Here is a 144179-nt window from a genome sequence, read left to right as displayed (position 1 = left end):
CATCCACCTATGGATCCATCCATCCTGCAGACTTTTTGATATTACTTACCACTATGAACTGTAGGGACTAAGGCCCCTTTCACACTTATCATGCAACTTTGGACATCAGAGTGGCACGACATGTCGTTCCCCATGTTTTCCAATGATACCCATTATATATGTGCAACTTAAAATTGCAACAACTTCATAGTAGCTCATCCACTAATTTGGTCTGACTTTCATGCAACTTGAGGGATGGTGATGAGCCCAACGCCCCCCCTTATCGGTTTGCACCAAAACATCCCGAACAGTGGAAATGTTCTAGCAAACTTCATTAAAGTGTATTGGACACGAACATGAAAAATGAAAAGTCCTAATTTTAAAGGCTTAAATGTAAGTTATTGGCCCAAAAAAATGTATAGAGAGCTGGGTACTGCCCTGAGGGACATGAATCAATGCAAAAAAAAATTAAAACAATGTTTTTTACAGGAGCAGTGATTTTTAATAATGCTTAAAGTGAAACAATAAAAATGAAAAATTCCTTTAAATATCATGCCTGAAGGGCCCCCTTAATGTGCCTGTAAAGGAGCACATATGTGTGATGTTTGTAGCCTGCTGCAGCAATACTGATATTTCTAAAGAAAAAAATGTAATTTAAACTTGCTCGCGGCTGTAATGTATTGTCGGCTCCTGGCAATACAGATAAAAAAATAAAAAACGGCGTGGGGTCCCCGCCAAGGCCCCTCGGGTAGACCAGGCTTGCAATTAAAATGGCTGTGGGTTAGAATCCCCTGGCCAGCAGGTGATCTATTGGAATCAGACGTCAGAGTCCATGATAATGCAGGCACTCGAAGTTCCCACGAAGAAGCCCATTTGTTCGTCACTTGACGAGTCGAACGTAAGTCGAACTCAAAGTTCATCCCTATTGGGGGCCATAGACTTCTATGGTAACCCAAAAAAGTGGGCATGTAGGGTGTGGGGGCTTTAAAGGTACTCAAAGACTCAAAGAACACTATAGATACAACAAATATTTATCTTAAAAAAGAATGACATTTTATTACACATATATTTATAAAAACATACAATAACAGATATTGACTGTCTTGTGGGGATATGCACATAAAATATTTTTGAACTTCAATTTCCAACCGGTTTCGCCGGACTGGCTTCCTTAGGGAAATGAAGATATATATATATAGAAGGACTAAGAAGAAAAACATGCATGTAAGGCGGATATTGTATTTCATACATAATAATGCATTGCAGTGAAGCTTCTATATGCCAGGTAAACAAGTCAAAGCACAAAAATAAAAAAGGGAGGAATTCACCATACCTGGAACATGGAGTCCTAATATTATTGTGGAAGTTTGAAGGGATGGAATGGGACTATCACTTCCAAAGGCTCAACAGCCATGCGCATGAAGCAAAGAGACCCCACCTATTGGGTCTACCCGCAGAGGGGATATCAAGCCTTACATAAGACAGCTCATGAAGGATAAAAACCTGTCAAGGATGTGAATATATATGTATTGTAGATATATTATATGAGTTGAAATTATTTTATATATTTATTGATCTTGACAATATATCAATGTGTATATTTATATATTAATAAAGTGTCATTATGTTATACTTACAAGTATTATATATTATGTCCAGATTGCCTAGCGCGCCTAGCGGTGTTCCTGAGGGTGAGACCTCTATGATGTGGGTCTTTACAAAAAATGTTCCCGGTTGATTTAAAAAGAAAAAAAAAATGGATGGTGTGTGAAGAAAGACAAACAAATGATTTATAACCAAAAAATTGTATATTACAAACAACCGAAAAAGGGGAGATGTCATTTTCACTGATTAAGGGAGTCAATATCCACCTGAAAATGAAATAAAGAATGAATGAATTGTAAAAAAAGAAAAAAAAAAAGAAAGGACAACAACCCATTGAATAAATGGTGGCTCAAAGAGGCAGAGGAGTTTCGTTTTTACCTTTGACAGATATGGAGCAGGACCTGGCACACAGGGAGTGCAGCAAGACACTGGAGACACAGCAGACGAGGCTCCAATATATACCACTTCCACCCCGCCCACATCGTGACGTGGAGCTGGGTGCGGACGCAAAGCCCGGAGTTTCGGAGGTAACAGTCAGAATTGGCATGAAAGTCATACCTGAATATTATACAATGCAACTTGTGTGCAACATAGTTACATAGTTACATAGTTAGTGAGGTTGAAAAAAGACATCAGTCCATCCAGTTCAACCTATGATGTGTGTGTGTGTGTTTGCTTTTAACCGTACATCGTATACCCCTGTATGTTGTGGTCTCTAAGGTGCCCATCTAATAGTTTTTTGAAACTATCAATGCTCCCTGCTGATACGACTGCTTGTGGAAGAGAATTCCACATCCTTACCACTCTTACAGTGAAGAACCCCTTACGCACTTTAAGGTTAAACCGCCTTTCCTCTAGTTTTAGTGAGTGGCCACGTGTCTTATTGTATCTCCTTTCTCTGAATAGTTTGTTCCTTATGCTAGGGTCGCCAGTACAGTATTTGTACATTGATATCATATCCCCCCTCAATCGTCTCTTCTCCAGAGAGAATAGGTTCAGTGCTTGTAGCCTTTCCTCATAGCTGATGTCCTCCATTCCCCTAATCATTTTTGTTCCCCTTCTCTGGACTTTCTCTAGTTCCAGCACATCCTTCCTGAGGACCGGTGCCCAGAACTGGACAGCATACTCCAGATGTGGCCGGACCAGAGTCTTGTAGAGCGGGAGAATAATCTCTTTATTTCTGGAGTGAATCCCCTTTTTTATACATCCCAGTATTCTGTTGGCTTTGCTTGCGGCGGCTTGGCATTGCATGCCACTGCCAAGCCTGTTGTCTACCAGTACCCCCAAATCCTTTTCCATCCTAGACTCACCCAGAGGTTTCCCCCCTAGTGAGTAGTTTGCTTTCTGGTTTCTGGCCCCCAGGTGCATTACTTTACATTTTTCAACATTAAACCTCATCTGCCATGTAGTTGCCCACCCTGTTATTTTGTTCAGGTCCGCTTGCAAGGTTTCCACATCCTGCATAGAAGATATTGGCAAGCCTAGTTTAGTATCATCTGCAAATACTGAGATTGTACTAGATATCCCCTCCTCCAGATCATTCATTTATTCATTTATGAATAAATTAAACAGGATTGGTCCCAGGACAGAACCCTGGGGGACCCCACTTTCCACACCCGCCCAATCCGAGTACTCCCCATTAATCACCACCCTCTGGACTCTCCCCTGGAGCCAGTTCTCTATCCAGGTACTCACCTTATGGTCCATACCTACCTTCCTTAGTTTGTACAGTAAGCGTTTGTGGGGAATGGTGTCAAAGGCCTTTGCAAAGTCCAGATACACCACATCCACAGGCTTTCCCTTATCTAGGTGGCAGCTCACTTCATCGTAGAAGGTTGACAAAGTTGTCAAAATGGTCAAAGCAAAAGTTGTATCCAATTTTTACCCATCCAAAGCTTCACTCCAAAGTTGGCACAACTTTGGAGTCGTACAAGTGTGAAAGGGGCCTTATTCTTACATAATTCGTTTTGAGTATACCTTCCCCCCGTTATTGATCCCTTATGGTCCACCTTATAGTTGTCAGTGAGCGCTGACTCACACACTACCCACCAGTTCTGTGTGTTATATTGTTTGTATTCCAGGGATGTACTAGCCAGAGTATACTTCTTCCATGTTAAAGAAAAGCTGATGGCTTCAACCTTCCTGTGCCCTGATCACATTGGCTCAAAATATCACCTACCGCTGGAGTTTTCCTACTAAACTCCTTGTTAGTTTTCCAAAATGAGTGCTTCCCATCCTTACTCCTAAGGATGACCTTAAACAACTCCACAACTGTGGTATCTTCAGCCCCCGCCAACCAACCGCAAACAGCCCTTTTGAGTCTCAGTGGACTTAACCCTGGTCAATTCTACCTGATATTCCAAATGTGGAGCCCTTTGTTTGTATGACATGCTATATTATTGTGACTTTCTCTTTCTACTGTTGAAACTCTCCTGGGGAGCATGTCACGGATACCCTCACTACCCCAACCCTCCCTCCCCCCCCCCCCGACAAATTGTGTGCTGTGCACAACCTATTTCTATGAATATTTGCTGAAGCTTGTATTAAGTTTAATGACTGTTTGGTTTCTTTACTGTTGTTACTATTTGCTTATATAATGCACCAATTGAGAATTACCTACTCTTCCAATATATACGTTATTTGCATTCTCCAGAAGAAACTGGTCTCTCTCTGATATTATAATAACCATTCTCCAACACCTAGTGATTTGATCTCTCTTTATGGCGATTAAATTGACCTCTCTTAACCACTTGCCTACTGGGCACTTTTACCCCCTTCCTGCCCAGACAAATTTTCAGCATTAAGTGCTCTCACACTTTAAATGAATTGCAACACTATACCCATATGACATTTTTTGTCCTTTTTTTCACACAAATAGAGATTTCTATTAGTGGTATTTTTTCAACACAGGGTTTTTTATTTTTTGAGCAATAAATGAAAAAAGGCCGAAAATTTTGAAAAAAAAAAAAACAACACATTTTTCTTTGTTTCTATTAAAACAATTGCAAATAAGTATTTTTTTCTTCATAAATTTAGGCCAAAATTTAGAAAAAATTAGCGCACTTTTAGCTGGATGGAATGAGGATGGGCAATCAATAGTCTCTAAGATAAATGTTCTTAGACAGGAATAGTCTCTGGGAGTAGGGTGCTGACTTTTTATGGCTGCAGGCTCTAGTACAAGCTAGAAGGGACTCTGGAAACGCAGAAAGAAAAAAGAGCAGTGCCATCTAAGTGCAGCAATATTGTTTACATTTTATTCCAAGGATAAATAGTAAAACTCACAAGATAAAAAGGTAGTCAGCGCATGTCATGATATTAATGGGTTCAACCACTCCAAGGGAGAACAGGCTGCATTATGGGACGAGGTTGCCATTGGTTCCGGCTCCGCTGGTGGATCCCAATGCTTCCTGGTACTCAGATACACTCAGACAGGGCTGCTGACGTCACTTCCGGATTGAAGATGGAGTGGGGCGGTGTGCACGTTCGGAGCATGCATGCTCCTTCATCAGGCAAACATTTTACCTAGGGACATAAATTACACATAGGTGTTCTTGGAACATAAATTGCACATCTAATTTGCTGATAACCTATCATTTTTTAAGGCCCTTCATATTTCTAACACATACCATGTACATACCAAAAATTTCACCCCAAAATACATTAGGTTGAGCAAAGGGTAAACAAAAGATTACCTGTGGTTTTAGTAGTGCATTTGTCCATCGAGGAGAGCATTGGTCCAGGCAGCAGGCAGGGATATGGTCAGTGACAGCTAAAGGAATTGTCCAGGCAGCAGGCAGTAATATTGTCTATAGTCAGTAAGGCAGCAGGCAGAGATATTGTCAGCACAGCCAAAGCATTTGTCCAGGCAGCAGGCAGAGATGTGGTCAGCAACAGCCAAAGGAATTGTTCAGGCATAGGCATGATCAGCACAGCCAAAATATTGGTCCTGGAAGTAGGCTAGAAAATGGTCCATAGTACAGGGAGCAGGCAGAGGCATGATGGCAGTAAGTTCGCAGCAGGAGGAAATATCAGGCTTAGTACCTTGGTCAGGTAAGACCTGGGCACAGGGGTAGAGGCTTCTCCCACCTACATTTCTTTGAAGCCTCAGTTCTCCAGGCCCTAAACTGAGATTTACAAAACCTGTTGAAACCCAAAATATTAGTTTTATCCATCTGGAAAAATTATTCTGGAGCCCCTCACATATGCGAGACCCCTATGTTATCATGAATCCCACTACTACAGTAGCAGGGCAAAAGATTGGTTCAAGTGGCAGGCAAAAAACATGATCAATTAACAGGCCAAAGTCAGTTCACGTGGAAGGCAGAAATGTGGTAGATAAACAATGCAGACAGCAGGCAGAAGCATAATTGATAACAGGGTCAGTTCAGGTGGAAAGCAGAATTGTGGTGAATCAATTCAGATGGCAGGCTAGGGTCGCCGGCCGGTCGACTCTTCCGCCCGTCCTCAATCTCGTATTGGTGACGTCAGCATGCCGCACGTCTCGGCGTGCTGACATCACCAATACGAGATTGAGGACGGGCGGAAGAATCGACCGGCCGGCGGCTCATTCAAACAAACGCTCTCTATTTCTGATGTTTGTAAGTTGCTTCCCTTATTTTTTTTGAATAAATGTTATGGTTTTACACAATGGGGCACCTTATTCTTTTTTATATGAACCTGTGACTTGATGCCTGCTGGGGATATCGTTTGGAGGCATTCCTCCATGTTGGGACCTGCTGCATTTTATGATCCTGAGTTTACTGGCATTGGACATTGGCTTATTACTGAGTATATCTGGTAAGCAGTTTTGTATGTTGGTGGTGGTCTGTAAGATTCTGGTACCTTCGGTACCCTTCCAGCCCAATTCTTCCGCATATAGCTACCTGTCCCTTTAAATCTCGTGACGTCATCACTAGGCGCCGCTCTGAGCGGCTATTTCAATCGCCGGTTTTCACTCACAAGGTGTTCGTACAAACCGCTTGTTACACAGCCTTGTCTGACGCTGCCGAAGCCTCCAGCTATTTCCTGTATCTCGCTATGGATCCTGTATCTCGCTACCGATTCTTCTCCTCATTACCGGACCCCTCATCTCTCTAAAACCAACTAGTGATAAGTACCCCGCAGGGGATTCCTTCCTATCAACTTGCACTATCTACTCTTGTATACTAAAGACTGTTGCTATCTATGCATTACTATTTCTATCATCTGCACAGTTACATAGATTGCTAGCTCTTGAGTCTACTACCATCTATATCCTTGAACTGAGTTAGCAATTCCTGTACACTTCATCTGCTGTCCCCTACCACCTGTTAATTGTACATGATTGCTAACCTATCTGCATACTATCTATCACCATCTGCTAACACTCCTGAACATTACTATTGAGTGCCTATCATTGCTATCACTACTCACGCCTGTCCTTTCAGCACATCACCTCTATACTATCGTATACAACCTATCACTCCAGGAACATCTTAACTGAGTGCCTGTATAATTGCATGCTGAGGCAGGCTGGGCCACAATGATGAGTCTGGAGAGTTGGATATGGTGATTCAACACATCTCTGCACGACTACTGAGTGGAAATTCTGCAGCTGCATATCCATTTCACAAAACAAATGCCGGAGCGTTACATGGTCACGCTTCTGACTGAAGTTTCCGCACACCTTGGGATTTCCTTCCTTTGGCTTTAATTCCCTCAAACAAATTGTTATCTGATACTGGCACTTAATTGTGTGCATCTGGTAAGCAGCTTGTGTATGTGGGTGTTGGTCGCTTCTCTGACTGGAGTTTGGCACATACTTAGTTATTTGCAACTTCCTTTGGCTATACTCATTTGTATGTCTGGTAAGCACCTTGTAATATTGGTGGAGGTCACTATCTTTCACTTCAGCACTTTATTCCTTATTACGTGGATTGCACTTAAGGTGTAAATTTCACCATTGGGTGTACATTTGTGATATATGCACCCATAACAATTATACAGTGTTACGCTATGGGATCTTGTATCATTTTTTACATGCACGTGGTCCATGTTTGTTGAGCTTTTCCTGTCCTCTGAGGTTGGAATTTATCCAGAGGTCTATCCTATTGAAGATCCTTGGAGCATACACTTTTAAATCAGGCACTTGATATACCTCAATCTGGTAAGCAGTCTACGTATCTAGTGGCTCTTCCTTGCAATAGGAGTGATCTAACACTTTAGAATCTCACACGGACTACTGGATTGATCCCCAGGAGTTTTCCAGCAGTTTTTGTGGTCAAGATCAATTTTGACCTTTAGACATTTTTATTTGTCACTGTTGAATTTTTGGGTCCTTATAGGGACTATTGAACTTTAATTAACTCTGCACACAACTTGCCTTATACACTTCCTGGTTGAGTGTATGTCACATTCAAGTTGTTGTTATTATTATTATTTTTATTCACTGTATATTTCGTACACGTGAAACACATACAAATATCCTGTGGCTCTTTCACAAAGCATGTAGAGCTTTACTCCATATGTTTTGCTTGGAATGTATTGTTTGATTTTCAGCCGGCCAGTGAAGCGGACAAGGGAAACATTGACACATATGTTTTGGTCAGGGACTTAAAGTTCAGCAAATCTTTGGGAAGAAAAATAATTTTGTATAATTTGTCATAGTTGGGATGATCTCGGGGACAGCACTGGGTAATGTCACTGAAATGAAGATAACGCATGATCATCTGGACGTGACCTGGGCATTACAGAATAATGAATGAGCATGTGATGGATGGGGTGGCCGGACCAGTAGGCATGTCCTTCATTTTTTTTTTTGTAAGCTTTATGGCTTACCTTAAGGTTGAGGCCCATAAATAACTTGAACTCCTCAAATGTAAGACATTTCCAGTCGCAAGGATGAGCATAGGATGAACTGGGGTTGTTAGCAATATACTATTGGGCAAAAAGATTTGTCTGGTATAAAATAAGTTGGAGATAATTGTCGGACAGAAAAAAAATAAAAAAGTACATTTCTGAAAAAGTTTAAGCATTAGCCTGCACACCTGGCTGTGAAGTAATAGGGGGAATACTTGCTGATTCTGAGTTGGAAGGCAGTCATAATGGACTGGCAAGAGCATCTGGGAGGTATGTATGGGCCCTGATTCTTGGGGAATGTGATACTTTAGTGCTGGTACTGGGCCTTTCATCCTGGGGTCTAGCACCGTTGGTGTTTGTCGATTGACCACTGGGGTATATGGTGCTGCTGGTGGCTGCCTGGTTTTCAGAGCTCTGTATCCTTTCAGGAGGGACCCTTTCCTCCTCCAGTTGCTCCACTGATCCACTGCTTTCAACGGATTTGTACACTGAATCAGAATCAGACTGTGAGAGCTCCCCACTGCTTTTATCAGTCATGCTGGGGATTTTTTTGGACCTGGCTGGCTCTGGTAAAACTGGAACAGGTAGACTGCTGATGGTAGCTGTGTGATGGGTTCTCTGCTGATGGGCAGCTGTGTCATGGGTGCACTGTTGATGGTCACTGATGGATGACAGATACACTGCTTAGAGTTGACTGTAACACTGCTGATGGGTGACAGGTGCTCTTATGGGCATTGATGGGTGATAGTAACATTGCTGACGGGTGACAGGTGCACTTACGGGCACTGATGGGTGACAGGTGCACTGGTGGATGAAAGTAACACTGCTGGTGGGCACTGATGTGGACTATAACCCTGCTGATGGATGATGTGACAGGTTTTCTTTGCTGTGGGTGTTTGTGCAGTACACTGTACTGACACTGATTGGTAACTCACTGTTAGCTGATACTCTCCTCACACTAGATCAGTGTGTGAGGAGATGAAGCCAGCAACAGTGAGTTACCGGTCTTTGTTTACATTTGTAATAGGCTGTGATTTGACATGTGGTAAAGAGCCGCTGTCATTGTCTCTTTACCACGATCGGTGACACGCTGTGTCCGAGCGACATGCCGCACCACAGATCGCCACGCTGCACTCCCCCAAGGGCACACATGCGGGGCAGGAATGAGAGGAAATCATATGATGTCCTCCCAGGACGAGAGCGGTTCCGCCTATCTGTCATTTTACTATACAGTGGGCAGGAGCCGGTAAATGTAAAAAAGTTTAACTGCCCCTTTTAGAGGGTGCTCCTATGGAAAGAAGCTACATTTTCCAAATGTAATATTTTATGTGTGCAAGAAACACACTTTCATGCTCACAAACTTTCTATATGTTATATTAAATTGTTTTCTCATTACTTTCTTTCCAACACCCCATAGAAATTTTGAAAAGGAGTTCTCAAAGCCATATATAATATTGTTCTCTTTCAGCTTCTTCAACTGGATACTGACACTCAATGGTGCTATATTATACTTACTTCTTACAGATAACCAACTGATTACTTTTGTTAACCTTTATACCCCAATAACTACCAAAAATAGTTGTACTCCGTCCTGATGCGTAAAATCACTCTCTAAAACTCCAAACATTTAATATTATGTGGAGACTCTAATCAAGTAGTGGACCCTTCTATTGACTCCACAAATACTAATAGGAGACGCTCTACTGCTCTCTTCTCTTCTCTTTTCTTTTTTCAGAAGATCTTTTTCATGCCTGGTGCTCCCTCAGTAACTGTGAGTGGGACTACTCTTTGTATGTTAATTCTCAACAAACAAATTTGAAGCTAGACCTCTTTCTTGTGGACACATATACTTAACAAGCCATTACTAAAACAAACATTGAGTCAATTACCTAGTTGGACCATGCTCCAGTCTCCTTAATCTCCAAACTAACCCTTTACCCAACTCATCCCCAATTTGGAGGCTTAATTCCTCACTTTTTTCTACTCCGGCACTGTGCAAAACAATGCTATTTTATGGAATGCACATAAGGCTTTTGTTATAGGCTTACCTATAAAGTTGGGAGCTCACGAGAAAAAGCAACGTCTAGAGCATACTACTCACCTGCATAACAAAAGCCATGTTTTAGAATAACAACATCCTATCTGTGCAGATTAATACTAAATTAATTAATTTAGTTGTGAGCAGACCGAAAATCTCCAGAAAGGACATGTCTAGTCTAGGGATGATTGAACGGTTCGGGTCGACCATCGGTTCGACCCGAACATTGACTGTTTGAAATTCGGCCGAATTTCGAACTTTTTGCTGAAAAAGTTTGGAATTCGGCAACCAGAACCGACCAAAATGCAATGGGACAGGAACTGGGCTTTAAAAGCCCGTGATTGGACCAGAACCATCAGTAAAAGCCAATTGAGGGGGCAGGAGGATGCTAGGAATGTGATTGGAGTGACTAGGGGGTCCAGAGGCCAATGAGTAGTGAATACGCCCCCCAGTATATAAAATAGCTGGGAAGCTGTGGAAGAGAGTGGAAGCAGTTCTGTTACTCCTGCTTCAAAGTGTCATTTAGCAATTATTAGTGTGAGGAAAGGGATATCTAGTGTAGTTAGGGTACTATTTTCCACTATAGTTAGATTTAATAATCTAGTTTCTGTAGGGAAAGTGTTAAGTGTCAGGGGACCGTAGTGTAGTGTAGGGTTAACTGACTCCGACTGCTATGGCAGGGTGACCAAACCCTTCCATGTCAGGGTGACCGCCATAGAAAGCCATAGAAAAAAGATTGTTTCTATTAGAATTGCAACAGAGCAGGATAGTGGCTTCACCCCTGTGACACCCAGCTTTTTGTTGCAGGCGTTTTATTGGGCTTTTTTGTGGACGTGTTTGGAGGCAGGCATGACATCAGAACTTCTGTGTAGGGGTATATATACACACACATGTATGTATATATACACATATATAGGTGTTAAAGTAGCAGAACCCCATGCCTGCGCTAATGAAATAATTAACAGGCATAGGACTACGCTCCTATCACACCTATATGTGTGTATGTGTATAAATACATATAAGTGTGTGTGTGTATATATACCCCTATACAGAAGTTCAGATGTTATGCCTGCCTCCAAAAACGCCCAAAAAAACGCCTGCAACAACACACCTGAGCGTTTTTGTAGCAGGGGTTTTTTTTGGGCATTTTTTGGGCGTCTTTGGAGGCAGGCATAACATCAGAACTTCTGTGTAGGGGTATATATATACACACACACACATGTATATATATATATATATACACATACACACATATAGGTGTGATAGGAGCGTAGTCCTATGCCTGTTAATTATTTCATTAGCGCAGGCATAGTATTCTGCTATTTTCACACCTATATATGTGTATGTGTATATATACAAACATGTGTGTGTGTATATATACCCCTACACAGAAGTTCAGATGTCATGCCTGCCTCCAAACACGTCCACAAAAAAGCCCTATAAACGCCTGCAACAAAAAGCCAGGTGTGAAAATAGCGAAGCCACTATCCTGCTCTACTGCAATTCTACAAAACAAACTTTTTTTTTTCCTGGTTCTGGACATGCTACAGAGCTAAAACTTTACAGGTACACTTTTTAGTTTTAATTGGCTCTCTATCAAAAATGACAATTTATAAGAACTTTCTTTTGTGTGATTAATAGTCCCTGGGGCATGACCCAGAGCCCTAGGCACTTTTTAGGGGAATTTATTGGGTTTTAGGGCTTCAAAATGGTGTTTTTTGATTACCGAATTTCGGGTCCCATTGATTTCAATGGGGTTCTAAAATCCGGGCCGAACTTTCGAGAAGTTCGGGTGTTCTGGTCGAACCGAACTTTTCAAAAGTTTGATCATCCCTAATGTCTACTATATTTAGTGACTTACTTTCAATAATTAAATATTTTTTTTTTTTACTTTCAATAAATAATAGTGACTTAAATTAACTTCCCACTCTCAGGGTAACAAAATAGGACCTTTCATAGCTAAACACCATGAATGAAAACTTATGTAAACTAAAATCGTGTTCCTTCAAGGCAATACCAATAAAAAAAGGAACAGACACCCCCCCCCCCTCCAAAATAGCCAATCTTTTTTAGGGATTTTTACTCCCATTTGTACAACCTCAACACGACACACGATCCCAACTTCTGATAACATTAAACAATTTCTCTAATCTCTGACACTCCTTACAGTGAGGCTGCAACAATTAGACATGTTGTCTTCTCCTTTTACTGATATTTGAGTTAAGAACTCAATTTCCTCTTTACCCTTACACAAATCTCCAGGCCCTGACAGGTTCAGTAATTTATATTTTAAGACTTATTCTGGTATATTCTGCCCATATTGAAGCATTTACAATGACCATTACCAAACCAGGACAATCCCCTGATAACCCAGCTAATTATCATCCCATCTCCCTGCTAAATAGGTACATTAAAATCTATGCCAAAATCTTGGTGACCTGATCAGCCCCCATAATCCCTCAGCTGGTCCACCCGGCTTCATCCCAGGATGACAGGCCTTCAATGGCACCAGGAGGTTTACTGACCTATTACAGTGGGCTGAACATCATTGAACGACTTCTCTGCATCTATCCCTTGAAGTAGAAAAGGAGTTTGATAGGGACCATTGGAATTACCTCACCGCAGTGCTTGAAAATTTTGATCTGACAGGCCACATATTCTCAGCGATTAAAGCCCTTTATACAGTCCCCTTTGCTAAAATATGGATGTCGGAAACTTCTCTCAGATTCTTTTAGAATACCTAACTGGACTCACCAAGCTTGTCCCTATCACCCATTTTTTTGCCCTTGTTATAGAACCTCTGGCCCATTATTTTTTTCCCACACCCTTCTTATACATATGCTACCAGCGCAATTATGCCAGCTTCAAACACTTCCTAATTTGTTTATATGTAACAAGAAAAAGCCTTGGCTTCCAAACTACATCCTAACTTTGCAAGAAAAAGTCTCTGACATGGGAACCCCTGGCATTGCTAAATATTACAAGGCTCACAACCTGGCTCAAGTTAAACAATGGTGGGTCAGCATATCTTCCACCCCTTGGCTTCAAATTGAGGCCCAAGCTTTGAAAATGAGTCCAAAATTGCATATAACTGCCTTCATGTTTTCCCTACTGGTTTGGAACTCATCTATACCTCCTGATCAAGGCTTTTCTAAAAAAAAAAAAAAAAAAAAAAAAAAAAGAAACTATGCGTCATCTCTCTCTCCTCACCCTTGAACAGCTATCTACAGATCTTGATTTTTGCCATTATTCTGCAAAATACATCACCTCCTTACAAGACCTCTCTCTGGACAATCAGACCAGGACTTTCCAAGACCTCTGCAATTTCTACAGCCTTCCTCGTCAAGACTTTAGTATCTACGGATCTGACATATCCTCCCTAAGGTTTGATGATGTAACAACACATTAGCAGGAGATATCATGGAACTTTTTATTTCTCATAGGTGGTCCAGCAACTTTATCTCAACGTTTTATGAATTACTTTATAAACAAGCTCGGACTACTATAATATAATTTAATGGAATACTGGGAATCACAGCATAACTTTTGCATGTGGAACACTGGAATACTGGCATGCCGCCCTCAGCAAACCTCTACAATACACAAAGTGTCCATCCTATTGGGAATCCTTACAAAAACTAGAACACCTATGGTACTATACACTTCAAAGACTCACTCTATTTTCCCAAACTCCTCACCACTTTGTTGGTGTTATTGTGGTTATTAAGGTTCTCTAGTGCATGTCTAGTGGCAATACCTTCATCTTATGCCGTTTTGGCAGTGTGTTTTTTTTTTTTTTTTATTGCCCCTGTCTCCCATATTTCCTCTTCACCAGACCCTAAACTGACCTTATTTAGTATTGGTATTGCTCAATTACCTCCCTAATTCCGAGCATTTTGACACATACTTTTACTGCAGCGTGTCTAGCCATAGTAAAGCTCTGTACAATCCTGAGTGATCACCTCCTATAAGAATTCTTATTTACAAAAGCTCATTTAACCACAACCAAATTTCTCCAAATGTGGCACCCATGGATCCAAGACTCTAGATGCATATCCTTATACCAGTGATGGTGAACCTTGGCTCCCCAGATGTTTTGAAACTACATTTCCCATGATGCTCAACTACATTGCAGAGTGCACGAGCATCATGGGAAATGTGGTTCCAAAACATCTGGGGTGCCAAGGTTCACCATCACTGACTTATACCAACATATACATCAGGGAAAATGGGGACAAGTTCATGTTCTGCTATATCTGTATGCCAATCTTTCATTGACCTTCATTGGTCTGATTGGTGGTACCATGGAGAGACCCTTGATGGATTTGTCCTCACGTTGACACCATCATACTTACAATAATAATAGACTATCCTTCATTGTTGTACCTTACAATACTTCTTGGATTGTACTGGATTATTCCTGTATGTTGATTTTCTTTTTAAATCAATAAAGAAATAAAGTTTTTAAAAAAAATGAAAACTTTCATATACACATAGTCACTTGTTGCACTGTAAAGAAGATGTATTGTACTGCAGCATATGTATCCTATGTGTACAGTGTGTAGACTTCTATTTAATAATGCCCTTTTGAGCCATGCCCACTGTTTCTGTGTGCATGAGGGAGCCCCACAATCCTAGAAATACCTCAAAGATAAAACAAATGTTCTCAATTATGGTTAGTTTATACTGTGAACATTGCAAATAGTAAAAAAAAAATGGTACTTCGAGATTCTTGGAAAAAAAGGACAAACATAACCTAATACTGCATTTTTTAAATATTGACAGTTTTAGTAACTATTTTATAATCCTTTTAAAGTAAGTTTTAAAACATCAGAGAAGTCATCCTCCCTAATAATTCAATTAAACATATGCATTGGATTTATTTTGCAACACTTACATAAAAAGTAATTTAATTTTCTTTACAATGCTGCTGACAAGCATGCAAAATGTCAATCAAATGAGGTAGATATGTCGGCAAGGGAGAATGTCCTTATCACTGATCTGGAAGGTTAAAATGCACTATGATGACCAAAGCATCTTGAAGAGGCTTGCGAGAATTCAACATGGAGTTGTCAGAAAAAGTTTATCTCTTAGGAATGTTTAGTACTTTTGCACTGATGGCTTCTCTAATCTGATAAAATCTACAGTATATCTACATTATAATAATAACAATTTTATAAAAAGCAATGCACATATTTCTTTAAGCTCTGTTTATTGCAAAAATAAAGGTACAAAGACAGAGCATCAGTATTACAATGTAGCAGACAGCATTCATATAAATGTCCTTTGCAATCAAAAAAACTAAAAAGTACAATAAACTTCAGAACAAAATTAATCGTTTATAAAACAAGTGTTTCCCTGAATCGGTTGAAATTCTTTCAAATACAGCAGTATTTTTTTTTTTAAGGTATGACTTGCTTAATTGCACAAACAAATGATGAAGTGAGGGAGGGGAGGGCAACATCCACTTAAGAGCAATAATTTTATGCGTGAAGAACAGGGTTGCCCTCAGTAGTAGCATTGTACATATTTTACTTTGCTATTTCCCTATTTAAAATTGGCTTAAAGATAACATATTGAGAAATTGTGCATATGTTTATTGATCAGATGTGCCCAGTATTAAAAATGCAGTTTTGTTTTTAAGTCAGATGAATGTTAAATATTGAATACAAATATTTTATATTCTTATTACCAGACAGAAGATGGAGCATTAGGGTCCCTTACACGTTTCCTCTATTTCCTTACTTTATTTGTTCCTTTGTTGTTAAAAGCCTTATGTTTACAGTGCTTAACAGCTCAATCTAAATTTTAAGCGAACAAATAAATCATAACAGATTTGATTATACATTTATATACCTATTCACCCAATTCACTGGTCCTAAAAATGGGTGTTCGTGTCTGCCTCTTCTGCAGGGTCCCCCCATTTTTAGGACCGGTTGGCTTATACTCACCTCAGCAGCGGGGTAGACCTTTTGCTTCACTATGCTCTCATTCCCCTATGGTCACTGGGTCTACTTCAGTTTGTTACTAGGGTTGAGCGGACACCTAGATGTCCGTGTTCGACGGGTTCGGCCGAACTTTAAAAAAAAGTCCGGGTCCGTGTCCCGGACTTTTACCGAACTTTTCCCGGACACCGAACCCCATTGAAGTCAATGGGGACCCGAACTTTAAGGCACTAAAATGGCTCTAAAACACCAATGGAAAGGGCTAGAGTGCTGCAAATGGCAGCAAAACGTAGTTAAGAGCATGGCAAGTGCTCTGCAAACAAATGTGGATAGGGAAATAACTTAAAACAACAAAAAAAAAACAGAAAAATAAAACAATGTTCTTCATCTCTGAAGGACGAGGCCCATATGGAGTAGGAGGGAGGTTGAGGTGGTGGTGGATGTGGCGGAGTCATAGGCGTGCGCACAGGGTGTGCCTGGTGTACCTGGGCACACCCTAATCACCTAGGGCACATAGCATTATCGCTCTGTTTGCCAGTGAGGAGATGGGAAAGATCTCCCTCGCACCTGCTCTGCTCTATTTCTCTTTGCCAGCAGGGAGAGTAATGTATCGGGGCCATGTACATGTAGGCAAACACATGCATGTGTATTTCAACTTTGGGGTGCACACCCTAATGCAATAGACTGCGCACACCTATGGGCGGTGTAGGTGGAAGCGGCGGTGGAGGAGGACCAGGGCCGGATTAAGAGCATCATGGTCTTGGTGCTGAGGATTTTGAAGGGCCTTAAGGGCCGTGCCTTGGCATGCACCCAGAGGAGGAAGGGTGCAGCCATGCATGCCTAATTCAACATGGGATGCTGTCTCTGAAGCCCATAAACACATCCATGCATCGGCAACTGTCCCTCCTTGTCCGGCCTTCGCGCTGTGTGGGGAGGTTCTGAGGGTGCTGCCTGGGGAAGCGAGCATAGAAGCCAGACTTCTGTGTTTACAAGTGACAGAAGAGTGGTCACAGTGAATATGGCCAACCCGGGGCCTATATAAAAGGTAGGGGCCTGCATGGAGCTGCAGCTCCAATAGCCCCTACGTTAATCTGGCCCTGAGGAGGAGGACGAGGTAGCCAACACTGCTTCTTTTCACAAATTTTAAATGAGGGTACACCCCAAAAGTGTGAGAAAGAGCAAAAATGGAACAATGGCTGGGTAAGGTCGGTATCCATTGCTATTCTGCACAAGGTACGGAAAAGTCCCGTGGGATCCATGCCTGGTTCATTTTAATGAATGTGAGCTTGTCCACATTGTCTCTGGACAGGCGGCTGCGCTTGTCTGTTATAACACCCCCAGCCGTGCTAAATACCCGTTCAGATAATACACTGGCTGCAGGGCACGCCAGCACCTCCAAGGCGTAAAGGACAAGCTCAGGCCATGTGCCCAATTTGGAGACCCAGAAGTTGAAGGGGGCAGACCCCTCATTCACTACATGTAGGCGTGTGCACACATACTGCTCCACCATGTTGGTAAAATGCTGCCTCCTGCTAAGACGTTCCATCTGAGCTGCTGGTGCTGCTGTTTGTTGTGGCGTGCTGACAAAGCTTTTCCACATTTCGGCCATGCTAACCCTGCCTTCTGAGGTGCTGGCGGTGCCCTGGTTGAGTTGGCGACCTCCTCCTCCTCCTCTGCCTTGTGCTTCCACTGTGGCCCCGCTGTCAGATGGGAATGCCAGCAGCATCGCGTCTACCAGCGTGCGCTTGTACTCGCGCATCTTGCGATCGCGCTCCAGTGAGTGAATTAAGGACGGTACGTTGTCCTTGTAATGGGGATCCAGCAGCATGGCCACCCAGTAATCAGCACAAGTTAGAATGTGGGCAACTCGGCGGTCGTTGTGGAGACACTGCAGCATGTAATCGCTCATGTGTGCCAGGCTGCCCAGAGGCGACGAAAGGCTGTCCTCTGTGGGAGGTGTATCGTCCGTGTCCTCTGTATCCCCCCAGCCACGCACCAGTGATGGCCATGAGCTGGCCTGGGTGCCACCCTGCTGTGAACATGGTTCCATCTCCTCCTCCAGCTCCTCCTCCTCCTCATCCTCCTCATCCTCCAGAACTGTGCCCCTGCTGGACAATTGTGTCCCTGGCGTTTGTGTGTGCAGGAACCCACCCTCTGAGCCCCTTGCGAATGACTGCCCTGAAAGCCTTGGAAATGTTACCTCTTCATCCTCCTCCTCCTCCTCATCCTGTGCCACATCCTCTTCCATCATCGCCCGAATTGTTTTTTCAAGGAGGCATAGAAGTGGGATAGTTAAGCTGAGAACGGCGTCATTGCCACTGGCCATGTTGGTGGAGTACTCAAAACAGCGCAACAAGGCACACAGGTCTCGCATGGAGGCCCAGTTATTGGTGGTGAAGTGGTGCTGTTCCGCAGAGCGACTCACGCGTGCGTGCTGCAGCTGAAACTCCACTATGGCCTGCTGCTGCTCGCACAGTCTTTCCAGCATGTGCAAGGTGGAGTTCCACCTTGTGGGCACGTCACATATGAGGCGGTGAGCGGGAAGGCCGAAGTTACGCTGCAGCGCTGCCAGGCGAGCAGCAGCAGGGTGAGAACGCCGAAAGTGCGCACAAACGGCCCACACTTTCTGCAGCAGCTCTGACATATCGGGGTAGTTTTTAAGGAACCTCTGCACCACCAAATTCAGCACATGCGCCAGGCAAGGGATGTGCGTCAAACCGGCTAGGCCCAGAGCTGCTATGAGATTTCTCCCGTTATCGCACACCACCAGGCCGGGCTTGAGGCTCGCTGGCAGCAACCACTCATTTGTCTGCTGTTCCATGCTCCTCCACAACTCCTGCGCGGTGTGTGGTTTGTCCCCCAAACAGGCAAGTTGTAAAACTGCCTGCTGTCGTTTACCCCTGGCCGTGCTGAAGTTGGTGGTGAAGGTGTTACGCTGTCCGGATGAGGAGGTGGTAGAGAATGAGGAAGCGGAGTAGGAGGAGTTAGGAACAGGAGGCAAACTGAAGCGCCCTGCAATCCTCGGTGGTGGAAGCACATGCGCCAAATTGCTATCCGCCTCAGGCCCATCCGCCACTGCATTTACCCAGTGTGCCGTTAGGGAGATATAACGCCCCTGACCGTGCTTACTGGTCCACGTATCGGTAGTTAGGTGGACCTTGGCACAGATGGCGTTGCGCAGTGCACACCTGATTTTTTCCCCCACTTGGTTGTGCAGGGAAGGGATGGCTTGCCTGGAAAAGTAGTGGCGGCTGGGCACGACGTACTGTGGGACAGCCACCGACATAAGGTTTTTAAAACTGTGCGTCTCCACCAGACGGAATGACAGCATTTCAAAGGCCAAGAATTTTGAAATGCTGGCATTCAGGGCCAGGGATCACGGGTGGGTAGGGGGGTACTTCCTCTTCCTCTCAAGTGTTTGGGAGATGGAAAGCTGAACGCTTCCACGGGACATTGTGGAGATGGTTGTTGGTGACCCAGGTGGTGGTGTTGCTGACAGATCGTCTGTTTGCGGGGTGGCAGGTGCCGGTATCACTACAGATGTGGCTGGAGCGGCCGAGACTGCAGCAGAAGAGGAAGCAGGATGAGCCAGAGACGTTTCTTGGTTTTGAAGGTGTGTACTCCACTGCAGCTCGTGCTTTGCACTTAGATGCCTGATCATGCAGGTTGTGCTCAGGTTGAGAAGGTTTATGCCTCGCTTCAAGCTCTGATTGCACAGGGTGCAAACCACTCGTGTCCTGTCATCAGCACATTTTCTAAAGAACTTCCACGCTAGAGAACTCCTTTGAGCTGACTTTGGTGTGCTCGTTCCCTTGCTGCATTGAGCAGTAGCGGGCGTAGTGTCTAGGGCACGGCCGCTCTGCTTCTGCACCCTGCTCCCTGTTCTGCTGTGCTGGTGGCTCTGTGCGACCACCGCCTCTTCCTCCAAACTACTCAGGTCACCTGCATGACGTTCATTCCATGTGGGGTCGAGGACCTCATCGTCCTCCACATCATCTTCCACCCAGTCTTCACCCCTGCCCTCCTTGTCGGTCTCCACAATGCTGAACGCCGCAGCAGTTGGCACCTGCATTTCGTCATCATCGGAGACGTGCTGCGATGATCCTTGCATGTACTCATCTTGAGAAATAAGTGGTTGGGCATCGCTGCACTCAATCTCTTCCACTTCTGGGGCAGGGCTAGGTGGATGGCCCTGGGAAACCCTGCTGACAGAGTCATCAAAAAGAAGAAGAGACTGCTGTATGGCTTGGGGCTCAGACTGCTTGCCTGATTTGCAATGGGGTGAGGTGAAAGACGGTTGGACATCGGCTGCAGGTGCCAACTGTGACCTTTCTGCAGTAGACTGGGTGGGAGACAATGTGAAGGAACTGGAGGCACTGTCAGCAGCAAACCAATCTACTATCGCCTGCACTTGTTCTGGCCTCATCACTTCTAGGGGCACACTCACACTTGAGGAAGGTGTTTCACTTGTGCGTGTTGAAGAGAGAGAGAGAGAGAGAGAGAGAGAGAGAGAGGGGGGGAGAGAGAGAGAGAGAGAGAGGGGGAGAGAGAGAGAGAGAGAGAGGGGGAGAGAGAGAGAGAGAGAGAGAGAGAGAGGGGGAGAGAGAGAGAGAGAGAGAGAGAGAGAGGGGGAGAGAGAGAGAGAGAGGGAGAGAGAGAGAGAGGGGGAGAGAGAGAGAGAGGGGGAGAGAGAGAGAGAGAGAGAGGGAGAGAGAGAGGGGGAGAGAGAGAGGGGGAGAGAGAGAGGGGGAGAGAGATAGGGGGAGAGAGATAGGGGGAGAGAGAGAGAGAGAGAGAGAGAGGGGGAGAGAGAGAGAGAGAGAGAGAGAGAGAGAGAGAGAGAGAGAGAGAGAGAGAGAGAGAGAGAGAGAGAGAGAGAGAGAGAGAGAGAAAATGCATGCATCCTTTGTCCAAAGGCACTGGTGTGGCGAGAAAAAGCCAAGCTCCCCTGACCCTGTCCTTGTGCCATACTCACACAGGTACTCATTGATGGCCCTCTACTGCATGTGCAGCCACTGCAGCATTGCCAATGTTCAGTTCCACCTGGTGGGCATGTCACCAATGAGGCGGATGGTGGGCAGGTTGAATTCCCGTTGAATGTCAGATAAGTGAGCACTGGCATTGAACGGCGGAAATGGCTACAGACTTTTCTGGCCTGCCCCAGAAGATCTTGGATGCCTGGGTATCTGGTCAAGAAACACTTCACCACCAGATTCAGGACATGTGCCAAGCATGGAACATGTGTCAAGTGTCCCTGACGGAGGGCAGAGAGAAGGTTGGTGCCATTGTCGCATACAACCATTCCTGGCTCAAGCTGTCATGGTGTCAACCATCTCTGCCCCGGTGTGACTCCTATCCCCTAGACAGACCAACTGATGCATGGCGTGGCATCTTTTAGCCTGACTGCTTGCATAGGCCCTTGAACGCTTAGGGAGCACTGCTGCTTCAGAGGACAATTGAACAGAAGGGAACATAAAGGGAGGAGGAGGAGGTGGTGGAGTACCCAGATGTGGCAGAACCAGCACCAGCTTTTTGGAGGCGTGGTGGCAAAACAAGCTGCAACACTGAACCCTGTCCTGCATCCTTCCAAGCTACTAGCAGAGTTACCCAGTGGGCCGTGAAAGAAATGTAACATCCCTGTCCACGCCTGCTTGACCAAGAGTCAGCAGTAATATGAAACTTCCTGCTGACTTCTCTGTCCAATGAGGCCAAAACACTACCTTCCACATGACAGTAGAGAGCCAGAATGGCCTTACACAAAAAAAAATGCCTTTTTGGTATCTGCCACTGTGGTACAGCACATTCCACACATTCTCAAAAGGGAGCAGAGTCTACCAGATGGAAAGGCAGCAATTGTAATGCTAGCAACTTGGCCAAGCTAGCATTAAGATGCTGAGCATGTGGATGGCTGGGGACAGTATTTCTTTCTACAGTTCAGCAACTGGGGTAGTGAAATTTGCCTGCTGCTCAAATCGAGCGGTGGTGTACTGCTAGCAGATTTGGTGCAAGTCTCTGTGGCACTTATTGCTATACCATCATCCCTCTCAATGCAGGTGTTTGAGAAGACATGAGGAATAGGGTTAGAGATCCCAGATGAGGAGCAAGGTGCAGTATGCTTGTTTTTATCTTGTGGCCCTTTCGGGTGCTGTTGCCAACAGACTGCATGGCATGTCATCATATACCTTGTCAAGCATGTGGTGCCCAAGCGGCTGGTGTTCTGTCCACGCTTGATCCGCTTCAGACAGATGTTGCAAACAGCACTGCTGATTTGTACTGAACTGACTGATAGATACTGAATGGCCTGATATCTAATCAATTGTTCTATATATAGATAGAGATCAATATAGGGTATACTGAACTGACAGATATTGAATGGCCTGGTATCTAATCAATTGTCCTATATAGAGATAGAGATCATTATTGGGTATACTGAACTGACCGATATATACTGAATGGCCTGATATCTAATCAAATGTCCTATATAGAGATAGAGATCAATATAGGGTATACTGAACTGACCGATATATACTGAATGGCCTGATATCTAATCAATTGTCCTATATAGAGATAGAGATCAATATAGGGTATACTGAACTGACCTATTATATACTGAATGGCTTGATATCTAATCAATTGTCCTATATACAGATAGAGATCAATATAGGGTACACTGAACTGACCAATATATACTGAATGGCCTGATATCTAATCAATTGTCCTATATACAGATAGAGATCAATATAGGGTATACTGAACTGACCAATATATACTAAATGGCCTGATATCTACTCAATTGTCCTATACAAATATAGAGATCAATATATGATATATGGTCTATGGTATATACTGCGCTACTGAATATACTTCACTATCTGATCTCTTAACTTGTAAAAAGCACAAATCTCTCTCCCTGCCTAACTCACTGCTAGCAATGTCTCTAATTAGACTACACTGCACTGTCTGATAAACTGCAAATAACTCTCCTCTCCCTGTCTGAAAAACACGATCCTCTCCCTGTCTCAATCACTGCTAGCAATGTCTCTAATTAGACTACACTGCACTGTCTGATAAACTCCAAATCACTTTACTCTCCCTGCCTGAAAAACACGATCCTCTCCTTGCCTAACTCACTGCTAGCAATGTCTCCAATTAGACTACTAAACTGCACTATCTGTTAAACTGCAAATGACTCTCTCTCCCTGCCTCAAACAATTTCCTCTTCCTGTCTCAATCACTTGCTATCTCGCCTGCACAGTCACACTACGTCTGCGAGAAGCCTTTATATAGTGTAGGGTGTGTACTTAGCCCCTGAGCCCTGATTGGCTAAAAGCAGCCTGCCTTTGTCTAATCATGGCAGAGATGATTTCATTGGCCAAAGCATGGAGGTCAGGGTGCATGCTTTGGGCAATCACATAAAGCAGTACACACGCCGCGCATTATAGATGCGGTGCTTGAATTTCCTATGTCATTAGACGAACGGGCAAATACCCAATGTTTGAGTCAACTTTAGCTTTGCCCAGGAGCGGCTGCCTGCCACAGTAAATCTGTGGTAGGCGGTTGTTAAGTGGTTAATTAATCACTTATCCACCAGAATAGACACTCTGGAGGATAGATCTAATTACGTAGAACACCAAATTTCTGACATGGTGGCAGCCCATAACGAAGTAGTAGAGACCCAGGAAATGCAAGCTGACATGATTTGCAAGTTACAGTTGAAAGTGGCGAACCTAGAAGTCAGGTCCCGTCGTAACAACATCAAATTTAGAGGGATCCCTGAACCGGTCAAGTCGTATGAACTCATTCCCCTACTTGAAAAAGCTCTTTAAGTTGAAGCAATAATCACAAATCAGGCGCTCCTGGGGTACCTTTAGGGTGTAGGGATAGAAATAAGCCTGTGAGGCTCCCCAGCGGTTTTTCTGCTGCTAGCCAATAGCATAGGAAAGGTGCTGATATGGACAAAAGTATATGAGGAAGGCAGCGCATGAACCACACCGGGATGCAATGGATAAAGAAGTCAGGTGAACATCCAGTACAGAAAGGGTTAACAGTTTATTGGTATTGATAACCAAAAAACAAAGTACATAAAATGCTTACATCCCCCTGGGCTGGAGTGGACAAGGGCACCTGGCAGCAAGCAACTTGTGTTGTGTGAAAAAAAATGTATATAAATTTAATTTGTGTACAATGTTGCATGACCACACAATTGCCAGTTAAATAGTAAAAAATGGTCTGGTCATGAAGGGGGAAAAACCTGCAGGAGGTCAAGGGGTTAAGCTAATCTCTATGCATCTTGGATCCCGAATGTTTTCAGCAGTGAAAGTCTATTACGTTTAAATTATATAACGCAAAAAAAGATGATACTCTTTTACTAGTACATATAACCGGCATATAGTAATTATTAAAACAAAGTTCCTTGATCTATCAATTTGATTCCAAAAATTGGAAAAAAATTCCAAAAAGATTCAGTGAAAAAAACTGTATCTTTGTTGTACTGTACCCTTCAACAACAGAAAATAAAGTCACTGTATATATTAACCTCCCAATAATAGTTAGGTTATAACAGGCTCAAAATGTTTTCCATAACTGATTCTAATTTACTTCCTTCAGATCTTCCACTCAGATGTAAACTAGGCAAAAAAAGGATCAGGCCCCCAGGTAATCAATGGTCATAAAACACAAAAAAAGGAGTCTGGACAAACTGCTGCTAATTAACTGCATGCAGGTGATCCCACATCAAAAGTAGATGAAAATATATCAGTGCAAGTTTGTACTCCCCTCAGTAGGTGAATAATGTTATCCTTTCATCTAAAGTGCTAATGCATCACTGTGTCTCATAAATCTTTTTCAACACTCATATCCAAAAACAGTGCAAGGCAGAAAATATTAGCTTTTATAGAGATAGATAGATAGATAGATAGATAGATAGATAGATAGATAGATAGATAGATAGATAGATAGATAGATAGATAGATAGATAGATAGATAGATAGATAGATAGATAGATAGATAGATAGATAGATAGATAGATAGATAGATAGATAGATAGATAGATAGATAGATAGATAGATAGATAGATAGATAGATAGATATAGATATATATGTCAAAAAATGCTAATGCAAAAATATAAATTCCAAAAATTATCTGTGCCGTGCAATCAGAACAAATGAAAATGTATGTGTATATTTAAAAAAAAAAAAAAAGGCCTAATCAATTCAAAACATGTATTATATGAATTTACTGATATATAATACATGTGCAATTTCAAAAACCACATAAAAATAAAAACATTATTAAAAAACAGTATTCAATCTTCCTTAAAGTCCCAAGTGAATAAAAAACGTGTGTCAAAGCTATGGCCATGTGTCAAAGCCGCAAGTGTGAGTCAGACTTGTGTGGTGGTGTTGAGCCTCTTGGCCCCGCCCTACTAGTTTTGTCAGTCGACATCTTCACAGAGCAAAAAGTGCAAAAAAGGAGCCGTCTGTGAGGAAGTCAAGTGATGAAACAAGTAGGGCGGGCCAAGATGCCGAACACCACTGCACAGGTCTGACTCACACTCATGGCTTTGACACATGGCTGGAAGCATGGAGGATGAATGCTTTTATACCCCCAGTGTCGGGTAGACACTGGAAAATGTGAGTGTGTAACATTTGTATTTTAATAAACACGTGAAGATTTGTTACAGGATTATGGATTCTCTTTTTTTTCAAATCACTACCCTTACTTATCTCTGTGAGAATGCCTGTATGGAAAGATGGGAATGATCATTAGTGATGGACGAACATCGGCCGGGGCGGTTCGCAAACATAAGCCGCAAACTTTCTCAAATGTCCGCGAACCACAAGTTTGCGGCGGGCCCCATTGACTTTAATGGGAGGCAAAATTTAAAAACCTTTAGGTCATATTTGCAGCCACAAAAGACTTACTAGCTGTGCACAAATAGTCCCACCACATGGACAATGTCATAACAGAAGTATTGAAATTGGAAAAGTTGCCCTAATTTTTATTTTTTTACAGAAATGTGTTTTTTTTTTCCCTAAATCATTCAGAATACATGTCAAATACATATAGGGTCCATTCACCCACTGATTTTCAATTCCAGTCTGAAAAATTAGGCATTCACAGGATAAAGAAGTAAGTGTCGGTGATTCCAGGCCCCAAAAATTAGCCCACATGCGTTTACCTGACAGCTAAGAACGTTGTATTCTATGGCTGAAGGTATATTAGGCATTCACAGGATACAGAAGTAAGTGTCGCCCAGTACAGGCTCCAAAAACGAGCCCACATGGGTTTACCTGACAGCTAAGAACGTTGTATTCTGTGGCTGAAGGTACATTAGGCATTCACAGGATAAAGAAGTAAGTGTCGGCCAGTATAGGCCCCAAAAATTAGGCCACATGGGTTTACCTGACAGCTAGGAACGTTGTATTCTGTGGCTGAAGGTACATTAGGCATTCACAGGATAAAGAAGTAAGTGTTAGCAATAAATGGCCCAAAAAATTAGCTCACATGGGTTTATCTTACAGCTAAGAACGTTGTATTCTGTGGCTGAAGGTACATTAGGCATTCACAGGATAAATAAGTAAGTGTCGGCCATAAAAGGCCCCAAAAATTAGCCCACATGGTTTTACCTGACAGCTAAGAACGTTGTATTCTGTGGCTGAAGGTACATTAGGCATTCACAGGATACGGACGTAAGTGTCGGCCATAAAAGGCCCCAAAAATGAGGCATTCAATGGACATGAAATGCCTTTTATGCCGCTGTATTTACCGAAGACAAAGACCATGAATTGTTGTGGGTGGATGGCGGTCTGGCGGATATTTGTGGCCTGTCATGAGGCATTGTAATCAAACATGGTCTACTGGTCACATGTGTTGAATTCCTCAGAGATACATGCCTCATTCATTTTTATAAATGTGAGGTAGTCTACACTGTCATGAGCTAGGCGAGTGCGCTTATCGGTCATGACCCACCCCTGCTGCGCTGAACGTCCTTTCGGACAGGACACTTGATGGGGGGCAAGCCAACAGTTCCATTGTAAATTGTGCAAGCTCTGGCCAGAGGTCAAGCCTGCCCACCCAGTAGTCCAGGGGTTCATCACTCCTCAGAGCGTTCACATTAGCCGTTAACCTGATGTAGTCTGACACCTGTAGGTCTAGGTGTTCCCTGATGCTGGATCCGGAGTACAGCTGTAGATGGGTCAGGTGAAAGAAGGATCTCATATCTGAAGTGACCAGCACATCTTCAAACCGCCCTCTTCTTGCAGGCGCTGTTGGATTGCTACCCGCAACTGTCTCTCTGTGGCTGGAAATTCCTCTGCCAGTGCACACAAAAGCAGAATGCAGCATTTCTCGCAGCAAGGCCTGGAAGTGCTGCATTCTGACCACCCTCTGTGATGGTGGTAACATTTCCGCAATTTTTTGTTTGTACCAGGGATCTAAGTACATTGCCACCCAGTACTGGTCCTTGCCCTTTATGCTTTTTATACGGGGGTCCCCCTTAAAACACTGGAGCATGAAGGCCCCCATTCGCACTAAACTGGACACGGTGTAGTGGCCTGGATCAATGCTCATCATCCAGGATAATCTTGTCCTCGTTCTCCTCCCCCCATCCACGGACAACACCAGGGATCCCAGACAGATTTAAAGCATGCTCTTCTTGCTCCTCCTCATCCACCCCAGCACCATCCTCCTCTGACTCCTCTTCAGACTCCTGTTGTTGACTTGCCTCAGATGGAGTAGCACCCCCTGGTAATTCATCCAACATTGCGACTACCTCATCTTCCTGCTCCTCGACGGCTTGATCAATGACACGACCCAATGCATGCTCCAGAAAGAAGGCACGATGTCACTGATGGCGCCCCGGCCGTGACTGACCAGTTTGGTGATCTCATCAAATGGCCACAGAAGTCTGCATGCGTCGCGCATGAGCAGCCACTGGTGAGGTGAAAAAAACCCAAGCTCCCCAGAACCTGTCCTGCCACAGAGTTCGTACAGGTAGTCATTAACTGCACGTTTCTGCTGGAGCAGCCTATCAAGCATATGCAACGTTGAGTTCCATTGCATCGGGCAGTCACAAATAAAACGCCTGATGGGCAGGTTGTGTCGCCGCTGAATGTCAGCAAGGTGAGCCATGGCTGTGTAAGATCTTCTGAAATGGCCCGAGATTTTCCTGGCATGCCGCAAGACGTCCTGGATCCAAGGGTATTTGGCAATGAATCACTGCACGACCAAGTTCAGGACGTGTGCCATGCATGGCACGTGTGTTATTTTGCCCTGTTTCAGCATGCTCAGCAGATTGGCACGGTTGTTGCACACCATTTTACCAACTGTCAAATTAGGCGCTCTCAGCCACTGATCTGTCTGTGAACGCAAAGCTGAAAGGAGTGCAGGACCAGTGTGGCTCTTGGCTTCCAGGCACAACAGACGCAGCACAGCATGGCAACGTCTCACCTGGCATGTGGAATAGGTTCTGGGGATCTTGGGCGGTGCAGCGGAAGAGACGGTAGCAGCGGAAAAGGAGGAGTCAACCGAGGAGGAGAGGGAGGATGGAGTAGGAGGAGGAGAAGAAGAGGCAGGCCTGCATGCAATCTGTGGCGGTAAAACCAAATCTACATGGGTGCCACAGTTTACATGCTCTACGGCCGTCAGAAGATTCACCCAGTGGGCAGTAAAAGTTATATACCTTCCCTGCCCGTATTTGCTAGACCATGTGTCTGTGGTCAGATTTATCTTGGCACCGACACTGTGTGCCAGTGATACATTCACTTGCCACTGAACATGGCCATACAGCTCTGGAATGCCCTTCTGTGAGAAATATTTCCTGCCTGGGACCTTCCATTGTGGTGTTCCAATGGCCACACATTTCCGAAGGGCCTCTGAGTCCACCAGTTGATATGGCAGTAGTTGGCGGGCTATCAGTTCCGACAAGCCAGCAGTCAACCGTTGGGCGTCATCATTTTTTTTACACTCCAACATTTGGGCCACGGAAGCCTGCCTTTTTCCTGAACATCATGAGAACGGCATGATGGAAGGTGGAGTGGAGGACAATTGTAAGGATGGAGGAGAAGGAGAAGAGGCTGGAGGGTGGGAGCCTGGAGTGTGGCTTTGTTAGTTCTGACGGCATTTCTCCCACTGGGCAAGGTGATGGGAGTTCAGGTGCCTTCTTAAGGCGGTCGTCCCTAGGTGAGTGTTGGGCTTACCGCGAATTATGCGTTGACTGCAAAGGCTGCAGATGGCAAAACTGTTGTCAGCAGCGGACACATTAAAAAAAGCCCACACTGCGGAGCCATGTGCCAGCATCCTGGGAGTGCCAGATGTGACTGTACATGGTTGATGGCTCGCTTCTGATACATTTGCAGTCTGCTTTGTCCCTCCTGTGCAATGCAAGTTCAGCCTGCTTCTCCTCCCTATCTGCTGGTCCATCTCTCCCTCTGAACTCCCCTCCTCTTCCTCTCTTGTGGCCACCCATGTGACGTCCATAGACACGTCATCATCCATGTCACCTTCTCCACCACTAACATTCGAGATCTCGGAGTAGGCAGGGGACCAACCTCCTTGGGCTGATCTGGGTACTGTCGTCAGACTGCTGGGTGGTACTGTCGTCAGACTGCTGAGTGGCGGCTGTTGCTACCTTCTCTTCCTGATCCAATACCAACAATAGCTGCGCATCGCAAATGTATTGTGATGGATCTGAAAATAATTCCAGTGACTCAAGTGGAGGGTATATGGTGGTGGTGTTGGTGGTGGTGTCTTTGGGGGTGCACACAGCAGAGAGTGAAGAGGGTGCACATAGAGAGGATGAGGAGGGTACAGAAGAGGAAGGCTGAGTGAGTGTAACGCTCCTGCATTTTCTGAAACAATATGGATTTGCAGCTGCAGAAAAACTCCACTCAGCAGTCATGTAGAAATACGTTGAAACACCAATTCCAACTCCCAAGACTCATCACTGTGGTCTGTCTGATTCAGCATACAAATATACACACTCAATAAGATGTTCCTGGAGTGATAGATGTATATAGCAGTATAGTGGTGATGAGCTGAAGAGACAGGTATGAACAGTGACAATAGGTGAACAGCAGTTGAGAGAAATGTTCATGAGAGCATAGATGGTAACAGGTAGGATGCAGATTGGTTAGCAATCATGTATGGTAGTAGGTGGTAGGATAGCAGATGACATACAGGAGAGACTAACCCAGTGCAAGGATAGATGTTAGTAGGCTCAAGAGCTAGCAATCTAATTAGTGCAGATGATAGTAACAGTCCTTAATATGCAGAGCTAGATAGTGTAAGCTTTGTAGGAAGGTTATGGAGGATTCCCCTGCGGGGTACTTATCACTAATAGCAAGCAGTAGTAGAGAGGTTCGGTATGAGCGAGTGATCCGGTAGCGGGATACAGGGATCAGTAGCGAGGTTCCGACAGCGAGGTACGCTTGCAAGCATATGAGCTTCAAGGCAGGTCAGCAACAAGGCACATTGAACGAACATGTGAGTGAGAACGCCGGCGGTTGAAATAGCCGCTCTGCGGCGCTCAGTGATGACAGCATCGGTCTTAAAGGTGTATGCGCACCTACCAGAAGAGAATGGTGGGACGCATACACTGAACTGGAAAGTGGAATAGGGGTACCAGAGGTACCAGAACATTACAGTACCCCCCCTTAAGGCCGGCTCCTGAAGGCCTCTAGAACTGGTTTTTCCGGGTATTTCGCGTGAAAATTGCGAATCAGCCTAGGGGCTTGTATATCAGAGGTATCCAGCCAGGTGTCGTCTTGGGGCCCATAGTTCTTCCATCGTACTAGATATTGGAGTCTTCTTCTGTGGATACGAGAATCCAGAATCTCCTTTATCTCATATTCTTCTCCGCCTTCAACTTGTACAGGAGGTGGAGGTGGGATGGTAGGCCTTATTCCTTGGTCAGGAACATGGGGCTTCAGTAGCGACACATGGAATATGGGATGTATCTTGAGGTCTGTTGGTAATGTGAGCTGTACTGCAGCCTTTCCAATAAGTTTCCTGATTGGGAAGGGTCCCAAGAACAGAGGCCCAAGCTTTTTGCTAGGGATATTTAATCTCAAGTTTTTTGTTGATAGCCAAACGAGGTCCCCAATAGCATACTGAGGAGAAGGTCTTCTACGAAGGTCATAGTACTTTTTTTGTTGACTATGAGCGTGTGAGATGGTAGTATTAAGTAAACCCAGAGAGTCTTTTATTTGGGTAAGATAGTCTGAGGCTACTGGGTTACTTGATGGAAGGATGCGTGGTGGAAGAATAGTGGGATGAAACCCATAGTTCAAATAGAATGGACTCTGTTTGGTCGTACTGTGGGTTGCGTTGTTGTAGGCAAATTCTGCCAGAGGGAGGAGATCCACCCAATCATCCTGTAGGTATGATGTGTAGCAGTCTGTCCGTTGGTCTGAGGATGGTAGGGAGAAGTGAGCTTTCGCTCAATTCGTAGTATGTGACATAGTTCTTGCCAAAACTTGGAGATGAATTGTGATCCACGGTCAGACAAAAGAGTTTTTGGAATTCCATGTAACTTAAAGACATGTTTCATCAGTAGTTCCGCTGTTTGTTTGGACGAAGATAGTCTGCGAATAGCAACGAAATGTGCCATCTTTGTCAGATGGTCCACTGACACTAAAATGGTATTAAATCCTTTGGAAGGTGGTAGTTCTACTATAAAGTCCGAGGACACAACTTCCCATGGAGTCTGGGGTATTGGTAGACTGCATAGTAGACCGGATGGTTTTGTAGTGTCAATTTTGGACCTGGCACAGACGTTGCATGAAGAGACAAATTTTTGTATAGATGTCTTCATATCAGGCCACCAGAACTGCCTGGTAAGCAAATTAAGGGTCTTTGTCATACCCATATGTCCTGCCATAGGCACATCATGTGACAATTCCAAGATCTTGGTGCGCATAGTAGGGGGTATGTAGAGTTTGTCGTTGTAGTAGAGGAAGCCTTCTGCATCAGCACTTAGTTGTGGTGGAGGTGAATCCAAACCTATACTGTGTAGAATCTCTTCCTTCAAGGAACGGACAACCCCAATAATACGCTTGTAGGGTTTTATAGGAACGGAAGGGATTTCGGAGCAATTATCTTCAGTTAATCGTGATAGCGCATCCGCTTTTTTATTCTTGTCTGCAGGTGTGTAGGTCACTAGGAAGTTAAATCTTAGGAAGAATAGTGACCATCGTACCTGCCGGTGGGAGAGGGTTTTGTTAGTCTGAAGATATTGAAGATTTTTATGATCTGTATATATGAGTATTGGTAATCGGGTGCCTTCAAGTAGATGTCGCCAATTCTCCAGAGCCAGTTTTATAGCAAGCAGTTCCTTTTCACCCACTGGGTAATTCACCTCTGGGCTGCTTAGAGATTTAGAGAAGAAGGCGACTGGATGGAGTGGTGAAGTATTCGTTGGTCTTTGGGAGAGTACTGCTCCTACTGCCATATTTGACGCATCTACTTCCAGAATGTATTGGAGGGATGGGTCTGGATGGCGTAGTATGGGAGCAGAGGTAAAGCTTGTTTTTAACAAGCGAAAAGCTTCATTTTCTTCATCTGACCATTTGAATGGTTTCTTAATACTTGTGAGTTGTGTGAGAGGTCTCACAATGGCAGAGAAGTTCTTGATGAACTTTCTATAGAAGTTTGAAAATCCAAGGAATCGCTGTAGTGCTTTGCGGGTGGTTGGTATAGGCCAATCCTGAATACAGGATATCTTACTCATATCCATCTTGATTCCTGTTTTGGATATGATGTATCCTAGGAATAATACTTCTTCTTTATGAAATAAGCATTTTTTTTGTTTCACGTATAGATTGTGTGTGAGTAATCTAGATAACTCAAGTCTTACATGTTTTATATGTTCAGACAAGGATCGTGAATAAATAAGTATATCGTCCAGATATACCACAACACAGACATCAAGTAAGTCTCTAAAGATATCGTTTATGAATCGTTGGAAGGCTGCGGGAGCGTTACATAGCCCAAATGGCATTACAAGATATTTGAACAATCCGTATCTGGTTCTGAATGCTGTCTTCCACTCATCTCCATCACGGATTCGGATTAGATTGTATGCCCCTTTCAGGTCCAATTTTGAAAAGTAGGTAGCTCCACGCACTTGTTGAATGAGTTCAGGGATAAGCGGCAAAGGATAGCGATCTTTTACTGTAATGGCGTTCAATTGCCTATAGTCGATAATAGGCCTGAGACTTGAGTCTTTATTGCGGACAAAAAAAAGTCCTGCAGCTGTGGAAGAAGTGGAAGGTCTAATAAAACTTTTTGTCAAATTCTCATCCAAGTATTCCTTGAGATGGGAAAGTTCATCCTGTGAAAGAGGATAAACATGACCAAAAGGCAATTTACTATTTGGGAGTAGATCAATAGTGCAATCATAATCCCTATGGGGAGGCAGTACTTGAGCATTTTTTTAAGAAAAACTTCGGACAGATCCTGATAGCATAGTGGTGCAATCTCATCTGACACCACAGACAGGATCTTTCCATAAGACGGGAGGTTACACGTACTCTCGCAATAGTAAGAGAGGAAGGTTAGGGTCAGTTTCTTCCAATCTATGGTTGGTTGATGTGTGTGTAACCAGGGAAGTCCCAAAACAATGGGAAAATGGGGCGAAGATAATAGGTCGAAGGTAGTGGTCTCCGTATGAGACTCGTTAGTGGTGACTAGGAGTGCTTGTGTCTGATTAGTGATTGGGCCAGAAGATAACGGAATACCGTTAATAAGACTCACAGAGACAGGCTTAGGTTTTGAAATAATAGGTACTTTATTTAAAGTAGCAAAACGTATATCGATATAATTTCCGCAAGATCCTGGGTCGATCATGGCTTTAGTGGTAATCCTAGTCTGGTCCCACTGCAATGTCAAACGAACAAAAAGATAAGGGTTAGTAAATGAAGTTGTCAATCCCCCTAGGAGGACATGTGAACACTCACCCTCTTTTTCGCGGACAAGGGGACAGACGCTTATCATGTGATCCGGGGATGCGCAGTACAAGCAAAGATTACTGGATCGTCTCCTGGCTCTTTCAGTAGTTGATAAAGGTGGGCGTATGGTTCCTACCTCCATAGGAGTAGGGTCAACGGCCGAAATCCGAGAAGGACTGGACAATGGCATTCCCATTTTTTCAGCCTTTCTTTCTCGCAGCCTCCTGTCTATGTTGATACTGAGTTGTATCAAAGCATCCAGGGTGTCCGGTAAATCCGCTCGGGCGTGCTCGTCTTTAACGGCTTCTGATAGGCCGAGTCTAAATTGAGTTCTCAGAGATGTATCATTCCACCCTGAATCAAGAGTCCATCTTTTGAACTCTGCTACAAAGTCTTCTACAGGTCTCCTACCTTGTTTCAAGGACCTCAATTGAATATCGGCAGTACTCTGCCTATTGGGGTCATCATATAGACTAGCGAGTTCCGCTAGGAATAAAGCATAGGAGTTGAGAAGCTGATCATTTTTCTCAAAGAGAGAGTCTGCCCAGGCCCGTGGATCACCCGTTAGGTATGAAATAATAGTACAGACTTTGATATGATCAGTAAGGTAGGTACGAGGTTTTAGCAAGAAAAGTAACTGACAGGTGTTTTTGAATTCACAAAATTTTTGGCGATCACCTGTAAACACTAGAGGAGGATTTATTTTGGGTTCAGGGGGCTGAGCAGCGGCAAGTTGTGATAGACGGGTTACCTGCTGCTTCAGAGCCTGATTGTCTTCTTTTAATTCAGTAAGAGCGTGTATTAACGCAGTCACTTGTTGTTTTAATTGTGTCACTTGAGTGGGTAAATCTGCTGAATCCATTTTAGGTTCGTTCAATCTGTATCGCTCCTGCGTTTTCTGAAACAAGATGGATTTGCAGCTGCAGAAAAACTCCACTCAGCAGTCATGTAGAGATACGTTGAAACACCAATTCCAACTCCCAAGACTCATCACTGTGGTCTGTCTGATTCAGCATACAAATATACACACTCAATAAGATGTTCCTGGAGTGATAGATGTATATAGCAGTATAGTGGTGATGAGCTGAAGAGACAGGTATGAACAGTGACAATAGGTGAACAGCAGTTGAGAGAAATGCTCATGAGAGCATAGATGGTAACAGGTAGGATGCAGATAGGTTAGCAATCATGTATGGTAGTAGGTGGTAGGATAGCAGATGACATACAGGAGAGACTAACCCAGTGCAAGGATAGATGTTAGTAGGCTCAAGAGCTAGCAATCTAATTAGTGCAGATGATAGTAACAGTCCTTAATATGCAGAGATATGCAGATAGTTTAAGCTTAGTAGGAAGGTTATGGAGGATTCCCCTGCGGGGTACTTATCACTAATAGCAAGCAGTAGTAGAGAGGTTCGGTATGAGCGAGTGATCCGGTAGCGGGATACAGGGATCAGTAGCGAGGTTCCGACAGCGAGGTACGCTTGCAATCATATGAGCTTCAAGGCAGGTCAGCAACAAGGCACATTGAACGAACATGTGAGTGAGAACGCCGGCGGTTGAAATAGCCGCTCTGCGGCGCTCAGTGATGACAGCATCGGTCTTAAAGGTGTATGCGCACCTACCAGAAGAGAATGGTGGGTGCATACACTGAACTGGAAAGTGGAATAGGGGTACCAGAGGTACCAGAACATTACAGTGAGCCACTCAACCAAGTCTGGTTCGAACGCACCTTCTGAAACGTCACACTTTGTCTCTGGCCTACTGCTCCTGCCCTACCCCTGCCACCTCTGTGTAAGGGCCTGCCTTTTCCTCTGCCTGTCATTTTCTAAATTACCCTGTGACAAAAGTCTCTAGAAAAGCGCAGTATATGTGGAACAAGGTATATAACACCCCGCTTCAATCTGTGGTATTGGGGGCCACTGGTTTATCACACCAGTTCTACAAATAATTGGCCAGTAACTGTAAACAGTAAAAAAAAAAAGCCAAATATTTTCAGGACTAAAATACACTCTTATAAAAATATACTGTTAAATAACCAGTTGTAGAAAAAATTGGCCAGTGAGTTTGGCACTGTGTGTAGCAGAGTAAACGCAGCAAAAGAGGCAATATTTTTGCAGGACACAAATACACTTATACAAGTATACTCAGATAACACCCCACTTCAATATGTGGTATTGGGGGGCCACTGGTCTATCACACCAGTTGTACAAAAAATTGGCCAGTACGTTTGGCACTGTTTGTAGCAGATTTAATGCAGCAAAAGAGGCAATATTGTTGCAGGACACAAATACACTGTTATAAAAGTATACTCAGATAACACCCCACTTCAATATGTGGTATTGGGGGGCCACTGGTTTATCACACCAGTTGTACAAAAAATTGGCCAGTGAGTTTGGCACTGTGTGTAGCAGAGTTAATGCAGCAAAAGAGGCAATATTGTTGCAGGACACAAATGCACTGTTATAAAAGTATACTTAGATAACACCCCACTTCAATATGTGGTATTGGGGGGCCACTGGTCTATCACACCAGTTGTACAAAAAATCGGCCAGTACGTTTGGCACAGTGTGTAGCAGATTTAATGCAGCAAAAGAGGCAATATTGTTGCAGGACACAAATACACTGTTATAAAAGTATACTCAGATAACACCCCACTTCAATATGTGGTATTGGGGGGCCACTGGTTTATCATATCAGTTGTACACAAAATTGGCCAGTGAGTTTGACACTGTGTGTAGCAGAGTTAAGGTAGGGAGTATGTCCATGTGCTGAAATGTTTCAATTGTCTGTCCCGTTCCACCTGCTGGCTGTGTCATGGGTCAAAGTTCTCCCCAATGTAAACTAATATGGCCACCGCGAACAGCGCCATATGTTCGCAAAATCAGCGGGCTGCGAACGAGCAAAGTTCGCCACGAACTGACCGGCAGGCAAACCGCAAGGCCATACCTAAAGATCATTCTTTGGAATAGGAATCAGCCTACTGGAAATTTTATACAAAATAACGCATTTGCTGGTTTATAATTTGACTAGCTACTCCATCTGGTGAGTCAGTTTGGGGGATACGATGGAAGGATCATGTTGTGTGTTTTGCACGTTTGTTTTAAAGGGGTAAATTGTACCATGTGATAGACACATTTTTGCACTTTTTATATTCACTTGGGATTTTAAGGAAGATTGAATGCTGCTTTTTAATAATTGTTTTATTTTTATTTTTGTGTGGTTTTTGAAATTGCACATGTATATTATAAATGTATTGATGTACTAAGGCCTTTTTTCTTTTTTTTTTTTTATACACATACAGTTTAATTTGTTCTGATTGCACCGCACAAATAATTTTTGGAATTTATATTTTTACACTAGCACTTTTTTTTTTTTTACGAAACATTTGTTTTATTAATTCATTGTACATATGTATCTGGCAGTGTCATTATTACTACATATTTCTACCAACACTTTCACTTTTTTTATTCTGTTTTTTTTTTTTTTTTTTATGTAAATAATTTTTATTGAAATGAAATGCATACAATGTAAGCGCACAAACTTTAGTACATGAACAAAGTGCAGGATCAACATTAATACAGCAGGTGTAGATTAAACATAACCCAGGTTAGGGAAGTAGGAAGGGTAAGGGATAAGGACAAGGTAAGGTAAGGGGAGATATGGACATGGCACAAATATCAATGTCAGGGCATGGCTCAGATCAAAGTAGGGGTTAGCATGTGTACACAATACAACAACAATGCAATAATACGCTAATGCATTAAATCCTGGTTATGAGAGAGCCCAAAAGTTCCAGTGAGTATTGAAAGACTGCAGTGTCAGTTGGTTAATTGCAATAGCCTTTTCGAATTAGTAGTTTATCTTTAATAGATTAACAACGTCTGACAGATTCGGAGCATCAGGTTTTTTCCACCTGCGTAGAACAACTGTTCTAGCTGCAAGCAGGACATGTGTGATCCATGGTCTGTACGTGAGTGGTATGTCATCTATTCCTAGGTGTAGCAACGCTAAAGCTGGGGATGGTGTCAGCAGGCACCCCGTGTGAGAAGACATATAGGAGAATACCTGGTTCCAGAAACTACGTAGTGAAGGACAAGACCACAGCATGTGCAGCCCACCTGTGAGCAATTCCTCCAGCACAATTGGGAGTACCTTGGAGAGAAACCTGCCAGGCGGAAGGGAGTGTAGTACCACCTGTTTGTTATCTTGAGGGTCATTTCCCAGTGTCTGTCACAGTGGGAGTATTTGTGTATTGTGCTTAGAGCTCTCCTCCACCTGGTGATGGGGAAGGCAGTAGCTAGATCTTTATCCCACTTGAACATGTGCATAGTCTTATGGAATGTCATGTTGTCTAGCAAGATATTGTAGTAATACGAGAGCTTGGGGGGTTTCGGTACGGGCGTCGTAAGTAGATCCCATATTTTTCCGTCGACCAGTATTTTGTTCAGAGGGTTAGACATAAGGAAGTGTGTTATTCTAAGTATGTGGTAGAAGGAGTGATGCGGAAGGTCATATTTGCGAATTAGGTCGGAGACCTGGACAAGAGAGTCACCACTATAAAAGGAGTTAATGGAGACAATACCCCAGTGTTGTAGTAGATGAACGGGAATGTCAGGTACGTGTGGCTGGAGGAGGGATATTGCCAAAGTTATCTCAGGCAGAATGTCCCTTTCATTAAGTGGAGCAGGAGAGCGACGCCACACCCGTAGAGAAGCTTGCATAGTAGGGGAGAGGGCTGGTAGGTTCCAGGCCTTCCATTTGTAGCTTAGAAGTAGGACTTTAAGGTCCGACGTGGGTGCAACATCCCTCTCCAGGTCCACCCAAATTGGGCGCTCTGACGTGTGGAGCCAGTGACGCAATTGTGCCAGAATAGTGGCCCAATAGTATGATGGGATATCCGGGATGGAGGCCCCCCCAAATTGTCTCTTCCGAACCAGGGTTGAGAAGGCACAACGTGGGCGTCTACCCTCCCAAATGTATGACATCAGTGATCTAGACAGTTTATGAAGGTGTGTCATGGGGAAATGTATAGGGAGTGCCCTAAATAGGTACAGCAATTGGGGCAAAATAAACATTTTATACGCTGCCACCCTGCCGCTCCAGGAGAGCCACAGGGGGTGCATATGGGAGATATCCGTGTTTATTTTTGTAAGTCTTGTTGGGGACTCCTATGTTGAGGACCGTGGATTTTGACGCGTTTAATTTGTAATAAGAGACCTTACTATAAGCTTGAAGTGTGGCGTATGCAGCGGGGAGGGAGGTATGCGGTTGTGTGAGCATTAAAATAATGTCATCCGCGAATAGGTTTATTTTGTGATGGTATGATGGGAGATGGAAGCCTGTGACCTTAACATTGGAACAAATGGTTTCCGCCAGGGGTTCTATGATCAAATTAAAAATTGTTGGCGAGAGGGGGCATCCCTGTCTGGTGCCGTTCCTTATGTGGAACTGTTTGGATAATGTACCCGATGTATACACCTGCGCTGATGGGGACGAGTATAATGCCGAGTATAGGGCCCTGAAATCCGAATTTTAGCAGCGTGGCTCGCATGTACCCCCAGTGAACCCTATCAAATGCCTTTTCGGCCTCCAGAGTGAGCAGCACTGATGGGGTCTTAGATGTATGGGCAAGATGCATGATCCCTAGTATCCTCCTAGTAGCGTCCGATGTTTGCCTGCCTGATGTGAACCCCATCTGGTCCCTGTGTATAAGGGAGGGCAGTATACTTTGTAGACGTTTGGCCAGAATACGTACATAAATTTTGGCGTCGGAGTTCAATAATGATATGGGGCGAAAGTTTGCGGGGGTAGTGGAGTCCTTGCCTGGTGACAATATGAGCCCCCAATATGTCCGGTGGAAGTGAAGATACTTCCATAGCTTTATTGAATACCACCGTTAGGGTGGGACTTGTGAGGAGTGATGTGATTTGATAGAATTCACTAGAGAATCCATCCGGCCCAGGCAATTTACCTTTGGGTAGGGTAGAGATACTAGAGTGAACTTTGTCCAGCGATATCGGGGAGTTCAGTGAGTGTAATTGGGCTTCAGTGAGAGATGGTAGGGAGACAGCATTGAGAAATTGATCAATGTCTGCCGTAGTAGGTTGGTGTTCGGTCGGGTCGTTTTGGAGGTTATATAGAGCACTATAGAAATTAGCGAACTCGTCTGCAATATCCTGTGGGTGCGTAATTTTAGCTTTAGTCAGAGGTTGAAATAAGTGGGGGATCCTGGATTTAGCCTGCTTGTGTTTAACTTGGTTCGCCAGGAACTTTCCTGCTTTGTTTGCCTGAAAGTAGTGCTGTTGCTTGAGATATTGGAGGTGTTTATCGGATTGTTCCAGAAGTAGGAGTCGTAGTTCCTGTCGTAGCTTGATTAGGGCAAGCGAGTCAGTGTCGTTGGGGCGGATTTTGTTAGTAGCTTCAAGTTTATGAATGTCGTCAGTCAGCGAGGCAACCTTGTCCCACCTCTGTCTCCGAAGCCGCGACTGCTGCTCGATGCACACCCCTCTGATGAAGGCCTTAAGAGCACCCCACAGCACCCACGGGTCAGAGACAGACTGCTCGATAATTTTAAGAAACTCCTGTATTTCCCTAGTCAGTCGGGTGTGGCACTCGTTATTCTGCAGTATGCGTGAGTCACAACGCCAGACATGTGCATGGGAGGATCTAGCAGATTCCTCTATGGTTAGCTCCACCACCGCGTGGTCAGACCAGGTGATGTCCGCAACCGCAGAGGAAGACGCTTTGTTCAACAGATACATATCTACAATAAACATATCTATCCTGGAGTAGGACTGGTGTCTTGGTGAAAAGAAAGAATAGTCCCTCTCTACGGCATGTTGACACCTCCACACATCAAACAACTTTTCACAATGGAGAAGGGCCCCCAGTGACTGTTGTCGGTCCCGGGGGGACGCCGAGGAGTCCAACCCGAGGTCGACAACAGCGTTGAAGTCTCCACAAAGCAACAAATGACCATACTTAATATTATATACTTGCTTAAGAGTTCTCTTCAAAAAGCGGAGTTGGTGCGTATTCGGTGCATAGAGCACACAGAGAGTCATCGGCAGTCCGTTGATATCGCACGTTGCAATTATAAACCTGCCCTCTGGGTCCAAAACAGTTTTGTGGAGGGTGACCGCCAAAGAGTCCCTGAATGCCAGCATCACACCCCTCTTCTTTTCCGCACAGGAAGCGAATAGGGCTTGGGGAAAGTTCCTGTGGGTGCACCGAGGCTGGTTACCTTCCTGAAAATGCGTCTCCTGCACAGCCAATATATCGGCCCTATGGGAGACTGCTTCCTTCCACAGGGAACGTCTCTTCGCGGGATGGTTCAGTCCATTGGCATTAATGGAAATTAACTTAATGGTCATGGTAATTCACATAGTTCTGCGGTGCTGAGAGTCCTGAGCAGAGATCAAAGTAGATATCCATGAATAGTGTGCCATCCTTACTGTCAAAATATGTTGGTAGAGAGGGATAGGGGGACAAGGGTGAAGGGGACAAAAAAACCTAAAAAAAGGACTGTCTCGGCAGTCCGAGAGTGGAACTGTCCGCAAAAAGAGCGGTGAGGGGCCAGATAGATTCACTATCAGTGGCCTAGGACAAAAATTGTGTTGCATCAAGCGTGGTTAGGGCTAGAATGAGAAGATTGAGGCCTAGAAGACCTCTTGCTGGACGCCACTTGCCATTCACTGTCCATGGGGCGTAGAGGCGGAGAAAGAGGAGATGGAGCCTGTTCGGCCGGTAGTATGTTCCATCTCCGAAGCACAGAGAGGCCTTCCTCCAGTGACCTGATAGGCACAGTAGCTCCTTCATGCGTGACCAGAAGGGTCGCAGGATAGCGCCATTTGTGCTGCACCTGGTGGTTACGCAAGGCCTTGGTAACCGTGGACAGATTACATCTGGCCTGCGGCGTGTGCATTGGACATGTCCGGTAGCAATTGCACACCGCCATAAGGTTCCGGAAGCTGGTTGAGTTGCCTAGAGGCTAGCATAATGCGGTCCTTCGCATGGAAAAAATGAACCCTCATCAATATGTCCCTAGGGATGTCCCCCGCCAGAAAAGAAGGCTTAGGTAGTCGATGGATTCTGTCGATCAGAAGCTCTGATTCCGGCAGAGATGGGACCAGTAATTTAAACAGGGTGGTAACATGTTGCAGTAGTTGTGTGGGAGAGACCGATTCCGGAACACCCCGCACCTTAATGTTATTGCGACGGGTTCGATCCTCTAGGTCAGCAACCTTATTTTTTAGCCAGGCAATTTCATCAGTTTGGGTATTCGTTCTATCAATAATTAAGTTGATGGAATCAGCATGCGTGGAGACAGATTGTTCCACCTGGTCTATTCTGGAGCCCAGGGAGGAGATCTCAGTGGTGATCTGTTTGGTCTGCAGCTGCATGTCAGCTTGCATAGAAGCTCTTAGGGAGTACAACATGTTCTTCATTGAGGATTCTGAAATAGGTTTCCCTCCAGAGGGGTATGCAGAGAATGGATCCACAGGGAGAGGATTAGGGGCCGCAGATGCAAGGGTGGGATATGTAATGTCCATACCTGGTTCCTGCAGTAGAGGAGGAGGAGAGTCTCTGCGCTGCCTGTTTTTTGCTGGACTCCTAGAGGACGGAGAGGGTGGGGATGGAGAGCCCGATGATTGACCGCTATCCGGGTTGCCTATTATGCGGCGTTGTGGCGGTGTGGACGGGAGATGAGGTAGCTTGTTCATCGGAGCAGGTCCCTGCTTCCCGCGCTGCCCGCCTTTCAGATCCCCGCTGCCAGAGTCTGGGAGCTTGTGAGATGAAGAAGCCTGTCAGTTTGCTTGACTGGCCGGCGTCCTTCTTCCTTTGGGTCATCGCTGCGGTGCTCGAGCGGGTCACTGAGCTAATCCGACGTTCCGAGAGGCTGCGGAAGCCCTTGTGGTGGTGATTGTCCCGGGTGGCCGTGCGGAGCTAGCTTAGCAAGCAGCCATCTTCCGCACTGGCAGCCACGCCCCCTACACTAGCACTTTTTGATTAATTGATTAGTGTGATGGAATCCGATGACCCACACTGTACTTGTGGTCTTCCGTCAGTATAAGGCTTCCTCACAGTCATGAACATAGATATCAAATCCCAGCCGCTGTCATACAAAGCTAGCCTGACACTTAAGCTGGATACACACTATCCAACTTTTGTGGTTAGATTTCCTTCAGATTTACCTTTTCTATGTAGTGCAAGGGCCTGCCAGATTGCATACAAATTGAAAGTGGTTAAGATTGACCTCATATTATATGGTTTTGGTAAGTCTAAAGGAAAAAGTCTTCAGAAAATCTTATAGTGTGTATGACCCATTAGTTTGTATACTGGAAACAACTAACTCCTTTATTGAAAAAGAAATAGACTTTTAAGCACTTGAGAAGTATGTCAGTCACTACATGAATAGATAACGAGGTACATCTGACTCATGGCTAATCCCAATTAACATGCTAATTAATAATTACACTTAAGCCAGCCTGGAAGCCCAGACTGCCAGCACCAAAGCTAAAACAAGATACAAATACACATATCATAGTGTAAATACTGAGAACCCACCATAAACAATAGGTGAGCAAATCAGCATAATTTACAATGCGTGGAACACAGCTGTTTGAGCTGATGACATGCATCTGTTACAAGTCTGACCAACTGAAGCAGTCCAAACCATCAATTTATCCCATAGTTTTTTCACTCTCAGTGACAGTGTGTACCATCACATATCTTCCCCCAAAGGTAGACGAACCAGGTACCAGACCTCCAATCGGTCTGTGCCTGAGTTAATCGGGGTAACAAGTCCCAAAGAGTCAATCCATTAATGGCAGCTTCCTTGACAAAGTTCCACATAGTTTGTAAGTTTGTCCTGGCAAGGCGCATGGAGCTCTAGTAGCAAATTAGTCTGTGAAAGTCTGGTTTGGGCAGGCCAGACTGGGCTTCTTGGTCACCCTGTGTCCCTAATAGACACAGGGTGACTTACACATAAGAAGTGCCTATGGGGTTAAGAGAGTTATTTCCCAACCTCTCTAAGGTAAGCTGTGTTCCATGGGCCCCCCAACCAAAGTGACTCCCGTTACATCTCTCCCCTTCCGGAAGGAGACTAAACACAAGTGGGGACCCCAAACGGGTTGACTTTGATGGTAGTCTGTAGTTCCAGCCCCCAATTTCTATAGCCACACAGTATCCCAAGAAAATTGTCCCAAAGGGAGCATTACTCACCCAGCCAACCTCTGCTTTTCTTGTAGAACATACCCGCTGCTGTGGATAAACCTGGACTGGCCCTTCACCCGGGAGTTTTCAGCTGCTGGAGAGAAGACAGGGTGGCTGGGTTCACTCCCTTATGCTGTTGGGGACCTGGGCCTACTGCCCATCATCCCTTGTATATAGAGGTGGAGACTGCAGTCCTATCCACTATCACAGAAACTCCATCTTTTGTACATTGAGGGCAGAGGCCAGCCGCACTCTGCTCTGTTGCCAGCACTTCTGCTGGGAACTCCACGTAATCTGCTCCAGGTAAATGTTGGGGAGGGAGGACAACAACCTCCTCTTTCTTCTCTTTCTGGATCCTGATCTGCTGCTGGGGGGTGATCACCACTTTCTCACCCTGGGCCTCTGGAATTGCTGAAAGTTCAGGGCAGGGGCTGGTGGCACTTGGGTCCAGTGCCAACACTTTGGCGGGTGATTTATCTTCCATATCATCCTCCGATGGAAAGTTAATTAAATCCGTGATCTGTGTTTGGGGAATGAAGATGGCTTCCTCTTCTCCCATACCTTTATCCAGTGGCTGATCAGATGCATTCCTTCATCCAAGCTCGTCCTGTGCAGAAACAGGTTAGTCAAGGTCAGTCAGCACTTGCTGCATCCGCCATAAGTCCTCCGCATCCAAAACCGTGGGTGCAGGTGAGCAAAGCACAGGATTACTGTGCCATATTGACAATTTTTCAGTCAGGATTTCTGGACTGTCAGCTGGTACTTCTGGATATTCCCAGGCAAGGGGAGCCCAGGCCCGGCGCTGAGCAGAGTCTAGCAGCCGTCTGTAGGCAATCTCCAGCTCCCATTCCCGATTGACTAGAAATTCCAACTCTTCCAGTGCCCAGTGCACTTCCAAGACACTCAGCATCTGTTCTCTGTATTCCAAGATTTCCTCCAAACGCCACTCCAAATCGCTCCCAAAGTCAAACTGAGACAGCCTCTCTAATAACAGCCCCAGGCCGCAGTCGCAAAAGCCTTCCATTGGGCTGTCATCTGCTGTCCATGGGCACACTTGGGTTACATACCAGCGGAGGGCTCTATAGCTTCCATCCAACCGCATCTCCGCCTGGACCAGCCTGCTTAACTCAGCTTTCCATTCCTTATGCTGTTGTCTCCCCAAAAACACCATTCACACTTTGTACTGCGACCAGTACCTTTCCTGGAAGGAGGGGAGGATTTTTCCCTGGTGTCGCTGCTCACAGGCTAGTGCTTTCTCTCAGTGTTCCAAGCAGATTGAATCATGCCATCCCAGCAGGACCTTCTCTGACACTGGTCCCCTGTGCTGTATCCGCATCTCTCGCAACCTCCTTCCGAATTCCTCTTCCATGGCGGCTGATATCTGTACCTCTCCTCTTCTGCTCCCCGGACCTTGGATCCCGGTGGAGGTTTGGATGTTTGAGACTGCAGGAAGCATCCCACCGCTTGCCACCAATGTGATGGAATCCGATGACCCACACTGTACTTGTGGTCTTCCGTCAGTATACGGTCATGAACATAGATATCAAATCCCAGCCGCTGTCATACAAAGCTAGCCTGACACTTAGTTTGTATACTGGAAACAACTAACTCCTTTATTGAAAAAGAAACAGACTTTTATACACTTGAGAAGTATGTCAGTCACTACATGAATAGATAACGAGGTACTCATGGCTAATCCAAATTAACATGCTAATTAATTCATTACACTTAAGCCAGCCTGGAAGCCCAGACTGCCGGCACAAAAGCTAAAACAAGATACAAATACAAATATCATAGTGTAAATACTGAGAACCCACCATAAATAGGTGAGCAAATCAGCATGATTTACAATGAGTGTGGTTTGAGCTGACGACATGCATCTGTTACAAGTCTGACCAACTGAAGCAATCAAAACCATCAATTTATCCGTCAATCTGTCACATAGTTTTTTCACTCTCAGTGACGGTGCGTACCATCACAATTAGGTATATATATATATATATATTTATATTTATATTGTGACAGGAAGTCAGGTAAATCTGTGGTTGTAGTCACAGACAGGGGATACATTTCCACCTGGTTTAGAAAATTTACCAATTACTATAGGGTGCTGGCTGAAAAGGTAGCCAGAACTGGCTTAAGGAAGTTGAAAGGCCTTCAGCTGTTCGGAATGAGGAAGTTAAGGCCTCTATAATTTGTCCAAAGGAAGTCTATTGATTGCTGCCTCCTGACACCGTGTGGGGAGAGGAGGATAGTCAGATGTGTGTCTCCCGATGCTGTGTGGGCATGGGAGAAGGGATGCCCCCTGAAGCTGTGTGAGCATGGGGAAGACCTCCTGAAGCGATGTGCACTGAGAAGGGTAACAAGTGTGAAGACTACTCAAGGTGAGGTCTTGGATTGTTTCTATGTGAAAAGAAACCAATGGACATTTCCTGTGTGAAGGGGAAATTAATTAAGACTGAAGACTTCTCAAGGTGAGGTCTTGGACTGTTTCTATGTGGAAAGAAATAAATGCACTGTTTGCTATGTGAAGAGACAAACAAAGGAATGTGTTCTATGTGAAGAGAAAAGCATAGGGACATGTTCAATGTGAAGAGGAAAAGGGACATGATCAATGGACATTTGTTGTGTGAAGAAAAAACATGGACTATTGAGTGTCTGCTGTAGGATCAGCAAAGTTTTCCCAACAGTAGGTTGGAGACAGACTCCGTAGGTAGGTTCCTGTATGTGAGAAGGTAGCCGCCCACCGTGGCAAGGATTTATTTTGTGTTTTATTTTTATTTTGATGTTTTTGAGGCTTGCACTTGTGTGAAGTAAATTGCAAGAATAAACCAAACTGTTGTTTGCAACCACTTCTCGGCTATCTCCCTGTGTAAACGCACCCCCCAAGGGGTCATCCATACCCGCCACCGAGCTAGTCCCCTCACAATATATATATATATATACAGACTTGTATAAAGTACTCGAAATTTCTACTTGAGTAAAAGTACAAGTGCTCGATCAAAAAGTGACTTGAGTAGAAGTGGAAGTGCTCACAGAAAAAGTTACTTAAGTAGAAGTACTAAAGTATTCAACATTTTTTTTACTTAAGTATTGCAAGTAGTTTTTTCAAAAAATTTGCTACTTAAGTACTAAAAGTAAAAAGTACCAGTAGTTTTGAAAAAAAAATTCTACTCAAGTACTGAAAGTAGAAGTACAAGTACTGTGTTATGTAGTTATTAAAGAAAGAAGTCAAAAGTTTGAACATCATATTGTTTTTTATTATTTCAAATGATTTATTCAAATGATTAACCTGTGTTTGTTAGTAGTTTCTTGATGCACTTTAAGCACTGTAGCACCATTTATTTGTTTGTTTCATATTTTCTTTTTATTGGAAAGATTTGGTTTAGCAGCTTTTATTATACACTGCCTTTATTTTCGTATACGCTGATTTACAAATGACATTATACACATTTTTTTGAGCTTTATGCAACCTGCCATCTACTGTTCTGGCAGTGGTAATTTTTTTAAAAGTAACGAGTAACTATGCAGCACAAAAAAAAATACTTGAGTAGAAGTATCGAAATCATCGAAAAAATGTAGTGAAGTAAAAGTGGAAGTAGGAGAAAAAAATTCTACTCTAGGAAAGTACAGATACCGCATTTCGGTACTTAAGTACAGTACTTAAGTAGTTCTACTTCGTTACTATACATCTCTGTATATATATATATATTGTAAGGGGTTGGCTCGGTAGCGGGTGTGGGTGACCCCCTGGGTGAGTTCGTTACACAGAGAGACAGCCAAGGAGTGGTTGAAAACAACGGTCTATGGTATATTCTTCCAATTTGCTGGAAACAAGTGCAAGCATCCAAACAGCATAAATCAAACAAAACATAAAATAAACCCTGGCCACTTGGGTGTCTACCTTCACAACACAGGAACCTACCTATGGAGTCTGTCACAACCTACTGCTGGGCAGACACTGGTGGTCATACAGCAGAAAACCAATAGTCTATTTGTTTTTCTTTTCACACAAAAAAAGTCAACACCACCTCACCGTCAGAAGTCTTTCTCAGCTCACTGCTCTCCTTAACGCAAAAAGCCTCAGGATGCAGCAATCAGTAGTCATCCTCTGGATAACTTATAGAGGCCTTAATTGCCTCATTCTGAATAGCTGAAGCTTTCCAATGTCCTTAAACCTTTCTGGCTACCTCCGCAGCAGACACCTGATAATAATTGGTGAATTGTCTAAACAAGGCAGAAATGTATCTCCCGTCTGTGATAACACCCACAGATTTACCTGACTTCCTGTAACAATATATATATATATATATATATATATATATATATATATATATATATATTAATTTTGATTGCACCACACAGACTTTGTTGCACTAGCATTTTTGGAAAAAGCTAATATTTTTTGTCTTGCGCTGTTTTTAGATATAAGTGTTGAAAAGGATTTATAAGACAATGTGATGCATTATCATTTTAGATGAAAGGATAACATTATCTACCTTCTGAGGGGAGTACAAACTAGCGCTGATATATATTTCCACTCAGATATGCCAATAAGGACAAATTCTTCATTTAAGTATTTAATTTATCTCAAGAAGTAGAAGGAGCATTTCACAGCTCAACAATGCTTCATATCTTCTGTAAATATGTTAAAAATGAACTCTAGTTTGGTGGATGCAAACAGGGCCACTGATAAGGCAGTACAACCAGCCCTCCTGTACTGGGCCCAGGCCCCATCAGTTCAAAAGGGGAGCCCAGGCACCTACTGAGCAGGAGGGCTGGCTGTACTGTCTTTTTGCAGACACCAATCCTCTTCTGTCTCCCACTGCAGCACTGTCAGGTTCTCCTCCTTGGTGGGGGATTGGTTCTAGCACATGCACCCTTACTTCTGCTGTCCGGGCCCCCCTGTGTTTCTCTTTTCCCCACAGTGCTGATGGCTTTTCTGCTCTCCCACTGGCAGCTGCTGCGGCCACACAGGGGGATGTCACTTACTGGCCCCTTCCTTTCCTGAATTAACACAGTAAGTGATTGATTCCAATCACTTCTGTGTCCATTCATCACTGAAGCATAGTAAACTGTGTTTACTATACTTTAATATGTACATGATCAGCAAGTCTCAGAGCACTTCCTGTTTATTCATCTGCGCAGCTGAGGCTGCAGAGAAAGGGACTGATAAATCTATATCCTGTATTGGGCCCCATGATTGCTAACAGCAGCCCTGGGTGCATACACAGCACTATTAGGAAAAGTGTGTATAAAATACCATTCGGCAATTAACATCAGGGTTATTGATCGGATGCCATACAGTTCACCCCCAGAGCCATGTTTCATCCCCTTTAAGCAAGGCGATGGGCTAGAAACTCTCCATCACAATATTTTACTTTGCAAATTTCTTACCATGATAAGAACTGAGGGCTGGGATAACTTTAAGAATTGAAGCGGTCATACATCTTTACATAAAAACTGAAATGACTAGCCTCAGGTGATAAACAATGATGAATAAAATCCTTATGCATAAGCTGTACCTCTTATCTCCCTCTCTCCTCCACAGCCTTCCAAAGTATACAGATCAGATTTCTCAGTTTTCAGGAGGCACAAGGTGGGGATCAGAAGTAACAGATTTCACAGCACAGAGCTGAGTGTAATCTGACACCTAAGTGGATTGGGCACACCTCCCCTTTACACAGGCTCACCAAGGCTATCATCTTCTATGTGTTGGGAGGGGGGTGGGGGGGGCATGCATTCTCGATTGAAGTAAGTACACTCTATATGAATTTATGCTTTGTTAATTTTTTGTTTCAAAGGTTTACAACCAAAGCAGCTGTTTCATTTGTGGTAAATTGCACCCTGCAGTAATCATGTTAGAGATGCAAAACAGAAAAATGGCCTCCCAGATTCTGATTGGTCTTTGAAAACTCCCAACCAGAAGCCAACAGAATACCTCCCATTGTATTACGCATATTCAGTGTGGCTGCTAAACTAGCACCCACATGCATGTCCTAGTGGCCTTGCAAGGATTTTTAGCTGTACATAGGGATGATGTACATTAACAAACCAAAAATAATACAAAAATAGAGATGGTCTCTGGCAAGTTTGGATTCGAATGTGCCTGATTCCGTCAGGAAACCAATACTGCAGTCTGCAAATCATAGGCAGGGAGACATTTCCCGATCCGCATCTGCACAGATCGGTAAATGTCTCAGTGTCTCAGTGCCTGTGATTAGTGGAGTGCAGTGTCGGCTTCCAGGTGGGATCGGGCTTGTGCAAACTGGAACACGCCCGAACACAGTTCTAAAAAATCGACATTTTACAATACACTTGAAAAAAAAGGAAAAATGGCAATTGTCAAACTCTATGGCATTATCAGAAAGCCCACTATAGCAAAAGAGCAATACAAAAAATTTAAAATGCAGAATATTGTTAGCTAATTAAAATATATTTTCTCTCTTAAAAGTATTATCATGGATGTGGATAAAGTAGGATAAAATAATAATGATACATAATGTTCCACACTGTTTTTAATTTCTTTCATCCATTTAGACAGTTGTCTTTGTGTGCTGGACCTTAAAGTGCTAATAAGAATACAAGCCATATGTCAGATCACAGTGGATGACTACACAACAAAGCTGATCTCCGCAGAGATGATCCAGGAATGAGGATTTTTAAACTTCAGAACTCCATGATAGCTACTGGATGTTCTGTCGCCACAGAGATACACAATCTGTTATTCATTTGGGAAGTATAATTCTGTTTGTGCAATCAAGCAAGAATGAAAAAATAAGTCCATGTCCAAAGGTTAGGACTGTTACTGTAAATTATAGCGCAAATTCATAAATTCATAATGAATAAAAAAAATAGAAAAAAAAAATACAGGAATAATTTTATTTTGACAACCTTTAAGTAAAATCGAAATATGTCCAGTCAAATTCTGAAAAAATAAACTTTTAAAGGATTATGTAGTATAGGTAATTTGGTTAATTGCAAAACGAACAAAGCTTTCAACAGCAGTTTACTAGTGGGTACTCCAGCCATACAGAAATGTGATAATACCACAGAGTTTGTGAGAGAAATATGTAGACTGCAATAGCTGATGCCCCCTTCTGAAATTGTTAATTGTCTGGCTGTGATACTGATACTTGGATTTAATACTTTCTGAAATCCTGATCTAAAACCCGTAAACAGAATTCTGAATTAAAGTGTTTTCTGTCTTAGCGATTCTGTGGTATTGAATCAGACACAGCAAGACAACTTACAGATTCAAGGCCCATACACACGTGCAGATTGTCGGCCGAAAAGCTTCGGCCGACGACCGATCGGCCGATTGTAGGCTTGTTAGTATGATGCTTCCGACAGCCGACAGCGCACTTTCGGCCGAACAGAATCTGTTGTGCAAGCATTAAAATTTTTGTATGCCGACACCAGAGCGGCCGATTGTTCGCCAGTCAATACAGAATTCGGCCGACAGACAGCAGATTTGCAAGACTGGGCATGCTCAGAAAAGAAAAAACACAGGGAAAGTTAACCATCACATGACATCACTTCTGCAGTCGGCTGTAGTCGGCGGACAAAATTCTTGTGCAGTCTTTTGCACTTTTCAACAGACACGACAGCCCGGGGACAAAAGACGGCTGATCGTTCGGCCGACGATCTGCGCGTGTGTACGGGGCATCAGTGTGAGTGATGAAAGCCTGCACATGTGCCATGATAGGTGCAGGTTAGACCTCCTATGAAGTATTTTTCCATTTATTATCTGTCCCAGGAACACAATATGAAGTAAAAGGAAATTTTATAGGGAAAGTAATCTCACCTTTGATATTTGGTACTATGACAGGGGATTTCCCCTCACCCCATATTCTAGCAACATCTGGCAATAATGTGATTTCACTTACTTTATATTCTATGTAAAAATGTAAAATAAAGCACCTAACGAAAAATATTCCCTTCATGGGGCACAGTGTTGCCCAAAGACAGTGAAAAAAGGGAAACAGTATGGTCAGACAGTGGAAATTGTGAATAGAATTCTAGGATGCATCTCTAGAGGGATCATCATGAGGAGAAAGGAGATCCCTATTCCCCTACATAGATATTTAGTTAGACCTCATTTAGAATACTGGTGTCAATTCACTAAGCCTTATCGCATGTGATAACCATGTTACATTTTTGCATAAATTATCGCATGCGGTAAATTAACTCCAATTCAGAAAAAAAAATAAAAAAAAAAAAATATGCGGAATTTTTTTTTTTTTCCAAAAAGTTTATTGAAGAAACATGGTATAACAAAGAAATAACAAGACAATGTGATCAATGTTAAAAACAAAAAATACAATACAGAGATCATGGAGGCACAAATATTAACCACTTAACGTCTAGCCACGTAGACCTACATCGGCTGACTTTAAGGGGTTATACCGGGATGATGCCTCTAGCTAGAGGCATCATCCCGGTACCGTTGTTTGAAGCCGACGGTTGGCTTTCCGTTGGTAACGACCGATACGGCTCAGGAGCCGCTCGATCGTTACCCGGGGGGCGGGAGAGGACGTCCCCCCCCTCCCGCCGCCTTCCGTGGCTTTGCTCGGGGCTCCCGTCCCACCGGGAGCCCTGAGCACCCAGCCAGCACATCCGCCGACTGTATGGAGTCCCGATGAATGCCGGAAACGGCATCGATCGGGTCTCTGATGACGTAACCCAGAGGCGGCGTCCATGACGTCACTTCCGGGTTACTGTGCTGCAAAAGGCGGCACATTTGAAAAACAGCTGTATGCAAAAATGCCGTTTTTGGCGTTTTGCATACAGGGAAGTGTAGTGGAGGGGTCTAGGGTCTTTTAGACCTTCGATCCCTCCATAAAGTGTACCTGTCACTACATATTGGTGTCACAAGGGATGTTTACATTGCTTGTGACAGCAATAAAAGTGATCAGATTTTTTTTTTTAAATAAAACCTGTAATAAAGTTAAAAAAAACAAAAAATAAATAGGAAAAAAAAAAAATTTAGCCGCCCCCATCACCGTTTGCTCGCGCACAAAAAAAAACGTATACGCAAGTCGAGCAGCGAATTAAATCGTTGTTCAAACCACACATGTGAGGTATCGCCGCGATCGCCAGAGCGTGGGCAATAATTTAAAAAAAAGCTACACTCTAACTCTAAACTGGTAACCGTTAAATAAATTTTAAGCGTCGCAGATTGAGATCTCTATTGACCGTAGTTTGTCGCCATCCCACGGGGGGGCGAAATTTTAAACCGTAACATGTTGGGTATCTATTTACTCGGCGTGACATCATCTTTCACAATATATAAAAAAAATGGGCTAAGTTTACTGTTTAGTATTTTTTTAAATGCAGTGAAATGTGATTTTTCAAATTTTTTCCAAAAAAATGGTGTTTTAAAGACCGCTGCGCAAATACCGCGTGACAAAAAATTTTGCAATGACCGAAATTTTATTCTCCAGAGTCTTTGCTAAAAAAATATATATAATGTTTGGGGGTTTTAAGTAGTTTTCTAGCAAAAAATACTGATTTAAACTTGTAAACAAAAAGTGTCAAAAATAGGCTTAGTGGTAAAGTGGTTAAGATATCTTGAAGATAGGCAATAATAATAATGCAAGTTATACAGATCACGAAAATATCAAATATAAGTGTGGGGGTGGGGGGAATGACATAACCCTGTTGCCAGCACAGGGAAGAGATGGGGGGGTGGGGGGAGAAAATCCAAAAAGTTGACATTCTTTATATTAAGCAATTTAGACAATTAGAAGAGATGGAGGATAAACCTATTATAGTGTCTTTGTCAATGAAACAGTTCTATGAACAGAGTCCTATTAATGCAAGGGGACATCGATTCGTTTTTGAAACTCAGATGAATTACGAAAAGAGATCCAATCTTTCCATATATCAGAATAGCGGGTAGGATTATCATGAGCGGTGGCGATTAGTTCTTCCATTTCTGAAATCCGCTCAATTTGTAGTAATCAGGTTTGTAAAGAAGGTACTTTGTTGGAGCCCCATAATCTGGGGATACATAATTTTGCTGCATTGATCATTATCATGGGCAATGATCTGAAATAATTATGTGGGGGATCAGAGAAGTGATGTAAGAGGAAGTGAGCAGGTAGTAATTCCAGGGTTTGGTTCGTTATTTTTGCAATATGTTGACGGACCACGTTCCAGAATGGTTTGATGGATGGGCATTCCCACCAAATGTGGAGCATATCCGCCGGGTGCGTTTTACATCGCCAGCAAAGGGCAGAAATCTTATTATCAAATTTATTTAACAAATGTGGGGTGCGGTACCATTTTGTGAGGACCTTATAATTATTTTCCTGAATGGATACGTTAATTGAGCCTCGCAGAATATTCCTGTAAATTTTTTCCCAGTGATGATCTTGGATCTCTATATCCAAAGCTTTAGTCCAATCATCACTTAATTTGCCGAGATGAGTAGGACATGAATCCCATAACAGGGAATGAATTTTGGAAAGTAAGTGTTGTTGAGGAGAAGCTGCAGTGCATAATTTTTTGAACTTCGTAAAGATAGATGGGTGGGAATTTGATTTTTTAATTATAGGGGAGATAAAGTAGTGAAGTTGGGCATACTCCCAGAAGGATAAGGAGCCATTTTGGAGCTTCTCTTTTAATTCAGGGTGTGATAGTAATTTCCCGTTGTGTAACAAATGGAATACTCTTAAACCTATCTCACAGGAAGTTTTGTGCAAAGAATGACGTAATTGGCCTGGGGGAAATAAAGGGTTATGTAGAATTGGGGTTAAGGGATCCAGCTGTCTAGCAAGGGAGTGGTTGGGGTTAGACGAGTGAAAACAGCGAATGGTAGAACCAATGAGAGGATGAAGTTTTAAAGAGTTTGTTAATTCAGAATATGGCAACCATGGGGTACTTTGAATCGGTAGCTTGGAGAAGGTGTTTTCCAGAGTAACCCCAATTCGTAGAAGGTGCGATGCTTTGTAGTATAGAAGGATATCAGGGAGTCCCATGCCACCTTTTGATTTTGGTGTAGTTAGAGTGGAGAATTTTATGAGTGGGGATTTATGTTGCCATATAAATGTTCTAATTGCTTTCTTAATGGAGGAGAAGAAGCTAGAGGGGAGTTGTATAGGGATTGTTTGAAATAAGTATAGTAAGCGGGGTAAAATATTCATTTTTACTATGGCAGCCCTGCCAAACCATGAAAAATGTGCTTGATGCCATTTTTTAAGATCTTGAAGAATCGTTTGTAGTTTGACTGTGTGATTCTTTTTATATAAGTCTTGCAGTTTGTGTGGGATTTCTATGCCTAAATAGGTGATGGAGTTAGTTTTCCACGTAAAAGGAAAAGATTTTTTGCATTGCTTAACCTGAGAATCAGAAAGGGAGATATTGAGTGCTTCACATTTCGACTTGTTTATCTTAAAGTTTGCTATATACTGGAATATTTGGAGTTCTTTTTGTAAATTTGGGAGGGATATAACTGGGTTGGAAAGGAAGACCAAAATATCATCGGCATACGCTGCCACTTTGTAGTGGTGTGAAGGTGTTTTAATGCCAGAAATGTCAGTATTTTTCCTTATACAATTTAGTAGTGGTTCGAGTGTGAGGATGAAAAGAAGGGGTGAAAGGGGGCATCCCTGATGGGTGCCGTTACTAATTATGAAGGGCTTGGAGAGCGAGCCATTAATCCGAACCCTTGCTGAAGGGCGGGAGTACAGGGACAACACGAGGGCAATCAATCTGGGTCCCAATCCCATGGATTCAAGGATTGTCTCTAAATAGTCCCAAGCCAGCCTGTCAAAGGCTTTCTCGGCATCAAGAGAAAGCATAAAGCCTTTCTATTTGTTGATGAGATTAGGTGATGAATATTCAGTGCTTTAATCATGTTGTCCCTGGCCTCTCGCCCCGGTACAAAGCCCACCTGATCCTTATTAATTAGTGAGGGTATAAAATCGATTAGTCTATTGGCAAGTATTTTTGCAAAAATCTTTAGATCGACATTTAGCAGTGATATAGGGCGATAGTTTTGCACCATTGAGGGATCCTTGGCAGGTTTCGGTATTACCGAGATATGTGCTTCTAGTAAACTTGAATGGTTTGATTTGCGGTCATCCAAATTGTTAAAGGTTTGTAGGAATATGTCCGTTAGAATGTTAGAGAACATTCTGTAGTACGCTAGTGAAAATCCGTCAGGACCCGGACTTTTCCCAGGTTTCATTTGTTGCAATGCATTAAGAAATTCTTCTTTTGTTATTGGGCCATCTATTTTTTCTGATTGTTGTCTGGTTAAAGGTGTGAAGCCATTATCTCTGATGTATTCTTTAATAATGTTGGTTCTAGAAGTAGGCTCAGAAAAAGGGCTGTGCTCAGGGGGAAGGTTGTAAAGTTTTTCGTAGTATGTAGTAAATTCCTGAGCTATGTCAGTGTTTTTTGTTACCCGCCAAATCAAGGATGTGATGTATAGTGTTCTGACTTTTTTGAGTGGCAAGAGCTCTGGCCAAATATTTCCCACTCTTGTTACTAAATTCATAAAATAATTTCTTGGAGAGCACATATCCTTTCTTGATTTTTTTACCTAGTATATCCCTAATTTTCTCCCTCACTTCCTCCAATTCTTTTAAATGAGTTTGGGTTGGGCACGGGATGCTTTATGGATAAGTTCCGATTTTTTCGCGCGTGAGAATAGGTCTGCAATGTTTTTTTGGGATAGTTTTTTTCTAGTGGAGGCCATCTTGAGTAAGGAGCCCCTGATCACGCATTTGTGAGCTTCCCATATGGAAGTTTGATCTATTTCTGGCGTATTATTTAGCATAAAGTAATCTTTGATTTCTTGTTCTATCAGTTTTGCATTTAGAGGGTTCATTATTAGTGAAGAGTCTAGGCGCCAGATTTTCTCATGAAAGCCTTCATGCAGAATATTTAGAGATAAGGATATAGCATTGTGATCAGACAGGCACATTGGCTCAATTGTGGCCGACTCCAGTAAGGGGATATCTTTCTGTGATATGAACAAATAGTCTATTCTTGAATAGCAGTTGTGCGGAGAGGAAAAGAAGGTGTAATCTTTTGCCCTTGGATGCAAAAGGCGCCATGAGTCATGTAATGATAGATCTTGTAGTTGGATTTTGATTTGTTTTAATGCTCTGAAGGGCATAGATGAATGACCACTTGAAGTGTCCTCCAAGGGATTGAGTGCGACATTAAAGTCCCCACCACAAATGGTACATCCCTCTTGGAAGGCTGCCAGTGTTGAGGCAACGTTTCTGAAGAAACTTACTTGTGCAGCATTTGGACTGTAAATATTTGGGAAATGTGAAAGGTGTGTTCCACAGTTTCCCTTTGAGCGCAACATATCTTCCACCGTCATCTACTAAAGAGTCTGTTATGTCAAAGGAAATGCGATTTGAGATAAAAATTGAGGTACCTTTTGTTTTGGCCAAGTTGTTTGAAGAATGGAACATTACAGGATATTCTTTAGTTTTCCATGTTGGAACGTGATCCGTTTTGAAGTGGGTTTCCTGTATGAAGGCAACATCTGCTCTAAGAGAACGTAGGTACAATATTAGTTTGGATCTCTTTTCAGGTAAGTTTAGACCCTTGGCATTCAAAGAAACAATTTTCAGCTTACGTGTGTCATGTTTTGGGATATTCTGTGTCATAGTTAAAGTATTCCAGTCAAAATGAGTGCTAGTGAGAATGAGTTCTGACGGTATACTAATGTATCTTTATGCGCAGGTATATGTAGTTGAGGTAGGCGTTAAGTAGGGTGGTGTTATGGAAAGGGAGGGGGGGGGAAAGGGGAGGAAAAGTAGGACTGATAGAACCAACTACGGTGATGGGCCAGCCACCACTGTATTTTGGGGTATATTGTTGGTATGTGTCAGTACTGAAATTGTACTGTTGGGGTTTGTGGCAAGAATTTGCGGTTTGAACATAAAAAACGTAACTTTGAGAAAAAACGTAAAACAGTTAGATGAGAGTCAGGTCTATATGAACGCCAACCATCTGTTCCCTTACTATGCAGGTAACTTAAGAACACGTTGCGGGTAAGAGCTGCGTGTGTGATTAGTCATGTCATGGATAAGTTAGGGTGAACAGAGAATGAAAATAGCAGGATAAGAGTGTTTGTCTGAAGCCGGTGCACTTCCTTGCCTCAATGGGAATCTCTCATTCGGAGCTGCAGAATGATGTGGAGATAAATTCCGTCTTCTTGAGGTCGCAAAGTCGCTTGGTTGATGAGTGTCCATATCCTCAGCTTGGTATGGACGAGGTGATCTGTCGATATGAGACCAGCCAGGAATTTCCAGTGGTGGAAGGCCCAGAGTGTCACAAAATGCCGCTGCATCTTCTGGGTACCTGAGCGAGGCAAAGCGACCCCTTGAACCGGCAAAAAGACAAAAAGGGAATTTCCATTTGTATGGAACCTCCCTCTCTCTTAGTACTGATAGTAGTGGATGAAGCTCCTTGCGTTTCTGCAATGTTATTTGGGAGAGGTCTTGAAAGAGTCTCACTTCAACTCCTTGAAATAGGATTCTCCCCCTAATCCTTGCATTGTGTAGAATTTCCTCTTTTAGTTTAAAGTTTACCAGACATCCGATTATATCTCTGGGGGGATCATTTTCTCTTCCTTTCAGCCTCAAGGTTTTTATTGAATAGCGCATAAGGAAATATGATCAAAAAAAGTGTATGTATCTCACACGTACAGAAGCAGACTAGGCCCCAATTACTATTGTTTGTACCCCTAAAAGGCAGGAATGAGGAGGAATGAGGAGTAGGAGGAGTATGGAACAGGCAGCACCCTCAAATCTTCAGAAGTATGAGATGAACCCCAAAAACTTGGAAAGGTGGATCTCACACGTACCAACACAGACTATCCCGCAATTTAATTGATCCCCAAAGGTTTTTATTGAATAGCGCATAAGGAAATATGATCAAAAAAAGTGTATGTATCTCACACGTACAGAAGCAGACTAGGCCCCAATTACTATTGTTTGTACCCCTAAAGGCAGGATGAGGAGTAGGAGGAGTATGGAACAGGCAGCAACCTCAAATCTTCAGATGTATGAGATGAACCCCAAAAACTTGGAAAGGTGGATCTCACACATACCAACACAGACTATCCGGCAATTTAATTGATCCCCAAAGGTTTTTATTGAATAGCGGAATAGGAAATATGATCAAAAAAAGTGTATGTATCTCACACGTACAGAAGCAGACTAGGCCCCAATTACTATTGTTTGTACCCCTAAAGGCAGGATGAGGAGTAGGAGGAGTATGGAACAGGCAGCACCCTCAAATCTTCAGAAGTATGAGATGAACCCCAAAAACTTGGAAAGGTGGATCTCACACGTACCAACACAGACTATCCCGCAATTTAATTGATCCCCAAAGGTTTTTATTGAATAGCGGAATAGGAAATATGATCAAAAAAAGTGTATGTATCTCACACGTACAGAAGCAGACTAGGCCCCAATTACTATTGTTTGTACCCCTAAAAGGCAGGAATGAGGAGGAATGAGGAGTAGGAGGAGTATGGAACAGGCAGCACCCTCAAATCTTCAGAAGTATGAGATGAACCCCAAAAACTTGGAAAGGTGGATCTCACACGTACCAACACAGACTATCCCGCAATTTAATTGATCCCCAAAGGTTTTTATTGAATAGCGCATAAGGAAATATGATCAAAAAAAGTGTATGTATCTCACACGTACAGAAGCAGACTAGGCCCCAATTACTATTGTTTGTACCCCTAAAGGCAGGATGAGGAGTAGGAGGAGTATGGAACAGGCAGCAACCTCAAATCTTCAGATGTATGAGATGAACCCCAAAAACTTGGAAAGGTGGATCTCACACATACCAACACAGACTATCCGGCAATTTAATTGATCCCCAAAGGTTTTTATTGAATAGCGGAATAGGAAATATGATCAAAAAAAGTGTATGTATCTCACACGTACAGAAGCAGACTAGGCCCCAATTACTATTGTTTGTACCCCTAAAGGCAGGATGAGGAGTAGGAGGAGTATGGAACAGGCAGCACCCTCAAATCTTCAGAAGTATGAGATGAACCCCAAAAACTTGGAAAGGTGGATCTCACACGTACCAACACAGACTATCCCGCAATTTAATTGATCCCCAAAGGTTTTTATTGAATAGCGGAATAGGAAATATGATCAAAAAAAGTGTATGTATCTCACACGTACAGAGGCAGACTAGGCCCCAATTACTATTGTTTGTACCCCTAAAGGCAGGATGAGGAGTAGGAGGAGTATGGAAAAGGCAGCACCCTCAAATCTTCAGAAGTATGAGATGAACCCCAAAAACTTGGAAAGGTGGATCTCACACGTACCAACACAGACTATCCCCAAATTTAACTGATCCCCAAAGGTTTTTGATTAAATAGCGGAATAGAAAATATGATCAAAAAAAGTGTATGTATATCACACGTACACAACCACACTAGGCCCCAATTAATATTGTTTGTACCCCTAAAAGGCTGGATGAGGAGTAGGGGGAGTATGGAACAGGCAGCACCCTCAAATCTTCAGAAGTATGAGATTGTAAGATTCTGGTACCTTTGGTACCCTTATTTCCCATTTCCACCTTAATATTGCGTCCCACCTTGCTAACTAGATGGAACGCATACACCTTTAAGAACGATGACATCATCGCCGAGGGCCGCTATGAGCGGCTATTTCAATCGCCGGTCTTCTCTCACTCATTGCTCGTTCAAACCGCATGCTTGACCAGTCTAGTCCTATGCTGCCGGAGCTTCTAGCTATTCCTTTGCCTGAACAAAACCGAAACCTCGCTACCGATCCCGTATCTCGCTACTGGATCACTCTCTTGCTACTGGACCTTGCTACTACTAAACCAACTTGTGATAAGTACCCCACAGGGGGTTTCTTCCTAACTAACTTACACTATCTACCTCTGCATACTAAGGACTGTTACTATGTAAGCACTAATCCTATCATCTGCATAACTTCATAGATTGCTAGCTCTTGAGCCTACCATCATCTACATCATTGCACTAGGTTACTCTCTCTTGTATACTTCATCTGCTGTCCCCTACCACCTGTTACTATACATGATTGCTAAACCTATCTGCATACTACCTATCATCACCTACCACTCTCCTGAATATTACTACTGAGTGCTCACCATTTCTAACGCCTGTCTCTCACCTCTATACTATCATATACATCCTATCACTCCAGGAACATCATATTGAGTGTATGTATATTTGCATAAAACAGGCTGTGCACGGTGATGAGTCCTGAGAGTTGGATATGTTTGTTCAACACATCTCTACATGACTACTGAGTGTAATAATTCTGCAGCTGCAAATCCATTCACTAACAAAAAACGCAAGAGCGTTACAGATTGAACGAGCCTTAAAATATGGATTCAGCAGAATTACCCACTCAAGTTATGCAGTTAAAACAACAAGTAGATGCATTGATACTTGCCCTTACAGAGGTAAAAAACGAAAATCAGGCTTTGAGACAGCAGGTTGGCCGTCTCGCACAGCTCTCTGCTGCTCAGCCCCGTGAGCCTAAGATAAACCCTCCTCTAGTGTTTACAGGTGATCGGAAAACATTTTGTGAATTTAAAAACGCATGTCAATTGCTTTTCTTGTTAAAACCCTGTACCTACCCTACTGACCAAATTAAAGTCTGTACCACTATTTCCTATCTGACGGGTGATCCCCGTGCCTGGGCAGACTCTCTCTTTGAGAAAGATGATCCACTTCTCAACTCCTATCCTTTATTCCTAGCGCAACTCGCTAGTTTATATGAAGACCCCAATAGGCAGAGTACTGCTGATACCCAATTGAGGGCTTTAAAACAAGAAAGGAGACCTGTTGAAGACTTTGTGGCAGAGTTCAAAAGATGGACCCTTGATTCAGGGTGGAATGATACATCTCTAAGAACTCAGTTCAGACTCGGCCTATCAGAAGCCGTTAAAGACGAGCTCGCCCGAGCGGATTTACCTGACACCTTGGCTGCCCTGATACAGACCAGTATCAATATTGACAGACGACTGCGAGAAAGAAAGGCTGAGAAGATGGGATTGCCATTGTCCAGTCCTTCTCGGATGTCGGCTGTTGACCCTACTCCTATGGAGGTAGGAATGATACGTCCACCTTTATCCTTTACCGAACGTGCCAGGAGAAGATCCCAACATCTCTGCATGTACTGCGCCTCCCCGGATCATTTGTTAAGCGGCTGTCCCCTTGTCCGCAAAAAAGAGGGTGAGTGTTCAAATGTCTTGCTAGGGGGACTAACGACTTCCTTTTCTAATCCTTATCTTTTTATTCATTTGACATTACAGTGGGACCAAACTAGGATCACCACCAAGGCTATGATCGACACAGGATCTTGTGGGAACTATATCGATACTTGTTTTGCTACCTTAAATAAAATACCTATTATTTCAAAACTCAAACCTGTCTCTGTTAGTTTTATTAACGGTATTCCGTTATCCTCTGGTCCAATCACCAATCAGGCACAAGCACTCCTTGTCACTGCCAATGAGTCTCATATGGAGACTACCACTTTTGATGTACTAACCTCACCACATTTTCCCATTATTTTGGGACTTCCCTAGTTACACATACATCAACCAATCATTGATTGGAAAACAAGAACTCTAACCTTCTCTTCTCACTATTGCGAAACCACGTGTAATCTCTCATCATATGGAAAGATCCTGTCTGTGGTGACAGATGAGATTATACCTCTATGTTACCAGGATTTGTCGGAAGTCTTCCTTGAAAAAAATGCTCAAGTGTTGCCTCCCCATAGGGACTATGATTGTTGTATCGATCTACTCCCTAAAAGCAAGTTGCCTTTCGGTCATGTTTATCCTCTTTCACAGGATGAACTCTCTCATCTCAAGGAATACTTGGATGAGAATTTGGCGAAAGGGTTCATCAGACCTTCTACTTCCTCTACTGCTGCAGGACTCTTCTTTGTCCGCAATAAGGATTCAAGTCTCAGGCCTATTATTGATTACAGGCAATTAAATACCATTACAATAAAGGATCGCTATCCCTTGCCCCTCATTTCTGAACTTATTGAACAGGTGCGCGGGGCTACCTACTTTTCGAAATTGGACCTGAAAGGGGCATACAACCTAATCCGAATCCGTGACGGGGATGAATGGAAGACAGCATTCAGAACCAGATACGGATTGTTCGAGTACCTTGTGATGCCATTCGGGTTGTGTAATGCTCCCGCAGCCTTTCAACTATTCATAAATGACATCTTCAGAGACTTACTTGATGTTTGTGTTGTAGTATATCTGGACAATATACTTATTTATTCTCAATCTTTATCTGAACACATAAAACATGTAAGACTCGTGTTGTCCAGACTACTTGCACACAACTTATACTTAAAATTAAAAAAATGTTTATTCCATAAAGAAGAAGTACTATTCCTAGGATACATCATATCTAAAAATGGAATCAAAATGGATATGAGCAAGATATCCTGTATTCTAGATTGGCCTGTGCCAACAACTCGTAAAGCATTACAAAGATTCCTCGGATTTTCTAACTTCTATAGGAAGTTCATCAAGAACTTCTCTGCTATTGTGAGACCTCTCACACAACTCACAAGTATAAAAAAAAACATTCAAATGGTCAGAAGAAGCAAATGGAGCTTTCCGCTTGTTAAAATCAAGCTTTACTTCTGCTCCCATACTACGCCATCCAGACCCATCCCTTCAATACATCCTGGAGGTAGATGCGTCAAATATGGCAGTAGGAGCAGTTCTCTCCCAACGACCAACAAATACTTCACCACTTCACCCAGTTGCTTTTTTCTCAAAATCACTAAGCAGCCCAGAGGTGAATTACCCAGTGGGTGAAAAAGAGTTGCTTGCAATAAAATTGGCATTGGAGAATTGGCGACACCTACTTGAGGGTACTCGATTACCAGTTCTCATATACACAGATCATAAAAATCTTCAATACCTTCAGACTAACAAGACTCTTTCCCACCGGCAGGTACGATGGTCCTTATTCTTTTTAAGATTCAACTTTTTGGTGACCTACACTCCTGCAGACAAAAATAAAAAGGCGGATGCGCTGTCACGATTAACCGAGGATAACTACATCGAAATACCTTCAATTCCTATAATACCCTATGAACGTATTGTCGGTGTTGTTCGTTCCCTGAAGGAAGAGATTTTGCACAGCATAGGATTGGATTCACCTCCACCACAGCTAAGTGCTGATGCAGAAGGCTTCCTCTATTACAAACGACAAACTTTACATACCCCCTACTATGCGTACCAAGATTTTGGAATTGTCGCATGATGTGCCTATGGCAGGACATATGGGTATGACTAAAACATTTAATTTACTTACTAGGCAGTTTTAGTGGCCTGACATGAAGACGACCGTACAAAAATTTGTTTCTTCTTGTGACATCTGTGCAAGGTCCAAAATTGACACTACAAAACCATCTGGTCTACTTTGTAGTCTACCAATACCCCAGGTTCCATGGGAAGTTGTGTCCTTAGACTTCATAGTAGAACTACCACCTTCCAAAGGATTTAACACCATCCTAGTGTCAGTGCACCATCTGACCAAGATGGCACATTTCATTTCTATTCGAAGATTACCCTCATCCAAGCAAACAGCGGAATTGCTAGTGAAACATGTCTTTAAGTTACATGGTATTCCAAAGACCCTTCTGTCTGACCGTGGTTCACAGTTCATCTCCAAGTTTTGGCAAGCTCTATGTCAGATACTACGAATAGAGCGAAAACTTACTTCTCCTTACCACCCTCAGACCAACGGACAGACAGAAAGAGTCAACCAGTGCATTGAGCAATATCTACGTTGCTATACCTCATACCTACAGGACGATTGGGTGGACCTCCTCCCGCTGGCGGAATACGCAACCCACAGTACTACTAAGCAAAGTCCATTCTACTTGAACTATGGGTTTCATCCCACTCTTCTTCCACCAAGCATCCTTCCATCAAGTAACCCAGTGGCCTCTGATTATCTCACCCAAATAAAGGACTCTCTGGGTTTACTCAACACCACCATATCACATGCCCATAGTCAACAAAAAAGGTACTACGACCTACGTAGAAAACCCTCTCCTCAATATGCTATTGGGGATCTTGTTTGGCTATCTACAAAAAAATTGAGATTAAAGATCCCTAGTAAAAAACTTGGACCTTTATTTCTGGGACCCTTCCCAATTAAGAAACTCATTGGAAAAGCTGCAGTGCAACTCACCTTACCGGCAGATCTCAAAATACATCCCATCTTTCATGTGTCGCTACTAAAACCACATGTTCCTAACCAAGGAATAAGGCCTACCATCTTGCCTCCACCTCCAGTACAAGTTGAAGGCGGAGAAGAATATGAGATCAAGGAGATTCTGGATTCTCGTATCCACAGAGGAAGACTCCAATATCTCATAAGATGGAAGAACTATCGACCCCAAGACGACACCTGGTTGGATACTGCTGATGTTCACGCATCTAGGCTTATACGAACATTTCACTCGAAATACCCGGAAAAACCAGTGCTATAGGCCTTCCGGAGCCGGCCTTAAGGGGGGGGTACTGTAAGATTCTGGTACCTTTGGTACCCTTATTTCCCATTTCTACCTTAATATTGCGTCTCACCTTGCTAACTAGGTGGAACGCATACACCTTTAAGAACGATGACATCATCGCCGAGCGCCGCTATGAGCGGCTATTTCAATCGCCGGTCTTCTCTCACTCATTGCTCGTTCAAACCGCATGCTTGACCAGTCTTGTCCTATGCTGCCGGAGCTTCTAGCTATTCCTTTGCCTGAACAAAACCGGAACCTCGCTACTGATCCCGTATCTCGCTACCGGATCACTCTCTTGCTACTGGACCTTGCTACTACTAACCCAACTTGTGATAAGTACCCCACAGGGGATTTCTTCCTAACTAACTTACACTATCTACCTCTGCATACTAAGGACTGTTACTATGTAAGCACTAATCCTATCATCTGCATAACTTCATAGATTGCTAGCTCTTGAGCCTACCATCATCTACATCATTGCACTAGGTTACTCTCTCTTGTATACTTCATCTGCTGTCCCCTACCACCTGTTACTATACATGATTGCTAAACCTATCTGCATACTACCTATCATCACCTACAGTGGGTACGGAAAGTATTCAGACCCCCTTAAATTTTTCACTCTTTGTTATATTGCAGCCATTTGCTAAAATCATTTAAGTTCATTCTTCTTCCTCATGAATGTACACATAGCACCCCATACTGACAGAAAAACACAGAATTGTTGACATTGTTGCAGATTTATTAAAAAAGAAAAACTGAAATATCACATGGTCCTAAGTATTCAGACCATTTGCTCAGTATTTAGTAGAAGCCCCCTTTTGATCTAATACAGCCAGGAGTCTTTTTGGGAAAGATGCAACAAGTCTTTCACACCTGGATTTGGGGATCCTCTGCCATTCCTCCTTGCAGATCCTCTCCAGTTCTGTCAGGTTGGATGGTAAACGTTGGTGGACAGCCATTTTTAGGTCTCTCCAGAGATGCTCAATTGGGTTTAAGTCAGGGCTCTGGCTGGGCCATTCAAGAACAGTCACGGAGTTGTTGTGAAGCCACTCCTTCATTATTTTAGCTGTGTGCTTAGGGTCATTGTCTTGTTGGAAGGTAAACCTTCGGCCCAGTCTGAGGTCCAGAGCACTCTGGAGAAGGTTTTTGTCCAGGATATCCCTGTACTTGGCCGCATTCATCTTTCCCTCGATTGCAACCAGTCGTCCTGTCCCTGCAGCTGAAAAACACCCCCACAGCATGATGCTGCCACCACCATGCTTCACTGTTGGGACTGTATTGGACAGGTGATGAGTAGTGCCTGGTTTTCTCCACACATACCGCTTAGAATTAAGGCCAAAAAGTTCTTTTTTGGTCTCATCAGACCAGAGAATCTTATTTCTCACCATCTTGGAGTCCTTCGGGTGTTTTTTTTTAGCAAACTCCATGCGGGCTTTCATGTGTCTTACGGGAGAGGCTCCCGTCGGGCCACTCTGCCATAAGGCCCCGACTGGTGGAAGGCTGCAGTGATGGTTGACTTTCTACAACTTTCTCCCATCTCCTGACTGCTTCTCTGGAGCTCAGCCACAGTGATCTTTGGGTTCTTCTTTACCTCTCTCACCAAGGCTCTTCTCCCCCGATAGCTCAGTTTGGCCGGACGGCCAGCTCTAGGAAGGGTTCTGGTTGTCCCAAACGTCTTCCATTTGAGGATTATGGAGGCTACTGTGCTCTTAGGAACCTTAAGTGCAGCAGAAATCTTTTTGTAACCTTGGCCAGATCTGTGCCTTGCCACAATTCTGTCTCTGATCTCTTCAGGCAGTTCCTTTGACCTCATGATTCTCATTTGCTCTGACATGCATTGTGATCTGGAAGGTCTTATATAGACAGGTGTGTGGCTTTCCTAATCAAGTCCAATCAGTATAATCAAACACAGCTGGACTCAAATGAAGGTGTAGAACCATCTCAAGGATGATCCGAAGAAATGGAAAGCACCTGAGTTAAATATATGAGTGTCACAGCAAAGGGTCTGAATACTTAGGACCATGTGATATTTCAGTTTTTCTTTTTTAATAAATCTGCAACAATGTCAACAATTCTGTGTTTTTCTGTCAGTATGGGGTGCTATGTGTACATTCATGAGGAAGAAGAATGAACTTAAATGATTTTAGCAAATGGCTGCAATATAACAAAGAGTGAAAAATTTAAGGGGGTCTGAATACTTTCCGTACCCACTGTACCACTCTCCTGAATATTACTACTGAGTGCTCACCATTTCTAACGCCTGTCTCTCACCTCTATACTATCATATACATCCTATCACTCCAGGAACATCATATTGAGTGTATGTATATTTGCATAAAACAGGCTGTGCACGGTGATGAGTCCTGAGAGTTGGATATGCTTGTTCAACACATCTCTACATGACTACTGAGTGTAATAATTCTGCAGCTGCAAATCCATTCACTAACAAAAAACGCAAGAGCGTTACAGAGATGAACCCCAAAAACTTGGAAAGGTGGATCTCACACGTACCAACACAGACTATCCCTCAATTTAACTGATCCCCAAAGGTTTTTGATTAAATAGCGGAATAGAAAATATGATCAAAAAAAGTGTATGTATATCACACGTACACAACCACACTAGTCCCCAATTACTATTGTTTGTACCCCTAAAAGGCTGGATGAGGAGTAGGGGGAGTATGGAACAGGCAGCACCCTCAAATCTTCAGAAGTATGAGATGAACCCCAAAAACTTGGAAAGGTGGATCTCACACGTACCAACACAGACTATCCCCCAATTTAACTGATCCCCAAAGGTTTTTGATTAAATAGCGGAATAGAAAATCTGATCCAAAAAAGTGTATGTATATCACACGTACACAACCACACTAGGCCCCAATTACTATTGTTTGTACCCCTAAAAGGCTGGATGAGGAGTAGGGGGAGTATGGAACAGGCAGCACCCTCAAATCTTCAGAAGTATGAGATGAACCCCAAAAACTTGGAAAGGTGGATCTCACACGTACCAACACAGACTATCCCCCAATTTAACTGATCCCCAAAGGTTTTTGATTAAATAGCGGAATAGAAAATATGATCAAAAAAAGTGTATGTATATCACAGGTACACAACCACACTAGGCCCCAATTACTATTGTTTGTACCCCTAAAAGGCTGGATGAGGAGTAGGGGGAGTATGGAACAGGCAGCACCCTCAAATCTTCAGAAGTATGAGATGAACCCCAAAAACTTGGAAAGGTGGATCTCACACGTACCAACACAGACTATCCCGCAATTGAATTGATCCCCAAAGGTTTTTATTGAATAGCGGAATAGGAAATATGATCAAAAAATGTGTATGTATCTCACACGTACAGAAGCACACTAGGCCCCAATTACTATTGTTTGTACCCCTAAAAGGATGGATGAGGAGTAGGAGGAGTATGGAACAGGCAGCACCCTCAAATGTTCAGAAGTATGAGATGAACCCCAAAAACTTGGAAAGGTGGATCTCACACGTACCAACACAGACTATCCCCCAATTTAACTGATCCCCAAAGGTTTTTGATTAAATAGCGGAATAGAAAATATGATCCAAAAAAGTGTATGTATATCACACTTACACAACCACACTAGGCCCCAATTACTATTGTTTGTACCCCTAAAAGGCTGGATGAGGAGTAGGGGGGGTATGGAACAGGCAGCACCCTCAAATCTTCAGAAGTATGAGATGAACCCCAAAAACTTGGAAAGGTGGATCTTACACATACCAACACAGACTATCCCCCAATTTAACTGATCCCCAAAGGTTTTTGATTAAATAGCGGAATAGAAAATATGATCAAAAAAAGTGTATGTATATCACACGTACACAACCACACTAGGCCCCAATTACTATTGTTTGTACCCCTAAAAGGATGGATGAGGAGTAGGAGGAGTATGGAACAGGCAGCACCCTCAAATGTTCAGAAGTATGAGATGAACCCCAAAAACTTGGAAAGGTGGATCTCACACGTACCAACACAGACTATCCCCCAATTTAACTGATCCCCAAAGGTTTTTGATTAAATAGCGGAGTAGAAAATATGATCCAAAAAAGTGTATGTATATCACACGTACACAACCACACTAGGCCCCAATTACTATTGTTTGTACCCCTAAAAGGCTGGATGAGGAGTAGGGGGAGTATGGAACAGGCAGCACCCTCTAATCTTCAGAAGTATGAGATGAACCCCAAAAACTTGGAAAGGTGGATCTCACACGTACCAACACAGACTATCCCGCAATTTAATTGATCCCCAAAGGTTTTTATTGAATAGCGGAATAGGAAATATGATCAAAAAAAGTGTATGTATCTCACACGTACAGAAGCAGACTAGGCCCCAATTACTATTGTTTGTACCCCTAAAAGGATGGATGAGGAGTAGGAGGAGTATGGAACAGGCAGCACCCTCAAATGTTCAGAAGTATGAGATGAACCCCAAAAACTTGGAAAGGTGGATCTCACACATACCAACACAGACTATCCCCCAATTTAACTGATCCCCAAAGGTTTTTGATTAAATAGTGGAATAGAAAATATGATCCAAAAAAGTGTATGTATATCACACGTACCCAACCACACTAGGCCCCAATTACTATTGTTTGTACCCCTAAAAGGCTGGATGAGGAGTAGGGGGAGTATGGAACAGGCAGCACCCTCAAATCTTCAGAAGTATGAGATGAACCCCAAAAACTTGGAAAGGTGGATCTCACACGTACCAACACAGACTATCCCCCAATTTAACTGATCCCCAAAGGTTTTTGATTAAATAGCGGAATAGAAAATATGATCAAAAAAAGTGTATGTATATCACACGTACACAACCATACTAGGCCCCAATTACTATTGTTTGTACCCCTAAAAGGATGGATGAGGAGTAGGAGGAGTACGGAACAGGCAGCACCCTCAAATGTTCAGAAGTATGAGATGAACCCCAAAAACTTGGAAAGGTGGATCTCACACGTACCAACACAGACTATCCCCCAATTTAACTGATCCCCAAAGGTTTTTGATTAAATAGCGGAATAGAAAATATGATCAAAAAAAGTGTATGTATATCACACGTACACAACCACACTAGGCCCCAATTACTATTGTTTGTACCCCTAAAAGGCTGGATGAGGAGTAGGGGGAGTATGGAACAGGCAGCACCCTCAAATCTTCAGAAGTATGAGATGAACCCCAAAAACCCCAAATATCATTCAGCTCTGCTGCAGGCCACAACTTAATTTTTTTTTTAACCCAAGGCTGTATATTGAATAGTGGAATAGAAAAAAAGTGTATGATTTTTGAAACCACTCAATATTAGCACATGTGAACTGAACACAGCAGTGTATGATCAGTCACTCAGCACAGCACAGCTGAAGGAAAAAGGCTGCACACAGTGCCTGATAGAAAAATACTTTTCTCCCTCCTCCTCAGTGGGCAAAAAAAGATTGTGTGCACTGCACCCCAAAAAGATTGTGTTCACTGTACCCCAAAAAGATTGTGTTCACTGCACCCCAAAAATATTGTGGTCACTGCACCCCAAAAAGATTGTGTTCACTGTACCCCAAAAAGATTGCGTTCACTGCACCCCAAAAAGATTGTGTTCACTGCAGCCCACACACAGCAAAATGGATGTGGATCACTGACACCTGCCTATCTCCTATCCCACACCACACAGCAATATCGATTGTAGTTTGTAGAACACACTTTCCCTAAAAATCAGCAGACTCTATCCCTAACAGGATTGATAAGATCGTAGATCGGGACTGCAAACCCCACCCCACACAGCAATATCGATTGTAGTTTGTAGAACACACTTTCCCTAAAAATCAGCAGACTCTATCCCTAACAGGATTGATAAGATCGTAGATCGGGACTGCAAACCCCACCCCACACAGCAATATCAATTGTACTTTGTAGAACACACTTTCCCTAAAAATCAGCAGACTCTATCCCTAACAGGATTGATAAGATCGTAGATCGGGACTGCAAACCCCACCCCACACAGCAATATCGATTGTAGTTTGTAGAACACACTTTCCCTAAAAATCAGCAGACTCTCTCCCTAACAGGATTTATAAGATCGTAGATCGGGTGACTGCAAACCCCACCCCACACAGCAATGTTGATTGTAGTTTGTAGAACGCACTGTCCCTAAAATCAGCAGACTCTCTCCCTAAAATGCCTACAACTCGCCCTGCCTAACACACTCCGACCTGTCCCTCAATTCTATCCGGACACAAATGTTTTTTTTTTCCTGTCTGTCCCTAATCAGCAGCCAGCACGTTGATGTGTGCTCTCTCCCTGATCTAAACAGCAGAATGACGCCGCAGCGGCGCTGCCTCGAACTTATAAAGACTTGGTCACATGCTTCAGACGGCCAATCACAGCTACTGATACATTTGCAGGCATGGCTGGGATGGCTTAGGCACACCAGTTAAACGCTTGTTGATTGGCTGTTGAAAGCCCGCCATGAAAAGCGTGCCAAAGCATGCAAAACCCGGAAATAAAACGACCGAACACGGATTTTTACCCGAATATACAGTAAAGTGTTCGTGTCCGTGTTCGGGTAACAAAAATCCAATTATTCGGTACGAACACGAATAATACAGTCCGTGTTCGCTCAACCCTAGTTCTTACTAATGATTTGTACAGGACCAAAATTATATCTCTCTCTCTCTGGAGTCCATGCCTCTCCTAATATAAGAAAGGACTTTGCTTGCTTTGGAAACCGTAGCTTGGATGTTGCATGTTATTATTAAGCTTATGATCTACAGAACACTGAGATCCTTCTCCACTATGGATTCCCCCAGTTTTACTCCCCCTAGTATGTATGATGCATGAATATTCTTAGCCCTAAAGTGCATAACTTTACATTTATCAACATTAAACCTCATTCGCCACATGGTTGCCCAATTAAACAGTGCATTGAGGTTGGCTTGTAAATTGGAGACATAATGTCAGGATTATATTCCACTGCATAGCTAGTTGTAATCTGCAAAGACTGAAATGGTACTTTTAATCCCAGACCCTATATCATTTATAAAGATATTACAAAGTAAGGGTCCCAACACTGAACCATGGGGTACATCACTGATACCCTTACACCATTCAGCCATCATGAACCCCTACTGTATGAATGAATCATTAACCACTACTCTCTGAATTCTGTCTTTTAGCCGGTTTTCTATCAATTTACAAACTGATCTTTCCAAACCTGTAGACTTTACCTTACTGTCAGAGCTATGCTGAAGAAATAGACATATTTTCATAATTTCAAATGGATTTCTAAAATTTAATAATCACAGAGACAAAGGTCAGATTCAGTTTGGTTCGCTCCAGAAAATCTCGATCAGGGGAAAAGGTCCTTCCGAACATGTGAACTCTATTAAAGTCTATGGGACACGAACATGAAAGATCAAAAGTCCTCATTTTAAAGGTTTATATGCAAGTTATTGTCATAAAAAGTGTATGGGGACATGGGTACTGCCCTGGGGGACATATATCAATGCAAAACAATTTAGTGTTTAAAAGAGCAGGGATTTTAATGATGCTTTAATTGAAACAATAAAAATGAAAAATTCATTTAAATATCATGCCTGGGGGGGTCCCCTTAATGTGCCTGTAAAGTGGGGCAACTGCATGATGTATAGAGCCTGCTGCAGCAATACTGGCATTTCTAAAGTAAAAAATGTTATTTAACCACTTACCCACTGGGCACTTAAACCCCCTTCCTAACCAGACCAATTTTCAGCTTTCAGTGCTCTCACATTTTGAATGGCAATTACTCAGTTATGCAACACTGTACCCATATGAAATTTTCATCCTTTTTTTTTACTCAAACAGAGCTTTCTTTTGGTGGTATTTAGTCATAATTGGGTTTTTTATTTTTTGCGCTATAAATGAAAAAAGACCGAAAATTTTGTAAAAAAATGCATTTTTCTTCGTTTTGGTTTTAAATTTTGCAAATTTAGTCATTTTTCTTCATAAATTTTGACTAAATTTTATACTGCTACATATCTTTAGTAAAAATAACCCAAATAAGTATACATTTTTTGGTCTTTGTGAAGGTTATAGAGTCTACAAGCTAAGGTGCCAATCATTGAAAATTGATCACACCTAAAGTACTGACGGCCTATCTCATTTTTTGAGACCCTAACAAGTCAGGACAGAACAAATACCCCCAAATGATCCCTTTTTTGAAAGTAGACATTCCAAGGTATTTAGTATGAGGCATTGTGAGTTTTTTGAAGTTGTAATTTTTTCCCACAATTCTTTGCAAAATGAAGATTTTTTTTAATTACTTTTCACAAAATGGTCATATTACAAAGTTATTTCTTACACACTGTATAGGCATACTTGCAACTACACCCCAAAATACATTCTGCTACTCCTCCTGAGTATGGCGATACCACATGTTTGACACTTTTCCGCAGCCTGACCACATACAGAGGCCCAACATCCAAGGAGCACCGTCAGGTGTTCTAGAAGCAAAAATTGCACATATAATTTTCTGACGACCTATCACACTTTTGAAAGTCCTGGAGCACCTGGACAATGGAATTACCCACAAAATGACCCCATTTTGGAAAGAAAACACCCCAACACATGATCTAGGAGGCATAATGCGTCTTTTGAACATGTCATTTTTTTCCACAAGCTTTTGGAAAATGTGGAAAGAAAATCAAAAGGCAATGAGCACTGACGTGGCATGGATGAGCACTGACGTGGCATTGATGTGGCACGGATGTGGCACTGATGTGGCATGGATGTGGCATGGATGAGCACTGACGTTGCGCGGGAGCGCGATTCTGGGAGTACGTTCAGGAACGGCCTTTCAGAACTAGACGACCACTTTGCGGCCGTATTTTTACAAAGGCGGACGGAAAGTGGTTAAACATGCTTGCAGCTGTAATGTAGTGCTGGCTCCTGGCAATACAGATTAAAAAAAAAAAAAAATGGCGTGGATTCCCCCCCCCCCCCCAGTCCATACCTTCTGGTCTGTAAAGGATTTTAAGGGGAACCCCACACCAAAAGTAAAAAGAAAAAAAGACATAGGGTCCTCCCAAAAATCCATACCAGATCCTTATCCAAGTCCGCAGCCTGGCAGGTCTTGGGTAAAAAAACGGCGTGGGGGACCCTTTGGGTCTGGTATGGATTTTAAAGAGAACCCCATGACAGAATAAGAAAAAATCCATACCAGACCCTTATCCAAACATGCAGCCTTGCAGGCCAGGAAAGGGGAGGGGGGACAAATGAGCACCCCCCCTTCCTGAACCATACTAGGCCACTTGCCCTAAACAGGGAGAGGTCCAAGGGGGCCCCTAGATTCCGCCCTCCCTACGTGAATGGGTTTCGGGTACATTATACCCCTACCCATTCACCAAAAAAAAAGTCTAAAAGTAAGAAACACAGGCAAGTTGTTGACAAGTCCTTTTTCAAAAAAGAAAAAAATAGTGTCCATCGTAAATACATTGTCAATCACGACCCCCACTGGACCTGAAAAATAGAAAAAAAAAAGCTTTAGCCTCCTGGGAGGCCTACCGCTGTCTGCCTCCTCTCTGCTTTGACAGTTCCTATATAGGAAAGGGACAGGGCCACCTATCTACGTAACCCAGTGGCACCACCCCCTACTTACGTCACGTGATGTCACGTGATGTCACGTGAGGTCATGTGAGGTCATGCGGCTATATAAGAACTGTTAAAGCGGAGAGGAGGCAGACAGCAGGCGTCCTCCCATGAGGGTCCAGTGGGCATTGTGATTGATGATGGATTTACATCAAGGGACAGCCCCGGAGGATTTGGCTGCTCAAAGACTAGGGCCTATTTTGCGATTCGGCACTGTGTTATTTTAACGGACAATTGCGCAGTCGTGCGACACTGTATCCAAATAAAATTGATGTCCTTTTTTTCCCACAAATAGAGCTTTCTTTTGGTGGTATTTGATCACCTGTGCAATTTTTATTTTTTGCGCTATAAACAAAAAAATAGCGTCAATTTTGAAAAAAAAAAAAAAAAACAATATTTTTCACATTCTGCTATATGACATTCTCAAAAAAAAAAATTAAAACATCAAAATTTTTTAACATTTTAGGCCAATTTGTTTTCTGCTACATATTTTTGGTATTTATGTAATTTTTATTGTTTTTTTTCTCACTAGTAATGGCAGCGATCTGCGATTTTTTGCGGGACTGCGACATTGCTGCAGACAGATCGGACCCCTAACTGACATTTTTGACACTTTTGGGGGTACCAGTGACATTACTACAGTAATCAGTGCTAAAAATATGCACTGTTACTGTAATAATGACACTGGCAGGGAAGGGGTTAACCCTATGGGTGATCAATGGGTTAAATGGGAGCCTAGGGGATTGATTCTAACTGCGTGGCTTGTTAAATGACCATAGAGACATGTGATCCTTAATAGAAGGATCACATGAGCTCTATGATCATTTCAGGGAGTGTTTACAACATCCGACTGTCCTTCTCTCTCAGCAGGGAGAGATCGCTGGTGTCAGGCAGCAATCAGAGCTTCCTGACCCATGCATCGGCTTCCCTGCTGCCGAGTGGGGGGCGGGAGCGCACCGGCGACGGCGCGCTCTCACTCTTCAGCTTCCTGCGAGCGACCGACGTAGACCTACGTCGGTTTGTGCAGGAGAACCACCCTGCCGCAGTAAAAAGGCGGCAGGTAGTCGGGAAGTGGTTAATAAAAGACTTCCTATGGGTATTCCTTTTTGACTCTTTTTTTGATGAATGGGTAGGGGTACGATGTACCCAATACCCATTTACATAGGGAGGGGGCTGAATCTGGGGCCCCCTTGTTAGAGAGGGCTTCCACATTCCAATTAACCCCCCGCCCACACACCCTGACAACCACAGACCAGGGTAGTCGGGAAGAGGCCCTTGTCCCCATCAAAGCACCCCAAATCACCCTCTCCATGTTGAGGGCAAGCGGCCTAGTATGGTTCTCTCTTTTTCCCCACTCGTTTGTCCCCCCCTTTCCTGGCCTGCCAGGCCACATGCTTGGATAAGGATCTGGTATGGATTTTGGGGGGACTCCACCCCATTTTTTTCCTAATTCTATCATGGAGTTCCACTTAAAAATTAATGCAAGACCCAAAGGGTCCCCCACACCATTTTTTACCTGATTATTTTAAATGTACATTCTTTTTTTTACATGAATTTTTAAAATTCAGCTCTCAGCGGGGAAGCCTTAATATTCTCTTGACTGTGTGCTTGGCGGGCAAACATCCCGCTAAGTGACCAGAAAGTTTGGTTGTTAGGCGAGTACCTGAATGGGCAATGATCAGGCCAAACTTATGCTCAGCCCAAACCGTTCGCCCCTCCCTAGTGGTGCCTGAACACCGTAACCCCTCACTCTTGCTGGGCGCAGAAACAGGCCTTCTGTTAAAAATTTGAAAGACAATTGAAATGACATGCACCTGCCAAACAGGTGCAGAAAAATTGGGTGTTGGTGGTGCCTGAACACTGTAATCTCTCACAGTTACTCCTATTTTTTGGAGGGGAATTTAATAACTTTTTATTATAAAGTGTGGGAAGGGAATATGATATGTAGCTTGGGTGCAAAACTTTTGTGGTTAATGCACTAAAAAAAATTTTAATATTGTTTTTTTATTATTAATAAGGATAATACGGGTGTAGCAATTGTGAAGAATTTTTTTTTCTACTGCTATTGCTGCTGCAAAAGAAATAAATAAAATAAATGTAAAAAAAATTAGGAAAGCCAAAAAAAAAAAAAACTGTGGTGACACAGAAGGAAGACCACCTGTGACTCAGAAGTAGGAGCAGCAATTATAAAGCCATTTTTTTAGCTGCTGCTGGAGAAAATAAAATTCAAAAACCGTTTGCATCAGGAATTGCCTCAACGATAATTATGAGTAGTTTTACCAATCAAATTTATTTTTCAAAAACACAGATTAAACAATATGAATACAGACTAAATATGGAATATTTATTCGCTAGACATATTCACAATAAATGATTAGAATATGGATGAACGTAAATAAAATCTTACATAAAATACAAAATTATTTGCAACACTCGCTAATGGGTTTTGCTATGCAATATGAATGGAAGGAAAAGATTCATTTCTTCCCACGGAAACAACAACCATGTATATATAATTTACCACCAGACAAAAGCCTGCTATTAATGCAGCCTAATAGTTATCCCTCTGCGTTAGGAGCAAGTGGTAAACCATGTAAAATGGTATACTATTATAGCCCCAAACAAAAGATGATAACACTTGGAATAACAAAAAAAAAAAAAAGGAAAAATCTAAAATGGTTATTACATCTGAGAAATAATAATCTAAATATCACAAAAAAATCAATAATAGGTATTCTCCAAGAATCAGTGAATCAGGAAAGATCAATGTAACATAATTACCCTTCCAAAATGGCTTCTCTCTTATAATGGTCATTACCAGAGTCACCTAAGATGGCTGCCTTTCCCAAAATGGCGTCTGGTCATGGTGGAGCTGTGTCTTGGCGACCTCAAAGTGTCAAATGATGAGGCATGATGAAAAGTGTATAAAGTGTGATGGATGAAGTGAAGTCCCAGTGTAAATGAAGTGTTGTGTGTGTGAAGTATATGGATCGAGTTCTCATGGCTTCCTCTCTTGGTGCTACAGTATAAACCATTCTGGACATTAAGCTCATAACATTTTTAATAAGTCTAGCCCAGAAGGTGGAATTTCTTTTCATTGGTTCATGTAGCTAAATAATAATTCCGTTATTTGTTTAGGCATTGCTTCTCTTAGCCACCAATTTTAATTCCAAGACAAGGGATGTATTTGTTCTAAATCATTTGTAGTAGGAATGTGCACTTTTCATGATACAAGTGTGGCCATGTGATATTTCTAATATATATCTGTAATGTTTAGGAAGCTCTGACAATGCCATTAGATGAGTATACAGTTCTAATGCAGCGATATTTCAAACATAATTATATTGAGTAGGAATATATGTTTTACCTATATATATATATTATGATTAATTATACCTCTAGGTAGAGGAAGAAAACTATATTGATGTAATATATGGTTATGGTATATATCTCTAAACACAATAATTTGTCTCTTTAACCACTTAAGAACCAAGCCTAACACTTACTTACACTAATGTTGCTTACAAGTTAAAATCAATAGTTTTTGCTATAAAATTACTTTGAACCCCCAAACATTATATATATATATATATATATATATTTTTTTTTTTTTTATCGTTTTTTTTAACATTATATTTGTAATATTTTATGTCACATGGTATTTGTGCAGCAGTCTTTCGAATGCAATTTAATAAAAAAAATTCAAAATACACAACACTTAATTAAAAAAAAATAAACAGTAAAGTTAGCCCAATTTTTTGGTATATTGTGAAAGATCATGTTATGCTGTGAAAATAGATACCTAACATGTTACAGTTTAAAATTGCACGCACTCGTGGAGTGGCAACAAACTACAGTATTCAAAAATCTCCATAGGCGACGCTTTAAAAATGTTAACGATTACCATTGTAGAGGAGGTGTTTTGGTAGAATCATTCCTCTTGCTCTGATGATTGTGGCGATACCTCACATGTGTGATTTAAACACTATTTACATTTGCGGGCGCGAGTTACGTATGCATTTTCTTGGTGTGTGAGCACGCAGGATTTTTTTTTCTCCTATTTATTTTATTAACTTTTTTTTTTTTACATTGTTACTTTAATAAAAAAAAAATCTGATCACTTTTAGTTTAGTAAACATCCCTTGTGAAAGTGATAGGCAGTGACAGGTACTCTTTATGGAGGAATCTGTGGTCTAAAAGATCCCAAGATTGGCATTTTTTAATACTTTGGATTTTTCAATATAGGCGCTGTGGGCAGCCGAGTAAACCATAAGTGACGTTGTGATGTCGCTTCCGGGTTACTACATCAAAGACCCGATCAAAGCCAATTCCAGTTTTTTTCAGGACTTCCGACCAGCCGGCGGATGTGCCAGCTGGTGGCTCAGTTCTTCCGGTGGAATGGGAGACCCAGGCAGGGCGACAGAAGGCAGCGGGAAGGGGGAAATTCCCTCCCACTCCTTGTTATAACGACCAAGCCACTTCAGTTGTTTTCACCTTAAAGCTGACTGGCTGGTACCACACTTCACCCTGGTACAACCACTTCAACAAAGTGATGTATGGGTACGTCGCTTTGCTGGAAGTGGCTAAACTATCTCTACATATGAGATATTTCTAATCAGAATAATACATATGACATAACCAGAGTATTATTATGCCAGCAGACAATACAATCATGACTTTAATCTAATTCATGGGATATAATACATGAGGTTATATTCTCTTTAACCAGTTGCCGACCGGGCCATAGCCAAAAGACGGCTACAGCGCGGTCCTCTAGTTCTGGGAGGGTGTACATGAACGTCCTCCCAGAATTGCGCTCCCGCGCGCTCCCTGAGTGTGTCCGCGCTCGCCGGGTCCCGGGGACCCGACGCATCACGAATCGCTGTAAAGGGCCAATGAGAGCGGTCCTTTACCACGTGATTGCTCCGTCCAATGATGGAGCAATCACTTCACAAAAAACTGGCGCATGTCTGGTTCACTTCTCTCCTCGCACGCTGTACACAGCAATCGGTACAGCGTGCGAGGAGAGGAGAGAAACTGCAGCTGCATGCCTCCTCTGCCTCAACCATGCCCCATCACAGTGCCTCATCCATGGCCCAGCCATCACAGTGCCTCATCCGTGCCCCAGCCATCACAGTGCCTCATCCATGCCCCAGCCATCACAGTGCCTCATCCGTGCCCCAGCCATCACAGTGCCTCATCCGTGCCCCATCACAGCCTCATCCATGCCCCATCCATGCCCCTAATCCGTGCCCCATCCATGTATCATCCGTGCCTCATCCATGCATCATCCATGCCACATCCGTGTCCACCCATGCCACCTCAGTGCTCATCAATGCCACATTCGTGCCCACCCATGCCACCTCAGTGCTCATCCATGCCACATCCGTGCTCATCCATGCCACATCCGTGCCACATCCGTGCTCATCCATGCCTTATCCGTGACTCATCTGTGCCACATCCATGCCACATCTGTGCCTGCCCATGCCACCTCAGTGCTCATCCATGACACATCCATGCTCATCCATCCCACATCTGTGCCCACCCATGCCACCTCAGTGCTCATCCAGGCCACGTCTGTGCTCATCCATGCCACATCTGTGCTCATCCATGCCACGTCTGTGCTCATCCATGCTACGTCAGTGCTCATCCATGCCACATCCATGCCACGTCAGTGCTCATCTGTGCCACGCCCATGCCATTTCAGTGCTCATCCGTGTCACGTCAGTGGTCATCCGTGCCACATCAATGCCATGCCAGTGCTCATCCATGCCACATCCATGCCATGTCAGTGCTCATCCATGCCACATTAGTGCTCATCCGTGCCACACCAATGCCACGTCAGTGCTCATCCATGCCACATCCATGCCACATCAGTGCTCATCCATGCCACATCCATGCCACGTCAGTGCCACATCAATGCCACATCCATGCCACGTCAGGGTGCTCATCTGTGCCTCATCCATGCCACGTCAGTGATCATCCGTGCCGCATCCATGCCACATCAGGGCTAATCCATTCCACATCAGTGCCGCATCAGTGCCACTACAATGTTTATCAGTGCCCTACAGTGCCTCACAAAATTGTAACGGGAAGTCAGGAAATGACGGTGCTCCCTGCATGTTGGACCTCTGTATTTGGTCAGGCTGTGGAAAAGTGTCACACATGTGGTATCTCTATACTCAGGAGGAGTAGCAGAATGTATTTTAGGGTGTAATATTTGCCATGTACATGCTATGTGTTAGAAATGTCTTATAAATGGAGAACTTTGTGTAAAACAAAAAGAGTTTTGGTTTTCTTTCCACATTTTCCAAAAACTTGTGGAAAAAAATGACATGTTCAAAAGACTCATTATGCCTCCTAGATTTTGTGTTGGGGTGTTTTCTTTCCAAAATGGGGTCATTTTGTGGGCGTTTCCATTGTCCTGGTGCTCCAGGACCTTCAAAAATGTGATAGGTGGTCAGAAAATTATATGTGTAATTTTTGCTTCTAGAACGGTGGAAAAGTCTCACACATGTGGTATCGTCATACTCAGGAGGAGTAGCAGAATGTATTTTGGGGTGTAGTTGCAAGTATGCCTGTACAGTGTGTGAGAAATAACTTCGTAATATTACCATTTTGTAAAAAGAATATGTATTTTTTTTATTCTTCCTTTTGTGAAGAATTGTGGGAAAAAATTACAACTTCAAAAAACTCACCATGCCTCTTACTAAATACCTTGGAATGTCTACTTTCCAAAAAGGGGTCATTTGGGGGGTATTTGTACTGTCCTGACATGTTAGGGTCTCAAGAAATGAGATAGGCCATCAGTACATGAGGTGTGATCAATTTTCAATGATTGGTACCATGGCTTGTAGACTCTATACCCTTCACAAAGACCATAAAATGTATACTTATTTGGGTTATTTTTACTAAAGATATGCAGCAGTATACATTTTGGCCATAATTTATGAAGAAAAATTACTAAATTTGCCTAATTTAAAACCGAAATGAAGAAAAATGCATTTTTTTAGAAAATTTACATTTTTTTTTCATTTATAGCGCAAAAAATAAAAAACCCAATTATGATTAAATACCACCAAAAGAAAGCTCTGTTTGTGTGAAAAAAAGGATGGAGATTTCATATGGGACAGTGTTTAATGACTGAATAATAGCCATTCAAAATGTGAGAGCACTGAAAGCTAAAAATTGGTCTGGTTAGGAAGGGGGTTTAAGTGCCCAGTGGGTAAGTGGTTAAAATCTTCCGGGGCTTAAGTGGATAAGTATACACTTTTAGATATATGCGGACATGGTGCGGTTTTTAATAGAAAAAGTATCCTAAATACATTCCATAGTTCCCTTTTGGCATATTATGGACCATACAAAAAAGGAGTAGGTGTAAGATGTATCAAATAAAACCTACTCACCCAGCGCTAAAACCAATATACAATTTCTCTCTTGTACCTCCACAGGAGAGAAAATAGCTGCTGCTATAAATATAGAATATATGAAAAAAGAGTTGTATCCTGAAATAATAATGCCACCTAAATTAAAGCGTATATATGTGACAAAGAATACACTAGCAGCGCTCATATATCGTATATAGATACACAAATTGCATACGTATAGTCAAAATGCAATAAAATCATGTGAACAAAATTACATAGTTACATAGTAGGTGAGGTTGAATAAAGACAATAGTCCATCCAGTTCAACCTGTGTAGGCATGTGTGGCTGTAATCATCTCCCATACCCCTGAATGTTCTGATCCTTGAGATGTAAGTCTAAGAGTCTTTTGAAAGCCACCATACTACCCGCAGAAACCACCTCTTGTGGTAGAGAATTCCACAATCTTGTTGCCCTAACAGTAAAGAACCCCCCGCGTTGCCTGAGGTTAAAACGCTTCTCCTCTAATCGCATTGTATGCCCTCGAGTCCTCATGCAATCCCTTCGAATGAACAGCTTTTTTTCTAAGCTGGGATCCCCATTAAGATATTTATAAATTGCTATCATGTCCCCCCTCAGACGTCTCTTCTCCAGGGAGAATAAATCGAGCGATTGTAGACGCTCTTCATAGTCAAGGTCCTCCAATCCCCTAATTAGTTTAGTTGCCCTTCTCTGGACTCTCTCCAGCTCCAACACATCCCTCCTGAGGACTGGCGACCAGAACTGGACGGAATACTCCAGATGCGGTCGGACCAGAGTTTTATAAAGTGGAAGGATTATAGTCTTATCTCTGGAATGCATCCCTTTCTTTATGCATGCTAATATTCTGTTGGCTTTGGAAGCTGCCGCTTGACATTGCATGCTGTTTCCTAATCTATCATCAACCAATACTCCCAGATCCTTCTCCATTTTTGATTCCCCCAAGGGCTCCCCTCCTAACGTGTATTGTGATTTTATGTTTTTAGTCCCCAAGTGCAAAACCTTACACTTCTCCACGTTAAACCTCATTTGCCATGTCGTTGCCCACTCTGTTATTTTGTCCAGGTCATTCTGCAGGATATCTGCTTCATGTTGTGAAGTTATTGCCCTGCCCAATTTTGTGTCATCTGCAAAAACTGATATCGAACTACTGATCCCGACCTCAATGTTGTTTATGAATAAATTGAACAAGGTTGGTCCCAGGACTGAGCCTTGGGGGACCCCGCTTACCACCTCAGACCAGTCTGAGTATGCGCAGTTTAATACTACCCTTTGGACCCGCCTTTTTAGCCAGTTCCGTATCCAAGAGCAAACCCTGCTATCGATACCTGCAGACCTTATTTTATAAATTAAGCGCTTGTGGGGAACTGTATCAAACGCCTTAGCGAAATCCAAGTACACCACATCCACTGGTCTCCCCCTATCTAGCTCACAGCTCACCTCCTCGTAGAATGTAAGGAGATTGGTTTGACAAGAACGCCCATTTGTAAACCCGTGCTGATTACTGCTGATGATGTTGTTGTCCTTAGCAAACTCTACAATATAGTCCCTTATCATCCCCTCCAGAAGTTTACATACTACTGATGTCAAACTGACAGGCCTATAATTTCCCGGGATATGCCTCTGGCCCTTTTTGAATATTGGAATCACGTTAGCTTTCTTCCAATCCCCTGGTACATCTCCTGTCCTAATACTGTCAGCAAAGATCAGGAACAGTGGTCTCGATATAACTTTACTGAGTTCCTTGAGTACTCTCGGATGTATGCCATCCGGTCCTGGTGATTTGTTTGTGTTAAGTTTATCCAGCCTTTCCCTGATTTCCCCCTCTGTTAGCCATGGTGGCAAGTCCTGTTTATTACTACTAACCATACAGTCATGGTCAGTGTACCCCTCCTTTTCCTGTGTAAAGACTGACGAGAAAAAAGCATTTAGCACGGTTGCTTTTTCAGTGTCCTCTGTAACCATCCTCCCATCATTGTTAATTATGTGTGCAATATGCTCTGCCTTAGTTTTTTTGCTGTTGATATATTTAAAGAATTTCTTTGGGTTTTTTTTACTATCCTCCGCTATTTGTCTCTCAAAGTTGATTTTAGCCATCTTGATTTCTTGTTTACTTTTCATATTTGCCTCCTTGTATTGCTCGAAAGCCGATACTGTGCCCTCTGATTTATACTTCTTGAAGGCCAATTTTTTCCCCCTAATAGTTTTATGACGCTACAGTTTAGCCAGCCAGGTTTGGCTTTGTCTCTTCTAAATTTATTTCCCATAGGAATGCACTGCAAGATGCCTTTGCCTAATATGTTCCTAAAGCATTCCCATTTTTCCTCTGTGGTCAGGGATCCCAGGGTTTGGTCCCAGTTTACCTTTTCCATCATTGAGTACAATTTTGGAAAGTTTGCCCTTCTGAAGTTTAGGGTTCTTATGTTCCCCACTTGTCTTGTTATGTTGTTATTTACACTAAATGTGATCATCCTGTGATCGCTAGAGCCCAGGTTGTCCTGGACTCCTACCTCCGAGATTATGTCTGGGTCATTAGTGAGCAATAGATCCAGGATTGCGTTTTCTCTGGTGGGGGAATCCACCAACTGTGACATGTAATTATCCAGTAAGGTTTCCGTGAATAGGCGGGCCTTCTGTGAGTGTGCAGTCCCCTCTTCCCAGTCAATGTCGGGGTAATTGAAGTCCCCCAATACGATGACTGATCCCAATTTTGCCACTTTACCCATTAGTGCTAAAAATTCCAGCTCTACCTCCTCCCCTTGGTTAGGTGGCCTATAGCAAACCCCCACAATTACTTTCCCCTTTTCTCCTTCCCTATGGAGTTCAACCCACACAGATTCTAAATCCATGCTCATCCCATCCGTAATGTCACTCCTTTCTGTCACCTTTATATTGTTCTTGACATAGAGACATACCCCTCCCCCTCTTTTTCCTACCCTGTCCTTCCGGTACACCGAATACCCTTGGATATTGGCCAGCCAGTCATGTGAGGGGTCGAACCAAGTCTCTGTTATTCCCACAAGGTCTATGTCCTCCTCATGTACTAACATTTCCAACTCATCCATTTTATTAGCTAGGCTCCTGGCATTAGCATATACACCTCTTAGTTTTAAGGAAGTTAAGCGCAATTGGCGGTTATGTTTATTCCTGTTTGGTCTGAGGTTCTCCCGCACAGACCTGCCAATTGACCTTGTGGACCTACTGTCGCTGCTGACACTACAGCTGCCTTCAGTCCTCTGCTTCCTCCTGACTGACTCTACTTCTGAGCCCTCCCCCCCGTCTCCTAGTTTAAAAGCCCCTCCAACTTGGTGGCCATCTTTCTCCCCAAAAGAGCTGTACCGTCCCCATTAAGGTGCAGCCCATCCTTACTAAAGAGCCGGTAGCCGACTGAGAAGTCAGCCCAGTTCTCCAGGAACCCAAACCCCTCCTTCCTACACCAATTCCTCAGCCACTTGTTAAGTTCCCTAATCTCCTTCTGCCTCTCCTGTGTGGCTCGAGGTACAGGCAGTATTTCAGAGAAAACCACCTTGGAGGTCCTTTTCCTCAATCTATTACCTAAGTCCCTGAAATCGTTCTTAAGGATCCTCCACCTACCTTTAACTTTGTCATTAGTGCCCACGTGCACCATGACCGCTGGGTCATCCCCAGCCCCGCACAACAATCTGTCTGCCAGATCTGCGATGTGCCGAACTCGGGCGCCCGGTAAACAGCAAACTGTTCGGTTCACGAGATCTTTTTTACAGATTTCCCTCTCTGTCCTCTTGATAATTGAGTCCCCCACTACCACAACCTTTCTAACCTTTCCTGAGTTACGGCCCCCCTTCTTCCTGGAGCCGTCCCTCCCCTGGCAGCTGGGGGAGGGTGCATGCTCCAGCTCTGCCACCCCTGAGCTGATATCCCCCTCAACCTGCAACTCGACAGATTTGTTAGGGTGTACCAACTCAGGATTGGCCTCCCTGGCTCTCCTCCCTCTACCCTTCCTAACAGTCACCCAGCTGCGTACCTCTGCTTCTTGCGTCTCCTCTGTTCCTCCCTCCTCTATGCTGGCCCCTACCAGCGCCTGATAGGTAATGTCCAAGCTCCTTTCCAGGTTGTTGATGCCACGCAGTGTTGCCACTGTGTTCTGTAGGTCCAGGATCTGGTCTACCAGAGCAACAAGTTGCTCACATCTTGCACAGCAGTATTCGCCCTCGAATGGTTCATCAAGGAACGCATACATGCAGCAAGAAGTGCACTGAGTGGCATCCGCAATCCTGTCGGACATTATTACCCACTACTCTATGGGGATAATGTTAACGACCTGCTCTTCCTTACCTACCCTACCTCTAACTTCCCTGGTACTAAACCTGGGGTACTCACCAGTCGCTAATATACTAACCAGTCGCTAAGATACTCACCAGTCGCAAAGATCCAACAGACGCAAGATACTCACCAGTCGCAAAGATCCAACAGACGCAAAGATACTCACCAGTCGCAAAGATCCAACAGACGCAAAGATACTCACCAGTCGCAACGATACTCACCAGTCGCAACGATACTCACTAACCGCAACGATACTCACCAGTCGCAAAGATCCAACAGACACAAGATACTCACCAGTCGCAAAGATACTCACCAGTCGCAAAGATACTCACCAGTCGCAAGGATACTCACCAGTCGCAAGGATACTCACCAGTCGCAAAGATACTCACCAGTCGCAAAGAATCTCACCAGTCGCAAGATACTCACCCGATACACACCAGTTGCAAATATACTCACCAGTCGCAAGATGCTAACCCTCGCAAGATGCTAACCAGTCGCAAAATGCTCACTAGTCGCTAAGATACTCACCAGTTATTAGGAAAATTAGGAAGGAAGAATGCAGTCCTTGGTGCAGATACTAATAGAAGAATGATAACACCAATTCTATTACTGAATCTTCATATAAATAGTCCAAACAAGGGATTCAGATATTCCAAAAGGTCTTCCTTCACAATCATGCATGTGACATATAGGTTGCCTCCACCTCACCGCTGTGCACACCCTATGGTAGTGAACACTTACCAGAGGCAGCCTGTTTATGCGCCTGAATATCCAGCTGTAGAGGTAACAGCTTCCTCAAAACCTCAGAATTCCCCCGAGTGGACAAACTCCTCTCATCAATAACATGAAGGATCCAAAAGACTCAAGATCAGCATTCCCAGGGGTACTCATTTCTCTCCAGATTTAACAGCAGATTTTCTGAAGACTTTTTCCTTCAGATTTACCTTTTCTATGTAGTGCAAGGGCCTGCCAAATTGCATACAAATTGAAAGTGTTTAGGTTTGACCTCATATTATCTGGTTTTGGTAAATCTAAAGGAAAAAGTCTTCAGAAAATCTTAAAGTGTGTATGGCCCATTAGTCTTGATTGATGACCCTTTGGAAAGATGGTACCTATTGCCTTCCACTGTTCTCTACTCAAAAGATATGGGACTATTATCTCTTAATGTCCACAGTGTTCCCTTTCTGTCTGTTTCCTAGACTATCCCAATTTACAGTCCACATTCTCTCCTCTGTGGAAACGCTCCCTTGAACAGTGCAGAATCTTGCTCTCGAGGGACAGGGCAGCTAAGGAGTAGTAACTAGTGTTGAGCGAACACGGACTGTATTATTCGTGTTCGTACCGAATAATTGGATTTTTGTTACCCGAACACGAACACGGACACTTTACTGTATATTCGGGTAAAAATCCGTGTTCGGTCGTTTTATTTCTGGGTTTTGCATGCTTTGGCGCTCTTTTCATGGCGGACTTTCAACAGCCAATCAACAATCGTTTAACTGGTGTGCCTTAAGCCATCCCAGCCATGCCTGCAAATGTCTCAGTAGCTGTGATTGGCCGTCTGAAGCATGTGACCAAGTCTTTATAAGTTCGAGGCAGCCGCAGCGGCGTCATTATGCTGCTTAGATCAGGGACAGAGCACACATCAACGTGCTGGCTGCTGATTAGGGAAAGATAGGCAGGAAAAAACCATTTGTGTCCGGATAGAATTGAGGGACAGGTCAGAGTGTTTAGGCAGGGCGAGTTGTAGGCATTTTAGGGATAGAGTCTGCTGAATTATAGGGTCAGTGTGTTCTACAAACTACAATCGATATTGCTGTGTGGGGTGGGGTCTGCACTTAGTTCTCCTGATCTACGATCTCTTCTCAATCCTGTTAGGGACAGAGTCTGCTGAATTTTAGGGAAAGTGTGTTCTACAAACTACAATCGATATTGCTGTGTGGTGTGGGATAGGAGATAGGCAGGTGTCAGTGATCCACATCCATTTTTCTGTGTGTGGGCTGCAGTGAACACAATCTTTTTGGGATGCAGTGAACACAATCCTTTTGGAGTGCAGTGAACAAAATCTTTGTGGGGTGCAGTGAACAAAACCTTTGTGGGGGTACAGTGAACACAATCTTTGTGGGGTGCAGTGAAGACAATCCTTGTGGGGTGCAGTGAAGACAATCCTTGTGGGGTGCAGTGAACAAAATCTTTGGGGGGTACAGTGAACACAATCTTTGTGGGGTGCAGAGAAGACAATCCTTGTGGGGTGCAGTGAACAAAATCTTTGGGGGGGTACAGTGAACACAATCTTTGTGGGGTGCAGTGAACAAAACCTTTGTGGGGTGCAGTGAACACAATCTTTGTGGGGTGCAGTGAAGAAAATCCTTGTGGGGTGCAGTGAAGACAATCCTTGTGGGGTGCAGTGAACAAAATCTTTGGGGGGTACAGTGAACACAATCTTTGTGGGGTGCAGTGAACAAAACCTTTGTGGGGTACAGTGAACACAATCTTTGTGGGGTGCAGTGAACAAAACCTTTGTGGGGTACAGTGAACACAATCTTTGTGGGGTGCAGTGAAGACAATCCTTTTGGAGTGCAGTGAACACAATCTTTGTGGGGTACAGTGAACACAATCTTTGTGGGGTGCAGTGAACAAAACCTTTGTGGGGTACAGTGAACACAATCTTTGTGGGGTGCAGTGAACAAAACCTTTGTGGGGTACAGTGAACACAATCTTTGTGGGGTACAGTGAACATAATCTTTGTGGGGTGCAGTGACCAAAACCTTTGTGGGGTACAGTAAACACAATCTTTGTGGGGTGCAGTGAACACAATCTTTGTGGGGTGCAGTGAACAAAACCTTTGTGGGGTACAGTGAACAAAATCTTTGTGGGGTACAGTGAACACAATCTTTGTGGGGTGCAGTGAACAAAACCTTTGTGGGGTACAGTGAACACAATCTTTGTGGGGTGCAGTGAAGACAATCCTTTTGGAGTGCAGTGAACAAAATCTTTGTGGGGTACAGTGAACACAATCTTTGTGGGGTGCAGTGAACAAAATCTTTGTGGGGTACAGTGAACACAATCTTTGTGGGGTGCAGTGAAGACAATCCTTGTGGGGTGCAGTGAAGACAATCCTTGTGGGGTGCAGTGAAGACAATCCTTGTGGGGTGCAGTGAACAAAATCTTTGGGGGGTACAGTGAACACAATCTTTGTGGGGTGCAGTGAACACAATCTTTGTGGGGTGCAGTGAACACAATCTTTGTGGGGTGCAGAGAAGACAATCCTTTTGGGGTGCAGTGAACACAATCTTTGTGGGGTACAGTGAACACAATCTTTGTGGGGTGCAGTGAAGACAATCCTTTTGGAGTGCAGTGAACACAATCTTTGTGGGGTACAGTGAACAAAACCTTTGTGGGGTACAGTGAACACAATCTTTGTGGGGTGCAGAGAAGACAATCCTTTTGGGGTGCAGTGAACACAATCTTTGTGGGGTACAGTGAACACAATCTTTGTGGGGTGCAGTGAACAAAACCTTTGTGGGGTACAGTGAACACAATCTTTGTGGGGTGCAGTGAACAAAACCTTTGTGGGGTACAGTGAACACAATCTTTGTGGGGTACAGTGAACACAATCTTTGTGGGGTACAGTGAACACAATCTCATACTTCTGAAGCTTTGAGGGTGCTGCCTGTTCTATACTCCTCCTCCTCCTCCTCATCCATCCTTTTAGGTGTACAAACAATAGTAATTGGGGCCTAGTGTGCTTCTGTACGTGTGAAAAACATACACTTTTTTTGATCATATTTCCTATTCCGTTATTCAATAAAAACCTTTGGGGCTCAATTAAATTGCGGAATAGTCTGTGTCGGTACGTGTGAGATCCACCTTTCCAAGTTTTTGGGGTTCATCTCATACTTCTGAAGCTTTGAGGGTGCTGCCTGTTCTATACTCCTCCTCCTCCTCTTCCTCATCCATCCTTTTAGGTGTACAAACAATACTAATTGGGGCCTAGTGTGCTTCTGTACGTGTGAAAAACAAACACTTTTTTTTGATCATATTTCCTATTCCGCTATTCAATAAAAACCTTTGGGGCTCAATTAAATTGCGGAATAGTCTGTGTCGGTACGTGTGAGATCCACCTTTCCAAGTTTTTGGGGTTCATCTCATACTTCTGAAGCTTTGAGGGTGCTGCCTGTTCTATACTCCTCCTCCTCCTCATCCATCCTTTTAGGTGTACAAACAATAGTAATTGGGGCCTAGTGTGCTTCTGTACGTGTGAAAAACATACACTTTTTTTGATCATATTTCCTATTCCGTTATTCAATAAAAACCTTTGGGGCTCAATTAAATTGCGGAATAGTCTGTGTCGGTACGTGTGAGATCCACCTTTCCAAGTTTTTGGGGTTCATCTCATACTTCTGAAGCTTTGAGGGTGCTGCCTGTTCTATACTCCTCCTCCTCCTCTTCCTCTTCCATCCTTTTAGGTGTACAAACAATAGTAATTGGGGCCTAGTGTGCTTCTGTACGTGTGAAAAACATACACTTTTTTTTGATCATATTTCCTATTCCGCTATTCAATAAAAACCTTTGGGGCTCAATTAAATTGCGGAATAGTCTGTGTCGGTACGTGTGAGATCCACCTTTCCAAGTTTTTGGGGTTCATCTCATACTTCTGAAGATTTGAGGGTGCTGCCTGTTATTATTATTATATTATTATACAGGATTTATATAGCGCCAACAGGTTGCGCAGCGCTTAACAAAATGAGGGCAGACATTACAGTTACACTACAATTTGGAACAAAAGGAATCACAGGGCCCTGCTCATTAGAGCTTACAATCTAAAAGGGAGGGTCAATTGATACAAAAGGCAATAGCTGTGGGGGATGCGCTGATGGAGCAAGAGAAACAGCGTTATTAGTTAGTAGCCGGGTAGGCTTCTTTAAAGAGAAGGGTTTTCAGGGATCGTCTAAAGATGGATAGATTAGGGGACAGTCGGACAGATTGGGGTAGAGAGTTCCAAAGAATGGGAGAAGCTCTGGAGAAATCCTGGAGGCGAGCATGGGAAGAGGTGACAAGGGAACTAGAGAGCAGGAGGTCTTGGGAGGACCGAAGAGAGCGGCTAGGTTGATATTTTGAGATCAGGTTAGTGATGTAGCTGGGGGCAGAGTTGTGGATGGCTTTGTAAACTGTTGTTAGCACTTTGAATTTTATTTGTTGGGTGAGTGGAAGCCAATGAAGGGATTGGCAGAGAGGGTTGGAGGACACTGAATGGTTGGTAAGGTGGATAAGTCTTGCAGCTGCATTCATTATGGATTGAAGGGGGGATAATCTATGTAAGGGTAATCCAATGAGGAGGGAGTTGCAATAGTCGAGGCGAGAGATAACCAGGGCGTGAATTAAGAGCTTGGTGGTGTCATTAGTTAAAAAGGGCCGTATTCTAGCGATGTTGCGGAGGTTAAGGCGGCATGATTTGGACAGGGATTGGATGTGAGCCTGAAAGGACAGTGCAGAGTCCAGGGTTACCCCTAGCACCCTGGCATGTGTGGAAGGACTAATAGTTATTCCATTGATCTTGACAGAGAATTCTGGGGAAGGGGCATGTAGAGGAGGAAATATTATGAGCTCGGTTTTAGATAGATTCAGTTTGAGGAAGTGGTGAGACATCCAGGCTGATATGTCTGTTAGTAGATCAGTGATGCGGGAGGAGACTGATGGGGTGAGCTGAGGGGTAGAGAGGTAGATTTAGGTGTCATCAGCATAGAAATGGTAGTGGAAGCCATGGGAGGCTATTCGCTGACCCAGGGAGGAGGTATAGATTGAGAATAGTAGCGGTCCAAGGACAGAACCTTGGGGGACCCCAACAGTAAGAGGAGTTGCAGAGGAGTAAGTGGAATTGTAAGTGACACTGAAGGTGCGGTGAGCTAGGTAAGATTCGAACCAGTGGAGAGCACAGTCACGGAGACCGAGCAAACTGAGTTTTTTGAGAAGGAGGGGGTGGTCAACAGTATCAAAGGCAGCCGAGAGGTCCAAGAGTAAGAGTATCGAGTAGTGACCATTGGTTTTTGCTGTTAGTAAGTCATTTGTAAGTTTTAGGAGAGAAGTTTCTGTGGAGTGTTGCCGGCGAAATCCAGACTGAAGGGGATCAAGGAGGTTATTCTCAATGAGGTGCTTGCTCAGGCGGTTGTAGACTAAACGTTCAAGGAGCTTGGAAGCAAAAGGGAGTAAGGAGATGGGTCTTAAGTTATTAAGATTGGAGGGGTCTAGCAAGGCTTTCTTTGGTATGGGAGTTACTAGCGCATGTTTTAGAGAGCTGGGGAAGATCCCAGTGGAGAGGGAGAGGTTAAAGATATGAGTTAAAGAGTGTAGGATAGAGTCAGAGGGTGACCGTAGTATTTGAGAAGGAACAGGGTCCAGGGGGCAGGAAGTTAGGTGGGCATTAGAAAAAATTTTAGTAACTTCCTCTACAGTAGTTGGGTTAAACAAGGGAAGTATTGATTGTGCAGGAGGACAAGGTGTGTAAGGTGAGGGAGATATCTTTAGTGTAAAAATCTCTTCACGAATTGTATCGATCTTATTTTTGAAGTGATTGGCAATCTCTTGGGCAGTGAGTAAGTTAGTGGGTGGAGGCAATGGAGGACGAAGTAGAGCGTTGAAGGTAGAAAAGAGTTGACGGGGACTGTGTGAGAGGGTGTTAATGAGAGTGATAAAGTAGGTCTGTTTGGCAGTGTGGAGGCAGGAACTGTATTTTTGGAGGGCAGATTTATATTGACAGAAATCTTGCTGTGACTTAGTCTTACGCCAAAGACTCTCAAGAGCACGACTACGTTTTTTAAAGGCTTCTGGTATTGTCTGTCTGCCAGGGTTGAAGCGGTCGGGGCCTGATTCTGTTTGTAGTGAGGGGGGCCAAAGCATCCAGGGTAGATGACAGTGAACTGTTGTAGACAGAAGTGGCCATGTTGGGGCAGGAGAGGGATGAGATTGTGTTGAAGAGACCATCTGTAGCAGAAAAAAGAAGTGAAGGGTTCAGATGGCGAAGGTTTCTACGGGTAATTGTTCGGTAGTTGGAAGGTAAGGAGGAGGACAAGGAGAGACTGAAACTAATGAGGTGGTGATCAGAGAGAGGGAATGGAATGTTGGAGAGGTTGTGAGGGGTGCATAGGTAGGAGAACATGAGGTCAAGGCTGTTGCCATTAGAGTGAGTAGAAGCATGTGTCCATTGTTTTAGGTCAAAAAGAGGAGGTTAAGCTCAAAAGTTTAGAAGTAGCAGGAGTGTTAAGATTAACAGGGATGTTGAAGTCTCCAAGAATGATTGTGGGAATTTCAGAAGAGAGAAAGTAGGGTAGCCAGGCAGAGAAGTCATCAAGGAAGCCTGATACCGGTCCAGGAGGCCGATAGATCACAGCAATTCTCAACGAAACTGGAGAAAATAGACGAATAGACGAATACAGTGAGCTTCAAATGAGGAGAGAGACAGAGAAGGCGGTGGATGAAGAACCTGAAAAGTGCTGTTCCATACTTCTCTTCCTCATCCTCCCTTTAGGGTAGGAAAAAATTTAATCGGGCCTAGTCTGTGTTTGTACGTGTGAGATACACAGTTTTTTATCCTATTCCGCTATTCAATACACACCCTTTTGGTGTAAAAAACATTAAATTGCGGCATAGTTTGCATATTTGACTGTGAGATACACCCGTGCGATACTGTTGTTCTTTTGTTCCGCTATTCAATAAAGACCTTTCTAGGGCAAGATCTTAAATTTCAGAAATATGAGGAGAGCGTAAAATAGGGGCCGTGGCCTGGGTCGTGGTGGTGCTGCTGCTAGAGCTCCTGTTGCAAGGAGAGGACGTGGTCGATCTGTGCCAGCTACACGCACAAGTGAAACACCTTCCTCAAGTGTGAGTAGGCGACAGAACCTGCATCAGTATTTGGTAGGGCATCATACGCCCCTAGAAGTGATGAGGCCAGAACAAGTGGAGGCGATAGTAGATTGGTTTGCTGCTGACAGTGCCTCCAGTTCCTTCACATTGTCTCCCACCCAGTCTACTGCAGAAAGGTCACAGTTGGCACCTGCAGCCGATGTCCAACCGTCTTTCACCTCACCCCCTTACAAATCAGGCAAGCAGTCTGAGCCCCAAGCCATACAGCAGTTTCTTCTTCTTTTTGATGACTCTGTCAGCAGGGTTTCCCAGGGCCATCCACCTAGCCCTGCCCCAGAAGTGGAAGAGATTGAGTGCAGCGATGCCCAACCACTTATTTCTCAAGATGAGTACATGCAAGGATCATCGCAGCATGTCTCCGATGATGACGAAACGCAGGTGCCAACTGCTGCGGCGTTCAGCATTGTGGAGACCGACAAGGAGGGCAGGGGTGAAGACTGGGTGGAAGATGATGTGGAGGACGATGAGGTCCTCGACCCCACATGGAATGAACGTCATGCAGGTGACCTGAGTAGTTTGGAGGAAGAGGCGGTGGTCGCACAGAGCCACCAGCACAGCAGAAGAGGGAGCAGGGTGCAGAAGCGGAGCGGCCGTGCCCTAGACACTACGCCCGCTACTGCCCAACGCAGCAAGGGAACGAGCGCACCAAAGTCAGCTCAAAGGAGTTCTCTAGCGTGGAAGTTCTTTAGAAAATGTGCTGATGACAGGACACGAGTGGTTTGCACCCTGTGCAATCAGAGCTTGAAGCGAGGCATAAACCTTCTCAACCTGAGCACAACCTGCATGATCAGGCATTTAAGTGCAAAGCACAAGCTGCAGTGGAGTACACACCTTCAAAACCAAGAAACGTCTCTGGCTCATCCTGCTTCCTCTTCTGCTGCAGTGTCGGCCGCTCCAGCCACATCTGTAGTGATACCGGCACCTGCCACCCCGCAAACAGACGATCTGTCAGCAACACCACCACCTGGGTCACCAACAACCATCTCCACAATGTCCCGTGGAAGCGTTCAGCTTTCCATCTCCCAAACACTTGAGAGGAAGAGGAAGTACCCCCCTACCCACCCGCGATCCCTGGCCCTGAATGCCAGCATTTCAAAATTATTGGCCTTTGAAATGCTGTCATTCCGTCTGGTGGAGACGCACAGTTTTAAAAACCTTATGTCGGTGGCTGTCCCACAGTACGTCGTGCCCAGCCGCCACTACTTTTCCAGGCAAGCCATCCCTTCCCTGCACAACCAAGTGGGGGAAAAAATCAGGTGTGCACTGCGCAACGCCATCTGTGCCAAGGTCCACCTAACTACCGATACGTGGACCAGTAAGCACGGTCAGGGGCGTTATTTCTCCCTAACGGCACACTGGGTAAATGCAGTGGCGGATGGGCCTGAGGCGGATAGCAATTTGGCGCATGTCCTTCCACCACCGAGGATTGCAGGACGCTTCAGTTTGCCTCCTGTTCCTAACTCCTCCTACTCCGCTTCCTCATCCTCTACCGCCTCCTCATCCGGACAGCGTAACACCTTCACCACCAACTTCAGCACGGCCAGGGGTAAACGACAGCAGGCAGTTTTACAACTTGCCTGTTTGGGGGACAAACCACACACCGCGCAGGAGTTGTGGAGGAGCATGGAACAGCAGACAAATGAGTGGTTGCTGCCAGCGAGCCTCAAGCCCGGCCTGGTGGTGTGCGATAACGGGAGAAATCTCATAGCAGCTCTGGGCCTAGCCGGTTTGACGCACATCCCTTGCCTGGCGCATGTGCTGAATTTGGTGGTGCAGAGGTTCCTTAAATACTACCCCGATATGTCAGAGCTGCTGCAGAAAGTGCGGGCCGTTTGTGCGTTTTCGGCGTTCTCACCCTGCTGCTGCTCGCCTGGCAGCGCTGCAGCGTAACTTCGGCCTTCCCGCTCACCGCCTCATATGTGACGTGCCCACAAGGTGGAACTCCACCTTGCACATGCTGGAAAGACTGTGCGAGCAGCAGCAGGCCATAGTGGAGTTTCAGCTGCAGCACGCACGCGTGAGTCGCTCTGCGGAACAGCACCACTTCACCACCAATAACTGGGCCTCCATGCGAGACCTGTGTGCCTTGTTGCGCTGTTTTGAGTACTCCACCAACATGGCCAGTGGCAATGACGCCGTTCTCAGCTTAACTATCCCACTTCTATGCCTCCTTGAAAAAACAATTTGGGCGATGATGGAAGAGGATGTGGCACAGGATGAGGAGGAGGAGGAGGATGAAGAGGTAACATTTCCAAGGCTTTCAGGGCAGTCATTCGCAAGGGGCTCCAAGGGTGGGTTCCTGCACACACAAACGCCAGGGACACAATTGTCCAGCAGGGGCACAGTTCTGGAGGATGAGGAGGATGAGGAGGAGGAGGAGCTAGAGGAGGAGATGGAACCATGTTCACAGCAGGGTGGCACCCAGGCCAGCTCATGGCCATCACTGGTGCGTGGCTGGGGGGATACAGAGGACACGGACGATACACCTCCCACAGAGGACAGCCTTTCGTCGCCTCTGGGCAGCCTGGCACACATGAGCGATTACATGCTGCAGTGTCTCCACAATGACCGTCGAGTTGCCCACATTCTAACTTGTGCTGATTACTGGGTGGCCACGCTGCTGGATCCCCCTTACAAGGACAACGTACCGTCCTTAATTCACTCACTGGAGCGCGATCGCAAGATGCGCGAGTACAAGCGCACGCTGGTAGACGCGATGCTGCTGGCATTCCCATCTGACAGCGGGGCCACAGTGGAAGCACAAGGCAGAGGAGGAGGAGGTCGCCAACTCAACCAGGGCACCGCCAGCACCTCAGAAGGCAGGGTTAGCATGGCCGAAATGTGGAAAAGCTTTGTCAGCACGCCACAACAAACAGCAGCACCAGCAGCTCAGATGGAACGTCTTAGCAGGAGGCAGCATTTTACCAACATGGTGGAGCAGTATGTGTGCACACGCCTACATGTAGTGAATGAGGGGTCTGCCCCCTTCAACTTCTGGGTCTCCAAATTGGGCACATGGCCTGAGCTTGCCCTTTACGCCTTGGAGGTGCTGGCGTGCCCTGCAGCCAGTGTATTATCTGAACGGGTATTTAGCACAGCTGGGGGTGTTATAACAGACAAGCGCAGCCGCCTGTCCAGAGACAATGTGGACAAGCTCACGTTCATTAAAATGAACCAGGCATGGATCCCACGGGACTTTTCCGTACCTTGTGCAGAATAGCAATGGATACCGACCTTACCCAGCCATTGTTCCATTTTTGCTCTTTCTCACTCTTTTGGGGTGTACCCTCATTTAAAATTTGTGAAAAGAAGCAGTGTTGGCTACCTCGTCCTCCTCCTCAGGGCCAGATTAACGTAGGGGCTATTGGAGCTGCAGCTCCATGCAGGCCCCTACCTTTTATATAGGCCCCGGGTTGGCCATATTCACTGTGACCGCTCTTCTGTCACTTGTAAACACAGAAGTCTGGCTTCTATGCTCGCTTCCCCAGGCAGCACCCTCAGAACCTCCCCACACAGCGCGAAGGCCGGACAAGGAGGGACAGTTGCCGATGCATGGATGTGTTTATGGGCTTCAGAGACAGCATCCCATGTTGAATTAGGCATGCATGGCTGCACCCTTCCTCCTCTGGGTGCATGCCAAGGCACGGCCCTTAAGGCCCTTCAAAATCCTCAGCACCAAGACCATGATTCTCTTAATCCGGCCCTGGTCCTCCTCCACCGCCGCTTCCACCTACACCGCCCATAGGTGTGCGCAGCCTATTGCATTAGGGTGTACACCCCAAAGTTGAAATACACATGCATGTGTTTGCCTACATGTACATGGCCCCGATACATTACTCTCCCTGCTGGCAAAGAGAAATATAGCAGAGCAGGTGCGAGGGAGATCTTTCCCATCTCCTCACTGGCAAACAGAGCGATAATGCTATGTGCCCTAGGTGATTAGGGTGTGCCCAGGTACACCAGGCACACCCTGTGCGCACGCCTATGACACCGCCACATCCACCACCACCTCAACCTCCCTCCTACTCCATATGGGCCTCGTCCTTCAGAGATGAAGAACATTGTTTTATTTTTCTGTTTTTTTTGTTGTTTTAAGTTATTTCCCTATCCACATTTGTTTGCAGAGCACTTGCCATGCTCTTAACTACGTTTTGCTGCCATTTGCAGCACTCTAGCCCTTTCCATTGGTGTTTTAGAGCCATTTTAGTGCCTTAAAGTTCGGGTCCCTATTGACTTCAATGGGGTTCGGTGTCCGGGAAAAGTTCGGTAAAAGTCCGGGACACGGACCCGGACTTTTTTTTAAAGTTCGGCCGAACCCGTCGAACACGGACATCTAGGTGTCCGCTCAACCCTAGTAGTAACATTTTATGATTCCATAGAGGCGGACCATGGAGGTTGTACAACAATATTTATATCACTATTCCTAGATAATTTAAATGTCTGAGCTGTATTCCTAAATGCTGAGGAATTTGAGGAGATCATTTTAGGTTTTTGTCTAGCCTTGGACTGTTTATCAAAATTTATCAAAATTTCTTAGAATTGTCCAGCTTGGTAAACAATCCCCCAAGGCTTTATCGTTAGACCTTGTTTGAGGATGGTGTATTCTCACCTTGGAAAAAGTAGTTGAGTTTGCTGTGTGTCAGAGTTTTATCACTGGTCCAAGGCTCTTCACATACGTTATTTTTAATGACCATAGAATATAGTTATTGTTGGCTTTTATATCCCCAGTTCAGCAAACAGCCTGTTTGCATACCTACAACAGAATGAGAAAAACACAGGATGTCTCTGGTTAAAAACTCAGTTCACGTGTCCTGAATCTGACTTTTGTTTCTGTGCTTATTCAATCTTAAATATCCATATAAAATTATGAAAATATGTCTATTTCTTCAGCATAGATCTCACATTGCCAATCAAAGGATAATAACATTGAAGGTGAATTGCAGGAAAAGGAGGTACTGGGGTAGTGCAAGAACACTAAATCACAAAAGAGCCAACATTTCTACCATTTATTATTAAAAAAATGCACTCACATACTGTATATAAAAACTCTTTAAGCAGTGTATAGCATATATGTATGACAAGCGGTTCTCACTACACTTCTGGTTTTGTGTCCAAACTGGAAGTGATGTTACTGGCACCACCTGTGATCAATGATTGTAGTCGATTAGGCTCTACACCTAATGTTGCATTGGGGGCATACTGGAAATCTTTCACTGGAATATGATTTGTCATGACTGAACATTTATGCATTTTATTTCACGGAATTAAATTAATTGGTAGATTATGGACAGTTGATTTGATACTATAAGACTTTCTTCCATTATTCCATTATTGTCACTATTTCACTGCTATTGGTTGGTTTTAAAATTGTTTGGTTCAAATATACAGTACTGTATATGTGTTAATCACTTTTGCACTAATTGTATACACTGTTAAATGTTGCTTGCTATTTATGTTCATTATTTTGAGTAAAAGAAAATGTTTCTGATAAATAAAAAATGTAATTTGATGTTAATTTAAAGGGATAGCACATTACTACATTAGATAGTTTTTAATTTCTGTGCATGGTTATTTTTTATTACGATTTTAACCCTATGTTGTGTTTTTATTCTATGAGCACCTTAAAATTCTGTTTAATTCAAACTCAATTTTACATGTGTTATCTTCTGGATATGTTGTATTGATTTGTGCCCTTCAACAACCCCAATATTGTTTTAAACAATATTTAAGGGCTAATGTAATGCACAAATGATACTTCTTCCACAAATCTTCACACCTAGTTATAGAAATTGCTGTAGGATTTGTATGTTCTTCCACATTCATCTGATAAAACCTAGCAGGTTAATTCTTGATCAGGATGTAATTATTCGTCAAGAATCACAGATTCATATTTCCAAATCCATCTATGCAGCAAGGAAAAGATGGCTGATATATAATTCATCCAGAACTTAATAATTTTGATTAAAATAGAGTGTATAATTTCAGAGACAATATCCAGAAACATTGTACATAATCACTTATGCAAGCCATTTTATTAGGCTTCAATTTAGGATGCAGATAAGAGGCATGTGTAAAATAAAATTTAGAAAAACAAACAGAGTACCACTCAAAGTGCAGTATTAGGAAAAATCATACAAGTTTATTGAGACAACTAGCAACTTACCTGTACAGTAGGTAGTAATACAGCGCTTATCAGTCTCACCATCCAACGGCTCCTGATCAGGTGGAGACATTGGCTAGAAGGTGTACGATGTGTCGGAAAGCTCCAATTTCCCGTGGCCTCAAGCTATGTAAAAGGTGCCGTGGGCATTTCTGAAATGTGTCAGCTGTGCCCAGCCACACCTCTCTGTTCCATCTCCAGTGCTGACATCAGTCCCAGCCACCAGTGTTTGGTGTCCTGTGGCTGTGGAAACCTGGAGCATTGCAGCACATCATGTACCTTCTAGCTGGCCTCTCCACCTGTCTGGGTGCCGTTGGATTACACATTTCCCTTTGTGCCATGATCCCCCTAACCCATGGTGGATCTGATAAGTGCTGTACTACTTCCTACATGTAAGTTGCTAATTGTCTTAATAAACCTGTATTATTTCTTCACTTACTGCACTTAGTGTGATGCTCTGTGTTTGTTTTTCCACTGTACAGAGATTTCCTATAAATCTCCAGCGAGCTACATTCTCTGTGCTGTTTTTGCTCAGTCATCCTATCCTACTTGTCTCCTTGTGAGCCCTTACATTAGGTTTATTCTGTTGCATTGGCTTCTAATCTCAGCTTTTGCCTACATTTTGCGCCATCTGTAATTGACTTTGTAAAAAAAAAATAGAATATATTATTTCTTAGACAAAAGCAAGAAATATTTTACAGACTATGTTAGCCTTTTCACTAGGCTGCAAATTCAGGCAGAGATCAATCAGCTATTGTCAGGAAGTAAAAATTAGAGAGCTTTATTTTTGAAAGAAAAAAAAAAACTGTAGAGACTTCCTGTATAATATATAAGCATTTTTGCTAGACCTCTTTTTAGAGGCAGAGACTAGGAAACGTTTCTGGAGTCATTTATTTTTCTTTGTTCACCAGTACTCCGTATTGCTCACTTGTTCTTCTGCGAGGCTTATCTCCTTACCTGCAGCATGGTAACTATGGCACTATTCTTTGGCACTAGAATGGAGCAGAATCTATCCCTATTATCAGGAGCTCTGGTGAAAACCAGCTGGTGCTTAGACCCTGCATCCCAGGGGATCCCATGTCATCTGCTCACATGAGAGCTCACTTCCATGGATTCCTGACAGTAAGTATTTATGCAGTTGGATTAGGCAAATCTATTATGAACTGAGGATTCATTTTTCTTCCAATAAATCCAAAGGGAATAATATTGTAATGTTCCGGTACCTCTGGTACCCTTGTCTCCATATTTCTCCTCTCCTAATTGCGTCCCATCTTGTGTAACAAGGGACGCATATACCTTTAAGACCGGATGACATCATTGCCGAGCGCCGCTATGAGCGGCTATTTCAATCGCCGGTTTGCTCTCACTCATCGCTCGTTCAAACCCACATGTTCATCGCACCTACGCCTGAGAAGTCGGAGCTGCTGACATACCTCCCTTGCTGAACTGAAGCCGGAAACCTCGCTGGTGATCCGTATCTCGCTACGGGATCACCCCTCTCCAATGGACACTGTTATTCCTAAACCTATCTAAGTGATAAGTACCCCGCAGGGGATTTTTGCTAACCAATCTCCTACTGTCATCTACTGCAATTACCAAGACTATCTGTATCTATCTATTCACTATCATCTGCATAGACTGTTAGCTCTTGGGACTACCTTCAACTATCCTTGCACTAGGTTACTCTGTCTAAGTATACTCCATCTGTGTCCTCTTACCATCTGCACTATACTTGACATCAGAACCTATCTGCTTTACCATCACCTGCAACTCTCCTAATACTACTTCTAGTGCTCACCATACAATAGCCTGTCTCTCATCTATATATCCTCATATACTCTATCCCTCCATTAAACATCTATTAATATATATATAGTATATAACAGGCTGTACACAGTGATGAAGTCCTGAGAGTTGGATATGTTGTTCAACAGATTCTCTACAAGGCTACTGAGTGTAATAATTCTGCAGCTGTAAATCCATCCACAAACAAAAACGCATGAACGTTACAAATATGCACCTGTACAAAACTAAAAGGAATGTACATAGATACTAGAAGTCTAGCTAATAAAATTGAAGACCTGGGGCTGCGTATACATTGGGAGGATTTTGACTTTGTGGGAATATCAGAAACTTGGTTTGACAGCTCACATGACTGGCTAGCAACTGTCTAGAGGTACTCTTTGTATCAGAGGAACAGGGAAAGTAGAAGAAGGGGGAGGGTGTGTCTATATATCAAGAATGATTTTCTAGTGCACGTGAGAGACAGCATTGCTAATGAGGCGGATTCCTTGTAGCTGGAGCTTTAAAGGGAATAAACAAATAAGAAATTAATTTTGGGCATATGCTACCAGCAGGAAGTGAACATTTCCATGGAACTTCATACAGTAATGATAAGAATGTGTCCAATGTATCTAAACTCTTTAACTATGTGCACCAGAGAAATATGACTTCCTTTACCTTTCAAGGACTAAAAAGGGTTGGTTTGTCCTCCCGAGGGGGTGATGTCCACCGCAAGCTCCTATCCCGGGAGGTGTGGTGGATATTTAGCCTCCAAACAAGGATACCTTTGGGAATGAATCATCGTTCTGATGTGGATCTTTTCCTTAAGTAAATTATTACATGACCTGTGTATGTGTATGTTCCATGCATTTTAATGTACCATATTTGATGTTCCATTATGGCATGTCATCTGTTTTAACTAACAAACATTGGAGTGTACAATTTGTAACAGCTGTTGAACCTTTTTGTCAGCACAACACTTGATTCAATTATTACTTGATTGGTATGGGGGTGGAGTCTCCTATTATATGCCTGTGTGTGTGTGTGTGTATATATATATATATATATATATATATATATATATATATATATATACTGTATATTTATATTTATGTGTGTTTTTCATGTTATGTGTGCTGTGACCAAGGCTCATCCCCGAAGTTGCTGACTGTCTTTTTGCTCGACATATGCTACAGGTCCCCTAACTTGAAGGAAGAGGAGGAGTCAGATCTCCTGACACAGTTAGGAACAGCGGTGATGCAGGGTAATGTTATTATAATGGGGGACTTTAACTATTCAGATTTTGACTGGGCAGAGGGAACAGCTTACTTATTTAAGGCTTGCCATTTATTAAATATCTTGCATAACAACATCATGTGTCAATTGGTGAATGCCCCGGCTAGAAATAACAACCTGCTAAATCTATTAATTACAAATACAAAAGATCTGATCACAAATGTGGAAATATGGAACAGCTAAGGAAATAGAAATCACAGGATAATAACATTGAAGGTGAATTGCAGGAAAAGGAGGCACTGGGATAGTGCAAGAACACTAAATCACAAAATAGCCAACATTTCTAAAAAAAAACTGCACTCCATACTACATGATATTAAATGGGATTATATTCTAGAAAGATGATACACTTAATAGAAATAGTAAAAAGGGAAAACTGGGAATTATTGACCTCAAAATAAATAAATACTCTGCACAATAAAATAGGATATTAAATATAGTGTTGAATATAAGGTGCAATCAGTGGAGCGGCTGCTATCACTAAGTATGTTTCACTGCATACCAAGCATTTGTAGCACCATTATAGCACAGGCCTTTTACATTTATTTATAATAAATATGTATTCATTCAAGTGGCGCTGCACTCTTTTGGATCAGTTTTTTATATTCTAGAAACATTGAACACTGAGGAAAACAGTGAGAGCTTTAAGAACATATTAACTAAAGGGTATGCAGTCAAATTCTAATGGGCAACAAATATAAAAAGGTTAAACCTGGGTGGCTAAACTTTAATGTAAAAAAACATATTAAAGAAGAAAAATGTCCTTCAAAAAATATAAGGCTGAGGTGTCGTTGCCATGATTCCAATACTACAAGGAATGCAAACCACTAATGAGCTGTCTAATGCTGTATGTAGTACCATCACTCCCCATGACCTCCTCTTTGCCTGTGCCACATGTAGTGACAACATCCACAATTGGTGACCCCACACCTGCAGCTACCTCTCTGGTAATAGATAGTGCTCCAACTGGGGACCAAGTCTTTACTCACAGGCCAAATCCTACTAGTGGCTATGAGGCTCTTAGGGTCCCTGAGCTTGCGGAAGATAACCTCAGGATTTCCAGGGATGACCTTGGTGAAATGAGGATCCTGATGATGTATGCCTCATAATTTCACCACAATGTGCCTAATATGAAACGCTTTAGGATTGTACTGGGTGCAGAATGTGGTGCATTTTGGCTGGTAGGGATTCCTAGTCTTGCCTTGGTCTACTCCCTTTTCATTGGTGTGATCAAAGTATATTTCTCTATAATTTTCACAGGCTTGTCTTACCATCATTTCATCATACCTTTTCTCTAAAAACTTTAGTTTGAGAATCATGCTCTTGTAATGTTCTGGTACCTTTGGGTACCCTAATTACTCTTTCATAAGTGTATGCGCCCCACCATTCTCTTTTGGAAAGGTGCGCATACACCTTTAAGACTGATGCTGTCATCACTGAGCGCCGGACTGGATGGCTATTTAGATCGCCGGCTCTCACTCACATGTGTTCGTTCAAACTGCTTTGTGCCTTGATGCTAACCTGTCTTGAAGCTCTCATGCTTGCAAGCATACCTCGCTGTCAGAACCACGCTGCGCTGATCCCTGTATCCCGCTACCGGATCATCCGCTCATGCCGAACCTCTCCTCTGCTACATTGCTATTAGTGATAAGTACCCCACAGGGGAAACCTCTATAACTTTTATACTAAAGCTTACACTATCTAGCTCTGCATACTAAGGACTATTACTACATCTGCATTATCTAAGATTGCTAGCTCTTGAGCCTACTACCACCTGTTCTTGCACTGGGTTGATCTCTCTTGTATGTCCACCTGCTACTCTGTCATCTGCTACCATACATGATTACATACAGATCGACCTATCTGCATCCCATCTGCTACTATCTTACTTTCAAGAACATTTCCTTTCAAGTGTCTGTCATCTACCATCTCTACCCAACCTGTCTCTTCAGCCTATCATCACTGTGTTACTATATACATAAGTCACTCTAGGAAACATCTTATTGAGTGTGTGTATTTACTTGCTGAATTGAGGTCATCCACACATGATGAGTCATTGAGAGTTGGGAATGGTGTCTCAGCGTTTCTCTACATGACTACTGAAGTGGAATATTTCTGCAGCTGAAAATCCACATCATACATAAAACGCAGGAGCGTTACAGATTGAACGAACCCCAAATGGATTCAGCAGAAATAACCACTCAGATGACACAATTAAAACAGCAAGTACCTGCGTTAATACACGCACTTGCTGAATTAAAAGAAGACAATCAGGCTCTGTCGCAGCAGGTAATTAGACTGACACAACTTACCACTGCTCAGTCCCCTGAACCCAAAATAAATCCTCCTTTGGTATTTACAGGCGATCGCAAAAAATTTCGCGAATTTAAAAACCCATGTGAGTTACTTTTCTTGCTAAAACCCCGTACCTACCTTACTGATCACATTAAGGTTTGTACTATTATTTCTTACCTAACAGGCGATCCTCGGGCCTGGGCAGACTCTCTTTTTGAGAAAAGCAACCAGCTTCTCAACTCCTATGCCTTGTTCATAGCAGAACTCACTAGCCTATATGATGATCCCAATAGGCAGAGTACTGCCGATCTTCAATTAAGATCCTTGAAACAAGGTGGGAGACCTGTAGAAGACTTTGTTGCAGAATTCAAGAGATGGACCCTTGATTCAGAATGGAATGATGCATCTCTGAAATCCCAATTTAGGCTTGGCCTATCAGAGGCCGTTAAAGACGAGCTCGCCCGAGCGGATCTGCCAAAAACCCTGGATGCATTGATACAACTCAGTATCACCATAGATAGAAGACTACGAGAAAGAAAGGCTGAGAAAATGGGAATGCCATTATCCAGCTCTTCTCGGATTTCAGCCGTTGACCCCGTTCCTATGGAGGTAGGAACCATACGCCCACCTCTATCAACTATGGAAAGAGCCAGAAGACGATCTGGTAATCTCTGCTTGTACTGTGCATCCCCGGATCACAAGATAAACGTCTGTCCCCTAGTCTACAAAAAGAAGGGTGAGTGTTCACATGTCCTCCTAGGGGGATTGACAACTTCAATCACTAACCCTTACCTTTCTGTTTGCTTAACATTACAGTGGGACCAGAACAGGAATACTACTAAGGCCATGATTGACACAGGATCTTGTGGAAATTATATTGACATACGTTTTGCTGCTTTAAATAAAGTTCCTATTATTTCTAAACTTAAACCTGTCTCAGTGAGTCTTATTAACGGTGTTCCTTTATCCTCTGGTCCGATCACTGATCAGACACAGGCACTCCTAGTCACTACTAACGGGTCTCATATGGAGACCACTACCTTCGATCTAATACCTTCACCCCACTTTCCCATTGTTTTGGGACTTCCCTGGTTGCACACACATCAACCAACCATAGATTGGAAGGAACGGACCCTGACCTTCCTCTCTTGCTATTGCGAGGGTACGTGTAACCTCCCGTCTTTCGGGAAGATCCTGTCTGTGGTGACAGATGAGATTGCACCACTATGTTATCAGGATCTCTCTGAGGTTTTTCTTGAGAAAAATGCTCAAGCACTACCTCCCCATCGAGACTATGATTGTAGCATCGATCTACTCCCAAATAGCAAATTGCCGTTCGGTCATGTTTATCCTCTTTCACAGGATGAACTTTCCCATCTCAAAGACTATTTGGATGAGAATTTGGAAAAAGGTTTTATTAGACCTTCCACTTCTTCCACAGCAGCAGGACTCTTTTTTGTCCGCAATAAGGACTCAAGTCTCAGGCCTATCATCGACTATAGGCAATTGAATGCTATTACAATAAAAGATCGCTATCCTCTACCGCTTATCCCTGAGCTCATTGAGCAGGTGCGTGGAGCTACCCATTTTTCAAAATTGGACCTGAAAGGAGCATACAATCTCATTCGAATTCGTGATGGACACGAGTGGAAGACTGCATTCAGAACCAGATACGGATTGTTCGAATATCTTGTAATGCCATTCGGGCTATGCAACGCCCCTGCAGTTTTTCAACGATTTATAAACGATATTTTCAGAGATTTACTAGATGTCTGTGTTGTGGTATATCTGGACAATATACTTATATATTCACGATCCCTGTCTGAACACATAAGACATGTAAGACTAGTATTATCGAGATTGCTTGCACACAACCTTTATGTGAAACTGAAAAAATGCTTGTTTCATAAAGAAGAGGTACTGTTTCTAGGCTACATCATATCCAAAACAGGAATCGAGATGGATATGAGTAAGATATCCTGCATTCAGGATTGGCCTACACCAACCACACGCAAGGCGCTACAGCGATTCCTTGGATTTTCAAATTTCTACAGGAAGTTCATTAGAAACTTCTCTGCCATTGTGAGACCCCTCACACAGCTCACTAGCATTAAAAAAACATTCAAATGGTCAGATGAAGCAAATAAAGCTTTTCACCTGTTAAAGACAAGGTTTACTTCTGCTCCCATACTACGCCATCCAGACCCATCCCTCCAATACATTCTGGAAGTAGATGCGTCAAACATGGCAGTAGGAGCAATACAGGCATACCCCACTTTTAAGTACACAATGGGACCAGAGCATGTATGTAAAAAGAAAATGTACTTAAAGTGAAGCAATACCTTTTTTCACTTCTCAATGCATGTAAATACACTAGCTCCATAGGAAATCTTGGTCAGCTTGACATGGCATTGCTCCCAAACCATGTGACAAGGACACCAAGCTTGGGGAGCATGTTAAGGGGATCCAGGACTATGACATAGTAGATTACCTAGGCAAGCTGGCCAGCCACAAACAGGATATGTTGTAGTCCTGGGTCCCCTCTCGGTGCTCCATAAGTTTGGTATCCCTGTCACTTATGGCTTGGGAGCAGTGCCATGTCAAGCTGACCAAGATTTCCTATAGACGCCAATGTTAAAAACCGGGAGTAGTGTCATGCCAAGCTGAACAAGCTGTGTCCTTACTCGCGAGTGTACTTAAAGTGAGTGTACTTAAAGCGGGGTATGCCTGTACTCTCCCAACGACCAACTCACACTTCACCACTTCATCCAGTCGCCTTTTTTTCTAAATCCCTAAGCAGTCCAGAGATAAATTACCCCGTGGGTGAAAAGGAACTGCTTGCTATAAAATTGGCTCTGGAGAATTGGCGACATCTACTCGAAGGCACCCAATTACCAATACTTATATACACGGACCATAAAAATCTCCAATATCTTCAGACTAACAAAACACTCTCGCACCGACAGGTACGATGGTCACTATTCTTTCTAAGGTTTAACTTCCTAGTGACCTACACACCTGCAGATAAGAACAAAAAGGCGGATGCACTATCACGACTAACTGAAGAAAACTACTTTGAAATCCCTTCCGTTCCTATAATACCTCACAAACGCATTATTGGAGTTGTCCGTTCCTTGAAGGAAGAGGTTTTGCATGGTATAAGTTTGGATTCACCCCCACCACAACTAAATACTGATGCAGAAGGCTTCCTCTACTACAACGACAAACTTTACATACCACCTACCATACGCACCAAGATCTTGGAATTATCGCATGATGTGCCTATGGCAGGACATATGGGTATGACAAAGACTCTTAATCTGATTACCAGGCAATTCTGGTGGCCTGACATGAAAACATCTATACAAAAATTCGTCTCTTCATGCAATGTCTGTGCCAGGTCCAAAATTGACACTACGAGACCATCCGGTCTACTATGCAGTCTACCAATACCCCAAACTCCATGGGAAGTTGTGTCCTTGGACTTTATAGTGGAATTGCCTCCTTCCAAAGGATTTAATACCATCTTAGTGTCAGTGGACCATCTGACAAAAATGGCACATTTCATTGCTATTCGCAGACTACCTTCGTCCAAACAAACGGCAGAACTCCTGATGAAACATGTCTTTAAGTTACATGGTATCCCAAAAACTCTTCTGTCTGACCGTGGATCACAATTTATTTCCAAGTTCTGGCAAGAACTATGTCACATACTACGGATCGAGCGGAAGCTCACTTCTCCTTACCATCCGCAGACCAACGGACAGACTGAAAGAGTCAACCAATGCATCGAGCAATATTTACGTTGTTACACTTCTTACCAACAGGATGATTGGGTGGATCTTCTCCCTCTGGCAGAATTTGCCTACAACAACGCAACCCACAGTACGACCAAGCAGAGTCCGTTCTACTTGAACTATGGGTTTCATCCCTCTATTCTTCCACCACGCATCCTTCCTTCAAATAACCCAGTAGCTTCAGACTATCTTACCCAAATAAAGGACTCTCTGGGATTGCTTAATACTACCATTGCACACGCTCATAGTCAACAAAAGAAGTACTATGATCTTCGCAGAAGACCTTCTCCTCAGTACGCTATCGGGGACCTCGTTTGGCTCTCAACAAAAAAATTAAGACTGAAAATCCCTAGCAAAAAGCTTGGACCTCTGTTCTTGGGACCTTTCCCAATCAAGAAACTTATTGGAAAAGCTGCAGTACAGCTTACATTGCCAATAGACCTCAAAATACATCCCATTTTCCATGTGTCGCTACTGAAGCCCCATGTTCCTGACCAAGGAATAAGGCCTACTATCCCACCTCCTCCTCCTGTACAAGTTGAAGGTGGAGAAGAATATGAGATAAAAGAGATTCTGGATTCTCGTATCCACAGAGGAAGACTTCAGTACTTGGTTTGATGGAAGAACTATGGGCCCCAAGACGACACCTGGCTAAACACCTCTGACATACATGCCTCTAGATTAATCCGCAATTTTCATGCGAAGTACCCAGACAAACCAGCTCCAGAGGCCTTCAGGAGCCGGCCTTAAAGGGGGGGTACTGTAATGTTCTGGTACCTTTGGGTACCCTAATTACTCTTTCATAAGTGTATGCGCCCCACCATTCTCTTTTCGTAAGGTGCGCATACACCTTTAAGACTGATGATGTCATCACTGAGCGCCGGACTGGATGGCTATTTAGATCGCCGGCTCTCACTCACATGTGTTCGTTCAAACTGCTTTGTGCCTTGATGCTAACCTGTCTTGAAGCTCTCATGCTTGCAAGCATACCTCGCTGTCGGAACCACGCTGCGCTGATCCCTGTATCCCGCTACCGGATCATCCGCTCATGCCGAACCTCTCCTCTGCTACATTGCTATTAGTGATAAGTACCCCACAGGGGAAACCTCTATAACTTTCATACTAAAGCTTACACTATCTAGCTCTGCATACTAAGGACTATTACTACATCTGCATTATCTAAGATTGCTAGCTCTTGAGCCTACTACCACCTGTTCTTGCACTGGGTTGATCTCTCTTGTATGTCCACCTGCTACTCTGTCATCTGCTACCATACATGATTGCTAAACCTATCTGCATCCCATCTGCTACTATCTTACTTTCAAGAACATTTCCTTTCAAGTGTCTGTCATCTACCATCTCTACCCAACCTGTCTCTTCAGCCTATCATCACTGTGTTACTATATACATAAGTCACTCTAGGAAACATCTTATTGAGTGTGTGTATTTACTTGCTGAATTGAGATCATCCACACATGATGAGTCATTGAGAGTTGGGAATGGTGTCTCAGCGTTTCTCTACATGACTACTGAAGTGGAATATTTCTGCAGCTGAAAATCCACATCATACATAAAACGCAGGAGCGTTACAGCTCTACACGTCACAGTCCCAAAGTCATGTACACATTCTTTAAAGTTGGCAAAGTTGGCTGAAGGGCATATTTCTGATCCATTTGGGATGATGGTGGCTATAGGCATGCAGGTATGAGTTCCCTGCTGTTGGTATAAAGTGTGCCCTAGAAATAAGATCATAATCCACATTCACCATTAATACCAGATCCAGGAACACTAATTTCTCGTCATATATCACATAGATGAAATCAATATTGTATGGATTATTTTGACAGTGTTGAATGAATTGTTCAAACTTACAGTCAGTGCCACCCCAAATGATAAAGATGTCTGTAGCTTGGGAGAAAGACCTTGCCTGTTCGTTCTCTGAGGACGAATGGGGGCAGATCTTCCTGAATAACCACAAATGTTCGCGAAACGTTACGACCCAAGAAAACGGTTATAAAATTATTTCACGGTGGTACCGCACTCCGACGCTCCTTCATAAGATCTCACCTTCCGTACCCTCCACATGTTGGAGGTGCCTAGCGGACACCGGCTCTCTTATCCATGTTCTGTGGTCTTGCCCGCGTCTGACAGTATTCTGGACGGAGGTCCACCGACTTATTAAGCAGGTGACTACGGACGATCTGGACTTCTCGCCGGCTCAATTTCTCTTGCACCATTCCCCCACTTCGCATGCTTCCTACACGAAATCACTTGCTGCTCAGATGATCAATGCTGCACGCCAATGCGTTCCTGTTTTGTGGAATTCTACCCAGGCACCTACGATTAAACAGTGGCTGCATCGAATTGCTGTTATTGCGGAAATGGAGGAGCTCATTCACATAGCCAATGATACCCCCACTAAATATCACAAGAAATGGGCGTGCTGGGCTCACTTCACAACCACACCGGAATTTTCTACACTTATCGCTTAAATTGTATTTGCTCTTTTCCTGCTACCTTCAGGTTTGACATCCCGTACTGAGGCTACATAGATTATGTCTTGGTTTTCCGAATCGATGCCCTCATACCCGATGTTTCTATTTTGACTGGCTATCATTACACACGGATAGATATTAGCTTCTAGGTGTCCCCATTTCTCCCCCCCCCCCCTTTTTTTTTTTTTTTCTCCTCTCCCTTTTCACCGCCTTCCCCTTCCCCCTCCTTGCCCTCCCTCTTCCTTCCTTCCCCTCCCTCCTCCTCCCTTCCCCCTTCCCACCCCCTACCTTATTTGGGTGCTCTGACCCGTCTGGCTGGCCCACGCGGCTCGCACCTCTCCTCAGCCTTTTCTAACGACCATTTTTCATGTTCTCTTTTGGTACTACCCCCCCCCCCCCCTCGATGCTGTGCCTGGGCCGGTTGGGCCCAGGGCACGTCCACAAACAGGGTCATGACCCGTTCGCTTTGAGTGCCTTATAGTGGGTTTTTTGGTGTACCCTTGCGGGTTATACATTCTATGCAAGACTCAGTACTTGCTCCAGGACCGTTCTGTATAGATCGGAGTATGCAATGATTGGAGTTGGTCCTGAGTCCTATTGGCCCTCTTATGTTTGCATATGTGGGTGGGTGACTTAATTGTTTTGTTATCTACTGTATGTGCATGTTTGCTCGCATATGGTTGTTTACTTTGCTGTATTGTATCTTTATTATTCAATAAAACGTTTTGAAAAAAAAAAAAAAAAAAAAAGATGTCGCCCATGTAATGTGCTTGCCCCAAATGGGTTATTATTCCAAATGTGGAATATCTTCCAGTAGCCCATAAATAGGTTGGCATAACTTGGGATGAACTTGGCTCCCATAGCTGTGCCTTTAGTTTATAGTCTATAGAATACATCCTGAAATGTGAAGTAAATGTGAGTTAAGGTATACTCAATACATTGAATGATAAATGTCGCCTGGGCAGGGTGTAAGGTGTTTTCATGGGTCAAATAAATATTGTATGGCCTGTAACCCATACCCATGTCTGATGGAAGTATACAAGGAAGCTAAATCTAGTGAGACTCATCTATAGCCTGGATGCCAGCAGTAATGGGCCAAAATGTTTAGCATACGGCCAGAGTTGCAAACATAGGATGAAAGCTGATCAATAAACTCTTGTAAAAATGGCCAATATAGCTGTTGTTACTCGTTACACTGTCAATACTAGAAACTATAGGTCTTCCAGGTAGATTGTAGGCATTCTTGTGGATCTTGGGGATATTGTAGAAGTGAGGGGTCAGAGGGAATGGCATAAACAAAAATTTCCATTCAAATTAGTCTAGCATCCCTTCCCTCAGTGCCTGGTCTAACAACTCCTCAAGAGTGTCTTTATATTTCCCTATTGGGTCACCCACCATCCTCTCATAAGTGTCTGTGTCTCCAAGAAGCCGCATGGTCCAAATTAGATAATCCTTTCTGCTCTGGATGACCAAGCCACCTCCCTAGGGTTCAGCCCTAGGACGTCATTGATGACAGAACGCATCAGAATCAGCCCATACTGACGACATCATGCACGCCAAGCCAACACTCACAGTTTTTCTCTCTATGAGCTGAAAGTCTGTTGGGATTCAATATGTTTTTGCTTTTTTACAAGTTTATCCAAGGTACTTCTTATAACATTTTAATAAAGAAACTTTGACTTAAACAGGCTTCACTGTGCTCATTTATTTTTTTATCCCCAATTCATTTAGAGATTATACCCAGTGGCCACTGCTTGCCTCTGATGCTGGTTTATCACATGTTAGAATGATCATTAACATTTTTGGTCTACGCTATCTGGTAGGAGGCATATGCTAAACATTGGTGTATGGTGGTGGAGTTTGTCAATAAACTTTATTTGCACCTTTTTTTTGTACTTTATGGATACATTTGCTGATCCTATTATCTAATGGACGTTGTTCACATTATCATATCATTTTGTGTGTTTTTGAATTGTAATTTTTTACCATGTATGTGCATATTCGTTTTACCTTATGTATCAGCATAGTTCTTAGCTAGGCACTTTGTTTAGTTTCATTGGAGATATCTGTTTTATTTTGTATGTGATTATATCTAGTGTTGAGCGAACACGGACTGTATTATTCGTGTTCGTACCGAATAATTGGATTTTTGTTACCCGAACACGGACCCGAAAACTTTACTGTATGTTCGGGTTTAAAATCCGTGTTCGGTCATTTTATTTCCGGGTTTGTATGTATTGGCGCGCTTTTAATGGCGGGCTTTCAACAGCCAATCAACAAGCGTTTAACTGGTGTGCCTTAAGCCATCCCAGCCATGCCTACAAATGTATTAGTAGCTGTGATTGGCCATCTGAAGCATGTGACCAAGTCTTTATAAGTTCGAGACCTAGCGCCGCTGCGTCATTCTGCTGTAGTACAGGGACAGAGCACACATCATACGTGGTGGCTGCTGATTAGGGACAGACAGTCATAAATTATATTGTCATAAAAGTTGTCAAAAATATTGTCTGAAAAGAATTCAGAATCAGGGACAGGTCGGAGTGCTGCAGGCAGGGCGAGTTGTTAGGGCATTTTAGGGTGAGGCTGGAGATAGGCAGGGTCAGTGTTCTACAATCGATTTTGCTGTGTGGGGGGGAGGGGTTTGCAGTGCCGTCAGTGACCGATCTTATCAATCATTTTAGGGCCAGGCTGGAGATAGGCAGGGTCAGTGTTCTACAATCGATTTTGCTGTGTGGGGGGTTTGCAGTTCCGGCAGTGACCGATCTTATCGATCATTTTAGGGCGAGGCTGGAGATAGGCAGGGTCAGTGGTCCACATCGATTTTGCTGTGTGTGGGGTGGTGCAGGGACCACAATCTTTTTGCCCGCTGAGGAGGAGGGAGAAAAAGTATTTTTTATCAGTCAGTTGTGTGCAGCGTTTTTCCTTCAGTGCTGCTGACTGTGATAATACACTGCTGTGTTCACATGTGCTATTATTGAGTGATTTCAAAATGTATACACTTTTTTCTATTCCACTATTCAATATACACCCTTTTGGGTTAAAAAAATTAAATTGTGGCATATTCTGTACTAATCTATTTAAAAATTACAAACTTAAAAGGGGAATTTTCTTTTTTTTTTCCCTCCATAGCCTGCAGCAGAGCTGACTGATATAAGACTCTGCTGTTCACATGTGCTATTGAAAAATCACCAATTTTATATAATATTTTCTATTCCGCTATTCAATCTACACCCTTGGGGTAAAAACAATTAAATTGCGGGATAGTCTGTATCGGTACGTGTGAGATACACCTTTCCAATTTTTGGGGCGCATCTCATACTGCCGAGGATTGCAGGGTGCTTCAGTGTGCCTCCTGCCTGTTCCGAACTCCTCCTACTCCTCATCCTGCCTTTGGGGGTACAAAAAATAATAATTTGGGCCTAGTCTGGGTCTGTACGTGTGAGATACATACACCTTTTGATATCATATTTTCTATTCCGCTATTCAATCTACACCCTTGGGGTAAAAACAATTAAATTGTGGGATAGTCTGTATCGGTACGCGTGAGATATACCTTTCCAATTTTTGGGGCGCATCTCATACCGCCTAGGATTGCAGGGTGCTTCATTTTGCCTCCTGTTCGGACCTCCTCCTACTCCTCATCCTCATCCTGCCTTTAGGGTACAAAAATTGTAATCGGGGCCTAGTCTGTGTTTGTACGTGTGAGATACACCACCGTTTTGTAAAATTTTTCCTATTCCGCTATTCAATATACACCCTGTTTGAGTGTAAATAATTAAATTACGGCATAGTCTGTATCGGTACATGTGAGATACACCTTTTTAAATTTGTTTGGCGCATCTCCTTCCACCGCCGAGGATTGCAGGGCACTTCAGTTGGCCTCCTGTTCCGAACTCCTCCTACTTCTCTTCCTCATCCTGCCTTTAGGGTACAAAAAATTGTAATCGGGGCCTAGTCTGTGTTTGTACGTGTGAGATACGCCATTTTATAAAAATTTTCCTATTCCGCTATTCAATATACACCCTGTTTGATTGTAAAAAATTAAATTACGGCATAGTCTGTATCGGTACATGTGAGATACACCTTTTTAAATTTGTTTGGCGCATCTCCTTCCACCGCCGAGGATTGCAGGGCGCTTCAGTTTGCCTCCTGTTCCCAACTCCTCCTACTCCTCTTCCTCATCCTGCCTTTAGGGTACAAAAAATTGTAATCGGGGCCTAGTCTGTGTTTGTACGTGTGAGATACACCGTATTATAAAATTATTCCTATTCCGCTATTCAATATACACCCTTTTGGAGTGTAAAAAATTCAATTACGGCATAGTCTGTATCGGTACGTGTGAGATACACCTTTTAAATTTGTTTGGCGCATCTCCTTCCACCGCCAAGGATTGCAGGGCGCTTCAGTTTGCCTCCTGTTCCGAACTCCTCCTACTCCTCTTCCTCATCCTGCCTTTAGGGTACAAAAATTTTTAATCGGGGCCTAGTCTGTGTTTGTACGTGTGAGATACACCGTTTTTTTAATCCTTTTTTCTATTCCGCTATTCAATATACACCCTTTTGGGGTAAAACAAAATTAAATTGCGGCATAGTTTGCATATTTGACTGTGAGATACACCCATGCGATACTGTTGTTGTTTTGTTCCGCTATTCAATAAACACCTTTCTAGGGCAAAATCATAAATTACAGAAATATGAGGAGACCGTCAAATAGGGGCCATGGCCTGGGTCGTGGTGCTGCTGGTAGAGCTCCTGTTGCAAGGAAAGGACGTGGTCGATATGTGCCAGCTACACGCACAAGTGAAACACCTTCCTCAAGTGTGAGTAGGCGACAGAACCTGCAGCAGTATTTGGTAGGGCATCATGCGCCTCTAGAAGTGATGAGGCCAGAAGAAGTACAGGCGATAGTAGATTGGGTTGCTGACAGTGCCTCCAGTTCCTTCACATTTTCTCCCACCCAGTCCACTGCAGAAAGGTCAGAGTTGGCACCTGCAGCCAATGTCCAACCGTCTTTCACCTCACCCCCTTGCAAATCAGGCAAGCAGTCTGAGCCATGGTGGAAAGAAAAATAGGTGCGCGAACCTTAAATGAGAAAGAAAGTGGGAAAAAGCAGCACTGAAATAATATAAATATGTGAAAAGGTTGTAACAAATGAAAAACATCAATTACAAAGTGCGCTAAAAATTATGGAACACAAATGTTCACAAAAATGGTGATTGCTGATGTTCAGCTAAAAACAAAGTCTATATTCCAAATGGTGAGACTGTGCAAAGGTCTTGAAAATCCAAAGAATATAGTGAGGTTGGGGAGTGATGGAGGATAAGGGTAACCTCTTCCCAAACGGTGATCCAGACAGTGCTCTAATGTACACGTGATGCACCCAGTGTTAAGAAGGGACTCTTACCAGATAATGGAGAGATGCAAACATATAATGTATAACCCTGGAGTCCGTTAAGGTCAGCTTGTAGGAGACAATTCACAAGAGGAATGAAGCGACCATCTGCTTCCAAAATGTAGGGATCTAGAGGCTTCCACTTAAGGGGATATCGCCACCAAGAACATGCCCAAGGAAGAGAAGGGGACTATAGTGCATTACCTCACTTTATTGAACCAATAAGAAAGAGTAACACTTACATTTTCAGGAGAAAAAACAGCATATGTATATATTGGATCGAGGACCTCTGCAGTAGTCCGGGATCAATGGCAACACGGCTAGCTCCCCCCGACGCGTTTCCACTAACAAGTCGGCTTCTGGGACTGGAGCTCCACAGCTCACAGCTCCAGTCCCAGAAACCGACTTGTTAGTGGAAACGCGTCGGGGGGAGCTAGCTGTGTTGCCATTGATCCCGGACTACTGCAGAGGTCCTCGATCCAATATATACATATGCTGTTTTTTCTCCTGAAAATGTAAGTGTTACTCTTTCTTATTGGCTTCTGGGACTGGAGCTGTGAGCTGTGGAGCTCCAGTCCCAGAAGCCGACTTGTTAGTGGAAACGCGTCGGGGGGAGCTAGCCGTGTTGCCATTGATCCCGGACTACTGCAGAGGTCCTCGATCCAATATATACATATGCTGTTTTTTCTCCTGAAAATGTAAGTGTTACTCTTTCTTATTGGTTCAATAAATATATTTCCCATATACTTGTTGCACATTCAAACTACAGAGCTGCACAGTCAGACTGCATGAATATAAGGTATCCTTTGCCATACAAACAGCCACGTTTGCAGTATACCTTCTGTGAGGAGACAACTAAAAGGACGCTTTTTGCTCCATACTCCCTCTAGGGATACACAGGTGGTGAATGCACAGTTATGTGTATATAAACTTCCCTGAAGAAGGAATCAGATGAACAAAAATTCCGAAACATGTTGGAGGATACACTTCCCTGCTTCATGAACCCCTAATGTATTATCCCTATCAGGATATGTATATGGAATGTTATTTTAAAGTCTAAATATGTTATTTCTTGTATTTTGTTGAATTTTAATATAAATCAATATAAATCAATAAACTCAAATTCCCCAGGGACACCTATAGTTGTTTCTTTCATGAATTCAGTGGGGAAGGGATTTTGGGCTGGTTCGGCATAGCCTTGTACCAACCATTCAATTTGTCCTACAAGCTGACCTTAACGGACTCCAGGGTTATACATTATATGTTTGCATCTCTCCATTATCTGGTAAGAGTCCCTTCTTAACACTGGGTGCATCACGTGTACATTAGAGCACTGTCTGGATCACCGTTTGGGAAGAGGTTACCCTTATCCTCCATCACTCCCCAACCTCACTATATTCTTTGGATTTTCAAGACCTTTGCACAGTCTCACCATTTGGAATATAGACTTTGTTTTTAGCTGAACATCAGCAATCACCATTTTTGTGAACATTTGTGTTCCATAATTTTTAGCGCACTTTGTAATTGATGTTTTTCATTTGTTACAACCTTTTCACAAGCAGTCTGAGCCCCAAGTCATGCAGCAGTCTCTTCTTCTTTTTGATGACTCTGTCAGCAGGGTTTCCCAGGGCCATCCACCTAGCCCTGCCCCAGAAGTGGAAGAGATTGAGTGCAGCGATGCCCAACCACTTATTTCTCAAGATGAGTACATGGAAGGACCATCGCAGCACGTCTCCGATGATGACGAAACGCAGGTGCCAACTGCTGCGGCATTCAGAATTGTGGAGACCGACAAGGAGGGCAGGGGTGAAGACTGGGTGGAAGATGATGTGAAGGACGATGAGGTCCTCGACCCCACATGGAATGAACGTCATGCAGGTGACCTGAGTAGTTTGGAGGAAGAGGCGGTGGTCGCACAGAGCCACCAGCACAGCAGAAGAGGGAGCAGGGTGCAGAAGCGGAGCGGCCGTGCCCTAGACACTACACCTGCTACTGCCCAATGCAGCAAGGCAACGAGCGCACCAAAGCCAGCTCAAAGGAGTTCTCTAGCGTGGAAGTTCTTCAGAAAATGTGCTGATGACAGGACACGAGTGGTTTGCACCCTGTGCAATCAGAGCCTGAAGCGAGGCATAAACCTTCTCAACCTGAGCAGGCATCTAAGTGCAAAGCACGAGCTGCAGTGGAGTAGACACCTTCAAAACCAAGAAAGGTCTCTGGCTCCTCCTGCTTCCTCTTCTGCTGCAGTCTCGGCCTCTCCATCCACATCTGTAGTGATACCGGCACCTGCCACCCCACAAACAGACGATCTGTCAGCAACACCACCACCTGGGTCACCAACCATCTCCACAATGTCCCGTGGAAGCGTTTAGCTTTCCATCTCCCAAACACTTCAGAGGAAGAGGAAGTACCCCCCTACCCACCCGCGATCCCTGGCCCTGAATGCCAGCATTTCAAAATTCTTGGCCTTTGAAATTCTGTCTTTCCGTCTGGTGGAGACGCACAGTTTTAAAAGCCTTATGTCGGTGGCTGTCCCACAGTACGTCGTGCCCAGCCGCCACTACTTTTCCAGGCAAGCCATCCCTTCCCTGCACAACCAAGTGGGGGAAAAAATCAGGTGTGCACTGCGCAACGCCATCTGTGCCAAGGTCCACCTAACTACCGATACGTAGACCAGTAAGCACGGTCAGGGGCGTTATATCTCCCTAACGGCACACTGGGTAAATGCAGTGGCGGATGGGCCTGAGGCGGATAGCAATTTGGCGCATGTCCTTCCACCACCAAGGATTGCAGGATGCTTCAGTTTGCCTCCTGTTCCTAACTCCTCCTACTCCGCTTCCTCATCCTCTACCGCCTCCTCATCCGGTCAGCGTAACACCTTCACCACCAACTTCAGCACGACCAGGGGTAAACGACAGCAGGCAGTTTTAAAACTTGCCTGTTTGGGGGAAAAACCACACACCGCTCAGGAGTTGTGGAGGAGCATGGAACAGCAGACAAATGAGTGGTTGCTGCCAGCGAGCCTCAAGCCCGGCCTGGTGGTGTGCGATAACGGGCGAAATCTCATAGCAGCTCTGGGCCTAGCTGGTTTGACGCACATCCCTTGCCTGGAGCATGTGCTGAATTTGGTGGTGCAGAGGTTCCTTAAAAATTACCCCGATATGTCAGAGCTGCTGCAGAAAGTGCGGGCCGTCTGTGCGCACTTTCGGCGTTCTCACCCTGCTGCTGCTCGCCTGTCAGCGCTGCAGCGTAACTTCGGCCTTCCCGCTCACCGCCTCATATGTGACGTGCCCACAAGGTGGAACTCCACCTTGCACACGCTGGAAAGACTGTGCGAGCAGCAGCAGGCCATAGTGGAGTTTCAGCTGCAGCACGCACTCGTGAGTCGCTCTGCGGAACAGCACCACTTCACCACCAATAACTGGGCCTCCATGCGAGACCTGTGTGCCTTGTTGTGCTGTTTTGAGTACTCCACCAACATGGCCAGTGCCGATGACGCCGTTGTCAGCTTAACTATCCCACTTATATGCCTCCTTCAAAAAACGATTCGGGCGATGATGGAAGAGGATGTGGCACAGGATGAGGAGGAGTAGGATGAAGAGGTAACATTTCCAAGGCTTTCAGGGCAGTCATTCGCAAGTGGCTCCGAGGGTGGATTCCTGCACCCACAAAGCCAGGGACACAATTGTCCAGCGGGGGCACAGTTCTGGAGGATGAGGAGGATGAGGAGGAGGAGATGGAGGAGGAGATGGAACCATGTTCACAGCAGGGTGGCACCCAGGCCAGCTCATGGCCATCACTGGTGCGTGGCTGGGGGGATACAGATGACACAGACGATACACCTCCCACAGAGGACAGCCTTTCGTTGCCTCTGGGCAGCCTGGCACACATGAGCGATTACATGCTGCAGTGTCTCCGCAACGACCGCCGAGTTGCCCACATTCTAACTTGTGCTGATTACTGGGTGGCCACGCTGCTGGATCCTCGTTACAAGGACAACGTACCGTCCTTAATTCACTCACTGGAGCGCGATCGCAAGATGCGCGAGTACAAGCGCACGCTGGTAGACGCGATGCTGCTGGCATTCCCACCTGACAGCGGGGCCACAGTGGAAGCACAAGGCCAAGGCAGAGGAGGAGGAGGAAGAGGTCGCCAATGCAACCAGGGCACCGCCAGCACCTCAGAAGGCAGGGTTAGCATGGCCGAAATGTGGAAAAGCTTTGTCAGCACGCCACAACAAACAGCAGCACCAGCAGCTCATATGGAACGTCTTAGCAGGAGGCAGCATTGCAGCAACATGGTGGAGCAGTATGTGTGCACACGCCTACATGTAGTGAATGACGGGTCTGCCCCCTTCAACTTCTGGATCTCCAAATTGGGCACATGGCCTGAGCTTGCCCTTTATGCCTTGGAGGTGCTGGCTTGCCCTGCAGCCAGTGTATTATCTGAACTTGTATTTAGCACGGCTGGGGGCGTTATCACAGACAAGCGCAGCCGCCTGTCCAGAGACAATGTGGACAAGCTCACGTTCATTAAAATGAACCAGGCATGGATCCCACAGGACTTTTCCGTACCTTGTGCAGAATAGAGATGGATACCGACCTTACCCAGCCATTGTTCTATTTTTGATCTTTCTCACTCTTTTGGGGTGTACCCTCATTTAAAATGACTGAAAAAAAGCTCAACACTAGTTAACAGTGCAAAAGTCTGGTCAATTTTTGTCACACTGGTAAACCTTCAGGTCCTGTTTCCGTGCATGCTGCTCCTGTCCTTTGTGAGTATTTTACTGGCTATTTGGTTTCTTATAATAAATCGTGGGTAATGAACTAGGCGTTTTTGCCCCCTGTGTGTTCATTTGCTGTAATTCTAAGTTTGCCTATGCCGTGTGTTAAAAATATCTTAATTGACAACTGCCACGATCAGGGGGTCAGGCTCAAAGACCAGTTTCTATAGCAGTAGTGGGACTTCCACCGACCAATGGGGTAGGTATACAAGCGGATCACCGTGGTGGATGATGAGGGCTCACTTGAGGTGTGGGTTCTAAATACAAACCGGTGTACACCAGATCTCCTGATGGTGGAGATGGATTTAGCTGTAGATTAGCACCAGGTTGCAGTCCTCCTGATCGCCCCACCAGAAGGTGAGCAAGCTGGGGTCCAGAAATGGACATAGCAGGTAAGCACCAAACAGGAGTGCAGTCAGTAAACAAGCCAAATGTCAGTAATGAGTAGTTGCAGGTTAGGATCAGGCAGAAGCATAGTCGAGGAAAAAGCCAAGGGTCGATAACGAGTGGTAGCAAAATTAGGAACAGCAGCAGTAAAGACAGAGCAAGATTTTGGCTGGAGAGAGCATAATAATCTGGAAAACAGGAAATGCAGAGACTTAGCTTAAATCAGGAAGTTCATGGGCAGAGAAAAGAGTTTAAGGTTCAGCAGAAGTCAAGGAATAAGGCAGGGTTGTCCAATGGATCAGACATGGTGCTATCCAGCATCTGAGGTAGCTCAGCGGTAAGAGTCGTTGTCAGACACAGCAGAGGTCTCAGGTTTAAGTCCAGGCCCTGGAATGTAAATACATTTACATTTTCTAAAAACTTGTGGCTAAAAATGAGGTCTGCAAAACTCACCAGGCCCGAAGGTGCTCCTTGGATTTTGATCTCATACACATGTAGTAACCTCATACTCAAGAGGAATAGAAAAATGTGTTTTGAGGCGTAACTTTAAGTATGATGTGTGTTAGAAATATCCTATTAATCACTGATGTTGCCTGCACAGAGCTCATGCTAGGAATGCCAGGAGTTCTCATCCTGCCTGTGTAGATTAGGAGATTGCCCAAAGTTCGCCAAGCTTAATACCTCTCTGACAGCCAAAGCTGCATGGGAGGGAGCACCCAGGGTGGACGAGGTGGAGCAGGGATTTAAGGCGGAGGTCTCTGGGTTGCTGTGGACAGAGGAAATGCCGGTGCTCTTAAGGCAGAGTGGGAGGGCGGCCTGCCGATGGGAGATGCCAGGCTCAGAGGATTCGGCAGCCTTTGGCGGGACCTGACCACACTCAGCCGCGCTCTGCCAGACTCGGTTGATTACTATGGGGAGCAGAGGCAGAATGCCTAGGGAGCCTCCAAGGTACATGCTAGTGGGCAGTGAAAAGAGAGAGACCACTCTCGGGGTGAAACCCCTAAACAGCAGCTGTATAAAGAGGGGAGAAGAAGGACTCCCTTCCAAAACAACATACCCCATTCAAACTGGAGTGGGGAGTCACCTTCAACTTCTGTCTACTTCTTACCTACTAATACTGACTGTATATATACTGCAGACAAGTTTTGTTTCATACACATAAACAAACTGACTGGTGGACTAGACGATGAAGGGCAAACCAGTTAAAAGATGCGGGGCAGCAAAGTCGCCCAAAATAAGCGCTAGTCCCAGAACAATAAAAAAAATGTTGACCCAAGATGGACATAATGAGAAAACAACCTCTGAAAAAGAACAGGGAGCATGGGGAAAACAGGCGTCAGAAACCAATAAAAATGGACAAAACAGGACAAACTTTGGAAAAGAGTATACTTAACCAGTCAGGAGTAGAAATAGAGACTGAATAGAGACTGAAAGCGACAAAGAAGTAAAACTCATGGATGAACAAATTTTAAAAAATTCAGCTGCCTACAAAAATAGAAATGGCAGATATGTTTGCAAAATTAGAACTATCTCTGAAAACTGACATAGCAAAACTTCATAGAGATTTAGGCAAGATATTGAAGTGGAAGAGACCGAAAAAAGACTGGAACCTCATACCCGAGGGATAAAGGAATTGAGAGAAGAAATAAAAGTATTACAAATGGAACAAAGAACTCTGGCCTATAAGTTAGAGGACCAGGAAAACTGTGATAGAAGGAAAAACATGAGAATCAGAAGCCTACCAGAAGCATCACAAGGAGAAGATTTAACAGAAATAATGAAAAAGATATTTAACCCACTATTAGGCAGACCAACATCAGAGGTAGTAAAGATGGAAAGAGTTCACAGGGTTAGAAGGCCGCAAAATAAAGGAGTGTATGCCCTAAGAGATATAATAGCGAGGTTTTTGCCACTATGAGGAAAAGGCAAAAGTCTTAGGGGCACCCCACCATTGAAATATGAAGATAAAAGCTTACAGATGCTTGCAGATCTTTCACCTAAAACATTAGAAAGAAGAAGGAATTTAAAACCTCTACTGGAGCAGATGCGTCAACAAGACATACATTACAATTGAGGTTTTCCAGCTTGCCTGGTAGACAGGAAGAACGGGCTCTCAGCAAATTTGGGATTTATGGAAGAGCTACAGGATTTCTGCAAAAAACTTGAACTTCCTATGATAGATATTACTGGCTGGTCGCATAATAGGAGAGAAGATTTGCAGTCATAAGAAGATCAATGGCAACTAGTACCAAGGAAGGGCTCAAAATTAAAGTGGTTGTTAAGCCACTTGTATAATTTTCCATAATCTTCTTTGTTTTCTAAGCCTGTGTGCCTCTGTCTATGTGTTTTATTAAAAAAACAAATGCTGTGAATACCTGATTTCAGTGTGCTGCTTGGTGATCATGTGACTGGCTGTCTCTCCCCTCCCCATCTGACTGCTGCAGGGGATTGATCATAGCAGGGGATTTTAATTTCTGCATGGATCGAAGAACAGACGGTATGTCACATGCACTGGGGAAGGAAAACTGCCAACTAAGGCATAGATGGTTGGACTCAATAGTTAAAACATCTATAGAAATAATATCATTGTCGGACCACACCCCGGTAATAATGAAGATTAAAATAGTGGAACATTAAAACAGGACAGGTAACTGGAGGCTAAATGAGGAATTGATACAAGATAAAGCAGAATAAAAAAAGAGTTACAACAATATTTCCTGTTGAATGTAACCCCAGGGACTTCAGAGGCCACGATATGGGAAGCACAAAAAACTTATATTAGAGGTATTCTGATTTCAATCAGAGCTAAAAAGAAGAGGAGTAGGATAAGTAGTATGAAAGTATTAATAACATAAATACATGAGCTAGAACAACTACATAAAAAGACAGCAGGTTTTGAAGTACAACATACCTAAATATTGAAAAGAGACCAGCTAAAAGAGCTAACGGAACAGGAAACAAGAAATATATTTAATAGAATGGCCAAAGAAAGATACCAATGGGGAAATAAACCAGAGAAATCGCTAGAAAAAAAGTTAAAAAATAAATACATTTTATGGGCAAAATGAAAGACAACAAAGGGGAGACGGTGTACTCAACAATGAAAATAGCAAAAGTATTCCAGAGCTTTTATAGCTCCCTGTACTCGGTAAGACAAAAAGGGTCACAGAAAGTAGAACTAAAAAGAATGTAATAAAGAAGCAAATCTTCCCAAAATATCAGTAGACAAATTACTAGACTAAATGATAGCACAATAAGAGATTAAAACAGCATTAAAAAAATAGCAACAGGAAAGAGTGCAGGATCTGGTAGGTTCACAATCCGATATTATAAAAGATTTAGAGTTCAACTGATATCAAAATTATGTGCATATACATTATGAATGGATTAGGAGAAGGGGAGGAGATAAGGAAGGAATCCCTGGAGGCATATATTACAGTAATACCTAAAGAGAGGTAGGACACTACTTTATGTTCCAGCTATAGACCAATAGCATTGTTAAATGTAGATGCAAAGCTATATGCAAAAGTACTGGCCTCCAGATTAAAAGAGTTTATGCCTGATTGGATCCATGCAGACCAAACTGGATTTGTACCGGGAATAGAAGGCAAGGATAATGGGATAAGAACCTTGTTCCTTATGTAAAAGATGAGAAGTGGAAGGTCTCCAGTGCTACTCCTGTCAATTGATGCTGAAAAGGCATTTGAAAGGGGGGGGGGGACTGGGGATTCATGATAAATACATTAGAGGCTGTGGGAATAGGCCTATGGATGGCCCAATGGATTAAAACATTATATAGTCAACCTACAGCAAAGTAAAGGTGAATGGGATGCTGTCCACTTTGTTTGAAATGCATAACAAGACAAGGGTGACCGCTCTCTCCCTTCCTGTTTGTGCTGTCACTGGAGCTGTTATTGGCAACCATACAAAAGAGCATGGATATAGGAGGAGTGAAGATCGGAGATGAAGAGCATAAGGTAGCAGCATATGTTGATGAGAATTACATTGCCTAATCCCCAAATAAAAAGGAAAGAAAAGGTATGGTGAACTTTCAAATCTAAAGATCAACCTTGTAAAATCCAAAATATTAAACTTAAATATGAAACAAAAGAAGAACTAGCTTTACAAAAATAATTCCCATTTTCCTGGGGGAAAAACGTTTTAAAATATCCTGGGATAAATTTAACACTGTCTTTAAAGAATTTATATTATGAAAATTATATTCCACTACTGAACAAAATTAAAATAGAAATCAAAAAGATAACAACAAGGCCACTCTCTTGGGTAGGACGAATAAATATGGAAAAGATGATGATAGTGACGAAAATCTTCTATAAATTTCAGATGCTACCAATATATCTACCACAGATTTATTTTTAGATTTTAAACACAATGATAACAAAATTTATATGACAGAATAAAAAAACAAGAGTACAACTTTTAGTACCAAGTAGAGGGAAGACACAAGGAGGTTTAGCTGCACTGGATTTAAAAAGGTATTATAATGCTATGTTATTAACAGGAATGGTGGAGTGGGCAAAAAAAAAGTGAGTAAAAAAAAATGGGTAAAAATTTGAAATGCATTGAGCAGAACAAGGTTAAACAATAATACCTGGGTTCCACAAAAATACAGAATATTAGACACAGGGACTGACTAAGAATGTGTTTAGAGTATGGATTTAATTTAGAAAACAAAATGGGAATATAATTCACCTCTAATTTTACTCATGGGGACAATTTATTTTATACCTGGTAATGGCAATTTGGAGAATGGATAATAGATAAAAATACACAGATTAAAGATATAGTAAAAAAAGGAAAAACTTGTTTATATCAGGAATTGAAACATAAAAAGGATTTGATGATATCAAATGAATGGCGATATTCTGAGTTAAGACATTTTGTGACAACTTTACCTCAGCCAATTTGTTCAAAGAAAGATATTTTTTAATTTGAACGCCTTTGCAACATGCAGACTACACCAAAACATTGTACATCACAGATTTTTAAAATACTCACAGAGAACACAGAGCTGGGAACACTGCCATTCATTGATAAATGGGAAAAAGAGTTGGGATCACGTCTAGAGGGGCAACAAATAAATAAAGTACTGAGAGCGGTTCATAGTACAGCAGTGGATATAAAAACAGTAGAGATGAATTTTAAATGTCTGTCTTGGTGGTATGTAACGCCTGCTAAAGTACACAAAAATCAACCAGAAAAAAAACTCAATAGGTTGGAGAGGGTGTAATATGGAAGGTACTATGGCACATATATGGTGAGATTGCCCAAAGATACGGGACTATTGGCAGAAAATGCGACAACTCATAGGGGAAATTACGAAAATGGATATGGCAGATGACCCATGGGTCTGCCTGTTTCATAACACAAAAAATACAATGAAACAATATAAGAACACGGTCGTACCTTAGTCAGGAAATTAGACCTATCATTTATGCTTCTTGGATTTTGGGTCCCTCTATGCGTCTATGCCGGGAATTAGTCTCACACATTTGCTATCCCCCATACTCAGGGGGAGTAGCAGAATGTGCGTGCGTGTGCAAAATAAATTGCTAAAATGACAGCTTTGTAAAATAAATAAATAAATAAATAAATTACTTTTCTTTATTTTCCAAAATAATTTTGACAAAAAATTACAATTAAAAAAAGAAACTCACCATGTCTTAATAAAAGAGATAAACAGTCCGTACAACAGGATTGTTCAGTTTTCAAATATACTGTATATACTATCCTTTTGTAGACTTTAGAACTTTTGAACAGGATAAATAATATACACTGATTTGTTTTTCTTTGTTTGTTTTTTTCAAAAAAATGTAGCAGGTATACAGTATGTTAATGTATATATGTTGGCTCACATTTATGAAGAAAGATTATTTATTTGTAAAGTTTTAAATAAATTAGGAAAACATTTTATTTTTTCAAAAATGTTGGTATCTTTTCCTACTGTATATGTTGTAGAAAATAAAAACCCAGTAGTGATTAAATACCGCCAAAAGAAAGGTCTCTCTGGCAAAAAAATATATATAAAATTAATTTGGGTACGTTGTTACATAACTGAGTAGTTGCCATTGAAAATGTGAAAGTAGGGGTGTGGCTTGAACGCAAGGTAGATGGATGCTTAGTCCCGGAGCCCCAAGCTACTACCTTAGTCTTCAGAATCACCCCAAATTATGGAGGTTTAACTCCTCAACACTGCAATAATATGACCCCCAAGTGGAAGGATTAATCTCGGCTAAAAAAGATTACAGCCGTCTTCCACCAGACCACAAGGGAGACTAGGTAAGATGGCACTAGATCCTCTCCCTCCTCACGAGGCAGCCAACAGTCACCACCAGCAACTTTTTCCGGTGTCTCTTCCTATCTCCTGCAGCTTTAACACCTTCAGCAGCTTCAACACCTTCACATGGGAGACCTGCCAAATCCAGGCTCAGATTGGATGAGCAGAACAACTTGATGGGTGAGTTCTCCAACAGCCATGATTCTTTGAACCACACCAGAGAAAAACACACAGATATCCAGCGCAATGGATAGCTTACCTATTGGTTTCTAATGTCCTTATAGGGGCTGGTTAGATAAATAAATGGAAGTTTCAGAAGGTAATCTGGATAAAAGGCTCATAGACTATGAGATATGTAATCAGTCAATTGGATAGTATAAGCCAGTGATGGCGAACCTTGGCACCTCAAATGTTTTGGAACTACATTTCCCATGATGCTCATCTACACTGCAGAATGCATAAGCATCATGGGAAATGTAGTTCCAAAACATCTGGGGTGGCAAGGTTCACCATCACTGGTATAAGCACAAAGCCTATTCTAGGGGGCAATGGATCAATCAATTGTAATACCGGCCAGGTATTGTGTTCAGATCAATATAAAGCAAACCTCAAAATCTGAGTCACCATTTATTAGAAAACAATGGTTCATAACAACAAAATGGTTCATGGAAGCAAAAAGTTGTATATCAAGGCCAAACAAACAGCCAGCTGTACAGTGATAAGTGGACAGGCCTGGAAGGATAAGTCCTCTAACTCTCTCTTGGCCATTGAGAGGGTTTGAGGCAGGGGCTGTCAGGCTGATGGGAAGAAACTGAGAGTTGCACGCTAGCAGGAGGAATGTCCAGACTGCCTGTGGAGCCTGTGGAGCATATGCATAGTAGCATGTGTTCCGTGATATCTGATATAGCACAATTTCTAAATAAAGTGAAATTACCCAAATTATCTGAAACTCAAGTGGAGGCTCTGAATGTTCCTTTTGCTTCAATAACTCAATAGATTCCCTTTCTAACAACAAGTCCCCAGGCCCTGATGGGTACAGAAGAGAATACTATAAAACCTCTAAGACTATACTGGCTCTTTATTTAACTCGGATTTATAACTCTGCTGCAGCCTCCGCTTTCTTTCCCCAGGGAATTCTTAAAGCTGTTATTATAACATTACCAAAACAGGGGAAAACTTCTTGCTCTTGTCAAAACTTCAGGCCCATTTCTTTTTTGAAAAATGATTTGAAGCTCTAAGCAAAACTTTACACTTTTTGTATGGTGGATGTATTACCTATTCATCCAGATCAATCAAGTTTTAGTAAAGGGAGGCAAACATCAGATGCTATGAGAAGAGTGGTGAATGTTATTCATTATGCTAAAATGACTGGGACGCCATCTCTGCTTTTAGCTTTGGATTCAGAAAACTGCATCCATTGGACTTATCTCGCTGAGGTTTTCAAGAAATTTGTTTTTTACTCTACTTATATTCTTGGCCAATACTGCCCTTTATACTTGCCCTCCAGTCCAGGTATATACATCTGACATGATGTCTCAATGTTTTTATATTACCAGTGGTACCAGTCAGGGATGCCTGCTATCTCCCGTAATATTTAATTTTTTGATGGAGCCACTGGCCTCATATATACAATCACATCCTGATAACAGCAGTTTACCACTCTTACCTGAATTATGTACATACCTCATGCATAGGAGTGCATAGGGGGTGTGCCTGGGCACACCCTAGTTGCTATGGGTGGTGCTGATTCCCCCTACTACCTAGGCTTCCCTCAGTGCTGCTGGCTTCTCTCACTATACTCACTCACTGTGTTATTTCATAACTGAAGCATAGTAAACTGTGTTTCTATGCTACAGTTTGTGAATGAACAGGAGGCCACTGTTCATTCCCATTCATTTACTGTTCTGTGCACAGTCCTGGGACAAGGTCATCCAGCGCCCATGGCAAAGATGCCAAACAGCACCACCCTTTCACTTAGGGTTAGGGTTAGCAGTGATGTCACTGCCACTACTCCTGTCAGCCTTGTAACAGAAGCATCTGGCACAGGGTGCCCCCATCTCTGCAATAAACTATTGCGCTCAGGCTAGCCGCACCTCCTGCCCACCCCTTGTCGGCTGCAGAGAAAGGCATGTGTTTTGAGCTTTGGGGTGCACACCCTAATGTAGTAGGCTGTGCACACCTATGACATCATTTTTTTGCATTTCTAAATATGGATGATGGATGATGGTTTTACCTAAACTAATGTATCTCTTCAGAACTCTCCCTATTCCAAAACCTAACACTTATTTTCATTCATTGCTATCCATTATAAATAAAGTCCTCTGGCAAAATAAGAGAGAGATAATAATAATAACAGAGATACTATGCATTTAGTAAACTTATCAAAAACAGATGTGCAGGGGCCCTAGGACATGTGGTTTGAGAGATTACTACTTAACTACTATATTAACTCTGGTAAAGGGCTGGTTTGACCAACCTTATATGTCTTTATGATCTCAGTAGCAAGTTTTGCACAAAAACATGCTTAATTACTTATTATTACAACATATAAAACCACTTGCATTGCCCTCACTTTCCCTACTATTTTAGCCTTTATACGAGCCTGAAGGAAACTCTACACTCTGGTGGGTGATGATAAAATATCCCAAATCTTAACCTTGTGCTGAAAACTGAAAAATGGCCTGGACTGGAAGGGGTGTAACATTCTTCATAAGGGTAATAAGAAATACTTAAGAAATGTTTTAAGATGTGGCAGGACCATAAAAATCAAGCTTACAATGCACTTTTGAAAGTTATCTTCAATGGTTTCTAGATGTAGCTATTTTCTAAACAAAGCTGTTTCTAAATCTTAATATAAAAAAAAAATAATGATTTTTTCTTAGCTCCTGAAGCTGAGAGTGCTGCAGTGCTAATTAACAAATTAGATAATTTTCCTAACAACAAACATAAAAATCTATTCCAACCCTGTTCTAAAATCATAGAAAATTAGTGAGAAGCATGCACTGTTTGTCTGGCCTTTATATATTGGCAGCAATCACATGCAGTGGAAGAGTGACAAATTGCCTGGATTTCTCCTTTTTACAGCCTTAAACAATCTAAACCCAAAAACAAAACTATGATATTCTGCAGTTTGCTCATCCCCTTAAATGTGCATTCATTTTATGTCTTGCTTTTTTTAAAATGTATTTATCATATGATGATCTTGGCATTAACACACTTCTTGTTCTAGGGTGGCTCACTGTATCGTATCTCTAAAAGAGGCAGCATTGTCACCCTAGGACACAAAGGGTTAATTAGTTCACTTTTTAGGTTTTCAGTTCTGTGATAGCTTGAATGAAAATTATTCTATTGTGCAACCTTGTACCTATTGTTTTTTTGGCAACAGATAGAACTTTCTTTTGGTGGTATTGAATATATTTATAATATATATGAATTTTTGACTATATAAAAAAAAATGCAATTTAATTGTCACGCTGATCTAGTTACTTGCTGAGTTGCTAAAAAAGATCAACTATATAAATAGTGAGCTGAACTGCCTGGGTTTGGTTCGGCAAGAGTTTGCCGAACTGCAGAATAGTTTGGATGCCGAAATCAAATCCCAATCCAATCAATGAGGAATGACTCTTTATCATGAGAGCCAATCCTTCCAATCCCCTGGGCATTTAGAACTTTTTTTTAAGGGAGCCTGGAGTGGGCAGAAAGGGGATAAGATAGTATCTCAGAATTGTTGCTGCGCCTATCTCCTTATGCGTGCAGTGTGATGACTACGAAATTCACAAATCATATAATTAATTTCCATGTAAAATGCACTAACTGTACTGCTCCAGGTAAAGGCTATCCTAAAGGTTCAGTCCGCAGTCTGAGCAATATCCAAACACAAAGAAGGTATTGACCATGCTCCAGCATTAAAGAACAATAAAGCCCCGTACACACGTACCGATCGTCGGCCGAACGATCGGCCGTCTTTTGTCCCCGGGCTGTCGTGTCCGCTGAAAAGTGCAAAAGACTGCACACGAATTTTGTCCGCCGACTGCAGAAGTGATGTCATGTGATGGTTAACTTTCCCTGTGTTTTTTCTTTTCTGAGCATGCCCAGTCTTGCAAATCTGCTGTCTGTCTGCCGAAATCTGTACTGACTGGCGAACAATCGGCCGTTCTGGTGTCGGCATACAAAAATTTTAATGCTTGCATGACAGATTCTGTTCGGCCGAAAGTGCGCTGTCGGCTGTCGGAAGCATCATACTAACAAGCCGAAAATCGGCCGATCGGTCGTTGGCCGAATCTTTTCGGCCGACAATCTGCACGTGTGTACGGGCCTTTAGTATGCTTTATTTTGTAAAAAGTTGTCACCACAGACAAACAGGAAGAAAAAGGAATAGTTGATGTGTTTCACAAACTATATTTGCTTACTAGTAACCCCCTCCCACTCTCCCTCTTCCCTGCCTCTACATAAGGTGCTGGGAGGAAGTGATAGTGGAGGTGTCATTTCTGCCCTATTCCCTTACTCCTTGCCGACACTACTGTGAAACTAGCCAGCCGACTCTGCTGGAGACAACCCTGCTCCTCCCACTCCTGGTCAGATCATAGTGTATTTGTGTCCTGCATACTGTGGCCATGAGAACAGGTGAGTGGATAGTCTCACGACTAGCTGTCCACGTAAAAATAACAATTACGTGGTACTGCATGAATTGTGCAGTACCCATAGTTGCCAACATTTAAACAAAAATTTCAAGGACACCTTTTTCACTGTGCATTAAGAAAGCCAATGTAGATGGAGAATGTACTTTAATTAGAGGTGGGGCATTCATTTAAAATACAGTGGTGATCGAAAGTTTGGGCCCCCCAGGTAAAAATTTGTATTAATGTGCATAAAGAAGCCAAGGAAAGATGGAAAAATCTCCAAAAGGCATTAAATTACAGATTAGACATTCGTATATGTCAACAAAAGTTTGATTATATTTCCATCATTTACACTTTCAAAATAACAGAAAACAAAAAAATTGCTTCTGCAAAAGTTTGGGCACCCTGCAGAGTTAATATCTTGTACTGCCCCCTTTGGCAAGTATCACAGATTGTAAACGCTTTTTGTAGCCAGCCAAGAGCCTTTCAATTCTTGTTTGAAGTATCTTTGCCCATTCTTCCTTACAAACGTCTTCCAGTTCTTTGAGATTTCTGGGCTGTCTGTCACACACTGCTCTTTTAAGGTCTATCCATAGATTTTCAATTATGTTGAGGTCAGGAGATTGTGAAGGCCATGGCAAAACCTTCAGTTTACTCCTCTTGATGTAATCCCCCGTGGATTTTGAGTTGTGTTTAGGATCAATATCCATTTGTAGAAGCCATCCTCTCTTTAACTTCAGCTTTTTCACAGATGGCATCAAGTTACCATCAAAATTTTGCTAAAAATTTTATTGAATCCATTTTTCCTTCTAGTCGTGAGATGTTCCCTGTGCCACTGGCTGCAATACAACCCCAAAGCATGATTGATCCACCCCCATACTTAACAGTTGTACAGAGGTTCTTTTCATTAAATTCTGTGCCCCTTCTTCTCCAAACGTACCTTTGCTCATTCCGGACAAAAATTTCAATTTTAAACTCATTGGTCCACAGAACATATTTCCAGAATGCATAAGGCTTGTCTATATGTTCATTTGCAAAGTTCAAACGCTGATTTTTGTGGTGAGGACATAGAAGAGGTTTTCTTCTGATGACTCTTCCATGAAGACCATATTTGTACAAGTATCTCTTTATAGTGGAATAGTGTACCACAACTCCAGTGTCTGCCGGATCTTTCTGGAGGGATTGTGCATTTAAACGTGGGTTTTTAATTGTTTTTCTCACAATCCTGCGAGCTGTTCTGTCTGATATTTTTCTTGGTCTTCCAGATCTTGCTTTAACTTCCACTGTTCCTGATGACTGCCATTTCTTAATTACATTCTGAACAGAGGATATTGACATCTGAAAACGCTTTGCTATCTTCTTATAACCTTCTCCATCTTTGTGATCGTCAACTATTTTCAGTTTCAGTTTTCTAGACAACTGCTTAGAAGATCCCATGGTGCTGATTGTTGGGGCGAGGTCAGATGAGTCTGGGCATTTAAAACCTTTGAGATTGACATCACCTGGTCTTCCCAGACAATGATTGAGAACAATCCATGACACTGGCAGGTCTCAGCCTTGCAAAGGGGGCAGTGCATGCTATAAATTCTGCAGGGTGCCCAAACTTTTGGAGACGCCATTTTTTTGTTTTCTGTCATTTTGAAAGTGTCAATGATGGAAATAAAATCTAACTTTTGTTGACATATTATAAGAATGTCTAATCTGAAATCTGATGCCTTTTGGAGATTTTTCAATTTTTTCTTGGCTTCTTTATACACATTAATACAAATTTTTACCTGGGTGCCCAAACTTTCGATCATCACTGTAGGCATGGTTTTACAAGTGGCATATCTTTAACCTTATGTCATACTTTAATTAATCATATGAAATGAGCTGTAGTTATAGGGATAAACAAAAACAATAAAACACTGGTAATAACAATGAGCAAATAAACACAGAATCCAAGATTTTAAAGGAGGACTGCAGACATGAATTACATAAACAATCATTCTGCACAGTAAAGAAACTCAGGTGAAAAATCACTACATGAATAAAAATTAGGTAATTAAGTTGTCCTGGGCAACAAATTATGCCCAACAAGTATACACATAGGCAGATTATTTTGGCAATATAGTGACAGGCTAGGGCTTTATAGTAAATACATACAAAAAAATCCTGGCGCTGTAGGACAGATGTTCAGGGTTCAAAGATGAAGTGGGGTGGACGAGTTGTAACCGAAAAGCCAAACAGCCAAAAGTCATGTCAGGGTTGCAGCCTACCCAAAACCCAGATCCTGACTGAGAGACACACTGTACAACAAATAGATGGGTGTGTTGGCGCACCCAAAAACAATGACAATGGGCTCTGAAAAGTCACTTGTCTTAAGTCAAACTGGAAAGTTTATTTAAAAGGCTAAAATGATGATAGAATCTACTGTGATGACAGCAAATGTCCGACGATGAGGCAATACCTTGAGGGAGGACCCAGAAGTAGGGTAGAGACGCCTGTCCGAGTGTGAAGCCTTGATGATGGAAACACTCAGGGGCTGGAAGAGGAATGGGAGGAGGAGAAGGGGGGGAGAACCCCAGCCCCCGCAAATCAATCCGGCCACGAGGATTGTTCAGGCTGCACCGCGGCGTCCACTCCTGACCTCGAGTGGCTGAGGCGGCGCTGGAAGATGACGTCACTGGTCGCCCACAGCTGAGTCATGGAGACGTACTCAACGGATCCTGCTTGCCTCGTAACCAGGGAAACTGAAGCAAAGGCAGCCTCACTGAGCCGGGCACAGCACACAACCGTGTGAGCTGTCAGGCAGTTGGGAGGACATTAGTGGCCACAAAATGGGGAGGATGACATGTTTCGGGCAAAGCTCTTCATCATATCTGACATATCATATCTGGGCTGTATAGTGATAGGCTAGGGCTATATAGTTACAGGCTAGGGCTACATAGTGGGAGGCTAGAACAGTATAGTCACAGGCTAGGGCTATATAGTGGATGGCTAAAACAGTATAGTGACAGGCTAGGGCTGTATAGTGACAGGCTAGAACGGTGTAGTGACAGGCTGGGGCTGTACAGGGGTGGGTTAATGCTGTATAGTGACAGACTAGAACAGTATAGTGACAGGTTAGAGCAGCATAGAAGCAAGCTATGGCAGTATAGTGGCAGGCTAGGACTTTATAGGGGCAGGTACTGGCTGCATGGTGCCAGGCTAGGGTAGTATAGGGGCAGGCTAGGGCTGTATAGTGACAGGCTAAAGTAGAATTGTGGCAGGCTAGGGCTGTATAGTGATAGGCTAGAACCGTATAGTGACAGGCAAGGGCTGTATAGTGACAGGCTAGGGCAGTATAATGACAGGTTAGGGCTGTATTGTGGCAGCCTATAATAGTATAGGGACAGGCTACAGCTATAAAGTGGAAGACTAGACCAGTATACCCACATGGAAGAAAAAATATATTTAAAATATATTTAGAAAAAAAACATTTTTTATTTTTCCCAAATATATTGGAATATATTTGAAATGCTACAATTTTGGCCATATTCAATATATTTCTATTTTTTTCCCCTAAATTAATTGGAAATATATTTTTCTTCCATATGGGTAGTGACAGACTAGGGCAGTATAGAGTATAGTGACAGGCTACAGCTATATCGTGGAAGGCTAGGGCTGTGTAGTGACAGGCTGGGGCTATATAGTGGAAGGCTAGAACAGTATAGTTCTGTAAGGCTGTAAAGGGGTGGGATAGGGCTGTATAGTGACAGGCTAAGGCAGTATAGGGGAACACTAGGGCAGTATAGGGGCAGGCTGGGGCTGTTCAGTGGTGGGTTAGGGCTGTATAGTGGTGGGCTAGAACAGTATAGTGATAAGCTAGGGCTGTATAGTGACAGGCTAGGACTGTATAGTGACAAGCTATGGCTGTATAGTGACAGGCTAGAACAATATAATGACAGGCAAGGGCTGTGCAGTGGCAGCCAGGCTAGGGCAGTATAGTGACAGGCTTGAACTGTATAGTGACAGGCTAGGACTGTATAGTGGGAAGCTAGAACAGTATAGTGAAAGACTAGGGCTGTATAGTGGCAGGCTAGAGCAGTATAGTGACAGGCTAGGGCTGTATAGTGTCAGGCTAGAACAGTATAGTAAAGAAACTCAGGTGAAAAATCACTACGTAAGTAAAAATTAAGTAATGGTGTTGTCCTGTGTAACATAATATGCCCATAAAGTGTTCATCTGGGCAGATTATTTTGGCAGTATAGTGAAAGGCTATGGCTGTATTGTGACAGGCAGGGCAGTATAGTGGTGGGCTAGGGCTATAAAGTGGCAGGCTAGAACAGCACAGTGACAGGCTAGATTAGTATAGTGACAGGCTAGGGCAGTATAACGACAGGCTAGGACTGTATAGTGACTGGGTGGGACTATATAGTGGAAGGCTAGAACAGTATAGTGACAGACTAGGGTTGTACAGTGATAGGCTAGAACAGTATAATGACAGGCTAGGGCTGTATAGGGGTGGGCTAGGGCTGTATAGTGACAGGCTAGGTCTGTAAAGTGGAAGGCTAGAACAGTATAGTGACAGGCTAGGGCAGTAACAAAACAAGCCATGACAATATAGTGACAGGCTAGGGCTGTATAAGGGCAGGCTAGGACTGTATAGTGACAGGCTAAGGCAGTATAGGGGAACACTAGGGCAGTATAGGGGCAGGCTAGGACTGTTTACTGGTAGGTTAGGGCTGTAGAATGGCGGGCTAGGGCTGTGTAGGGGTGGGCTAGAACAGTATATTGACAGGCTAGGGCTGTATAGTGACAGGCTAGGACTGTATGGTGACAGGCTATGGCTGTATAGTGACAGGCTAGAACAGTATAGTGATAGGCATGGACTGTGTAGTGACAGGCTAGGGCTGTATAGTGACAGTCTAGGACTGTATAGTGACAGGTTATGGTTGTATTGTGGCAGGCTACAGCTGTATAGTGGCAGTGTAGAACAGTATTGTGGCAGGCAAGGGCTGTGTAGTGGCACCCTAGGGCTGTATAGTGACAGGCTAGAACAGTATAGTGACAAGCAAGGGCTGTGTAGTGGCAGGCTAGGGCAATATAGTGACAGGCAAGGGCTGTGTAGGGGCAGGCTAGGGCAGTATAGTGACAGGCTAGGGCTGTATAGTAGCAGGCTAGGGCAGTATAGTGACAGGCTAGGGCTGTATAGTGGCGGGCTAGAACAGTATAGTGACAGGCAAGGGCTGTATAGTGCAAGCCTAAAACAGTATGGTGACAGGCTTGGACTGTATAGTGACAGGCTAGGGCTGTATAGTGGCAGGCTAGAACAGTATAGTGACAGGCTAGGGCTATACTGTGACAGGCTAGGGTTGTAGTTACAGGGTAGGGCTGTACAGTGGCAGGCTAGAACAGTATAGTGACAGGCTAGAGCTGTACTGTGACAGGCTAGGGCTGTATATTCACAGGCTAGGGCTGTATAGTGGCAGGCTAGAACAGTATAAAGATAGGCTAGGGCTGTGTATTGACAGGTTAGGGCTGTAAAGTTGCAGGCTAGAACAGTATAGTGACAGGCTAGGGCTGTATAGTGGCAGGCTAGAATAGTATAGTGAAGAAACACAGGTGAAAAATCACTACATGAATAAAAATTAAGTAGCGATGTTGTCCTGTGCAACTAAACATAATATGCCCAAGAAGTATACCTTTCATGTGCATCTTTGTGAACACAGCATACATGGATATGGGAAATGATTATCGACACTGACACACATACACCTACACAGGTTGAACTGGATGGACTATTGTCTTTATTCAACATTACTTACTATGTAACTACAAAGTGTAGTAAAGCTAATTCAACAGAAGGTTGCAGTGGTGAAGGGTAAACTCTGATAGTAACCAAAAAATGTGATTCCAGTATGACTGAACAGATTTGCAATATGATAAAATGAGTATGAGGGAACCTATCGGGGCTCAAAGCCTCCAGTACTGGGACTCATTGGCAGGATAGATTTTAGAAAATGTATATGGAGTGAGATATCATATGGGTAATTTTAAAAATCATTCCCCAATGATCTGTACATAAAGTGTAGGCATGGGAGAGTTTTATATCATGTTTCCATTTATCAATAGTGATGTCGCAAACATAAAATTTAATGTTCGCGAACGGCGAACGCAAACTTCCGCAAATGTTCGTGAACTGGCGAACATTGCGAACCGCCATAGACTTCAATAGGCAGGCGAATTTTAAAACCCACAGGGACTCTTTCTGCCCACAATAGTGATGGAAAAGTTGTTTCAAGGGGACTAACGCCTGGACTGTGGCATGCCGGAGGGGGATCCATGGCAAAACTCCCATGGAAAATTACGTAGTTGACGCAGAGTCGGGTTTTAATCCATAAAGGGCATAAATCACCTAACATTCCTAAATTGTTTGGAATAACGTGCTTTAAAACATCCAGTGTGTGTATACGATCAGGTATGATGTTGTATCGATCAGGTAGTGTAAGGGTTACGCCCGCTTCACAGTGACAGACCAAACTCTGACAGACCAAACTCCCTGTTTAACGCACCGCAAATATCCGCAAACAGACCAGAACCGACCAAAATGGGACAGGAACTGGGCTTTAAGGGTTAGGGTTAGGGCTAGGTTTAGTGTTAGGGGATAGGGTTAGGCTGGCCATACACTATACAATTTTCTTGTTCAACTTTCCTTTAGATTTACCAAAACCATGTAATATAAGGTCAAGCCTAAATACTTTCAATTTGTATGCAATCAGGCAGGCCCTTGCAGTACATAGTTTAAGGTAAATCTAAAGGAAATTGAATAAGAAAATTGTATAGTGTATGGCCAGCCTTAGGGTTATGGTGAGATACTTAGGGTTAGAGTTAGTAACCCTACCCCTACGCCTCTAACCCTAACCCTCTAACCCTAAGCACTAAAAATAACCCTAACCCTAGCCCTAACCCTAGCCCTAACCCTGATTTTAATTTTTTTTTTTAATTTTTCCAAAAATTGGCTCTCTATCAGAAATGACAATTTTTAAAAACTTTTTTTGTGTGATTTAGTGTCTGGGGGGTCTAAAAAGTGTACCTGTGAAGTTTCAGCTCTGTAGCATGTCCAGAACCAGAAAAAAAAACATTTTTCAGTAGAGCAGGGATGGTGGGAACCCTCCTTTTATAACTATATGATCTTTTTTTCTGGTTCTGGACATGCTACAGAGCTGAAACTTCACAGGTACACTTTTTAGACCCCCCCCCCCCCCCAGACACTAAATCCAAAGATTTTTTTTTTTTAATGTTTCCAATAATTGTCTCTCTATCAAAAATGACAATTGTTAAGAACTTTTTATGTGTGATTTAGTGTCTGGGGGGTCTAAAAAGTGTACCTGTGAAGTTTCAGCTCTGTAGCATGTCCAGAACCAGAAAAAAAAGATCATTTTTCAGTAGAGCAGGGATGGTGGGAACCCTCCTTTCATAACTATATGATCTTTTTTTTTTTTGGTTCTGGACATGCTACAGAGCTGAAACTTCACAGGTACACTTTTTAGACCCCCCCCCCCCAGACACTAAATCCAAAGAAATTTATTTATTTTTTTTAAGTTTTTTTTTTTTAATTTTTTCAATAATTGTCTCTCTATCAAAAATGACAATTTTTAAGAACTTTTTTTTGTGTGATTTAGTGTCTGGGGGGGGGGTCTAAAAAGTGTACCTGTGAAGTTTCAGCTCTGTAGCAAGTCCATAACCAGAAAAAAAGATAATTTTTCAGTAGAGCAGGGATGGTGGGAACCCTCCTTTTACACCTATATGATCTTTTTTTCTGGTTCTGGGCATGCTACAGAGCTGAAACTTCACAGGTGCACTTTTTAGACCCCCCCCCCCCCCCGACACTAATCCCAAAAAAGTCATGCCTGCCTCCAAAAATGCCTGATAAATATATAGAAAAAAAATAAATAAAAGCAGACTGAAATACCAGCCCTAAAAAGGGCTTTTTGGGGTGCTGTCAGGATGCTGTCCTTACAGCAGGAGTGGACACAGAACACTGGCCTAGCTAATGATTTCCCTATCAATTCAGCAGCAACAGCAGCCCTCTCCCTGCTCTAACTAACTCTGCAGCTTCAGAATGAATCTAAGATGGATGCTGCCCTTGCTTTTTTATAGGAGGTGGGAGGGTCTGGAAGGGAGGGTATGCTGATTGGCTGAAATGTGTCTGCTGACTGTGAGGTACAGGGTCAAAGTTTGCTCAATGATGATGTATAGGAGGCGGACCAAACATCGCATATGTTCGCCCGCCGAGGCGAAAGCGAACATGCGAAGTTCGCCGGGAACTGTTCGCCGGCGAACAGTTCGGGACTAGTGTTGAGCGAACACGGACTGTATTATTCGTGTTCGTACCGAATAATTGGATTTTTTTTACCCGAACACGGACACGGACACTTTACTGTATGTTCGGGTAAAAATCCGTGTTCGGTCGTTTTATTTCCGGGTTTTGCATGCTTTGGCGCTCTTTTCATGGCGGGCTTTCAACAGCCAATCAACAATCGTTTAACTGGTGTGCCTTAAGCCATCCCAGCCATGCCTGCAAATGTCTTAGTAGCTGTGATTGGCCGTCTGAAGCATGTGACCAAGTCTTTATAAGTTCGAGGCAGCCGCCGCAGCAGCGTCATTCTGCTGCTTAGCTAAGGGACAGAGCACACATCAATGTGCTGGCTGCTGATTAGGGAAAGATAGGCAGGAAAAAACCATTTGTGTCCGGATAGAATTGAGGGACAGGTCGGAGTGTTTAGGCAGGGCGAGTTGTAGGCATTTTAGGGATAGAGTCTGCTGAATTATAGGGTCAGTGTCTTCTACAAACTACAATCGATATTGCTGTGTGGGGGGTGGGGTGAATCTGCACTCAATCCTGATCTACGATCTCTTCTCAATCCTGTTAGGGACAGAGTCTGCTGAATTTTAGGGAAACTGTGTTCTACAAACTACAATCGATATTGCTGTGTGGTGTGGGATTGGAGATAGGCAGGTGTCAGTGATCCACATCCATTTTTCTGTGTGTGAGCTGCAGTGAACACAATCTTTTTGGGCTGCAGTGAACACAATCTTTTTGGGCTGCAGTGAACACAATCTTTTTGGGCTGCAGTGAACACAATCTTTTTGGGCTGCAGTGAACACAATCTTTTTGGGGTGCAGTGAACAAAATCTTTTTGGGGTGCAGTGAACACAATCCTTTTTGGTGTGCAGTGAACACAATCTTTGTGGGGTGCAGTGAACAAAATCCTTTGTGGGGTGCAGTGAACACAATCTTTTTGGGGTGCAGTGAACAAAATCCTTTTTGGGGTGCAGTGAACAACATCCTTTTTGGGGTGCAGTGAACACAATCTTTTTGGGGTGCAGTGAACAAAATCCTTTGTGGGGTGCAGTGAACACAATCTTTTTGGGATGCAGTGAACACAATCTTTTTGGGGTGGAGTGAACAACATCCTTTTTGGGGTGCAGTGAACAAAATCCTTTTTGGGGT

Source organism: Pelophylax lessonae (assembly GCF_965119305.1).
Source record: "Pelophylax lessonae genome assembly, chromosome: 10".
NCBI lineage: Eukaryota > Metazoa > Chordata > Amphibia > Anura > Ranidae > Pelophylax > Pelophylax lessonae.
The sequence above is the reverse complement of the archived record's forward strand: the minus strand, read 5'-3'. Positions refer to the sequence as shown.